The sequence below is a fragment of the Bombina bombina genome, chromosome 2 (assembly GCF_027579735.1).
Source record: "Bombina bombina isolate aBomBom1 chromosome 2, aBomBom1.pri, whole genome shotgun sequence".
Taxonomy (NCBI): domain Eukaryota; kingdom Metazoa; phylum Chordata; class Amphibia; order Anura; family Bombinatoridae; genus Bombina; species Bombina bombina.
Window position 1 is genome coordinate 1,339,445,979 of NC_069500.1, and position 144,179 is coordinate 1,339,590,157.

A 144,179-nucleotide genomic window follows, 5' to 3' on the forward strand; every position below is an offset into this window, starting at 1 on the left:
TTATATTATGTTTTTATTCTTATCTGATCTGTGGCTCTTTCAGTGGACATATATTTTGAAACAATACATTTATGCTACACCTGTTTTGTTCTAATTTAGATATAAGGTGTTTTGATTGGTGCATTGTCCCTTTAAGAGCCACAGCAGGTTTCACTTGTCTAACAGCTTCTATGATTAAGCGCTAGCCAGCGCGAAACATGTAAGTCTGCTGTTTCCCTCCCTGGTTTGTTGTGTCATATTAATCTTTTTTGCTTCTTGTCAACTTTTTACTTGGAAAAAAGTACCTTTTTTCAGTATCTCAGTAGCCGCCTGCTTTTCCCTGTACCTTTTTGCGGCTGTCCACCGCTTCTCTGGGCTGGCTCCATACTTTCCCCTACTCAGAGTGGGTCTGTTTCCCTCTTACCCGACGGACGTTTCCTGCAGCAGCACCGGCTTTACTATAGAGATTTTCAACATCACAAAGATTTTAAAGAATATGACAAAAAGTTTGAGACAACTATGAACACTTTCAGACAAGAAATATGGCAATTTAAGTCAAGAAAAATAACAAGAGACAAGAAAGATTACGATCAGAAGCAAGTTTACAGATGGACACAAGAGGAATATCCTAGGAGATTTCAGAGAAGGCAACAGAGAAAAATACATAAAGGAGGAAAAACTGTGCCATTCTCAGACATAGAATACGAATTTGACTCATCTGATAATGATATGCATACTGAGGAAGAAATACCAGCAGTATTTCAAGAACCAGAGGAACAAGCTACAACATCAGGATCTCATAAGGAGTCAAAAAATGAGGACCCCCAGACTTTCCCAAGAAAAACAAAAAAAAACATAGAGGAAGTAGGGGCAAGGGCAGCAAGCGGAAACAGATACAACAAACAACATCAGAGGAAAGGACAACAGAAGAAATACATCATGAGATCACAAGGACAGAACAAAAAGAAATAAATGCATCTTTCAGACATTAATAGATATTAATAAGTTTGTGAGGAACATCACATTAAAGAAACACTTTGCAGATGCCCCACATGAAAACGTTAACCTTGAACCAGATAGAGTTCACACTGCACCCAACATAGGTATAAACACCTTTTCAGAAATTTGTGATCTCATATCCCTCCAAAAACTTGCCACAGAGGACAACAGTGTCCCTGGAACACTCAATAGGGCGTTATCATTCAAAAATAAATCTACTTTCTACCCGATAAAAAATAGAGGGCCAATAATAGAGACATTTCATTCACGAGTAGAATCAGATTTGCAGAAATTAAAAGAAACCACAGATAGAACAACTAACAACTTAACCAATAGACAATCTGAAGCACTAAGGTCATTACAACAACAACCAGATTTGGTAATTCGTCCATCAGATAAGGGGGGCACTATTGTAGTCCTAGATAGGAAAGACTATATATCAGAGGCTCTTAGACAGCTAAGTAATCCTTCAGATTACTCGCTCCTACTAAGGAATCCAACTAATGAGTACAAGAAATTGTTGTTTGATATTTTGGATGATGGCGTTGAACACGGTTTTATAGATGAAAATACAGCTTACTATCTTTATGTCAAATATCCTAAGATCCCAGTGTTTCATATGTTCCCTAAAGTCCACAAATCTCTCACTAACGTAAAGGGTCGCCCAATAGTTAGTGGTATAGATTCTATATTTGAAAGATTGTCCCAGTGGCTTGATGCCATCCTACAGCCATTGGTCAACCAATTACCTACATATACTAGAGATTCAAAACACGTACTCAATCTTCTAACTGACATCAATTGGCAAAGCAATTACCACTGGCTTTCAGTAGATGTGGTCTCTCTATATTCAAGAATACCACACCACAGGGGCATAGAGGCAGTTAGATATTTTCTCACTACACATACTGAATATACATCTGATTTTCAAAAATATGTTCTAAGAATTTTAGAGTTTCTATTGACTCATAATTTCTTTACCTTTGAAGGGCAATACTATGTGCAAAAATGCGGTACGGCCATGGGGGCGAAATACGCCCCCTCCTATGCAAACCTATTTCTTGGCAAATGGGAGCTAGACAACATCTTTGACCATAGCAACCCATACAGATCATATATTTGTTTTTTTAAACGCTATATTGATGATCTCCTTTTTATTTGGTCAGGTTCACCTGCAGACATTATAAGTTTCATAGAGATGATTAATAATAACAATCTGAACCTAAGTTTCACCTACACTACAGATTCTATATGTATCAACTATTTAGACTTAAGCCTCACTGGGGAAAGCAGTGGTAAAATCACCTCTAAAGTATACCGTAAGCCCATTTCAGGCAACACACTTCTGCATGCCTCCAGTTGCCACCCTAAGAACACATCTTATGCTGTTGCTAAAGGCCAGTTTACCAGGCTTAAGAGGAATTGTAGCAACACTGCAGACTATGTACATGAGGCTGAGTGTCTAGAAAAGAGACTCAAAGATAGAAAATATGCCCGTAGACATATCAAACAAGCTAGACTAGCTGTTGATAAGCTGGATAGGGACCAACTTCTGGTAGACAAACCCAAAACCACACACAATGACTTTAAAGGTGTACACTTTGTGACAACTTTTAGCACACAGTATCCCCAGATCTGTAATATAGTTAGGAAACATTTTCCTCTACTGGCAGCTGACGATAAGCTGGTAGAAACCGTAAAACAAGGGGTTAGGTGCTCTTATAAAAAAAGTCCTACATTGGCATCCATTCTGTCCCCAACAGAATTAAAACAGACATCACGACATAATAGTTCCTGGTTACAACACTCTGGTATGTTCAAATGTGGGCACAGAAAGTGCAAACCCTGTGACTTTGTCTGGGTTACAAAGGAATTTACCTCTACAATAACAGGTCAGACATACCCCATCAAATCCTGCCTTAATTGCCAAAGCACTGATGTCATATATGTCATTGTATGCACTATGTGCAGGGTCCAATATGTAGGGTTAACCTCTAGGGATATAAATTCCCGTATTAGAGAACACTTCTCAACTATCACTAAAGGTACATCCAGTACACCTCTGGTTCAACATTTTGCTACCAAACATAGTTGTAGCTTGAACTCTCTCAGATGGGTGGCAATTGAACAAGCCAAGGTGCCCAAGAGAGGAGGCAACCTTGAAACTATACTTGCGAAAAGAGAAGTGTATTGGATCTACACTTTGAGAACAAGGTTACCGTTAGGATTAAATTCGAGATACGATTTAATCAACTTTTGGGAATAGCATTGGTGTCTCTCCTGATACTATACTTGCCACATATACCTTTATTCAGCTGTAAATGACATGTGACACGTTTCATTTATTAGGATAACATGTTGAATATAAGTATAATACATACAGTGAACTTATTTACATATCTCATATTTCACCATCCTTTTACATACTCAACTTATACATTTAGCTTAGTGCTTTTTGTATTTGGTATTTTGAACTTCCATTTGGGTATTTTGAACTTCCATTTCTGTGTCTGTTTTCTTTTTATGTCTATTTTTATTTTTATTTTTATTTCTATTTTTATTTTTCCCCTATCTTCCATTTCCCTTATACTATATTTAATATATGGGATCTATACATTTCTACATTTCTGTGGTTCTATACAGATTATACCAGAGATATGTTACACACATAAGCATAAATGCTAGAATATTTATTCAGCAATAACACAGGGCAGATTAAAGTTCCTCTCTCCCTGATAGTGCTCATCTGTTTGTAACATTTCTGTGGTACAATAATATTTCCCCAATAGGGAATATTAAAAAAGTTATAAATATATAAATTAAATTGAATTCATTTGATAGAATATCACCTACATTATTTTGTTATATATAGCTTATAGGTATTAAATTTAGTAGTGGTCTTTAGAAATTTTAGAACTAACGTTTTTATGTACAGAATATTCATTACATAATTTGTTTTATATGTTTACTTACCAGACCACTCTACTTTGAGTACTATAAATTTTTACTAACACAATAATTCTCTAATGTGTACCAAATAGCAAGTGTACTACTGTTGTTAGGTCCAGGGAACAAAGAGTTAATAATTCTTCAAATTTGTGGAGTGTGGGCGTGCTTTGTATATACCTTTTGTCCAATTGTATTATATCACTGATTTTTTAAGAATGCATTCACCTGCATGACACCTATGGCTATGATTACGGCTGCGTGCCGAAACATGTAAGCTTTGGTGTCACGCTCACACACACCTATTTTGTATGCTGTCTTCTAGCCTATTTGGCGTTTTAACTGAGCCCAATAAAAGTTGGATTTTATTTTGAACAAAAGCTGGATCCTGCCCTTCTTTGTGACTTTTTCGCTTTTGCACCAGCACTTGGATCTGCTTAGCCTCTGTGTATTAGTAACCTGTTGTTAAACCCGGGTGAAGAGTGAGCACCGCCCCCCGACTGGAGATTCCCGTCACGTCACGACTGACGTCAGAGGACGTGCTTGGCAAGACAGGAACGCTGCTAAAGCCGCATGTGAGTGCCGGATGTCTTTTGGAGCTATTAGCCCATCGATATACCTTAGATCGTGACTGTGTAGGTCCTCCGGCAGCTCAGAACTCTGACACAGAAGGTTCGTCAAGAAGGGGGCGACTGGAGCTCATATGGGGTAAGTCCCGGACACAACACGAAAAATTATACATATTTGTTTGCATCGTAGTTTGCATATTTGAAGAGTATCTCCCACTAAACTTTTATCGTTGTCATTTGGGGTATTACTGGTGATACCCAGGGAGACTCCTCACTGCAGTTACAAACACAGGGGCTATATTATTACTATTGAAAACATATTGCTATTCCACTTGGGCTGTGAATATTTAAATCAGCACTGATTTGAAATGGAAGAAACGGCACCACAATATTTCTCCCTGAGACCTGCTACTGCACGTAGTAATAGTTCCACAGAATGTGAAAAAATATTTTCTGAGGATAAGGGGACACTCTCACTTAGCACTTAATTTGAAACTATGGAGACTCTCTTGTTCAAAGAAACAAAAGCACAGTGGGACATTTGGACATTCCAATCATATCTTAAAGCACAAATGATTCCCAGAGGACTGAGAATCTTCAAATTTCCCACCTTTGATGTTGATACTACGGACACAGAATTTGTTGATAAATGGAATGCAGTGTTATCAGAATGTTCATGTCAATTAATGTTATTATTGATACAATATAGGACACAACATTTGAATGATGTTAAACATGAAATAGATGCACTTCAGATAGAGCTTAATAATAGAAGTGCTGACCCTGACTTTGCTAAATTTGATAAGATTTTACAAGAGTCTTTGGCCCGTGGTAAGCAAATTATAATGGAGAACAAACATACCAAGTTTGTACGTGACAAAACAGACTATCAGAAAAATTCAGTCTATATTTGGAACAAAAAGCAACGCTCCAACTATAGACGAAGCTTACCACAGAACCAAAACCGTAGGGGTAACCATAGGCATCGAAGGGGTCACCGCAAACAAGTTAGCTTTTCTGATAGCGATACAGACAGATCTTCAGATGAATATAATTCAGGTGGAGATAATGAAATAGACATAGTAACTCAGACAAATACCATCTCTAACACACAACAGGGCATTCTTAAGGCTCCTATAGGGCCCAATTGCTCTAATGTCTCTAATGCATCGAACACTCTCAATACTGTATCCACTAGTTTAACACCACAAACAGTGAGATCTAAAGATAAAAATTCTAACGCTAAATATACCCCTACTAATAGATCAAATGAACAAATGAGTGCACATGCTGTGAATGTAGGGACCCAAGACATGACATTACTAAATCAGGTTTTTCCCATGGACCCACCATTACAGGGCATAGGGGGGACAACACACAACAATCAAGAGAGGTACCCAGTACGGGGCAACCGCACACAGACCAAATACAAATAAATAGTGTGGTTAACTTATCTTCAGTTACACTGACTAATGATCAAATAGATGTACTATCCCTAGGCCTAGGTTTTGCACCTACTACAAACTTTAACATCTTTCAGACATTAATAGATATTAATAAGTTTGTGAGGAACATCACATTAAAGAAACACTTTGCAGATGCCCCACATGAAAACGTTAACCTTGAACCAGATAGAGTTCACACTGCACCCAACATAGGTATAAACACCTTTTCAGAAATTTGTGATCTCATATCCCTCCAAAAACTTGCCACAGAGGACAACAGTGTCCCTGGAACACTCAATAGGGCGTTATCATTCAAAAATAAATCTACTTTCTACCCGATACAAAATAGAGGGCCAATAATAGAGACATTTCATTCACGAGTAGAATCAGATTTGCAGAAATTAAAAGAAACCACAGATAGAACAACTAACAACTTAACCAATAGACAATCTGAAGCACTAAGGTCATTACAACAACAACCAGATTTGGTAATTCGTCCATCAGATAAGGGGGGCACTATTGTAGTCCTAGATAGGAAAGACTATATATCAGAGGCTCTTAGACAGCTAAGTAATCCTTCAGATTACTCGCTCCTACTAAGGAATCCAACTAATGAGTACAAGAAATTGTTGTTTGATATTTTGGATGATGGCGTTGAACACGGTTTTATAGATGAAAATACAGCTGACTATCTTTATGTCAAATATCCTAAGATCCCAGTGTTTCATATGTTCCCTAAAGTCCACAAATCTCTCACTAACGTAAAGGGTCGCCCAATAGTTAGTGGTATAGATTCTATATTTGAAAGATTGTCCCAGTGGCTTGATGCCATCCTACAGCCATTGGTCAACCAATTACCTACATATACTAGAGATTCAAAACACGTACTCAATCTTCTAACTGACATCAATTGGCAAAGCAATAACCACTGGCTTTCAATAGATGTGGTCTCTCTATATTCAAGAATACCACACCACAGGGGCATAGAGGCAGTTAGATATTTTCTCACTACACATACTGAATATACATCTGATTTTCAAAAATATGTTCTAAGAATTTTAGAGTTTCTATTGACTCATAATTTCTTTACCTTTGAAGGGCAATACTATGTGCAAAAATGCGGTACGGCCATGGGGGCGAAATACGCCCCCTCCTATGCAAACCTATTTCTTGGCAAATGGGAGCTAGACAACATCTTTGACCATAGCAACCCATACAGATCATATATTTGTTTTTTTAAACGCTATATTGATGATCTCCTTTTTATTTGGTCAGGTTCACCTGCAGACATTATAAGTTTCATAGAGATGATTAATAATAACAATCTGAACCTAAGTTTCACCTACACTACAGATTCTATATGTATCAACTATTTAGACTTAAGCCTCACTGGGGAAAGCAGTGGTAAAATCACCTCTAAAGTATACCGTAAGCCCATTTCAGGCAACACACTTCTGCATGCCTCCAGTTGCCACCCTAAGAACACATCTTATGCTGTTGCTAAAGGCCAGTTTACCAGGCTTAAGAGGAATTGTAGCAACACTGCAGACTATGTACATGAGGCTGAGTGTCTAGAAAAGAGACTCAAAGATAGAAAATATGCCCGTAGACATATCAAACAAGCTAGACTAGCTGTTGATAAGCTGGATAGGGACCAACTTCTGGTAGACAAACCCAAAACCACACACAATGACTTTAAAGGTGTACACTTTGTGACAACTTTTAGCACACAGTATCCCCAGATCTGTAATATAGTTAGGAAACATTTTCCTCTACTGGCAGCTGACGATAAGCTGGTAGAAACCGTAAAACAAGGGGTTAGGTGCTCTTATAAAAAAAGTCCTACATTGGCATCCATTCTGTCCCCAACAGAATTAAAACAGACATCACGACATAATAGTTCCTGGTTACAACACTCAGGTATGTTCAAATGTGGGCACAGAAAGTGCAAACCCTGTGACTTTGTCTGGGTTACAAAGGAATTTACCTCTACAATAACAGGTCAGACATACCCCATCAAATCCTGCCTTAATTGCCAAAGCACTGATGTCATATATGTCATCGTATGCACTATGTGCAGGGTCCAATATGTAGGGTTAACCTCTAGGGATATAAATTCCCGTATTAGAGAACACTTCTCAACTATCACTAAAGGTACATCCAGTACACCTCTGGTTCAACATTTTGCTACCAAACATAGTTGTAGCTTGAACTCTCTCAGATGGGTGGCAATTGAACAAGCCAAGGTGCCCAAGAGAGGAGGCAACCTTGAAACTATACTTGCGAAAAGAGAAGTGTATTGGATCTACACTTTGAGAACAAGGTTACCGTTAGGATTAAATTCGAGATACGATTTAATTAACTTTTGGGAATAGCATTGGTGTCTCTCCTGATACTATACTTGCCACATATACCTTTATTCAGCTGTAAATGACATGTGACACGTTTCATTTATTAGGATAACATGTTGAATATAAGTATAATACATACAGTGAACTTATTTACATATCTCATATTTCACCATCCTTTTACATACTCAACTTATACATTTAGCTTAGTGCTTTTTGTATTTGGTATTTTGAACTTCCATTTGGGTATTTTGAACTTCCATTTCTGTGTCTGTTTTCTTTTTATGTCTATTTTTATTTTTATTTTTATTTCTATTTTTATTTTTCCCCTATCTTCCATTTCCCTTATACTATATTTAATATATGGGATCTATACATTTCTACATTTCTGTGGTTCTATACAGATTATACCAGAGATATGTTACACACATAAGCATAAATGCTAGAATATTTATTCAGCAATAACACAGGGCAGATTAAAGTTCCTCTCTCCCTGATAGTGCTCATCTGTTTGTAACATTTCTGTGGTACAATAATATTTCCCCAATAGGGAATATTAAAAAAGTTATAAATATATAAATTAAATTGAATTCATTTGATAGAATATCACCTACATTATTTTGTTATATATAGCTTATAGGTATTAAATTTAGTAGTGGTCTTTAGAAATTTTAGAACTAACGTTTTTATGTACAGAATATTCATTACATAATTTGTTTTATATGTTTACTTACCAGACCACTCTACTTTGAGTACTATAAATTTTCACTAACACAATAATTCTCTAATGTGTACCAAATAGCAAGTGTACTACTGTTGTTAGGTCCAGGGAACAAAGAGTTAATAATTCTTCAAATTTGTGGAGTGTGGGCGTGCTTTGTATATACCTTTTGTCCAATTGTATTGTATCACTGATTTTTTAAGAATGCATTCACCTGCATGACACCTATGGCTATGATTACGGCTGCGTGCCGAAACATGTAAGCTTTGGTGTCACGCTCACACACACCTATTTTGTATGCTGTCTTCTAGCCTATTTGGCGTTTTAACTGAGCCCAATAAAAGTTGGATTTTATTTTGAACAAAAGCTGGATCCTGCCCTTCTTTGTGACTTTTTCGCTTTTGCACCAGCACTTGGATCTGCTTAGCCTCTGTGTATTAGTAACCTGTTGTTAAACCCGGGTGAAGAGTGAGCACCGCCCCCCGACTGGAGATTCCCGTCACGTCACGACTGACGTCAGAGGACGTGCTTGGCAAGACAGGAACGCTGCTAAAGCCGCATGTGAGTGCCGGATGTCTTTTGGAGCTATTAGCCCATCGATATACCTTAGATCGTGACTGTGTAGGTCCTCCGGCAGCTCAGAACTCTGACACAGAAGGTTCGTCAAGAAGGGGGCGACTGGAGCTCATATGGGGTAAGTCCCGGACACAACACGAAAAATTATACATATTTGTTTGCATCGTAGTTTGCATATTTGAAGAGTATCTCCCACTAAACTTTTATCGTTGTCATTTGGGGTATTACTGGTGATACCCAGGGAGACTCCTCACTGCAGTTACAAACACAGGGGCTATATTATTACTATTGAAAACATATTGCTATTCCACTTGGGCTGTGAATATTTAAATCAGCACTGATTTGAAATGGAAGAAACGGCACCACAATATTTCTCCCTGAGACCTGCTACTGCACGTAGTAATAGTTCCACAGAATGTGAAAAAATATTTTCTGAGGATAAGGGGACACTCTCACTTAGCACTTTATTTGAAACTATGGAGACTCTCTTGTTCAAAGAAACAAAAGCACAGTGGGACATTTGGACATTCCAATCATATCTTAAAGCACAAATGATTCCCAGAGGACTGAGAATCTTCAAATTTCCCACCTTTGATGTTGATACTACGGACACAGAATTTGTTGATAAATGGAATGCAGTGTTATCAGAATGTTCATGTCAATTAATGTTATTATTGATACAATATAGGACACAACATTTGAATGATGTTAAACATGAAATAGATGCACTTCAGATAGAGCTTAATAATAGAAGTGCTGACCCTGACTTTGCTAAATTTGATAAGATTTTACAAGAGTCTTTGGCCCGTGGTAAGCAAATTATAATGGAGAACAAACATACCAAGTTTGTACGTGACAAAACAGACTATCAGAAAAATTCAGTCTATATTTGGAACAAAAAGCAACGCTCCAACTATAGACGAAGCTTACCACAGAACCAAAACCGTAGGGGTAACCGTAGGCATCGAAGGGGTCACCGCAAACAAGTTAGCTTTTCTGATAGCGATACAGACAGATCTTCAGATGAATATAATTCAGGTGGAGATAATGAAATAGACATAGTAACTCAGACAAATACCATCTCTAACACACAACAGGGCATTCTTAAGGCTCCTATAGGGCCCAATTGCTCTAATGTCTCTAATGCATCGAACACTCTCAATACTGTATCCACTAGTTTAACACCACAAACAGTGAGATCTAAAGATAAAAATTCTAACGCTAAATATACCCCTACTAATAGATCAAATGAACAAATGAGTGCACATGCTGTGAATGTAGGGACCCAAGACATGACATTACTAAATCAGGTTTTTCCCATGGACCCACCATTACAGGGCATAGGGGGGACAACACACAACAATCAAGAGAGGTACCCAGTACGGGGCAACCGCACGCAGACCAAATACAAATAAATAGTGTGGTTAACTTATCTTCAGTTACACTGACTAATGATCAAATAGATGTACTATCCCTAGGCCTAGGTTTTGCACCTACTACAAACTTTAACATCTTTCAGACATTAATAGATATTAATAAGTTTGTGAGGAACATCACATTAAAGAAACACTTTGCAGATGCCCCACATGAAAACGTTAACCTTGAACCAGATAGAGTTCACACTGCACCCAACATAGGTATAAACACCTTTTCAGAAATTTGTGATCTCATATCCCTCCAAAAACTTGCCACAGAGGACAACAGTGTCCCTGGAACACTCAATAGGGCGTTATCATTCAAAAATAAATCTACTTTCTACCCGATACAAAATAGAGGGCCAATAATAGAGACATTTCATTCACGAGTAGAATCAGATTTGCAGAAATTAAAAGAAACCACAGATAGAACAACTAACAACTTAACCAATAGACAATCTGAAGCACTAAGGTCATTACAACAACAACCAGATTTGGTAATTCGTCCATCAGATAAGGGGGGCACTATTGTAGTCCTAGATAGGAAAGACTATATATCAGAGGCTCTTAGACAGCTAAGTAATCCTTCAGATTACTCGCTCCTACTAAGGAATCCAACTAATGAGTACAAGAAATTGTTGTTTGATATTTTGGATGATGGCGTTGAACACGGTTTTATAGATGAAAATACAGCTGACTATCTTTATGTCAAATATCCTAAGATCCCAGTGTTTCATATGTTCCCTAAAGTCCACAAATCTCTCACTAACGTAAAGGGTCGCCCAATAGTTAGTGGTATAGATTCTATATTTGAAAGATTGTCCCAGTGGCTTGATGCCATCCTACAGCCATTGGTCAACCAATTACCTACATATACTAGAGATTCAAAACACGTACTCAATCTTCTAACTGACATCAATTGGCAAAGCAATAACCACTGGCTTTCAATAGATGTGGTCTCTCTATATTCAAGAATACCACACCACAGGGGCATAGAGGCAGTTAGATATTTTCTCACTACACATACTGAATATACATCTGATTTTCAAAAATATGTTCTAAGAATTTTAGAGTTTCTATTGACTCATAATTTCTTTACCTTTGAAGGGCAATACTATGTGCAAAAATGCGGTACGGCCATGGGGGCGAAATACGCCCCCTCCTATGCAAACCTATTTCTTGGCAAATGGGAGCTAGACAACATCTTTGACCATAGCAACCCATACAGATCATATATTTGTTTTTTAAACGCTATATTGATGATCTCCTTTTTATTTGGTCAGGTTCACCTGCAGACATTATAAGTTTCATAGAGATGATTAATAATAACAATCTGAACCTAAGTTTCACCTACACTACAGATTCTATATGTATCAACTATTTAGACTTAAGCCTCACTGGGGAAAGCAGTGGTAAAATCACCTCTAAAGTATACCGTAAGCCCATTTCAGGCAACACACTTCTGCATGCCTCCAGTTGCCACCCTAAGAACACATCTTATGCTGTTGCTAAAGGCCAGTTTACCAGGCTTAAGAGGAATTGTAGCAACACTGCAGACTATGTACATGAGGCTGAGTGTCTAGAAAAGAGACTCAAAGATAGAAAATATGCCCGTAGACATATCAAACAAGCTAGACTAGCTGTTGATAAGCTGGATAGGGACCAACTTCTGGTAGACAAACCCAAAACCACACACAATGACTTTAAAGGTGTACACTTTGTGACAACTTTTAGCACACAGTATCCCCAGATCTGTAATATAGTTAGGAAACATTTTCCTCTACTGGCAGCTGACGATAAGCTGGTAGAAACCGTAAAACAAGGGGTTAGGTGCTCTTATAAAAAAAGTCCTACATTGGCATCCATTCTGTCCCCAACAGAATTAAAACAGACATCACGACATAATAGTTCCTGGTTACAACACTCAGGTATGTTCAAATGTGGGCACAGAAAGTGCAAACCCTGTGACTTTGTCTGGGTTACAAAGGAATTTACCTCTACAATAACAGGTCAGACATACCCCATCAAATCCTGCCTTAATTGCCAAAGCACTGATGTCATATATGTCATCGTATGCACTATGTGCAGGGTCCAATATGTAGGGTTAACCTCTAGGGATATAAATTCCCGTATTAGAGAACACTTCTCAACTATCACTAAAGGTACATCCAGTACACCTCTGGTTCAACATTTTGCTACCAAACATAGTTGTAGCTTGAACTCTCTCAGATGGGTGGCAATTGAACAAGCCAAGGTGCCCAAGAGAGGAGGCAACCTTGAAACTATACTTGCGAAAAGAGAAGTGTATTGGATCTACACTTTGAGAACAAGGTTACCGTTAGGATTAAATTCGAGATACGATTTAATCAACTTTTGGGAATAGCATTGGTGTCTCTCCTGATACTATACTTGCCACATATACCTTTATTCAGCTGTAAATGACATGTGACACGTTTCATTTATTAGGATAACATGTTGAATATAAGTATAATACATACAGTGAACTTATTTACATATCTCATATTTCACCATCCTTTTACATACTCAACTTATACATTTAGCTTAGTGCTTTTTGTATTTGGTATTTTGAACTTCCATTTGGGTATTTTGAACTTCCATTTCTGTGTCTGTTTTCTTTTTATGTCTATTTTTATTTTTATTTTTATTTCTATTTTTATTTTTCCCCTATCTTCCATTTCCCTTATACTATATTTAATATATGGGATCTATACATTTCTACATTTCTGTGGTTCTATACAGATTATACCAGAGATATGTTACATACATAAGCATAAATGCTAGAATATTTATTCAGCAATAACACAGGGCAGATTAAAGTTCCTCTCTCCCTGATAGTGCTCATCTGTTTGTAACATTTCTGTGGTACAATAATATTTCCCCAATAGGGAATATTAAAAAAGTTATAAATATATAAATTAAATTGAATTCATTTGATAGAATATCACCTACATTATTTTGTTATATATAGCTTATAGGTATTAAATTTAGTAGTGGTCTTTAGAAATTTTAGAACTAACGTTTTTATGTACAGAATATTCATTACATAATTTGTTTTATATGTTTACTTACAAGACCACTCTACTTTGAGTACTATAAATTTTCACTAACACAATAATTCTCTAATGTGTACCAAATAGCAAGTGTACTACTGTTGTTAGGTCCAGGGAACAAAGAGTTAATAATTCTTCAAATTTGTGGAGTGTGGGCGTGCTTTGTATATACCTTTTGTCCAATTGTATTGTATCACTGATTTTTTAAGAATACATTCACCTGCATGACACCTATGGCTATGATTACGGCTGCGTGCCGAAACATGTAAGCTTTGGTGTCACGCTCACACACACCTATTTTGTATGCTGTCTTCTAGCCTATTTGGCGTTTTAACTGAGCCCAATAAAAGTTGGATTTTATTTTGAACAAAAGCTGGATCCTGCCCTTCTTTGTGACTTTTTCGCTTTTGCACCAGCACTTGGATCTGCTTAGCCTCTGTGTATTAGTAACCTGTTGTTAAACCCGGGTGAAGAGTGAGCACCGCCCCCCGACTGGAGATTCCCGTCACGTCACGACTGACGTCAGAGGACGTGCTTGGCAAGACAGGAACGCTGCTAAAGCCGCATGTGAGTGCCGGATGTCTTTTGGAGCTATTAGCCCATCGATATACCTTAGATCGTGACTGTGTAGGTCCTCCGGCAGCTCAGAACTCTGACACAGAAGGTTCGTCAAGAAGGGGGCGACTGGAGCTCATATGGGGTAAGTCCCGGACACAACACGAAAAATTATACATATTTGTTTGCATCGTAGTTTGCATATTTGAAGAGTATCTCCCACTAAACTTTTATCGTTGTCATTTGGGGTATTACTGGTGATACCCAGGGAGACTCCTCACTGCAGTTACAAACACAGGGGCTATATTATTACTATTGAAAACATATTGCTATTCCACTTGGGCTGTGAATATTTAAATCAGCACTGATTTGAAATGGAAGAAACGGCACCACAATATTTCTCCCTGAGACCTGCTACTGCACGTAGTAATAGTTCCACAGAATGTGAAAAAATATTTTCTGAGGATAAGGGGACACTCTCACTTAGCACTTTATTTGAAACTATGGAGACTCTCTTGTTCAAAGAAACAAAAGCACAGTGGGACATTTGGACATTCCAATCATATCTTAAAGCACAAATGATTCCCAGAGGACTGAGAATCTTCAAATTTCCCACCTTTGATGTTGATACTACGGACACAGAATTTGTTGATAAATGGAATGCAGTGTTATCAGAATGTTCATGTCAATTAATGTTATTATTGATACAATATAGGACACAACATTTGAATGATGTTAAACATGAAATAGATGCACTTCAGATAGAGCTTAATAATAGAAGTGCTGACCCTGACTTTGCTAAATTTGATAAGATTTTACAAGAGTCTTTGGCCCGTGGTAAGCAAATTATAATGGAGAACAAACATACCAAGTTTGTACGTGACAAAACAGACTATCAGAAAAATTCAGTCTATATTTGGAACAAAAAGCAACGCTCCAACTATAGACAAAGCTTACCACAGAACCAAAACCGTAGGGGTAACCGTAGGCATCGAAGGGGTCACCGCAAACAAGTTAGCTTTTCTGATAGCGATACAGACAGATCTTCAGATGAATATAATTCAGGTGGAGATAATGAAATAGGCATAGTAACTCAGACAAATACCATCTCTAACACACAACAGGGCATTCTTAAGGCTCCTATAGGGCCCAATTGCTCTAATGTCTCTAATGCATCGAACACTCTCAATACTGTATCCACTAGTTTAACACCACAAACAGTGAGATCTAAAGATAAAAATTCTAACGCTAAATATACCCCTACTAATAGATCAAATGAACAAATGAGTGCACATGCTGTGAATGTAGGGACCCAAGACATGACATTACTAAATCAGGTTTTTCCCATGGACCCACCATTACAGGGCATAGGGGGGACAACACACAACAATCAAGAGAGGTACCCAGTACGGGGCAACCGCACGCAGACCAAATACAAATAAATAGTGTGGTTAACTTATCTTCAGTTACACTGACTAATGATCAAATAGATGTACTATCCCTAGGCCTAGGTTTTGCACCTACTACAAACTTTAACATCTTTCAGACATTAATAGATATTAATAAGTTTGTGAGGAACATCACATTAAAGAAACACTTTGCAGATGCCCCACATGAAAACGTTAACCTTGAACCAGATAGAGTTCACACTGCACCCAACATAGGTATAAACACCTTTTCAGAAATTTGTGATCTCATATCCCTCCAAAAACTTGCCACAGAGGACAACAGTGTCCCTGGAACACTCAATAGGGCGTTATCATTCAAAAATAAATCTACTTTCTACCCGATACAAAATAGAGGGCCAATAATAGAGACATTTCATTCACGAGTAGAATCAGATTTGCAGAAATTAAAAGAAACCACAGATAGAACAACTAACAACTTAACCAATAGACAATCTGAAGCACTAAGGTCATTACAACAACAACCAGATTTGGTAATTCGTCCATCAGATAAGGGGGGCACTATTGTAGTCCTAGATAGGAAAGACTATATATCAGAGGCTCTTAGACAGCTAAGTAATCCTTCAGATTACTCGCTCCTACTAAGGAATCCAACTAATGAGTACAAGAAATTGTTGTTTGATATTTTGGATGATGGCGTTGAACACGGTTTTATAGATGAAAATACAGCTGACTATCTTTATGTCAAATATCCTAAGATCCCAGTGTTTCATATGTTCCCTAAAGTCCACAAATCTCTCACTAACGTAAAGGGTCGCCCAATAGTTAGTGGTATAGATTCTATATTTGAAAGATTGTCCCAGTGGCTTGATGCCATACTACAGCCATTGGTCAACCAATTACCTACATATACTAGAGATTCAAAACACGTACTCAATCTTCTAACTGACATCAATTGGCAAAGCAATTACCACTGGCTTTCAGTAGATGTGGTCTCTCTATATTCAAGAATACCACACCACAGGGGCATAGAGGCAGTTAGATATTTTCTCACTACACATACTGAATATACATCTGATTTTCAAAAATATGTTCTAAGAATTTTAGAGTTTCTATTGACTCATAATTTCTTTACCTTTGAAGGGCAATACTATGTGCAAAAATGCGGTACGGCCATGGGGGCGAAATACGCCCCCTCCTATGCAAACCTATTTCTTGGCAAATGGGAGCTAGACAACATCTTTGACCATAGCAACCCATACAGATCATATATTTGTTTTTTTAAACGCTATATTGATGATCTCCTTTTTATTTGGTCAGGTTCACCTGCAGACATTATAAGTTTCATAGAGATGATTAATAATAACAATCTGAACCTAAGTTTCACCTACACTACAGATTCTATATGTATCAACTATTTAGACTTAAGCCTCACTGGGGAAAGCAGTGGTAAAATCACCTCTAAAGTATACCGTAAGCCCATTTCAGGCAACACACTTCTGCATGCCTCCAGTTGCCACCCTAAGAATACATCTTATGCTGTTGCTAAAGGCCAGTTTACCAGGCTTAAGAGGAATTGTAGCAACACTGCAGACTATGTACATGAGGCTGAGTGTCTAGAAAAGAGACTCAAAGATAGAAAATATGCCCGTAGACATATCAAACAAGCTAGACTAGCTGTTGATAAGCTGGATAGGGACCAACTTCTGGTAGACAAACCCAAAACCACACACAATGACTTTAAAGGTGTACACTTTGTGACAACTTTTAGCACACAGTATCCCCAGATCTGTAATATAGTTAGGAAACATTTTCCTCTACTGGCAGCTGACGATAAGCTGGTAGAAACCGTAAAACAAGGGGTTAGGTGCTCTTATAAAAAAAGTCCTACATTGGCATCCATTCTGTCCCCAACAGAATTAAAACAGACATCACGACATAATAGTTCCTGGTTACAACACTCATGTATGTTCAAATGTGGGCACAGAAAGTGCAAACCCTGTGACTTTGTCTGGGTTACAAAGGAATTTACCTCTACAATAACAGGTCAGACATACCCCATCAAATCCTGCCTTAATTGCCAAAGCACTGATGTCATATATGTCATCGTATGCACTATGTGCAGGGTCCAATATGTAGGGTTAACCTCTAGGGATATAAATTCCCGTATTAGAGAACACTTCTCAACTATCACTAAAGGTACATCCAGTACACCTCTGGTTCAACATTTTGCTACCAAACATAGTTGTAGCTTGAACTCTCTCAGATGGGTGGCAATTGAACAAGCCAAGGTGCCCAAGAGAGGAGGCAACCTTGAAACTATACTTGCGAAAAGAGAAGTGTATTGGATCTACACTTTGAGAACAAGGTTACCGTTAGGATTAAATTCGAGATACGATTTAATCAACTTTTGGGAATAGCATTGGTGTCTCTCCTGATACTATACTTGCCACATATACCTTTATTCAGCTGTAAATGACATGTGACACGTTTCATTTATTAGGATAACATGTTGAATATAAGTATAATACATACAGTGAACTTATTTACATATCTCATATTTCACCATCCTTTTACATACTCAACTTATACATTTAGCTTAGTGCTTTTTGTATTTGGTATTTTGAACTTCCATTTGGGTATTTTGAACTTCCATTTCTGTGTCTGTTTTCTTTTTATGTCTATTTTTATTTTTATTTTTATTTCTATTTTTATTTTTCCCCTATCTTCCATTTCCCTTATACTATATTTAATATATGGGATCTATACATTTCTGTGGTTCTATACAGATTATACCAGAGATATGTTACACACATAAGCATAAATGCTAGAATATTTATTCAGCAATAACACAGGGCAGATTAAAGTTCCTCTCTCCCTGATAGTGCTCATCTGTTTGTAACATTTCTGTGGTACAATAATATTTCCCCAATAGGGAATATTAAAAAAGTTATAAATATATAAATTAAATTGAATTCATTTGATAGAATATCACCTACATTATTTTGTTATATATAGCTTATAGGTTTTAAATTTAGTAGTGGTCTTTAGAAATTTTAGAACTAACGTTTTTATGTACAGAATATTCATTACATAATTTGTTTTATATGTTTACTTACCAGACCACTCTACTTTGAGTACTATAAATTTTCACTAACACAATAATTCTCTAATGTGTACCAAATAGCAAGTGTACTACTGTTGTTAGGTCCAGGGAACAAAGAGTTAATAATTCTTCAAATTTGTGGAGTGTGGGCGTGCTTTGTATATACCTTTTGTCCAATTGTATTGTATCACTGATTTTTTAAGAATGCATTCACCTGCATGACACCTATGGCTATGATTACGGCTGCGTGCCGAAACATGTAAGCTTTGGTGTCACGCTCACACACACCTATTTTGTATGCTGTCTTCTAGCCTATTTGGCGTTTTAACTGAGCCCAATAAAAGTTGGATTTTATTTTGAACAAAAGCTGGATCCTGCCCTTCTTTGTGACTTTTTCGCTTTTGCACCAGCACTTGGATCTGCTTAGCCTCTGTGTATTAGTAACCTGTTGTTAAACCCGGGTGAAGAGTGAGCACCGCCCCCCGACTGGAGATTCCCGTCACGTCACGACTGACGTCAGAGGACGTGCTTGGCAAGACAGGAACGCTGCTAAAGCCGCATGTGAGTGCCGGATGTCTTTTGGAGCTATTAGCCCATCGATATACCTTAGATCGTGACTGTGTAGGTCCTCCGGCAGCTCAGAACTCTGACACAGAAGGTTCGTCAAGAAGGGGGCGACTGGAGCTCATATGGGGTAAGTCCCGGACACAACACGAAAAATTATACATATTTGTTTGCATCGTAGTTTGCATATTTGAAGAGTATCTCCCACTAAACTTTTATCGTTACCCTGAACTCCACAGAAATTAATCTTTTGTCCAAAGGTCTCAATTTTGTGCCATCAGCTCAATTTAATTTGTTTGAAACAGTATTAGACGTTAATAAGTTTGTACGCAAGCTTACTTTGAAAAAACATTTTTTTTCAGAAAGTGAGCACATGACACAAGTTGAGACTAAAAATGATATTAATGAGAGTGTCACGTCAGCCATTTCTGATGTCTTGTTATTTCCTGACTTATGTGCCATTAAAGATTTGCAAGAACTAGCTGAGGAAAGCAATAGGGAATCTATTGACAAGATAATGGAAGAGGATATCAAATTTAGTCACCTAAAGAAAAAAAGCACCTTTTATCCAGTTCACACCAGACCCAAGGTGTTAGATATTTTTCAGAAAACAGTGGAAAGTAAGTTAAGAATATTACATGAAAAGAATCTAAAAAGTAAAAAAAGAAGGTACTCTAATTTAACAAATAAAGAAAAAGCAGCTTTATTATCTCTTCAAGAAAATAAAGACATAATGATCCGTCCTTCTGATAAAGGAGGAAATGTGGTCATTCTAAACACTGTAGATTACATTAAAGAAGCCAAGAAGCCAAAAGGCAGTTGTCTGATCAAGAAGTGTATATTAAACTAGATGGAAATCCCACAAGAGAGTTCAGGAAAGAGTTAATTAAAATCACTAAGATAGCCAAACTAAATAATATCATAACTCCTACATTAGAAGAAGTCTTAACTCCAACTAATTCAGTAATTCCAATATTTCATTATTTTCCTAAATTACATAAAGATCTAGTCTGTCCACCAGGACGACCTATAATTGCAGGTATTAACTCATTAAATGAGCCGTTATCAGATCTGGTGGATACTTTTTTACAACCACTAGTCAAAGATTTACTTAGTTACATACAGGATAGTACATCATTGCTTAATAAGTTACAGAATATCAAATGGAAAGAGAATTACAGATTTCTAGTAGTGGATGTATCATCCTTGTATACTTGTATAGATCACAACTTAGGCATAACAGCCATAGAATTTTTCTTGAATCAATATACTGACTATGAATCAGCAACAAAAATGTTTATACTTAATGCAATTGAATATCTCTTAACACACAATTTTTTTATGTTCGGATCAGATTTCTTTCTCCAAAGACGTGGAACAGCGATGGGGGCAAAGTTTGCCCCATCATACGCCAACCTATTCATGGGTTGGTGGGAGCTGTTCCATTCTTTGGTGAAAGAAATCCCCACAAAGAGAGAATTATACACTTTTTCAGATATATAGACGATTTACTTTTTATTTTTGAAGGAGATACAGATCAAGTAAAAGATTTTTGTGCTTACCTTAATAATAACAGATGTGGGTTGAAATTCACAGGAGAACAAAGTACAGAGTCAATAGATTTTCTAGATCTTACGTTAAAAGCAGATATAGAACATGAAAAAATAGTCTCTATACTTTACAGAAAGCCAACAGCAGGCAATACTACACTTCTATACAAATCATGTCACCCTAGACACGTGCTACAAGGAATACCAAAGGGTGAATTTATTAGGGCTAAAAGAAATTGCTCTAATGAGGAAGATTATACTAAACAGTGTACAATCATTGAAGAAAGACTAAAACAGAGAGGATATAGTGAAGATACTCTCATTAAAGCAAAAGAAAGTGTACAACAAAAAACAAGGGAGGATTTACTAAAATATAAAAGGAAAGATGTAAAAATAAGGGACACTGAGAAACCTAGGTTTATAACTACCTATAGTACTGATTTTAAAAACATCAGCAAAATCATTAAAGATACTGTCCCTGTATTATACTCAGATCCAGTACTAAAAACTATAATGAAAGAGGGTGTAGATATTATACCCAAAAGAGGAAAAACATTTTCAAACTACCTCTCTCCATCTAACCTTCCAACAAAACACAACAAATGCTGGCTAAAAGAAAGAAAGGGATTCTTTAGATGTAGGAGAAATATATGTAAAACCTGTAACCATGTCATTGAAGGTGATAGTTTTTCTTCATCTGCCACACAGCAAGACTATAAAATTAAATACTACATAAATTGTTCAACTACACATGTAGTATACTTACTAACGTGTGATCTCTGTAAAATTAACTATGTAGGTAAAACCAAGCGAAGCATTAAAGATAGGTTCCTACAGCACCTAAGATCAATAGAGGATGATGATACCGACACACCAGTGTCTAGGCATTTCAAAAGCCAACATAATTCAGATGTGTCTTTATTAAAAATACAAGGTATAGATCATGTTCCTCTATGGAAACGAGGAGGAGACAGAGAAGATAAACTCAACAAACGTGAAGTCTTTTGGATTTTCACATTAAAAACATGCAATCCACTAGGGCTTAATATGCGTAGAGATCTTGATCTATTTGTGAACTAATATCTATTCAACAGTTTTGATAAGAAGAATACTAAAAAATTGAAGGGAGAAATAATGTATGGCCATCATATAAGTCTTAATCAATTATTTTTACACATATCCTAATTTTTAAATTCTGTTCTAGAAACAAATATAACAATTTCTGTATGTTATACAGAATTATTTTGTTATATATGAATTACATTTAAACACTATAGTTGAAGGATTACAATTTCATTTAATTATATAAGATATACTTTAGATATTATGCAAAATAAGAATGAACATTAACATAAAAATTGACTGATCGATACATTAAATTCATTAAAATTTAAAATCTATAAAATGAGGCAATAGAGATAACTTCTAATAGTTTAAATAATGTATAATAGTTAATATTAAATTAACAAACATTATTACTACTCATGTAATAAAATCTCTGCTTACAATGTATGAAATAATTTTTTGAAAAATGTTCTTCAACAAAGGATAGGCAGTAATCAGAGAAAAATAACACAGTGTCTATCACTTACAAATGTCTCTTTAAGAAAAGTGCTATAAAGCAAGAGTGATCAGGATTGCTTTCAAGCAGTGATCAAGTGCGCAACTGCACGAAACATGTCTGCGTGTGGTCCAGATCACTGATACTGTGTTTTTATATTTAGTGCTTTATTACAGCTGTGTGTAGGCTGTCATGTTTTTACTTTTGAAATCACAATAAAGGAAGTTTTACTTTACATTGGAGAGACTTTTTGCGCTACTTGTGGGGACAATCCAGTGGAACATATTTCTATTTTCTAAGACGCTGACTACAGACCGGCTCAGTCTCCACAGCTGCAGATCTCTACACACTCTGATTCATTTGCTCCCCAGCGTGTTACCGGACAGTGAGCATTATACAGGTACCCTTTAAAAAATATTGTTGATATTCTATGTGTGCGCTTTTTACCTACAAAGTGTTCAATTATATATATATATATATATATATATATATATATATATATATAGTATATACTATGCAAAAAAGGCAGCACTCACTGGTCATTTGTAAGTAAAATTTAGCTTTTAATAATACAAAAAGTTAAAATCTTGGTAAAAACATGACGTTTCGATGCCTAACTGGCATCTTTTTCAAATGTCCCAAAAGGTCAATCCAAAGTGGTCACACCAGCTATGTGGTGTTCCCCATGAGAGCATAAAACTACTGGCTAAATGTGTTATATTTATACAAGTCATCACTGACATCGAGGCTATGTTCAGCTGTGGATAATCACTTGCAAATCTGATCAGCTGATTCCGTTCCCACCCAGCAACCACTACAAATGCAGCGATTGTGTTAACTGTAATTCCATGCAAGTTGGAGATTCTTTTCAACATCCACACAAGAATAAAAGATATACCATTCGTTACCATCTGAATTGTAACAGCTCATATGTCATATATATCCTAATTTGCCCCTGTTCTCTGGTCTATGTGGGGAAAACAAAATAGGAGCCACCATGATACACCATATTAGTCCCACATGATCAGTAGCAATAGTATTCTAGATAGCGCCTATGAAACTAGAAACATATAAATTGATATGAAAGCCGATATAGAGTATAACCTTATCTTAACTGAGGGTAAGTAGTTAAATTATAGGGTGAAGCTTTATAGTGTTCTTTACTTAACTATGGGTTTATATTCCCTACACAATATTAGAATATCCTGGTATGGAAAATATGAATCACAGTTGATAGCCTGTACTATTGGAAGATATATAGAGAATAGGTCTGCCGTGTGGGCATGGGCCCTATACCCCACGGCAGAGAAATTAAAGTTCCACTACCCATACATATATTAGCCAATAGCATAAATGGGGGTGCTATAAATTGTGGTAGACCACCGTATATAGTGTGACCCAGTTAGGTCTATTAGTACAATGATTATGTATAGTAAGGGTATGTCTAATAGTGAGTAATAGTGTCTAATAGTGAGGTTTCCTTAGTCACCAGACTTGCTTAGTGATAGGTTTGAATCAACAGGTTCATGGGCAATAGGAATCTAAAAGGCACAGTAAACTTTTGTCCTATATAATCCAGACTATCCTATTATCTAAAATTCAGCATTCTAACCTAGTTAACGGCACAGGGAACAGAAACAGTTTTAAAGTTTATAGTATAAACATTCAGTTCATAGGAACCTTGTCTACAATAGCAGGTGAAGTGCTTAGCTTTTAAATAAAAGTCAACAAGTAAGGGACAGATGTAAAGTGGTAGGGACAACCTTATGTTGTAAAGAGTAACTTTTGGGACTAATATATACAGTATATTGTTTATAATCAGCCTGGCTTGTAGTGTTGGTAGACTAGCGTCACATCTATACCATTATACCTTAGCCACTCCAAAGTATGAACAGTCAGCTGCATAGCTAAAATTTATCATTCTAATTTAGATAAAAGCACAGGGAACAGAAACAGTTTTAAAGCTTATAGTATAAATGTTCAGTCCATAGGAATCTTGTCTACAATAGCAGGTGAAGTGCTTAGCTTTTAAATAAAAGTCAACAGGTGAGGGACAGATGTAAAGTGGCAGGGATAACATTATGATGTAGAGAGTAACTTTAGGAGCTAACATATATGTTGTTTATAATCAGCCTTGTAGTGGTGGTAGACCAGCGTCACATCTATAACGGAATACCTTAGCCTACTCCTGCTTTCCTGGGCTTCTGAGAAGTGTGTGTGGGCAGTGTCACTGCAGAGTATGTACAGTAAGTTGCATGGAACAAGGCTGGTTTCTGGAGCACAGCTTAACACCGAAGGGGCCTGGCTGGCAGAAGCTGACAGATGTGTATTATCCCATTGCCATTTCAGGGCTGGGACAGTGTCCGGCGCTGTCAGGAAGCCTCAAAGGTATGTTCTGCATATCAGCGTTGTTCCGCTGTCGAGTAGGGTAGCAGGGACATCAGAAGGTAATATAGGCTCCAGGTCTTTGGTTAATTTAACCCCCGCTGCTGTCTCCTCCACCATTTCCTGGGTTCTATTAGTCTCAGCAGTCTCAAGCCGCACGGTAGACTTAAACCGGCTCCCATATCTGTGTCTCACGTCGCCCAGCTTCTCTCACAGGGTCTGCAGCATGCACAGCAACTGCTAAGAGCAATCCACGTTTCAATTCCATGAACTGGGCATGTATATCATCCAGCAGTCTGCTTTCACAGCTAGATAGTTTCATCATTATGTCCCCACGTGGAGAAGAAAATGGCCGTTCCTCGGCAGACTCAGTGCAAGACTCCATACAACAATGTGTTTATCTTCTGTCGGCAATGTCACTTACTTTCTTAGCTGTGTATTCCAACACTATGAATTAGTAGACCTGTAAATTGTCCGATTTAAACCGAGCTGAATGCTCAAATAGATAGGTAATTGTAAGATGTAGCCGGAGCTATAGTAATGTGCGACTGTTCAGCTCCGATGTTAGCTCCGCCCCCCACATCGTATTATTTTAAATGTTGAAAACCTTATAAGAATAGCATTACAACTACAATATGTAACAAAAAATAGTAGAGGGTGATGTATACAAAATATACACCACACTCATAGGGGGCGCTAACAGAATGCTAAAAAATAAAATAAAATAAAACGTGCAAACGTAAAACAACCTATAAATAGATAGAATGCTCACAAAATTACCCAAACCAGAATGATATATGCAAAATTCATAAAATGTCCATAAAAATACTCCAAAAGAAGAAGGCAGCTCTCTGTCATAGGACGGTCATCCTGATGTATCGTGATCTAAGAAGAAAGAAGAACAGAGGGGCCAAACATTGCTACTATTTTTTTATTCTGCTCTTGTGGGGGCAGAATATTTCGCTTTGCTGGATTTTTTTCTTCCAAGTTGTGACTATCCTCATCCTGGTGATTGGACTCCACAGTCCACTGGGCGGCTGAGAGGTCCCAGTGCTGCTAATATTGCACCTGGTGGTGCTTTGCCTCTTGTAAGTGCAACTTTAAATCTTCTTTATCCGTTGTCAAAACGTTCCTGGGCTATGCTTGTGCCTTTCTTGTCCTTCCAGGCATAAACCGATAGGCCCTTGTAAGGATCATCTTTATTTGGCTGGAGGTATCAGTGAGCTGGACCACTGTTTGAGTTCCAGACTGCTACAATAGCACCATTTGGGTGCGCCTCACTTGTGAGTATATTTCCTATCCTGTTGAAGTTGTGTGTCTGGGTGTCCTGACGTTACTAGGCCATGTTTGGCGCCTCTGTTCTTCTTTCTTCTTCAACTACAATATATTTCAAATTAGTTTTTTATGAAAAATATGATGCTGCTGTTGTATAGAACTATTTTTTACAATGTATGTAATAAACATTTTACTTAGGACTGTCTAAGGTGGATGCTCAGGATACAATGAATCCAATGCAACCTGCACCTCTGCCACTGAGCTTTTGTTGAAGGAAATCAGGGCGCTGGTCCTGGATGGTGCATGTAATTGTCCTTCTGCTGGTGGTTGTCAACTACCCTTGGCTCGACCCTGGTTTTAATAACGAATGGGTTAGTGTTACAGTTTGTTATGCTCATACTGTATATATTAATCAGCGTATAGGTCAATAAAAGGCAGTGATATTGATCTTCTTTATATTAACAATACATTAATGTGTAATGATGTATTATTCTCTGTCATAGCTGTATTAATGTTTGTTTGCCAAAAATCATTGCAAGAACATATTTCTGAATCCCATTACTATGAAAAAAGCAGAAATTACAGATATTGTTACAGCTATCAAAGGCCAACGTGCTAATGGTGGATTTGAAATACTGGTTAAAAGGAAAAACAAATTGTTGCCAAGTAGGAATTAATGATTGAGAAGAGTCAGTCTTCAGCTGAGATAGATCTAGAGTTAGAGAGGCTCTAGATAAAACTTATTTAACATTTGTTTTGGATACTTCAGCTAGGTGATAAAGTACAAAATGCTCCTTGTCAAATGTCATTGGTTCAACAAGATGTCACATCTTCCACATTACAAATTGAAATCTCAGCAAAAGTTCTAAAAATGTATTTAGATTTTTCTTCTGTTCACTTTGCATTTTGTTAATTGATAAAAATAAAATATAAGCATCTCTCTTTTGTAATCATTTTTACTCTACAGCATTTTTTCACATCTGCCTAGACGTTTTGCACAGTAGTGTATATAATTAAGTAAAAATAATAAGAAGAGCAATACCATTTTTAACGCACCTCTGGCCTTGCGCTCTAGTAAAAGCCAAGACTCAAGTTTTGTAGTGTGCACCATAGAAATCTATTAGGTGAGGGATATAATGTGGCCTCGGCCGCCTCGCTATCCAGCCTCCAGATGTAAACGTGTTTGTGGCTTACACTCAAGCTCTACCATTTTGTAATATAAACGCAAGAATAAGAGTGCTGTTGATTTAACTTGAATGGTGTTAAAGCTCAATAGCGATAAATATTTTTGCACTACACTTGTAATCTAGGCCAGTATTGTAAAAAAAAAAAAACTATACTAAACCAACAATATATTGGTAGTGCGTTATTAAAAAGATGCACCGAATACAACAAAAATACATTATATATTACAGTTCCACTTAAAAAATTTTTTTATATAAATTAATTATATACATATTAAAAAACTAATTATAAGGGCTCAAAGGTATATGGTACATGTCTAAATTGTGTATGTATATATATATATATATATATATATATATATATATGTATGTGTGTATATAGATGTGTGTGCATATGTATTTATGTGTTTTACTGTATATTTACTGTACATATTTACAATGTTCTTCACTTATAGGGAAATGTTAATTTTATTGTTAATATTATTGTTAATATTTCTATATATATATCTGTATATACCTATACCTTTATATCTATTCCTATAAATATAGGTATAAATAACTATTTTACATCAACATTATCTAACGTTGTGTCGGGTTATCGCACATAAAGAATTACTAATCTCAAAGTGTGTTTTTGAAACATTACATATAACATTAAAAAATAGCAATAATTATGAACAATTTCTATACATACTGTAAAAAATATAGATATGCTTTATAGATTATTTTGAATATTCTACAGTATGTATATGTTCTTCACATAGAAATGTTTTTAATTTTTTATGATAAAATATATGTGTGTGTATATATATATATATATATATATATATATATATATGTATATATTAACAATAAAAATAACATTGTATGTGAATAACATTGGAATGTGAAATATGAATAACTCCTGTCGGGTTATCGTGTGAGCGATAGTTGTTAGGCTTTTTTCTTCCTCTACATTGACTTCTATGGGGAGAATACGTTAGCGAGATCACGATATTGTGAAATCCAGAAGTCAGCGTGTTGGGTTTCCCTCGCACGCAAACTTTTTACTTTCAACTTGTAATACTAGCGCAAACCAATGCACACAAAAAAGATTACTTCTAGTGAAGTTTATGCTCGAGTGGGAGCACTAAATAGCGCTCCACTTGTAATGTAGCCCTAAATGCTAAAGGGATAGTAAACACCAAAAATGTTATTGTTTAAAAAGATAGATAATTCCTTTATTTACCATTCCCGAGTTTTGCATGAACAACTCTATTATAGAAATATAAGTTTTATCTCTGTAATTACCTTGTATCTAAGCTTCTGCTGACTGCCTCCTCTCATTTCTTATGACTGACTTGCATTTCAGGCAATTAGTGGTGACTCTTAAATAACTTCACGTGCATGAGCACAATGTTATCTATATAAAACACTTGAACTAACGCCCTCTAGCTGTGAAAAGCTGTCAAATGCAGAGGCGGCCTTCAAGGGCTTAGAAATTAGCATATGAGCCTACCTAGGTTTAGCTTTCAACTAAGAATAACAAGAGAACAAAGCAAATTTTATGATGAAAGTAAATTAGAAAGTTGTTTAAAATTACATGCCCTGGTGTTGATTTATGAAGCAGCGGATGCTGTTTCCGACCCAATCTGTTTCAGGTCCGCCTGAAGTGGAAGTTAAGAAGCAGTGGTCCTAAGACCGCTCCTCCTTAACTCGTCCGCGACCTCTGAGGTGGCGGACAGCAATCAGTCCAATCGGATACAATCGGGTTGATTGACACCCCCTGCTAGCGGCTGATTGGCCGCAAATCTGCAGGGGGCGGTATTGATAAATGCCGACAGCGTATGCTGTCGGCATTTATCGATGTGCGGTGGACATGATACTATACAGCGTATCATGTCCGTCCGCAGCTTAATAAATTGACCCCTATATCTGAATCATGAAAGTTTAATTTAAAGATAGTAAAAAAGATACATTTTTAACTTGTCCACTACAATTTCTTAACTGTCTTGGACTAGTGCAAAGACAAGCCACCAATGCTACCTAGGTATGCTCTTCAACAAAGGACACCAAAAAACAAGGCAAATTGGATAATAAAAATACGTCAAGAAGTTGTTTAACATTGCATGCTCTATCTAAATCATGAAAGTTTCATTTTTTATTTTACTGTCCCTTTAACTTTAAATGCTACTAAGTGTTGCAAATCAGTGACATATATTATTGTGTTGTATATTGCTGTAGAGGAAAAACTCTCACTGCTGACAGCTTCAGGGTGAATCAGTTACCTCATTTGTTAAGTGAGGCTACAAGGTTGTACGTTAGTCCCAAAGAGAGTAATGAAAGAAGGAAATTCCTCTACAACATGGTGTCAGACAAATTTGACTTCTCTTACAGTTAACATGCTGAGTATATTATGCTTATGATTTTTATCAGAAATCCCAATCATAAACATCTGTCCATGGTAACAAATTATAGTTACGTACAGAATGATGGCTCTTGACATCTGTAGTGCCTTTGACACTAGATATTGTATCTGAAGCAGAACTAACTGACTTAAATAAGCACTGCTGTGAGCATTTTGCTTTAAACGTGCCAAAAAGAGGAATTTTTATACAAGGTGAAACTACTCTGATCAATCATGTAATATGGCTGCAGAAAAGAAAACTATTCAGAAAAGAGAGGGACGTGACATTTGCCTTCGGATTTGCCAAGAAGTGCTGTCATTCATTAGGCATATTTGAATTAAAGATTTAAAAAACGTTACATATGTTCGATGGATATCAAGTTGGTGTCAAAAATCCAGTTCAAACATTTCACACATATATTGATGTCATTTGCTCTGTAATATTTTCTTTCTTTAGCTTAGCAGTTCCAATCTACTAGACCTGCCGTCAAAACCTCTCTGTGAAAGATATAACAAGAAAATCAAGGGATGATGTTAAAGGGACATTTTCATTTCATGCATATATGAAAAAACTGCATTTACACATCAACAAATATTACCCCCCCCCTGAAAAATTGTTAATTAACCCTTTTTCTTCTAAGCCTTTTTCACCCCAATGCTGAGCTAATTTGGAGATTTTTTTTCTACCTACATTTAAACCCTATTGTAAGTCAGATTTTAGCGTGTGACCCACACAAATGATATATTGTTGTTTTCAACAGGCCCAGCAAATTCACAATATGCTATTATTATATATATAATTAATGGCATGTGAGATAGCTGTGTCAAAAACTAAACAAATATGAAACAGGGGCCCATATGGGATTTTGGGGGTTATAATATAGATTATAGACGCCCCATTATGCAGTACAGAAATAAAAGCACTTTTTGTTTTCTTGCAAGATTTTTTTATTTTTATATGCTAAACACTTGTATTATTTTTATGTCTATTACAGCTCTATGACATGCAATATCTGTAGCTGTTAGCAGCTCTTTGGAATGGGAACTACAGTTCCCTGCATGCTGAGGTGGTGGGCGTGTGTGAAAGGAGGCGGGAAAAGAAGTGCACATTTTTGGTGGTGTCTGATTGGTAGTGGGTAGTGAGAAAGAGAGAAATCAGCAGCAGAAACAGAGTTGATCTGCAGAAAGAGATCTGGACAGCACAGAGAGACAGCCAGGAACATTAGAAAGAACAGCTGAACATCAGAGAGAGCTGTCCTCCATGAAAATACTGGACAATCTGTTGGTGACTGGGCGCAATGGTAGGTGGGGGTCACACAATGCCCCCCTAAAGGTTCTTTAGTCACACTTTTAATCCCATGATGTACATTTTTCACAATTGAGCAGTCATTTTACCCCTTGGCTGCCAGTAACATATGTAAAAATAAGTGATTTGACCCACTTGGCTGCCACTCACTTTCTTCTCCATATTTGTAATGTATTTAGTCATATGTTGTCTTTTATATTTAGCTAACACTCAAGGACTTTAAAACAATTAACATTTAAGTGTCCAGTATTTCTCTGAAGATCTTACTGGACAGCCTGCTTCAATACTGGACTGTCCATTTGAATATTGGACACCTGGCAACCCTAGTGGCAGCTATTTCTTCCATTCATGGTTTTATTTTTAATAAACTGTTTGAAATGCTACAACCAAAACCCAGTATAATAATTCTTTCTTTGGTTTGTAGCATGTTGTGTCATAGGTGAAGTGTGCTCCCCCCCCAATCTGGTCACTCTAGGCCATCAGTTTTCAAACCTGTACTCAGGCCTTTCTAACAAGCCAGATTTTGAGGAAATCTAAACTGAGTACAGGTAAAATAATCAGCTGATTAGTAAACATTCACCTAGATTTAGAGTTTTGCGTTAGAAGGGGTGCGTTAGCTACTTGTGTCTTTTTCCCCCGCACCTTTTAAATAACGCTGGTATTTAGAGTTCTCTGAAGGGCTGCGTTAGGCTCCAAAAAGGGAGCGTAGAGCATAATTTACCGCCACTGCAACTCTAAATACCAGCGTTGCTTACGGTCGCGGCCAGCTTCATAAACGTGCTCGTGCACGATATCCCCATAGGAAACAATGGGGCAGTTTGAGCTGAAAAAAACCTAACACCTGCAAAAAAGCAGCGTTCAGCTCCTAACGCAGCCCTATTGTTTCCTATGGGGAAACACTTCCTAAGTCTGCACCTAACACCCTAACATGAACCCCGAGTCTAAACACCCCTAACCTTACACTTATTAACCCCTAATCTGCCGTCCCCGCTATCGCTGACCCCTGCATATTATTATTAACCCCTAATCTGCTGCTCCGTACACTGCCGCAACCTACATTATAGCTATGTACCCCTAATCTGCTGCCCCTAACATCGCCGACCCTATATTATATTTATTAACCCCTAATCTGCCCCCCCAATGTCGCCGCTACCTAACTACACTTATTAACCCCTAATCTGCCGACCGGACCTCGCCGCCACTATAATAAATGTATTAACCCCTAAACCGCCTCACTCCTGACTAAAAAAACCCTATAATAAATAGTATTAACCTCTAACCTGCCCTCACTAACATCGCCGACACCTAACTTCAAGTATTAACCCCTAATCTGCCGACCGGACTTCGCCGCTACTCTAATAAATGTATTAACCCCTAAAGCTAAGTCTAACCCTAACACTAACACCCCCCTAAGTTAAATTTAATTTAAATCTAACGAAATAAAATAAATCTTATTAAATAAATGAATCCTATTTAAAGCTAAATACTTACCTGTAAAATAAACCCTAATATAGCTACAATATAACAAATAATTATATTGTAGCTATTTTAGCATTTATATTTATTTTACAAGCAACTTTGTATTTATTTTAACTCGGTACAATAGCTATTAAATAGTTAATAACTATTTAATAGCTACCTAGTTAAAATAAGTACAAAATTACCTGTAAAATAAATCCTAACCTAAGTTACAATTAAACCTAACACTACACTATCAATAAATTAATTAACTAAACTATCTACAATTATCTACAATTAAATCAACTAAACTAAATTACAAAAAAAACAAAACACTAAATTACAAAAAAATAAAAAAAGATTACAAGAATTTTAAACTAATTACACCTACTCTAAGCCCCCTAAAAATTAACAAAGCCCCCCAAAATAAAAAAATGCCCTACCCTATTCTAAAATAAAAAGTTAACAGCTCTTTTACCTTACCAGCCCTTAAAAGGGCCTTTTGCGGGGCATGCCCCAAAGAAAACAGCTCTTTTGCATTTAAAAAAAACATACAATACCCCCCCAACATTACAACCCACCACCCACATACCCCTAATCTAACCCAAACACCCCTTAAAAAACCTAACACTAAGCCCCTGAAGATCTCCCTACCTTATCTTCACCACGCCGGGTATCACCGATCCGTCCAGAAGAGGGTCCGAAGTCTTCATCCTATCCGGCAAGAAGAGGTCCAGAAGAGGGTCCGAAGTCTTCATCCTATCCGGCAAGAAGAGGACATCTGGATCGGTTGACATGTTCATCCAGGCGGCGTCTTCTATCTTCATCCATCCGGCACGGAGCGGGACCATCTTGAAGCAGCCGACGCAGATCCATCCTCTTCTTCCGGCGACTCCCGACGAATGAAGGTTACTTTAAGTGACGTCATCCAAGATGGCGTCCCTTGAATTCCGATTGGCTGATAGGATTCTATCAGCCAATTGGAATTAAGGTAGGAAAAATTTGATTGGCTGATTGAATCAGCCAATCAGATTCAAGTTCAATCCAGATTGAGCTTGCATTCTATTGGCTGTTCCGATCAGCCAATAGAATGTGAGCTCAATCTGATTGGCTGATCCAATCAGCCAATCGGATTGAACTTGAATCTGATTGGCTGATTCAATCAGCCAATCAGATTTTTCCTACCTTAATGATAGAATCCTATCAGCCAATCAGAATTCGAGGGACGCCATCTTGGATTATGTCACTTAAAGGAACCTTCATTCGTCGGGAGTCGCCGAAAGAAGAGGATGGATCCGCGTCGGCTGCTTCAAGATGGTCCCGCTCCGGGCCGGATGGATGAAGATAGAAGACACCGCCTGGATGAACATGTCTACCGGTCCGGATGTCCTCTTCTTGCCGGATAGGATGAAGACTTCGGACCCTCTTCTGGACCTCTTTTTGCCGGATAGGATGAAGACTTCGGACCCTCTTCTGGATGGATCGGTGATACCCAGCGTGGTGAAGATAAGGTAGGGAGATCTTCAGGGGCTTAGTGTTAGGTTTTTTAAGGGGGGTTTGGGTTAGATTAGGGGTATGTGTATGTGGGTGGTGGGTTGTAATGTTGGGGGGGTATTGTATGTTTTTTTAAATACAAAAGAGCTGTTTTCTTTGGGGCATGCCCCGCAAAAGGCCCTTTTAAGGGCTGGTAAGGTAAAAGAGCTGCTAACTTTTTATTTTAGAATAGGGTAGGGCATTTTTTTATTTTGGGGGGCTTTGTTATTTTTTTAGGGGGCTTAGAGTAGGTGTAATTAATTTAAAATTCTTGTAATCTTTTTTTATTTTTTTGTAATTTAGTTTAGTTGATTTAATTGTAGATAATTGTAGGTAGTTTAGTTAATTAATTTATTGATAGTGTAGTGCAGGGGTGTCCAAACTTTGCTCTCCAGAGGTTTTGGAACTACATTTCCGATGATGCTCAGCCAGCATCTTATCTAGCTGAGCATCATGGGAAATGTAGTTCCAAAACCTCTGGAGAGCAAAGTTTGGACACCCCTGGTGTAGTGTTAGGTTTAATTGTAACTTAGGTTAGGATTTATTTTGCAGGTAATTTTGTAATTATTTTAACTAGGTAGATATTAAATAGTAAATAACTATTTAATAGCTATTGTACCTAGTTAAAATAAATACAAAGTTGCCTGTAAAATAAATATAAATCCTAAAAGAGCTACAATATAATTATTTGTTATATTGTTGCTATATTAGGGTTTATTTTACAGGTAAGTATTTAGCTTTAAATAGGGTTAATTTATTTAATAAGATTTATTTTATTTTGTTAGATTTAAATTATATTTAACTTAGGGGGGTGTTAGTGTTAGACTTAGCTTTAGGGGTTAATACATTTATTAGAGTAGCGGCGAGGTCCGGTCGGCAGATTAGGGCTTAATAAGTGTAGGTAAGGTAGCGGTGACGTTGGGGGGGCCGATTAGGGGTTAATAAATATTATGTAGGTGTCGGCGATGTTAGGGGCAGCAGATTAGGGGTACATAGGGATAATGTAGGTTGCGGCGGTGTGCGGTCAGCAGATTAGGGGTTAAAAAATTTTATTAGAGTGGCGGCGATGTGGGGGGACCTCGGTTTAGGGGTACATAGGTAGTTTATGGGTGTTAGTGTACTTTAGAGCACAGTAGTTAAGAGCTTTATGAACCGGCGTTAGCCCATAAAGCTCTTAACGCCTGACTTTTTTCTGCGGCTGGAGTTTTGTCGTTAGAGTTCTAACGCTCACTTCAGCCAAGACTCTAAGTACCAGTGTTAGAAAGATCCCATTGAAAAGATAGGATACGCAATTGACGTAAGGGGATCTGCGGTATGGAAAAGTCGCGGCTGGAAAGTGAGCGTTAGACCCTTTCCTGACTGACTCTAAATACCAGCGGGCGGTCAAAACCAGCGTTAGGAGCCCTTAACGCTGGTTTGGACGGCTAACGCAGAACTCTATATTTAGGCGATTGTTATTTTAGCTGCTCACACCCAAGGTAATCCTGAAAATCTGATGGTGTCATTACCAATTTAAGTAGCCTAATCTTAATCTTTGTATATTTTAATACTACATCTTAATATATATATCCTTTGTTGTTTAATATCCCTATAAGACACATTTATGTGATCAACACATTTCTTGAAAAAACATTTTTCCTTTATTTTAACACAGCTTCAAATAGTTTTTGGGTATCTGTAAAAGAGATTTTCATGCATGATCTGCTCATTTTTTAACCAAAAAAATGTAATTCCAGTTTTGCAAATATTAAAAAATAGTCATAATAAGCATTTTTATAATATATGTGTCAAGTCAATATATTATAAAATAATATGGTACTTCATGTTTCATTTTTATACTTTGATGTTTTATAAAATAGTTTCCAAACTTTGGCAGTGATGAACAACGTTATTGCCATTAAATATTTTTATTACTGGGTTTCAAATGGATACAGGACAGAATAGAAATTTACATGTCAATTGATATGTTGAAAAAGTTTACTATTTAATGGACCATTAATTTAAAGGTGGAAACTTAATAGTAAAGGTAATGAGGCATTACAAGCACAAAGAATGGAACCAGAGACATCTACTGACCACCTTAATCATTTTGATATTTAACTTCCTGTTATGATTGCACAGATTTTCTTGCTGGCCTCAAAGCACTAAAGAATAATATTATGGTTCATAAAGAAAGACAAATTCCTCTGAGTGTGATCAAGCAACAGAAGACACAGAACACTAATTGCAGTGCAGCCAATCTGAGGTAAAACATGTTCTACAATTTACTTAATATTACATATTCAGGCAAGTACACAATTAAGCTTGTAAAATGGCCAACCATGGGCTAGTTTACAAGTGGCCCGCTAAAGTAAGCATGGGTCGCAATAACAAGTTGAAAGTAAACAGGTGTGCTCGAGGCCCAAACAAAATTTGTGGTCATCAGGATAGCATGACAGAAGACCTAGCTTAAAGTGTAAGGGTAAAAAAAAAAATGTGCACCAAACACAACAATGATACATTAAAATAAAGTGTTACACAGTTTCTGATAAAAATCATAAACATTTATAAAAATATTTTTATAAGGGTTAAAAGGTATATTATACTGTATATGACAAAGTATTTGACTAGAAAGCGCTAACATGTGTGTATATATATATATATATATATATATATATATATATATATATATACACATATACATATACAAACAATACGGTATCAGCGCACATCCATTTTCAAAACCACAACATATTTTTTGAACTGCTGCAAAAAATTGCCTGCAAATACATCAAGAGACAACTATTCTTTTTAAATAATATTGGGAACTTAGTCACACAATATGGCCATATTTTGCTTAGCCAGTCACCACTTACAAGGTGCCCCAATTCGACTGGTCCTAACACTGCCTTTTGCCACAGAGGGCTGAATCATTCCTGCTTTTACTCTTCATAATAGAATGAGACTCCCTGGCTTTTTATTCACAACTCTATTACACTGTCATGAGCACACCTGAACTTGGCTGGGGTGCTTAAACCAATGGGAAATGGTCAGTCTCCCTGGTTATGTTAAATACAAATACAAAATTTGGTTCCCAATATTATTTAAAAAGAATAGTTGTCTCTTGATGTATTTGCATGTCATTTTTTGCAGCAGTTCAAAAAATATGTTGTGCTTTTGAAATCGGATGTGCGCTGATACCTTATTGTTTGTGTAATTACTGGGTCATATTGGCAGCACTCCCAGATGTGGATTTAAACTTTTTGTAAGGTGTGCTAAAAAAACTAATTTTGTATTTGTATCTGCTGCCCCCTACACCGCCACCACCTACATTATAATTATTAACCCCTAATCTACCGCCCCGACACCGCCACCACCTACATAATGTTATTAATCCCTAATCTGCTGCCCCAACACCACAGCCACCTATATTATATTTATTGACTCCTAATCTGCCACTCTCGACACCGCAACCACCTACATAAAGTTATTAACCCCTATCTCCCGGAGCCCACCGCAACTAAATAAATGTATTAACCCCTAAACCCCTGGCCTCCCACATCACTAGCACTTACTAAACCTATTAACCCCTAAACCGCCAGCCCCCCACATCGCAATAAACTAAATTAAACTATTAACCCCTAAACCTAACAACCCGCTAACTTTATATTAAATATTAACTCATCCCTATCTTATAATAAATTTAAACTTACCTTTAGATTTAAATTAAACTATATTAAACTAATAATTAATCTACCCTAACTGTTATACTAAAATTACATTAAACTAAAAATTAAATTAACTAAATAACATATTTAAACACCTAACTCTACTCAAATAATTTAAATGTACAATAAAAAATTACAAATTTACAAAAAACTAACAACTAAGTTACAAAAAATAACAAACACTAAGTTACAAAAAAAAAAAAATGAACACTAAGTTACACAAAATAAAAAATAAATTATCAAAGATTTAAACTAATTACACCTAATATAAGAGCCCTATGAAAATAAAAAAGCCCCCCCAAATAAAAAAAAACCCCTAGCCTACAATAAACTACAAATAGCCCTTAAAAGGGCCTTTTGCGGGGCATTGCCCCAAAGAATTTAACTCTTTTACCTGTAAATAAAAAATACAAATACCCCCCAACAGTAAAACTCACCACCCACACAACCAACCCCCCCAAATAAAATCCTAACTAAAAATACCTAAGCTTCCCATTGCCCTGAAAAGGACATTTGGATGGGCATTGCCCTTAAAAGAGCATTTAGCTCTATTGCAGCCCAAATCCCTAATCTTAAAATAAAACCCACCCAATAAACCCTTAAAAAATCCTAACACTAACCCCTGAAGATCCACTTAGAGTTTTGAAGATCCGACATCCATCTTCCAAGAAGCCGGCAGAAGTCTTCATCCAAGTGGCCGAAGTCTTCATCCAAGCCCGCAGAAGTCTTCACCCAGACAGCCTCTTCTATCTTCATCCATCAGGCGCGGAGCGGCTCCATCTTCAAGACATCCGACGCGGAGCATCCTCTTCGTTCAACGTCTTCTTCCCGAATGAATGTTCCTTTAAATTACGTCATCCAAGATGGCATCCCTTAGATTCCGATTGGCTGATAGAATTCTATCAGCCAATCGGAATTAAGGTTGAAAAAATCCTATTGGCTGTTGCAATCAGCCAATAGGATTGAGCTTTCATCCTATTGGCTGATCCAATCAGCCAATAGGATTGAACTCACATTCTATCATCTGATTGGAATAGCCAATAGAATTTGAGCTCAATCCTATTGGCTGATTGAATCAGCCAATAGGATGAAAGCTCAATCCTATTGGCTGATTGCAACAGCCAATATAATTTTTTCAACCTTAATTCCGATTGGCTGATAGAATTCTATCAGCCAATCCGAATCTAAGGGACACCATCTTGGATGACGTCATTTAAAGGAACATTCATTCGGGAAGAAGACGTTGAACGAAGAGCATGCTCCGTGTCGGATGTCTTGAATATTGAGCCGCTCCGCGGTTATTTGTAGAGCGTCAACAGATTCTGCAGCACTAAATTTTAATCAATTTTATTATTTTTTAATGTGTTTTACTATGTATTTAATGTAAATATTTTACATTCCAATTTTCAAACCAAGTTTGAAAGGTCTCTAAGGTTGTAAGAAATAGATCTGAGTTCCGCCACCCTCCCAATGACAAAAAGAGTTTATTGCATGTTCTTCTTGACAATGTACAGCACTGCAATTTTATTCAAAGTATTAATAATAAGTATATATAGGTTATTCATAGCAATATCAACTAGTACATACACTATGGTTTAGAAAGGTCTATATGACACAATAGAAATGTTTATGTATAGAAATGTTTCCTTCTTTTTCTATATAGCATATGCACTTATTCTTTAAAATACCATAGTGCCAGATTCACAAAGTTTTTGAAACATTATTATGTTATTAAATATTTAAATATTATTTTGTATTTATTTATATTACTATTTTTATAATTTTAAAGATATCTAGTATGATAGTAAGCTTTTCTTTTTTTTTCTCTCTTCTTTCTAATAGAGGTTAATATATATATATATATATATATATATATATATATATATATATATATATATATATATATATATATATATATTAATTTTATGTTGTATTACCAAGGTATTATGTTTTATTATTTGTACTGTATATAAGATAGGTTTGCATATATTTATTTTCCTTATTTTTCCTCTAAATGATACTATTATATACTATTTCCCTACAAAAGGTTTGATAGTTATGTTTCATAATCTTCTAGGAATTTTAGTTCCTATCCCCCCAAAGCATAATGAGCTCTACTACTAAGCCCTTATATTATAACATTTGTATTAAGCCAAATTATTTTTGATAAAGCTATGTATTACAATATTTAATGCTGAAGAACAGAAGTAATTAAAATACTTAAATAAGGTTTTTATGTAGATATAGGGTTAATTATTTACTGAAGAGGGTGTGCTCTAGTACTATGTTCTTATTGGTTAAGCTCAGCTTTTTAAATCCCCTTACCTGTTCTGCATTATCACCTCTAATGAAGCGTGGGAGTGCCCATGCGAAACATGTCAGGTGTTTGTCTGCTCATGTCTAAGTGGATGAAATAAACCCTTCAACCTTGATGCAAGATTACTGTGTTTGCAGTGATTTTTTCTCATATTCAGTACAGTATATATGTATAAATATGTGTATATACTCGTATATGTGTATTTATGTGTTTATTTATGTAAATATTATATCACATATATACACATGTACATACACATTGGAGCCCCTTTCAGTGTAAGAGGCCTATTTATCAAGCCGTCAACCGCAAATACGTTGGAATTCTGCAGCGTAATTGTGGCGAGCTTGATTCCCCTTATTTATCAAAGCCTACAGACCAGCAAAAGTTTAAATTTGTGACGTAACATATAGATTGATGCTTACGTCATTACAGATGTTCCGAATGCAAATTCGGCACTATCTGACTACTTTTGCCATTTAACAAATATCTACCAGGTACGCTCGCCACTATTCCGGCCAAGTGTACCTGGTTTTCAATGGTGGATGCCATAGGAATCAATGGGAGTCTGAAAGCAGCGAAAGCTCATGTTCGCTGCTGCCCGATATCCCATTGATTCCTATGGGAGAATAATAGCTATGTTTACACCTAACACCCTAACATAACCCCTGAGTCTAAACACCCCTAATCTGCTGCCCCCTACACCGCCGCCACCTACATTATAATTATTAATTATTATAATTATTAACCCCTAATCTACCGACCCGACACCGCCGCCACCTACATAATGTTATTAATCCCTAATCTGCTGCCCCAACACCGCAGCCACCTACATTATATTTATTAACCCCTAATCTGCCACTCTCGACACCACAACCACCTACATAAAGTTATTAACCCCTATCTCCCGGAGCCCACCGCAACTAAATAAATGTACTAACCCCTAAACCCCTGGCCTCCCACATCACTAGCACTTACTAAACCTATTAACCCCTAAACCGCCAGCCCCCCACATCGCAATAAACTAAATTAAACTATTAACCCCTAAACCTAACAACCCGCTAACTTTATATTAAATATTAACTCATCCCTATCTTATAATAAATTTAAACTTACCTTTAGATTTAAATTAAACTATATTAAACTAATAATTAATCTATCCTAACTGTTATACTAAAATTACATTAAACTATATTAAATTAATAATTAATCTACCTTAACTGTTATACTAAAATTACATTAAACTATATTAAATTAATAATTAATCTACCCTAACTGTTATACTAAAATTACATTAAACTACAAATTAAATTAACTAAATAACATATTTAAACACCTAACCCTACTCAAATAATTTAAATCTACAATAAAAAATTACAAATTTACAAAAAACTAACAATTAAGTTACAGAAAATAACAAACACTAAGTTACAAAAAAATGAACACTAAGTTACACAAAATAAAAAAATTTATCAAAGATTTAAACTAATTACACCTAATATAAGAGCCCTATGAAACTAAAAAAGCCCCCCCAAAATAAAAAAAACCTAGCCTACAATAAACTACAAATAGCCCTTAAAAGGGCCTTTTGCGGGGCATTGCCCCAAAGAATTTAACTCTTTTACCTGTAAATAAAAAATACAAATACCCCCCCAACAGTAAAACTCACCACCCACACAACCAACCCCCCCCCCCAAATAAAAACCTAACTAAAAAAAACCTAAGCTTCCCATTGCCCTGAAAAGGACATTTGGATGGGCATTGCCCTTAAAAGGGCATTTAGCTCTATTGTAGCCCAAACCCCTAATCTTAAAATAAAACCCACCCAATAAACCCTTAAAAAATCCTAACACTAACCCCTGAAGATCCACTTGCAGTTTTGAAGATACGACATCCAATTTCCAAGAAGCCGGCAGAAGTCTTCATCCAAGCGGCCGAAGTCTTAATCCAAGCCCGCAGAAGTCTTCACCCAGATGGCATCTTCTATCTTCATCCATCTGGCGCGGAGCGGCTCCATCTTCAAGACATCTGACGCGGAGCATTCTCTTCGTTCAACGTCTTCTTCCCGAATAAATGTTCCTTTAAATGACGTCATCCAAGATGGCATCCCTTAGATTCCGATTGGCTGATAGAATTAAGGTTGAAAAAATCCTATTGGCTGTTGCAATTAGCCAATAGGATTGAGCTTTCATCCTATTGGCTGATCCAATCAGCCAATAGGATTGAGCTCACATTCTATCGTCTGATTGGAATAGCCAATAGAATGCGAGCTCAATCCTATTGGCTGATTGGATCAGCCAATAGGATGAAAGCTTAATCCTATTGGCTGATTGCAACAGCCAATATAATTTTTTCAACCTTAATTCCGATTGGCTGATAGAATTATATCAGCCAATCAGAATCTAAGGGACGCCATCTTGGATGATGTCATTTAAAGGAACATTCATTCGGGAAGAAGAGGTTGAACGAAGAGGATGCTCCGCGTCGTATGTCTTGAATATTGAGCCGCTCCGCGGTTATTTGTAGAGCGCCAACAGATTCTGCAGCACTAAATTTTAATCCATTTTATTATTTTTTAATGTGTTTTACTATGTATTTAATGTAAATATTTTACATTCCAATTTTCAAACCAAGTTTGAAAGGTCTCTAAGGTTGTAAGGAATAGATCTGAGTTCCGCCACCCTCCCAATGACAAAAAGAGTTTATTTCATGTTCTTCTTGACAATGTACAGCACTGCAATGGCACACTTGCTTTGAAGAATAATCAGTTAGTTTGGCAGTAATTTTTTTTTATCAAAAAATACCTGTTAATGTATAAAACATTTTCTTTAAATGGAAGTTATATTTATTTTATATTTATATATATTACAAATTAGCAAATAAGAACTGCATTGCAAAATATCTGTATATATAATAAATGTTTTAAAAACATTTAGAACAAACATTTTGATGGCAAAATCTGCAATGTTTGCATTTTAGGGGTATACCCTTGAAAAGCCCATGACAGATTGTTATGTCAGGTCCTGTGAACGATTAGGGACAAATATGAAATGAGCTTGTGCACTTATCAACTTTCATTATCTAGCATGTTGTAGGTTCAGGGTTCTAAAGTTTTTGAATTCTAGCTGCTCTGGGGCAATAGAAAAAAACAATTTTCATAGTTAACTCTCATCAAAAGTTAATTATGAAAGTAAATGAAAAAATATTTTTCCTTTGTATAAATTTGGGTTAGATTTATTATTATTATTATTATTATAATTATTATTATTATTATTGTTATTATTATTATTATCATATGTGTGTAGCACCACAAAATTCTGTAGCGCAGGATAAGAATAGACGTAAAGCAAAAAACGCAGGTGGTAAGGTGCGTATGGCTTTGATTGTTATGCTAATTATACAAGTCCAAAGATATTTTTTATAACGAGAGTGCATGCCCGATAGTGCAGTTGTGTTATTTGACTTACATAATAGACTTCTACAGGAGCCCTCTATAATTCATGTTGGATAACTCTTGAGAATTAAGCTGATAAAGTGCAAAAACCCCACTCAAGTAGCAAAGTTTTCCATTGAGTTCTGTGTTACACAATTTGAATAAAAATTAAGCATAATAGATTTTACACACACACATTTACACATACAGATACATACACACATACACACACACACACATAAACACACACAAACACACATATACACACACACACATACAGATACACATACATACATACACACACATACACACACACACACACACATTTACACATACAGATACACACACACACACACATAAATACACACACACATACACACACACATACATACATAAATACACACACACATACAGATACACACATACACACACACACACACTTACACACACACACACACACACATTTACACATACAGATACACACACCCATACACACACACATAAATACACACACACATACGCACACACACACACACACACATAAATACACAGATACACACACACATACACACACACATTTACACATACAGATACACACACATAAATACACACACACATACACATACACACACACACATAAATACACAGATACACACACACATACACACACACATTTACACATACAGATATACACACACATAAACACATACACTTTGACTAGTAACCAATAAACGTTTACTTTTGTTTAAAAAACAAACAAAAACGCTAGATTTTAAATCAGTATTTTTGATTGTGCACAAGTGCATAACTTAACCGTTATTTATTAAAAGTACAGGTCACTAAAAATAGTATTAGGTGCTTTAAGATGCTTTAGTTAAAATGTATAACCAACCACTTGTAATATAAAATTGTGCGTTATTGTTTGTGCAGGGCAGAGCGCAATATAACACCTTGCACTATTAATTTATTATGCGTTTGCACAGGGCTGAGGGCAATATAACACCTTGTACTATTAATTTATTGTGCGATATTGTTTATACAGGGCTGAGCGCAATATAACATACCTTGTACTATTAATTTATTGTGCGTTATTGTTAGACATGTGCAACGCTAACATTTTTGTCTTGTTTCGTTTTCATTAGTTAAATAAATAATTTTGTTTCGGAAAATTAGCTTAGTTAAGTTAAATCATTTTTTTGGATCTGTTCGTTTTTTCGGATCCATTCTTTATTCATATGCATTATTCTATTCTAAAGTTTAGAATAAAATAATGCATATGAATAAAGAATGGATCGGAAAAAACAAAAGGATCTGAAAAAACGATTTAACTTAACATAACTAATATGCCGGCGATTGCTGAAACAAATGATCTAAAATTACCGCCACCACTCACATCTCCGACACTAAATAAAGCTATTAACCCCTAAACCGCTGTCCCCCCACATCGACAACACTAACTAAACCTATTAACCCCTGAACAACCGGTTCCCAAACATTGCCAATACTAACTAAAACACTAAATAAACATATTAACCCCTAAACCGTCGTTCCCAAACATCGGCAAAACTAACTAAACCTATTAACCCCTAAACTGCAGTTCCCCGACATTGCCGATACTAACTAAACCTATTAACCCCTAAACCACAGTTCCCTGACATCGCCAACACTAACTAAACCTATTAACCCCTAAATCACTGTTCCCAAACATCGCCAACACTAACTAAATATATTAACCCCTAAAACTACCGGCCCCCACATCGCAACAACCTAAATTAAACTATTAAAGCCCTAAACCTAACACCCCCTAACTTTAACATAATTAAAATAGACCTAAATTAAACTTACAATTATTAACTAACAACCTATTTAAAAATAAATACAAACTTACCTGTGAAATAAAACCTAAGCTAGCTACAATATAACTATTTACTAACTACCTGTGAAATAAAAATAAAACCTAAGCTTACACTAATAAAACCTAACATTACTAAAAATAAAAAACCTAACATTACTAAAAAATTAAAACTACAATTGCAATAAATAATAAACACTAAAATTTACAAAAAATAAAAAACTGCCATTACAAAAAATAACAAACGAAATTATCCCAAAAAATTATAATTGTTCCTATTCTAATCCTCCATTTAAAAAAAAACACCCCAAAATAAAAAATCCAAATCTATAATAAACTACCAAGGGCCCTTAAAAGTGCATTTTGTAGTGCATTGCCCTAAAGTTAACAGCTCTTTTGCAAAAAAATAAAAACAAAAACCCTTTTAACATTACAAACCACCACCCCACAAAATAAAAATAAACCTAATCTACCAATTGCCCTGAAAAGGGAAATTGTATGGGCATTAACCTTTAAAGGCTATTCAGCTCTTTTCAGCCCATTAAAAATAAAAAATGCCTAATCTAAAAAAACAAAAAACAAAAAAAACACCCCCCCCAAAAAATTTTTTTACAAAAAATAACAAACGAAATTATCCAAAATATTAAAAATGATTCCTATTCTAATACCCCATTTAAAAAACAAAACACCCCAAGCTAAAAAACCCTAATCTATAATAAACTACCAATAGCCCTTAAAAGGGCCTTTTGTAGGGCATTGCCCTAAAGTTAACAGCTCTTTTGCTAAAAAATTACAACAAACACCCTCTAACATTACAAACCCCCACCCCCCCAGACCCACAAAAACAAAAAACCTAACTAAAAAAAACCTTATCTACCCATTGCCCTGAAAAGGGAATTTGTATGGGCATTGCCCTTAGAAGGGAATTCAGCTCTTTTACTGCCCTTAAAAGGGCATTCAGCTCTTTTTCAGCCCATTAAAATAAAAAAGCCCTAATCTAAAAAAAGAACTACCCAAAAAAAACAAAAATAAACCATAACACTAACCCCAAAATCGGTACTCACAGTTGCTGAAGTCTGGCAAAAGATCTTCATCCCAGCGGTGAAGCATCTTCATCCAGGCGGCTCCATCATCATCCATTGTGGCAGCGGCATCTTCTTCATCCCTGTGGAGGCAGAGCGGTCGATGCACGAAGGCGGAGGTCCAGGCGGAAGTTCAGGCAGAGGTCCGACGTGGAGGTCCTCTTCAAGCGACTCAATGCAAGGTACCCCTTTTATATTGAGGTACCGTTGCATTCCTATTGGCTGAAAAATGTAAATCAGCCAATAGGAATTACAGCTGCTTAAATCCTATTGGCTGATTTTAACAGCTAATAGGATTTAAGCAGCTCTAATTCCTATTGGCTGACTCAAATTTTTTCAGCCAATAGGAATGCAACAGTACCCCAATGTAAAAGGGGTACCTTGCATTGAATCCTCAGTTTGCGGCAGACGATCGCATGAAGAGGACCTCTACATCGGACCGATGGACCTCCGCCTGTACTTCCAGACTCCACGCATCCAACGACCGCTCCGCCTCCGCTGGGATGTAGATAGAAGATGCCGGTCCTGCAATGGATACAGATGGCGCCTCCTAGATGAAGATGCTTAGCCACTGGGATGAAGATCTTTTGCCGGACTCCAGCAACTGTGAGTACTGATTTTGGGGTTAGTGTTAAGGTATTTTTTTTTTAATTGGCCGAAAAAGAGCTGACTGCCCTTTTAAAGGCAAAGCCCATACAAATGCCCTTTTCAAGACAATGGGTAGATTAGTTTTATTTTTTATTTTGTGGGTTTGGGGGGTGGGGGTTTGTAATGTTAGAGGGTGTTTGTTTTTATTTGTTTGCAAAAGAGCTGTTAACTTTAGGGCAATGCCCTACAAAAGGCCCTTTTAAGGGCCCTTGGTAGTTTATAGATTAGGTTTTTTTTTTATTTTGGGGTGGGTTTTATTTTTTTAAAACGGGGTCTTAAAATAGGAATCATTTTTATTATTATGGCTAATTTCGTTTGTTATTTTTTGCAATGGTAGTTTTTTTTATTTTTTATAATTTCAGTGTTTATCATTTTTTGTAACTGTAGTTTTAATTTTTTAGTAATTTTATTTTTTTTATTTTTAGTAATGTTAGTTTTTTTTTATTTTTAGCAATGTTAGGTTTTATTAGTTTAAGCTTAGGTTTTACTTTTAATTTCACAAGTAAGTTTGTATTTATTTTAACTAGGTAGTTAGTAAATAGTTAATTGTAGCTAGCTTAGGTTTTATTTTTATTTCACTGGTAAGTTTGTATTTATTTTTAAATAGGTAGTTAGTTAATAATTGTAAGTTTAATTTAGGTCTATTTTAATTAAGTTAAAGTTAGGGGGTGTTAGGTTTAGGGGTTAATAGTTTAATTTAGGATGTTGCGATGTGGAGGCCGGCAGTTAATAGGTTTAGTTAGTGTTGGCGATGTTTGGGAATGGCGGTTTATAGGTTAATAGGTTTAGTTAGTGTTGGCGATGTTTGGGAATGGTGGATTAGGGGGTTAAAAGGTTTAGTTAGTGTCAGCGAGGTCGGGGAACTGCGGTTTAGGGGTTAATACGTTTAGTTAGTGTTGGCAATATCAGGGAATGGCGATTTAGGGGTTAATAGGTTTATTTAGTGTTTTAGTTAGTGTTGGCGATGTTAGGGAATGGCGGTTTAGTGGTTAATAACTTTATTTAGTGATTTAGTTAGTGTCGGTGATGTCGGGAACTGCGGTTTAGATTAGAAAAATGAATAATTCCAAATATGAATAAAGAATGGATTTGAAATTCAGAAACTGATTTATACAGGAATTTAGTTATGGTGCCGATTCGGATGCATTAGAATCTCCGAATCGGCCAAAATTCGTCCGAAAAACTAAATTCTGCCGAAACGAATCACACATGTCTAGTTATTGTTTGTACAGGGCTGAGCACAATATAACATACCTCAAACTATTAATTTATTGTGCGTTATTGTTTGTGCAGGGCTGAGCGCAATATAACATACCTCGTACTATTAATTTATTGTGCGTTATTGTTTGAACAGGGCTGAGCACAATATAAAATGCCTCACACTATTAATGTATTGTGCATTATTGTTTGTGCAGGGCTGAGCACAATGTAACATATCTCGTACTATTAATTTATTGTGCATTATTGTTTGTACAGGGCTGAGCACAATATAACATACCTCACTCTAATAATTTATTGTGCATTATTGTTTGTGCAGGGCTGACCACAATATAACATACCTCATATTTTTAATTTATTGTGCATTATTGTTGGTGCAGGGCTGAGCGCAATATAACATACCTCGTAATATCAATTTATTGTGCGTTATTGTTTGTGCGGGGCTGAGCACAATATAACTTACCTCGTATTATTAATTTATTGGGCATTATTGTTTGTGCAGGGCTGAGCGCAATATAACATATCTTTTAAAATCTATTTATTGTGCGTTATTGTTTCTGCAGGGCTGAGCGCAATATAACATACCTCATACTATTAATTTATTGTGCGTTATTCTTTGTGCGGGGCTGAGCACAGTATAACATACCTTGTATTATTAATTTATTGGGCGTTATTGTTTGTACGGGGCTGAGCGCAATATAACATATCTTTTACAATCTATTTATTGTGTGTTATTGTTTGTGCAGGGCTAAGCGCAATATAACATACCTTATACTATTAATTTATTGTGCGTTATTGTTTGTGCAGGGCTAAGCGCAATATAACATAACTTGCGCTATAAATGTATTGTGTGTTATTGTTTGTGCAGGGTTGAGCGCAATATAACATACTTTGGGCATTAAATTTATTGTGCGCTATTGTTTGGCAGGGCTGAGGGCAATATAACATACCTCGCGCTATAAATTTATTGTGCGTTATTGTTTGTACAGGGCTAAGTGTACTATAACATACCTGATGCTATTAATTCATTGTGTGCATATTGTTTGCATAGGGCTGAGCACAATATAACATACCTCGTACTATTAATTTATTGTGTGTTACTGTTTGTGCAGGGCTGAGCGCAATATAACATACCTAGTACTATTAATTTATTGTGCATTATTGTTTGTGCAGGGCTAGGCACAATATAACATACTTCGTACCATTAACTTATTGTGCATTATTGTTTGTGCAGGGCTGAGCATAAAATAACATTCCTCATACTATTCAATTATTGTGCACTATTGTTTGTGCAGGGCTGAGCGTAATATAACATACCCAGTACTATCAATTTATTGTGCGTTATTGTTTGTGCAGGGCTGAGCACAATATAACATATCTCACACTGTTAATTTATGGTGCATTATAGTTTGTGCATGGCTGAGCACAATATAACATACCTCCTACTAATAGTTTATTGTGTGCTATTGTTTGTGCTGGGCTGAGCACAATATAACATACCTTGTGTTATAAATTTATTGTGCGTTATTGTTTGTGCAGGGCTGAGCGCAATATAACATACCTTCTGCTATAAATGTATTGTGTGTTATTGTTTGTGCAGGGCTGAGCGCAATATAAAATACCTCATACTAATCATTTATTGTGCGTTATTGTTTGCGCAGGGCTGAGAGCAATATAACATACCTTGCATTATTAATTTATTGCGCATTATTGTTTGGGCAGGGCTGAGCACAATATAACATACCTCATACTATTAATTTATTGTGCGTTATCGTTTGTGTAGGGCTGAGCGCAATATAACATACCCCGTACTATCAATTTATTGTTTGCTATTGTTTGTGCATGGCTGAGCACAATATAACATACCTCGTACTAATAATTTATTGTGTGCTATTGTTTGTGCAGGGCTGAGCACAATAAAATTAACATAACTCACTCTATAAATTTATTGTGTGTTATTGTTTGTGCAGTGCTGAGCGCAATATAACATACCTCGTACTATTAATTTATTGTGTGTTATTGTTTCTGCAGGGCCGAGCACAATATAACATACCTTGTACTATTAATAACTTTGTGCGTTAAATTTATTGTGCACTATTGTTTGGCAGGGCTGAGGGCAATATAACATACCTTGCTCTATAAATTTATTGTGCGTTATTGTTTGCACAGGGCTAAGTGTAATATAACATACCTCATGCTATTAATTCATTGTGTGCATATTGTTTGCACAGGGCTGAGCACAATATAACATACCTTGTACTATTAATTTATTGTGCATTATTGCTTGTGCAGGGCTGAGCACAATATAACATACCTTGTACTATTAATTTATTGTTCATTATTGCTTGTGCAGGGCTTAGCCCAATATAACATACATCGTACTATTAATTTATTGTGCATTATTGCTTGTGCAGGGCTGAACACAATATAACATACCTCGTACTATTAATTTATTGTGCATTATTATTTGTGCAGGACTAAGCACAATATAACATACCTTGTTCTATAAATTTATTGTGCATTACTGTTTGTTCAACATACTTCGTACTATTAATGTATTGTGCAATATTGTTTGTGCAGGGCTGAGCACACTATATCAGTGCTTTCCAAACTGTGTGTCGGGACACACTAGTGTGTCGGCAGCAGTGTGTAGGTGTGTCCCTGCTTTAGCACAATTTTTTTAAAATTTTAATTATTTTTTTTAAAATTGTTTTTTGGTTTCTGACTTTCCGCCATCTTGCTACGCATATCACATGGTTGACACGTGATTGATACCTAATGGGTCACAGATCATCTTAACCAATTGGCACAGCTCAGTGGGAACTGAAACTATTACCATTGGCGGATTTGGTGGCACATTGGCTCCTGACTGCACGTGTAGTCTACTTAATTGGCTCCTGACTCCACGTGTAGTCAGTAAGTGGGACAGCAGTGTGTTTGCAGCGTGGGCAGTAGTCAGTCGGACTCACAGAGCTCTGAGAGTGGCAGCTTAAACGCTGAGCTGAAGTCAGTGGGATTTTTTTTGCAACAAGCTCCCAGTAGTGCATTGCTTCTCCTGCTCTTGATATATGGATAGGAAGTGGAAGCTTAAAAATGCCTGATGATGAAATGTGAGTGCCTTTATCTAATATTCCACCAAATATTCCGAAACTGTTCATCCCATCAACCTCATACATCCCATTAAAATAGTAAGTAGCTATTGGTGTTATTAAACTTTTTTTAATTCTTGCACATACATACTGTTACTTGTAAATGCATTTTGTTATTATATAATTTATGTATGTGTCCGTATCTTTTAAAACAAGTTAGTTTAACCTCATTTTTGCTAGCACAACTGAATTACTGTGTCGCGAAAATATGTAGGTCTAAAAAGTGTGTCACCAATATGAAAAGTTTGGAAAGCTCTGCACTATATCATACCTTGTACTATTAATTTATTGTGTGTTACTGTCTGTGCAGGGCTGAGCGCAATATAGCATACCACATACTATTAATTTATTGTGCATTTTTTTTGTACAGGGTTGAGCACAATATAATACACCTCATACTATTAATTTATTGTGCATTATTATTTGTGCAGGAGTGAGCGCAATAAAACATATCTTGCGTTATAAATTTATTGTGTGTTATTGTTTGTGCAGGGCTGAGCGTAATATAACAAACCTCGTACTATTAATTTATTGTGTGTTATTGTTAGTGCAGGGCTGAGCATAATATAACATACCTCATACTATTAAATTATGGTGTGTTATTGTTTGTGCAGTGCTGAGCGCAATATAACATACCTCGTACTATTAATTTATTGCGTGTTATTGTTTCTGCAGGGCCGAGCACAATATAACATACCTTGTACTATTAATAACTTTGTGCGTTAAATTTATTGTGCACTATTGTTTGGCAGGGCTGAGGGCAATATAACATACCTTGCTCTATAAATTTATTGTGCGTTATTGTTTGCACAGGGCTAAGTGTAATATAACATACCTCATGCTATTAATTCATTGTGTGCATATTGTTTGCACAGGGCTGAGCACAATATAACATACCTTGTACTATTAATTTATTGTGCATTATTGCTTGTGCAGGGCTGAGCACAATATAACATACCTTGTACTATTAATATATTGTTCATTATTGCTTGTGCAGGGCTTAGCCCAATATAACATACATCGTACTATTAATTTATTGTGCATTATTGCTTGTGCAGGGCTGAACACAATATAACATACCTCATACTATTAATTTATTGTGCATTATTATTTGTGCAGGACTAAGCACAATATAACATACCTTGTTCTATAAATTTATTGTGCATTACTGTTTGTGCAGGGCTGAGCGCAATTTAACATGCCTCGTACTATTAATTTATTGTGCATTATTGTTTGTGCAAGGCTGATTACCATATAACATACTTCGTACTATTAATGTATTGTGCAATATTGTTTGTGCAGGGCTGAGCACACTATATCATACCTTGTACTATTAATTTATTGTGTGTTACTGTTTGTGCAGGGCTGAGCGCAATATAGCATACCACATACTATTAATTTATTGTGCATTTTTTTTGTACAGGGTTGAGCACAATATAATACACCTCATACTATTAATTTATTGTGCATTATTATTTGTGCAGGAGTGAGCGCAATAAAACATATCTTGCGTTATAAATTTATTGTGTGTTATTGTTTGTGCAGGGCTGAGCGTAATATAACAAACCTTGTACTATTAATTTATTGTGTGTTATTGTTAGTGCAGGGCTGAGCATAATATAACATACCTCATACTATTAAATTATGGTGTGTTATTGTTTGTGCAGGGCTGAGCACAATATAACATACCTCATAGTAATAATTTATTGTGTGCTATTGTTTGTGCAGGGCTGAGCACAATATAACATACCTCGTACTATTAATTTATTGTGTATTATTGTTTGTGCAGGGCTGAGCACAATATAACATACCTTGCACTATAAATGTATTGTGTGTTATTGTTTGTGCTGAGTGTTATTGTGTGTTATTGTTTGTGCAGGGCTGAGCGCAATATAACATCATTTGTGCTTTAAATTTATTGTGCGCTATTGTTTGGCAGGGCTGAGCGCAATATAAACCTTGCGCTATAAATGTATTACGCGTTATTGTTTGCACAGGGCTGAGTGTAATATAACATACATCATGCTATTAATTCATTGTGTGCATATTGTTTGCACATAATTTGCACTATAAATTTATTGTGCATTATTGTTTGCACAGGGCTGAGCACAATATAACATACCTCGTACTATTAATTTATTTTGCATTATTGCTTGTGCAGGGCTGAGCACAATATAACATACCTCGTACTATTAATTTATTGTGCATTATTATTTGTGCAGGAGTGAGCGCAATATAACATATCTTGCGCTATAAATTTATTGTGTGTTATTGTTTGTGCAGGGCTGAGCGTAATATAACATACCTCGTACTATTAATTTATTTTGTGTAATGTAAGTGCAGGGCTTAGCGTAATATAACATAAATTGCGCTATTAATTTATTGTGTGTTATTGTTAGTGCAGGGCTGAGCGTAACATAACATACCTCGTACTATTAATTCATTGTGTGTTATTGTTAGTGCAGGACTGAGCGTAAAATAACATACCTTGCGCTATTAATTTATGTGTTATTGTTTGCACAGGGCTGAGCGTAATATAACATACCTCGTACTACTAACTTATTGTGTATTATTATTTGTGCAGGGCTGAGCGTAATATAACATACCTCATACTGTCAATTTATTGTGCGTTACTGTTTGACAGGGCTGAGCCTAATACAACATACCTCATACTACTAACTTATTGTGCATTATTATTTGTGCAGGGTTGAGCTTACTATAACATATCTCATACTGTTTTTTTTATTGTGTGTTACTGTTTGTGCAGGACTGAGCGCAATATAACATACCTCGTACTATTAATTTATTGTGTATTATTATTTGTGCCAGGTTTGAGTGTAATATAACATACCTTACACTATTCATTTATTATGTGTTATTGTTTGCACAGGGCTGAGCGTAATATAACATACCTCGTACTATTAATTTATTGTGCGTTATTGTTTGGCAGGGCTGAGCACAATATAACAATACCTTGTACTATTAATTTATTGTGCATTATTGTTTGGCAGGGCTGAGCACAATATAACAATACCTCGTATTATTAATTTATTGTGCATTATTGTTTGGCAGGGCTGAGCACAATATAACATACCTCATACTATTGATTTATTGTGCGTTATTGTTTGGCAGGGCTGAGAGTAATATAACATACCTCATACTATTAATTTATTGTGCATTATTCTTTGGCAGGGCTGAGCACAATATAACATACATTGTTCTATTAATTTATTGTGTGTTATTGTTTGGCAGGGCTGAGCGTAATATAACATACCTTACACTATTAATTTATTGTGTATTATTGTTTGGCAGGGCTGAGCACAATATAACATACCTCGTGCTATTAATTTATTGTGCATTATTGTTTGGCAGGGCTGAGTGTAATATAACATACCTTGTACTATTAATTTATTGTGCATTATTGTTTGGCAGGGCTGAGTGTAATATAACATACCTCGTACTATTAATTTATTGTGCATTATTGTTTGGCCGGGCTGAGAACAATATAACATACCTTGTACTATTAATTTGTTGTGCATTATTGTTTGGCAGGGCTGAGCACAACATAACATACCTTGTACTATTAATTTATTGTGCATTATTGTTTGGCAGGGCTGAGCGTAATATAACATACCTCATGCTATTAATTTATTGTGTGTTATTGTTAGTTCAGCGCTGAGCGTAATATAACATACCTCATGCTATTAATTTATTGTGTGTTATTGTTAGTGCAGGACTGAGAGTAAAATAACATACCTTGCGCTATTAATTTATTATGTGTTATTGTTTGCACAGGGCTGAGCGTAATATAACATACCTCGTACTATTAATTTATTGTGCATTATTGTTTGGCAGGGCTGAGCCCAATATAACAATACCTCGTACTATTAATTTATTGTGCGTTATTGTTTGGCAGGGCTGAGCACAATATAACATACCTCGTACTATTAATTTATTGTGCATTATTGTTTGGCAGGGCTGAGCACAATATAACATACCTCATACTATTAATTTATTGTGCATTATTGTTTGGCAGGGCTGAGCGTAATATAACATACCTCATGCTATTAATTTATTATGTGTTATTGTTTGCACAGGGCTGAGCGTAATATAACATACCTCGTACTACTAACTTATTGTGTATTATTATTTGTGCAGGGCTGAGCACAATATAACAAACCTGTAGCTACCAGCTGCTCTCTACTTGTAATCTTTATAGAAAATCACATGTTGAGGACAATGTCCTGTTTTAATATATGGACAAAGCATTACTGTGTATTTATGTGAATGAAAAGTTGCCACTGAAAGCAAAATGCCATTATTTTAAAGATTGAATTCCCGAGTTTGTTTCTCTGAGATATTTTGAGACATTTTTATTCCTGTGAGGTAGCCTCATTAATCACACTCATATCTCAGTAAAAAGGTTACTGCTCAGCATCTCCATCACATCCTTTCTGTCCCGTTTCTCCCAGGTTCTTCACTTCCCATATCTCCCCTTTTTATTATTTGTACGTGTCAGCTGACAACTGCTCCACAATTAAATGACCCAGCTCAATCCAGCAAGTGACTCCAGCTATTATTTCCTGAATGAATGAAAGACCTGTGGAACAGGAGGAAGCATTGTCTTTCCTATCTCCGCCAGCTTCCTCATGCAAAGCTGAAGTCTTCGGGAATCTCTGGTGCACCCCAGCTGGGAACAATTACTGCATCTGGCCTCTGTCAAACACCCTTCCCCATCCCCCCACTAGCCCAGCTTTACATACTTCCGACACCTGCTGAGAGGGATAAATCAGATACTTGATCATTTGACCTTCTTTAAGAATGAACTTCAACTCACTATGAAAATGTTTCTCTGTAAAGCTGTGCAATTGCATTAATATTACCTCTCTTTTTCATAACAAATTTCCAGTTTCCTCCACTATGTATGCAAATCATTATACAAAATTCAATGTTCTATATGTGTCATTGCAACTTTCATTTATTGGTCTTTCTAGATCAGGGTTCTTCAAACTTTTTTCCGAATACCCAATGCAATGATACCCCATACACTCATGACAATATTTTTATGCTTGGTCTGAAAATGTCTGAATAAATATACAAGATAGCGTAAATGTGTGAATACTTTGTTGCTGATTGAGAAAAAGGTAATAACACACACACCACACACTCTCATACAAAACACACACTCATACAACACACCCACTCTCATGCAAAACACTCACACCACACACTCTCATACAAAACACACACTCATACAACACACCCACTCTCATACAAAACACTCACACCACACACTCTCATACAAAACACACACTCATACAACATACACCACACACACTCATACAACATACACCACACCCACTCTCATACAAAACACTCACACACTCTCATACAACACACACCACACACTCTCATACAACACACACACACCATGCACACTCTCATACAACACACACCACACCACACACTCATACAACACACACACCACACACACTCTCATATAACACACACACTCCTACAACATACCAAAATTCAAAAGAGGGACACCCCCCCCCCCCCCCGGCAAAAAATTTAAAATCATAAGACCAAAGTAATATAAATAAAATTCTAAATAAAGTCATAGATTGTAATACACTTAGGCAGCAAATCAAACTCAAGCTCAAACCACTGGTATGGCTATGTGAGCTATGTATTTGATTATCCTTTGGAAAGACATTGCTAAATATTTTTATCTTAATTGGACATTTAATAATAAATTCTTTAAAACTGCTCTCTGCATTCCCCATTAATATTCTAAATTCTGGCCTTTAAAGTCAGCAAAAATGCACAGTAGCACACTACATAGCATACACTTACACACAGTGGCGACTCTAGGAACAATATACAGGGGGGGCACATAAGATACCAGAGGCAAAACTGGGGGGGGGCACTAATATATATATATATATATATATATATATATAGAATAAAGTAGAAAAAAAGTTGCTAGCAGCGGTCTTAAAAGCAATAAGTCTTTATTGAAACATCAAAGGTAAAAAACACTCCAGGAGAGCCACAAATGTGCACACAACATTAGTCCGCTAACATGTTTCGGCCAAGGGCCGTAATCATAGCTACTGGACCTTGCACCTGCGTACCTTAAAAAGGACCAGGATCACCCTGATAGGATAAAAACAAAGTTACACGTTGTGTTGCTGTTTAAACTCATTGAGTACTTTAACATAGAAATACTATATATCAATTAGGAATTATCCATTACACAGAACCTGTCACAGTTTCATATCAAATAGAAGTGGACACAAGCATATAAGACAGAAAATGATTTGATGGAAACTAATTATAAGGTCTTAAAACTTATTACAATATTACATAGAACATGCAAAGAGTCACATATATGCATACTACGTGGATTAACTGACATCCGGCCAACTTTTCTAAACCATTTAAATGCGATACAATACAAAATAATTTACTTATTTGAAGTCACTAAAACAGTTTACATGACACATTATTTCACTGTAAATAACAGTTGTACCGCATTGATACAAATAGTGGCAAAAAACGATACAGTTTAATATGTGAAAAATCTATGGAAAATATTACCTATTCTGCCTCATAAACAAAATCTATCAAATGCAAGATGGGGAATACGCTAATACATTGAAATGAAATACTAACCTAGAAAGAGAGGAAGCCTAATATTTATTTACATTACTTACTATAATAATTAAATGATCCAGTATGTATTATATGGGCAACACACAAATATTTATGGCATTTATATAAAGCATTAATGAGAATGGATTCAAAGGACATTTAACTTCCAATACTTTAGAATCTCTTATGGAGAACACATTATATTGCCAATTGATACCTTGCCCACCAAAGAAATATGGACTAGGAAAAGGCTCTATATATTATAGTATATGGAAGGGAATGGCTTGAGAAACAAATACACAATATTGTAGTGTTACAAAGATTGCAAAATTGTAGATTAACAAAAACATTCTGATTTCTCTTTGGATTTTCGGTGCTTTGTACTCAGAGTACTCAAGTTTTTGCTTACTCATAACTATTTTTCATTTGAGGATAGGTTCTATCTCCAAAGGCGTGGGACAGCTATGGGGGCCAAGTTTGCCCCCTCCTATGCCAACCTTTTCATGGGTTGGTGGGAGCTGTCCCACGTCTTTGGAGATGGAAACCCCTACAGACATTTGATTTGTTTTTATGTTCGTTTCATAGACGATCTATTACTAGTATGGGAAGGAAGTACACTGCAGTTTACATCCTTTGTGGCGTATTTGAACTCCAATAATATTGGTATCAAGTTCACCCACGAACTAAGTGAAAGTAAAATAAACTTTTTAGACATCACTATTAAAGGTACAGATGATGGCAAAGTGCTTACTGAGATTTTTAGGAAACCCATTGCTGGGAACACTCTTCTCCATGCGAGTAGTTGTCACCCGAGGCATGTACCGTATGCGGTAGCCAAGGGACAGTTTACCAGGGTTAAACGCAATTGCACATTGCCCTTTAAATATGCAGAACAATCTAAGGAATTGACACACAGACTTAAGAGTAGGGGATACACCTCCCACGTCATAAAAAAAGCAAGAAATCAGGTTGATGCGCTGGATAGGATGCAAACTTTGGATACACCTAGTAATGTTCATAGAACATCTGAGGGACAACACAAAGGAGTAACCTTTGTCACAGAATATAGTCAGGAATATCAGGACATTTGCAAAATAGTGAAAAAACATTTTTCCTTTCTTGCTGCAGATGACAAATTAGAGAATTGTGTCTCCCAAGGTCTGCGGTGCTCCTATAGAAAAACCAGCACTTTGGGGAATGTGTTGTCACCATCAGTCTTGCCCAAAACTGATATACGACAGAGCTCCTGGCTTACACATAGGGGTATCTTCAAATGCCACAATAAATGTAGGGTATGTGAATTTGTTCTCCCTGCCGATCACATCAAGTCTGAAGTGACAGGTGAAAGGTTTCCCATACAAACATGTTTAAAGTGTACTTCCACATATGTGGTCTATGTCCTCAGCTGCACCACTTGTCATTTACAGTATGTGGGGCTCACTACAACAGAGGTGAAGGTCCGCATACGTAATCATTTGTCTACCATACAGGCAGGAACTGCATCTACACCTTTGGTGCAGCATTTTTCAAAACATCATCGTAGTAGCGTTAATACACTGAAGTGGCAGGCTATTGAAAGAGTTACCTGTCCTCCTAGGGGAGGAGATAGGGATAGGTTGCTGCAGAAAAGGGAAATGTTTTGGATCTTTAGACTCCAGACACGTGTGCCTACGGGCCTAAACTCTGAGTATGACCTAATTAACTACTGGCAGTGATTTTTTGACCAGGGCCCTCATTCCCTTTCCTGCAGCGACCGACTCAATTACCTCCCTCCCAGTCATTTTGTAATTCTGAAATTTTGTGGTTTTTGTTAATCTACAATTTTGCAATCTTTGTAACACTACAATATTGTGTATTTGTTTCTCAAGCCATTCCCTTCCATATACTATAATATATAGAGCCTTTTCCTAGTCCATATTGCTTTGGTGGGCAAGGTATCAATTGGCAATATAATGTGTTCTCCATAAGAGATTCTAAAGTATTGGAAGTTAAATGTCCTTTGAATCCATTCTCATTAATGCTTTATATAAATGCCATAAATATTTGTGTGTTGCCCATATAATACATACTGGATCATTTAATTATTATAGTAAGTAATGTAAATAAATATTAGGCTTCCTCTCTTTCTAGGTTAGTATTTCATTTCAATGTATTAGCGTATTCCCCATCTTGCATTTGATAGATTTTGTTTATGAGGCAGAATAGGTAATATTTTCCATAGATTTTTCACATATTAAACTGTATCGTTTTTTGCCACTATTTGTATCAATGCGGTACAACTGTTATTTACAGTGAAATAATGTGTCATGTAAACTGTTTTAGTGACTTCAAATAAGTAAATTATTTTGTATTGTATCGCATTTAAATGGTTTAGAAAAGTTGGCCGGATGTCAGTTAATCCACGTAGTATGCATATATGTGACTCTTTGCATGTTCTATGTAATATTGTAATAAGTTTTAAGACCTTATAATTAGTTTCCATCAAATCATTTTCTGTCTTATATGCTTGTGTCCACTTCTATTTGATATGAAACTGTGACAGGTTCTGTGTAATGGATAATTCCTAATTGATATATAGTATTTCTATGTTAAAGTACTCAATGAGTTAAAACAGCAACACAACGTGTAACTTTGTTTTTATCCTATCAGGGTGATCCTGGTCCTTTTTAAGGTACGCAGGTGCAAGGTCCAGTAGCTATGATTACGGCCCTTGGCCGAAACATGTTAGCGGACTAATGTTGTGTGCACATTTGTGGCTCTCCTGGAGTGTTTTTTACCTTTGATGTTTCAATAAAGACTTATTGCTTTTAAGACCGCTGCTAGCAACTTTTTTTCTACTTTATTCTAATTATTCCGGGCAGCAGCAGCTGGTCTGGGACTTACAGCTCCAAAGCCGGTCTATGGGAACTCTGTTTTCTACATTAAAAGGATCAGCGCATGGATTCACCGCGCTGTAGCACGTACGTCACGCCCCCTCCTGCATAGTAGGACGCCTTTTCGAAGAAACGCGGAGGAGACTATTGAGTGCAGATACAGTGAATTCCGGAGGTCTTTAATCAAAAACAGAGACTGAGTCATTTGGGGTCAGCGGTCTAGAGGAGTGGTGAGTAAAGGCGTTCTCGCCACCTGGATTATAAGTCCTGGTCTTCTCTCTTTATGTTAGAGATTTGAAGGTACCACTCACTCTGCATGTAACCGCTTGTTGTGCTCCTAAGCCTCCGGTTTTCTGAAGTACACTCTGTCTCTGATACATTCATTTACATCACAGGCGTATATAGGGGGTTTGTCAAGCTGTTTTCCAGTAGCTCTGAGCATGTTAAACATAATACATATTTCTTACGGCTCATTGCTCTGAACGGAGTATACACATTCACCGGACTTTGTTTATGTCGACAAGACAACTAATTACTTAAAGGGACGGCAACAGTGACTTTTACTTTTGATTTATATATATATATATATATATATATATATATATTTACACATACACAGTTAAACACATGCTGACACATACATATACACATGCATACATACAAATTATACACACACACACATTATACATACACACACACACATTATACATACAGATAAACACATTATGCATACACATACACATTATACATACACACACACATTATACATACACATACACACACATATTATACACACACATTATACATACACACACACACACACACATTATACATACACACACACACACATTATACATACACACACACACACACACACACATTATACATACACACACATTATACATACACACACACATTATACATACACATTATACATACACACATACATACATACACACATACATACACACACACACAGTATACATATACACACACACACAGTATACATACACACACACACACAGTATACATACACACACACACATTATACATACACACACACATTATACATACACATATACATACATACACACATACATACACATTATACATACACACACACACATTATACATACACACACACACACATTATACACACACACACAAACACACACATTATACATACACATTATACATACACACACCATTATACATGCACACACATTATACATACACTGTGTGCAGAATTATTAAGCAAATGAGTATTTTGACCACATCATCCTCTTTATGCATGTTGTCTTACTCCAAGCTGTATAGGCTCGAAAGCCTACTACCAATTAAGCATATTAGGTGATGTGCATCTCTGTAATGAGAAGGGGTGTGGTCTAATGACATCAAGACCCTATATCAGGTGTGCATAATTATTAGGCAACTTCCTTTCCTTCGTCAAAATGGGTCAAAAGAAGGACTTGACAGGCTCAGAAAAGTCAAAAATAGTGAGATATCTTGCAGAGGGATGCAGCACTCTTAAAATTGCAAAGCTTCTGAAGCGTGATCATCAAACAATCAAGCGTTTCATTCAAAATAGTCAACAAAATAACTGCCCATGAACTGAGAAAAGTCAAGCGTGCAGCTGCCAAGATGCCACTTGCCACCAGTTTGGCCATATTTCAGAGCTGCAACATCACTGGAGTGCCCAAAAGCACAAGGTGTGCAATACTCAGAGACATGGCCAAGGTAAGAAAGGCTGAAAGACGACCACCACTGAACAAGACACACAAGCTGAAACGTCAAGACTGGGCCAAGAAATATCTCAAGACTGATTTTTCAAAGGTTTTATGGACTGATGAAATGAGAGTGAGTCTTGATGGGCCAGATGGATGGGCCCGTGGCTGGATTGGTAAAGGGCAGAGAGCTCCAGTCCGACTCAGACACCAGCAAGGTGGAGGTGGAGTACTGGTTTGGGCTGGTATCATCAAAGATGAGCTTGTGGGGCCTTTTCGGGTTGAGGATGGAGTCAAGCTCAACTCCCAGTCCTACTGCCAGTTTCTGGAAGACACCTTCTTCAAGCAGTGGTACAGGAAGAAGTCTGCATCCTTCAAGAAAAAGATGATTTTCATGCAGGACAATGCTCCATCACACGCGTCCAAGTACTCCACAGCGTGGCTGGCAAGAACGGGTATAAAAGAAGAAAATCTAATGACATGGCCTCATTGTTCACCTGATCTGAACCCCATTGAGAACCTGTGGTCCATCATCAAATGTGAGATTTACAAGGAGGGAAAACAGTACACCTCTCTGAACAGTGTCTGGGAGGCTGTGGTTGCTGCTGCACGCAATGTTGATGGTGAACAGATCAAAACACTGACAGAATCCATGGATGGCAGGCTTTTGAGTGTCCTTGCAAAGAAAGGTGGCTATATTGGTCACTGATTTGTTTTTGTTTTGTTTTTGAATGTCAGAAATGTATTTTTGTGAATGTTGAGATGTTATATTGGTTTCACTGGTAAAAATAAATAATTGAAATGGGTATATATTTGTTTTTTGTTAAGTTGCCTAATAATTATGCACAGTAATAGTCACCTGCACACACAGATATCCCCCTAAAATAGCTATAACTAAAAACAAACTAAAAACTACTTCCAAAACTATTCAGCTTTGATATTAATGAGTTTTTTGGGTTCATTGAGAACATGGTTGTTGTTCAATAATAAAATTAATCCTCAAAAATACAACTTGCCTAATAATTCTGCACTCCCTGTACACACACACACATTATACATACACACACACATTATACATACACATACACATTATACATACACATTATACATACACATATACATACATACACACACACACACATTATACACACACACACATTATACATACACACACATTATACATTATACATACACACATATACTGACAACAAAACAATTACAACAGTCCATATTTTTTCATAAGAAGATAAAACACAGATACAAATGGAAAAGGAAAGCAAGTATATTATATATTCTATTTTGCAAATAAACACCATTATATAAACAAGTTAAAAAAAGTGACATAAAAAAGTTTAATATAACAAACTGTGGACAGACATGGTTATGCAAGGCTTATACACAATAGTAATCTCTTTTGCTAAAACAGTGATGTATTTACTAGACACATTTTTGTGTAATAAAGTACAATGAATTTCCCTTTCTACTAGAATGTGCCTTTTATTTAAAGGGTAATTATGATACTGGGGTCCTGCAAGGCAGTCCTGAGCCCTGCTTTGGATCACTGCATCCTGTACACTACAGGGACACAAAAAAGGAACCAGGGTCACTTTGGATCTAGCATTTACTTATTTATGTGCATCTTGTTATGGGTTGATCATTCACTACAGAATCTATTGCACTTTGCTAGAGGATTGTACAAACACGTGGATACTGGATATGTATTAGTTACATGTGATCTCTATGATATAGAGTTGGACCCTGCTAACTTCATAGGGTGGAGAAGTTTTTTCTTATCTCAGGGACGCACGGTGTGAAATATTAAGACAATGGCTTAAATGAATAAATTAATCAGCAGCACTGTCAAGCTCCTGCTGCTTTTGGTCAGGTTATAGCAGATACATTTTTAGCAGCTGAAAAAAAAGTTGCATATTCCTATCATTAGACTGACTGAGCTGTGGCACTAAAGGAAAAAACTGACAAGTTAAATGCACTTGCAATATTTGCACCTGTCTAATGGGTACTGGTAATAGGAGTATATTACAAAGGTGCTGAAATATTTCCATCTCTGCACCAAATCTGCACATGGAATGTAGATACAGTAAGATATACAGTGACTTCTGTATCTCACGGTAATATAAAGACAGACAGATATACATCACCCGGCCACGCTTATATACACTGATGAACTAAAGAGTGTGTAAGCCCAGGCCATTAGCCGTCTCCTGCTAAATAACCCCGTTGTGTGACTTACCCCCAGATCATTTTCTTGCTGCCTGCTGGTCCTGCTCAGCTCCTTCCCGAGCTCTCTAGCTGAGCTCTTGTCCTGACCTGCACCACAGCGCTTGGTGGCTCCTCCCTCTTCCTCTCCAGGCTCCGGTCATGTTCCTTGTGTTGTGTAGGAACGTGACCGGCTATGCTTGTAAATAGCAGTAAGCATGGAGTATATTGGAGGCTGGAGCCAAGTGGTGCTGCGGAGCATGTAGATGTGTGGGGGTTCTTCAAACTGAGCACAGGGAGGCGCCCTGCGCATGTTATGTATTACTACTCACTCATTTATTATCAAAATAAAAAAACACTGGCCGTTCACAAACTTTACACAAGCACCGGGGCTGGGGGGGCAGACAAGGGGGCAAATGATAATGATGGGGGGGCAACTGCCCCCCATGCCCCCCATGTAGCGACGCCACTGCTTACACATGCAGATACACACACACTACATAGCATACACTTATACATGCAGATACACACACACACTACATAGTATACACTTATACATGCAGATACACACACACACACACACACACTATATAGCATACACTTACACATGCAGATACACACACACTACATAGCATACACTTATACATGCAGATACACACACACTACATAGCATACACTTATACATGCAGATACACACACACACTACATAGCATACACTTATACATGCAGATACACACACACACACTACATAGCATACACTTACACATGCAGATACACACACACACACTACATAGCATACACTTACACATGAAGATACACACACACTACATAGCATACAATTATACAGGCAGATACACAAACACATATTACATAGCATACACTTATACATGCAGATACACAGACACTACATAGTATACACATATACATGCAGACATACACACACTACATAGCATACACTTAAACATGCAGATACACACTTATACATGCAGATGCACATACACACACTACATAGCTTACATTTATACATGCAGACACACACACACTACATAGCATAAACTTATACATACAGATACACACACAGTTATGGATACAGATAGACACACACACTACATCATATATGGGTATCTGTAATTCATTGTATGGGGTCCTGGGGTTGGCAAGCACATTAGCTGGCAGTCTGCGGCTGCCATTGTTCGTTGCCCTGGTATTAGCACTGCTCATTGTATAAAACTGAAGGCATGCTAGTATTGTCATCAGGGGTTAGACATCATCACTACCAGAGGTAGGTTAGAGAGGTCACCATTACCCTTGGTTAGAGTGTATACAGCCTTCTTACTCCTGCTTAACCCACACACCATTCTTTTTCCACAGGGAATTTAACAGGTATCTAACCCTGTGAGAGCAAAGCCAGCTGCTTCTGAGTATGGGCCCAACAGAATTTAAAAAAAAAAAAAAATATTTTTTTAGTGCCTTAGGCAAATCGGGACAGCTGACTAGCAACCCGGGACAGGGGGACAGACCACTAAATTCGAGACTGTCCCGCAAAAATCGGGACAGTTGGGGGGTATGGTACAACACACTACAGACACTCTCCCACAACACCCACCACACACACCACAAACTCACATACAAAACACACACACTCTCATACAACACACACATGCCACACACATTCTTATACAAAACACACACCACACACACTCTCATACAAAACACACACACACACTCTCATGCAACACACACATCACACACTCTCATATAACACACACACACTCCTACAACACCCACTACAAACTCTCATACAACACACACACCACACACTCTCATACAACACACACATGCCACACACACTCTCATACAAAACACACACACACTCTTATACAACACACACACATCACACACTCTCATACAGCACACACCACACACACTCTCATACAACACACCCACGCCACACACACTCATGCAACACACACACCACACACACTTTCACAAAACACACACACTCATATAACACACTGTCATAAAACAGACACACTCTCATATAACACACACAACACAAACATTCTTGATATGACACACACACTCTCGCACAACACACCACAAACACTCTTCTGCAACACACACACAAGCTGTGACCTAGTAAACAGGGTGTTGCAACCCAGTAATGTGTCCCGAACCGTGGATAGAAGCACCCTGTTCTAGATAACACAGATGGAGAGATCTACACAGACAGTGCCTTTATGTGATAGGCGACAGTTATATAATAAATTGATATATAGGTGAGCAATAGGTTATGGATAATGTATATATAGTATGGGTATAGATAGATGATAAATAAATAAGTGCAGATCATAGACAGAAGTGCAGATTAATAGAAAGACAGACAGATATATAAATGCGTACAAGAATCAGTTTTGCCAATTTGTACACACTGTCTAATTTTTGACTGTGTGATGTTAATGTGCAAGGATGTGTCAATATGTAATTTAATTAACATAGGGTTATATATAGAGACCCATTGTTTAAACCTTTCTTCACAAGGCCATAATATATGTTGCTTAAGTGCTGTAGACCACCAGCCATGTCCAGGCTTTCTAGCATAAACCTCCCATGCCGATGTGCCTGATCGGCATCTTGTTCCCTCCTGGGATGGACCAAGTGACTCTGAGTGATGACATCAGGGTTGGGTATAGGAGCCACTAATTTGCTCCAAACTCAGCTTATAAACATAATCCCAACAAGTTCAGGAGAAAAAGTAATATATTAGGTATGCAATATAATTTCAAAGCTAAGAAGCCAGCTAACCAACCCCTTTGCATAGCCTACGCATTTCATGTCCGATACGGCATTTCATAGGGTTTAGTCAGCTGGCTTCTTAGCTTTGACGTTATATTGCATACTTGTATCTTTTAAATGGATTCATTAAAAGTTATATTTTAACACATTACTTTGTCTCCTGAACTTGTTGGGATTATGTTCATAAGTATATAAATGTGTGGACAAATGAATAGATGATAGATAGAGAAAGGAAGAGGATTGATGGCATTTAGGCAATTTTCTTGTTTAAAAGTAATGACCTCTTAAAAAACAGTTTTGTTTGTTTTGGAATGGCATATTGTGGATTGTTTTTTAATGTTTAAAGGGGCATGAAACCAAAAATGTTTCTTTCATGATTCAGATAGAGCATACACCTTTAAACAACTTTCCAATTTTTATCTGTTATCAAATTTGCTTTATTCTTAGTATAATTTGTTGAAAGAGCAGCAAAGTACTACTGGGAGCTAGCTGGTCACATCTGGTGAGCCAATAAGAAGAGGAATATGTGTGCAGCCACCAATCAGCAGCTAGCTCCCAGTAGTGTATTGCTGCTTCTGAGCCTATCTAGGTATTCTTTTCAACAAAAGATACCAAGAGAGCTAAACAAATTAGAAAACAGGAGTAAATTGGAAAGTTGTTTGGATTTGAATGCTGTATCTGAATCATCAACATTTTATTTTTATTTTACTATATGTGTTTATGCACACTTACTACATGTGTAATAGCTGCTGCAATTTATTTTTTTATTGTAGTAGTAGTGTGTTTTCTTTTTCACCTTTTGCTACTATTTACTGCATGGTATTGTTTGTGTGTTTGTCTTATTTTCCCACTTTGTGATTCTCATGACGAGACTGTTTGGTCCTTTCTTTACATAAATTAGAGTCACAGCTCTCTGTCTCTTGTCCGTGTAGTGTTTGTCTTTTACCTTTGATGCATTGCTGTTTTGGACTGATTCTCTGTTACTGAATCTTGGCTTGAATGTCTATTTTTAAAGCCCCCAGGATTGCTCCTGACCACACTGTTATTGGCCCTTTTCTTTTTCCTCACCACTAGTGTTCTCTCTAAGGCCAGTTTTGTGAACGGCCCAGCAGTGAAAAAGTTAAAAAGGGAACCACACATTGCAGTCTGCATTGTGTAGTGTTTTCTAATTGCTTTAATTAACTGCTGGGCCGCTCACAAAACAGGCCTTAGAGGGAATACAGTGCCCACACATTAATTTTTGTGTATCCTGTTGCAGATTTGTTGTTCCTTATCCTGTAATGCTAATAAAAAAAAGAGAAAGTAAATGCCAGGACATTATCCAGAAGCCTAGCTTGGTCTCTTATACATCCTACCTTATCTTACCACACAAGTGTATGCCTACTGCTGATTGGCTCAACCGCTGCATTCTCATCTGGAGTGACAAAGAGCACAAATTTGAATATGTATTTATTTTTATATGGGCCACACATGGTTAAGGAATGTTTGTGTAAAAATAAAATGCTCTAATGAAATTGAGCACATTTTTAAAGCATGTAGAATATTGGCTTAAAGGGGCAGTAAACGATTTGTAATTTACAATATTTTTCTACTGTAATGTAATAAGTTAATATACTAGGTAATTGCAAAAAAATGTAATGCATTTAGGGTTCTGAAAACCGCCATGTACAATTCTAATCTTTAGAATGGGAACAGAGTTAAATGGCAGGATAAGGAGTCAAAATAAATAATAAAAGTATATGCAAATTTGTTTTGTTTAGCATAATTAAACATTTTATATTATAATCTTGAAGTGTTTACTATGACTTTCAGGATAGGTGGAGTGTTTTAATCAACATTCAAAGGAAGGCAAAGTTACTACTTAGATTCACTGCTTGGGCCTGAGGTATATCAAATGCATAGAGTTGTGTTGTAGTAGGTTATAAGCACTGAGATGAGGAACCAGACACAAAAACAAAGCAATAATGATAATATTTTTATTTAATTTATATACTTAGATGATGCTATATAACCCCTTCAAGCCGGAGGCAAGTGTTTAACATCCGAGCAAAGTTCGAAATCATGAAATCGTTGATGTGATCATGTGATTTCAAGGCTGGGATCAGATCATAGGGAACTCCCTAAGATGCTTGGCACACCCCAGTCTGATTTTCCATTCACACAAAGGAGGATGCTGCAGAACGTCATATAAGGTAGGATGTTCTATGCCGTCCTAATGACATTAAAGCCAAGTGCTGTTATAACGGCATGGAACGCTCTAACGCTGTGAAGCGGTTAATAAATGAATACGGTGTACTAATAATAATATTAATTATTGTAATAAAAACAAAGCAGTGAGAACAAGATCATATTTACCAATAATGCAGTGCAATACTTTGTATATGGGTAAAATCATAGAGCAAACAAACATCCACAGAGGGATTCTCACATCTCCTCATCTCAGGTGATAAATGTAGTCCAGTGTCTCTATATGTGCAGGACACAGGGCACTATTCAGTGCAGGAGCTGATAATCATAAACAAGCTTTTGCAGAATTTTATTTCACATGAACAAATATCTCTATCCAATTAGAAAAGCAGATTTAGTAACTAACTTCTGTGAAGCAATCTCAAAGATGAAAAGGGAGAGAAAAAGTCACATATAGAAAGGTTTACATCTACCTACAGGAAATAAGAGACAAACTGTACTTGGAATGTATTATTTCTGGCATTGTGAATGTTGGTTAAAAGTACACCAGGGCAACAGGTGAGACCAGTAGGATGCTTGGTTGCATAATTGCTGCAAAAATGTGAGGCACTTAAAGTACTTTATAGATCACAAATCAGGTCAAAACAGTTGAAAGAGAGCTATTACAATTGTAAATGTTAAAAAATAAAAACTAGCAAGGTCAGGTTGCATGTATAGTGTTTACGGAAGAGGGAAATAATAGGTATTTAAGGGATATACAAAAGCTGAGGATCAATTTTTTACAAAAGGCACAACACCAAACATACACCTAGATTATGAGTTTTGTTCTAAACAGGGTGCGAAACTAACGTTGCATAGTTTTACTCTCCATAGCGCTGCCATTACGAGTTACTGAAAAGCCTCCTTGTGCGTGCGATATGGTGACGTTAAGCTCCATACTGCACAAAAGCCAAAGGCTGATTTGACGTGCTCGTGCACGCTTTCCCCCATAGACATCAATAGGAAGAGAGTGTTAGAAAAAAAACACCTGCAATCGCGAAATGAAAAAATCTTCGTAACACAACCCCATTGATGTCTAGTGGAAAAAACACCCTAACATAAACCCCTAGTCTAAACACCCCTAATCTGCCACCTCGACATCGCCGACACCTAAATAAAGTTATTAACCCCTAATCTGCCGCTCCCGACATCGCCAACACTAATAAAAGTTATTAACCCCTATTCCATCGCTCCCCGACATAGCCGACACTATAATAAAGTTAGAGTGAAATTTGAGACGGCACTTGCAGACTTTAAACAAGGTGTGTATGACCTATGAATCTTTAAACCTTTATAGCGATAATGCAAGATCGTAAGCAGTGTGAAGATGTAACATATCAAATCTTCAGTTCTCCATAGCACACCCACCTCATTCACTATATTCCATCGTTCGGGCAGATATTATTCACCAAAAAAGCCTCTAATGAACATATGTGTTGTGACCTGTCCACAGGAAATACTATGACCTTATTAAACACTATCAGTCCGGTAATTACACCAGCTTTACCTGAAGTGTAGTCGAATAATCTCCCCTCCTGGCTCACTCACTGTTCGGCATGTGACGTCATCTGCTGTGTCCGATATTCTTAGCGTCTGATTGGAAGATCTTCTAAGGTGGGTGGCGTAACCGAAAGCAGGGAACAGCCGAACACTGCAGTGCAATCCTTTGTTTCTTGACAACAACTAACAACCTCAAATCAAGGTGCACATGTAGGCGCGGCTTGTAAAGGAACGTCTTTATTAGATAATACTTAAAATTAGCATGTGTATATAAAAGGGCAATATACACTCCAAAGGCTCAACGGGAGGAAAGTGTCCACTCCAGGGACTGTACACTTACGCGTTTCGGCTCTGTTAGCCGTAATCGTAGCTACGATGAGCTTGTGCATGAATCCACACACTCATGACTATTCCCAGAAATTAATCAGGTCATATTCAGAATTCAGATCTTCCGGTATTTTAGTCCTGAGTCCGTGGATCCAAAACACCTCTCTCTTGGCCAACAGCCTCTCCCTATCTCCTCCTCTCTTATTGCATTTTACTGTTTCTATAATTGTCCACTTTAAAGAAAGCACACTTCTGTTATGAACTTGTTTAAAGTGTTGTACTAGGGGAGTTGTTAATCTACCATATTTGATATTGGTGATATGTTCTCTAATTCTTTCTCTTGTTTCTCTGGTCGTAAGTCCAGTATACTGTACACCACATTCTACACATGTAAGTAAATACACAACATAGGAGGTCCTACAGTTCAAACAAGAGAAATGTCTAAATCTCTCCCCAGTAACCATACTGGAGAAACCTTCCCCTGGTTGCATGTATTCACATGCTATACATAGAGAATAGTTACATTTGTAAAGACCCCTTATTCCACCTCAGGGGATGAAACAGAATTTGACAATAGGATAGAGGGACACAATATTTGTCCTGCATCACATCAACCAAATGAGAATACAGTGTCTAAATACCAAATTGAAGAGACAGGTAGAGAGATGGGGGCTGAAGGCCCTAGCAGGGTTGATAGTTCAGATGTGATTCAGGTTTTTTCAAAAGCCCCAAGAGGATTTGAAGGGGGAGGAGAAAACGTAATAAAAGACAAAGGCATTTTGAAAACAGCATCACTACCCAGGAGAGGGAGATCCAAAACAAAATACAATTAAATACAGTAATAAATCTTTCTTCACATCCACTTAGTGATATGGAAAGAAAAGTTTTAAGTTATGGGTTGAATTTTGTACCTTCAAATGATTTCAACCTTTTCCAAACACTAGTGGATGTGAATAGACTGATTCGTAATTTGACTTTGAAAAAATACTTTAATAAAGATAGTGAGAGAGAACAAACGAACAATCCAACTGCAGTAGATTTAAATGCCATTGATGACCCCTTTCTTTTCAAGAGGTTTGGGATTTGGAGACACTGGAAGGTCTGTACACAGAATGGACAACTGAAAAAGATGATGATTATCAGACAAGCAAGGGTCCCAGCCTTTCCAGTGTATCCAATTTCTACCCTATCCAAAAAAGGATAGAACAAGATCTTAATACTATAGCATACACCACATTAAAAGGGAAACATCAAAATTTAAATAGAGCAGAACAGAGCATCCTCTCTAGTCTAAAAGAGAATAATGAGTTGGAAATTAGGACAGCCGATAAAGGAGGGTCTACGGTGGTCATGGATAGGAGTTTTTTCATTCAGGAATCATTAAGACAGCTAACGGACCCTGTCCAGTATTTAACATTAAGTTTTGATCCAACAACTCGTTTCAAACGTGAGTTAACTCACCTAATAGATGAAGGATGTGAGGCAGGGTATATTGATCAATCCACCAGTCGTTTCCTAACAGTTGAGAACTCAGTTACACCCATCTTTAATTTTTTACCTAAGGTCCATAAGTCCATTACAAATGTTAAGGGTCGCCCCATAATCGGTGGTATTGGTTCATTATTTGAACCACTATCACAATGGCTAGATGAAATTTTACAACCCTTAGTGAAGGGACTATCTAGCTATTTGAGTGATACCAAACAACTACTTGTAGAATTATAAAATTTTGTCTGGCAGGACAATTTTGGGTGGTTACCAATTAACGTTACATCGTTATACTCATCCATTCCCCATGACAAGGGACTAGAGGCATTACATTTTTGTCTACGGAGATTTACCAATTTTGAACAAAATGTTTGCATTTACATTATACGAGTAACAGAGTTTCTATTAACTCATAACTTTTTTCTGTTTGAAGGTACTCATTACCTGCAGAGATGTGGGACAGCTATGGGGGCCAAGTTTGCCCCCTCCTATGCCAACCTTTTTATGGGTTGGTGGGAGCTGTCCCACATCTTTGCATGTGATGAGTACTGGAAATCTAAGATAGTCTATTACAGGAGGTATATAGTCACCCTGTTGTTAGTGTGGAATGGTACAGAGGAAGAGGCCAACACTTTTGTACAAATTCTTAATGAAAATAAGACAGGTATTAGATTTACTAGTAAATTCAACAATGAGAAAAATTAACTTTCTCGATGTGACTTTGTTGGGTTCTAAGGAAGAAGGTGTTTCCACTACAGTGTATAGGAAGCCCATTGCAGGAAATACTCTCCTCCATGCTAGAAGCAATCATCCTAAAAGAGTCTTTAAATCTGTCCTAAAAGGACAGTTTATTAGGCTAAAGAGGAATTGCACTACGGATGTTGAATTCAACAAACAGGCATTGGCATTGGAGGAGAGATTCTGCTTGAGGGGCTACAATCAAAAAGAAGTGGAGGCTTCGAGACTTAGTATAACAGCCATGGTTAGAAGTCAATTTTTGCAGGCTAAAGAGAAACATCTTAACAGATTTGAGGGGGTATCATTTATCACTCAATACAGTAATCAGTTTAATCAAGTCTGTAACATTATCAGAAAACACTTTCAAATGCTTGAGGCTGATGATGATTTAGTTGAAGTGGTACAAAAAGGCTGTCATTATGCTTTTAAAAGAGGGGCAAGTTTAGGCAATATTCTTGCACCAACACAACTCAGAACATCTAGCTCTACAGGATCATCCTGGGTGAGATTCAGGGGTCTTTACAAATTTAACTATTCTCTATGTATAGCATGTGAATATGTGCAACCAGGGGAAGGTTTCTCCAGTATGGTTACTGGGGAGAGATTTAGACATTTCGCTTGTTTGAACTGTAGGACCTCCTATGTTGTGTATTTACTTACTTGTGTAGAATGTGGTGTACAGTATACTGGACTTATGACCAGAGAAACAAGAGAAAGAATTAGAGAACATATCTCCAATATCAAAGATGGTAGATTAACAACTCCCCTAGTACAACACTTTAAACAGGTTCATAACAGAAGTGTGCTTTCTTTAAAGTGGACAATTATAGAAACAGTAAAATGCAATAAGAGAGGAGGAGATAGGGAGAGGCTGTTGGCCAAGAGATAGGTGTTTTGGATCCACAGACTCAGGACTAGAATACCGGAAGGTCTGAATTCCGAATATGACCTGATTAATTTCTGGGAATAGTCGTGAGTGTGTGGATTCATGCACAAGCTCATCAGCAATTTAGATCAAATATGATTTCTCCTAATCTTAGCCCTTAGCTTATTTGAATTGACACTTTATAATTTGGAATAAAACATTTAGGGGCACTACTACATATGCAAATATGCATTTTTGTCAGTATTGTTAACATGTATTATACTTATTGTTTTTTATTGGGAAAACTAATGGTATGTATTTACATACCCATATTTATATTTATATACATTTTATAACAATAATACTTGACGCTATTTATTCATTGCTGTTAATGATAAGACGCTATCTATTTATCGCTATTAATAACATGAATTTGTACTTCAATGCATGGTTGTACTCTTTTGGATTTTTGTATCTTACAAGCATAGTATGAATGTATTTTTATATATATTTATATTTTCATTTGTTCTCCCATTCCATAGCTGATTTATGTATGTGTTTAATTTTTGCCATCTTGACACTTGCTATTTGCAAATCAATGCCGATATGTAATTATATGTGTTAGTGGGTGTGAACAGTGGTCAACTCCAGGTGAAGTTTTTACCCTATCAGGTTGCTTTATGACACATATAAGGCTCATGGGAACTTCTGACTGTAGCTACGATTACGGCCAGCAGAGCCGAAATGCGTCAGCGTACAGTTCCTAGAGTGGACACTTTCCTCCCGTTGAGCCTTTGGAGTGTATATTGCCCTTTTATATACACATGCTGATTTTAAGTATTATCTAATAAAGACGTTCCTTTACAAGCCACGCCTACATGTGCACCTTGATTTGAGGTTGTTAACTATAATAAAGTTATTAACCCCTATTCTGCCACTCCCTGACATCACCAACACTATAATAAAGTTATTAACCCCTATTCCGTCGCTCCCCGACATAGCCGACACTATAATAAAGTTATTAACCCCTATTCTGCCACTCCCCGACATAATCAACAGTATAATAAAGTTATTAACCCCTATTCTGCCACTCCCCGACATCACCAACACTATAATAAGTTATTAGCCCCTAAACCTCCGGCCTCCCACATCGCCGCCACTAAAAAAGCCAATTAACGCCGAAACCTCCGGCCCCCCACATTGCTGCTACTAAATAAACCTATTAACCCCTAAACCGCCAACCCGCCCACATCTCAAAACACTAAATTAAACTATTAACCCCTAAACCTAACACCCCCTACCTTTGAATTAAAATAACAATATAACTATATTTAAATAAATAAAAACTTACCTGTGAAAAAAAAATAAAACCTAACATTAAACTATAAATTTACCTAACCTCACTATTCTAATAAAATTAAAAAATACTACAAATAAAAAAAAAACTAAATTACAAATTTAAAAAAACACTACGAATTTTTTTTCTAAAAATCTAAAATAAAAAAAATAACACCAAATTACGAAAAATAAAAAACACTAAGCTTACAAAAAATAATAAATGAAATTATCAAAATTAAAAACAATTACGCCTAATCTAATAGACCTATAAAAATAAAAATCCCCCCCCAAATAAAAACACCCGCTTTGTCTACAATAATCTACCAATAGAGGCCTTTTGTAGGACATTTCCAACAGTAAAATCCACCACCAAACCAACCCCCTAAAATAAAAACCTAACTGTAAAAAAAAACTAAAGCTACCCATGGCCCCTAAAGGGGCATTTGTATTGGCATTGCCCTTAAAAGGGCATTCAGCTCTTTTTTACTGCCCTTAAAAGGGCATTCAGCTCTAATCTAAAAAAAAAGAAAAAAAAAAACTAACACTAACCCCATAAAATCTACCCACGGGTACTGAAGTCCAGACATCTATTTTCATCCATGCGGCGAGAAGTCTTCATCCAGGCGGCAACACCGTCATCCATCTCGGGGACGTCTTCTATTTTTGTCCCGGCAGCGTGAAGCGGAGCTATCCTGGAAAACCATCCTGCGCGGAGCGTCCTCTTCATACGGTCACCGCCGTACACTGAAGTTGAATGCAAGGTAGCCATTTCAAAACGGCGTACCTTGCATTCCTATTGGCTGATTTGATTCTTCAAATTCAAATCAGCCAATAGGATGAGAGCTTCTGAAATCCTATTGGATATTCAAAACAGCCAATAGTATGAGAGCTACTGAAATCCTATTGGCTGTTCAAATCTCAGCCTATTGACTGATTTGAATTTGAAGAATCAAATCATCCAACAGGAATGCAAGGTACGACATTTTGAAACAGCTACCTTGCATTCAACTTCAGTGTACGGCGGTGACCGTATGAAGAGGACGCTCCGCACAGGATGGGATCGGCTTCCACAATAGCTCCGCTCCGCGCCGCCGGTATGAACATAGAAGACGTCCCCTATATGGATGAAGGTGTCGCCGCCTGGATGAAGACTTCTCACCGCCTGGATGAAGATGGATGTCCGGACTTCAGGAACCATGAGTAGATTTTATGGGGTCAGTGTAAGGTTTTTTTTTAAAAAAAATTTTTTTTAATTTAGGGCTTTGGGCTTTTGTAAAATAGCTGAATGGCCTTTTAAGGGCAGGGAAAAAGAGCTGCATGCCCTTTTAAGGGCAATGCCCATACAAATGCCCTTTTAGGGGCACAAGGGTGGCTTAGTTTTTTTTAGAATTAGGTTTTTTTATTTTGGGGGGTTGGTTGGGTGGTGAGAATTACTGTTGGGAGGACTTTGTATTTTTTTTACAGGTAAAAGAACTGTTTAACTTAGGGCAATGCCCTACAAAATGACATTTTAAGGGCTATTGGTAGTTTATTGTAGGCTAGGGGATGTTTTTATTTTGGGGGGGCTTTTTATTTTTATAGGGCTATTAGATTAGGTGTAATTCTTTTTATTTTTGATAATTTTGTTTAATATTATTTGTAAGCTTAGGCCTAGATTTGGAGTTTGGCGGTAGCCGTGAAAACCAGCGTTAGAGGCTCCTAACGCTGGTTTTAGGCTACCTCCTGTATTTGGAGGCACTCAAAAAAGGGTCTAACGCTCACTTTTCAGCCGCGACTTTTCCATACCGCAGATCCCCTTACGTCAATTGCGTATCCTATCTTTTCAATGGGATTTTTCTAACTCCGGTATTTAGAGTCGTGTCTGAAGTGAGCGTTAGAAATCTAACGACAAAACTCCAGCCGCAGAAAAAAGTCAGTAGTTAAGAGCTTTCTGGGCTAACGCCGGTTCATAAAGCTCTTAACTACTGTGCTCTAAAGTACACTAACACCCATAAACTACCTATGTACCCCTAAACCGAGGTCCCCCCACATCGCCGCCACTCGATTAATTTTTTTTAACCCCTAATCTGCCGACCGCCACCTACGTTATCCTTATGTACCCCTAATCTGCTGCCCCTAACACCGCCGACCCCTATATTATCTTTATTAACCCCTAATCTGCCCCCCTCAATGTCGCAGCCAGCTACCTACAATAATTAACCCCTAATCTGCCGACCGCAAAGAGCCGCCACCTACATTATAGCTATGTACCCCTAATCTGCTGCCCCTAACACCGCTGACCCCTAGATTATATTTATTAACCCCTAATCTGCCCCCCACAACGTCGCCTCCACCTGCCTACACTTATTAACCCCTAATCTGCCGAGCGGACCGCACAGCTATCATAATAAAGTTATTAACCCCTAATCCGCCTCACTAACCCTATAATAAATAGTATTAACCCCTAATCTGCCCTCCCTAACATCGCCGACACCTAACTTCAAACATTAACCCCTAATCTGCCGACTGGAGCTCACCGCTATTCTAATAAATGTATTAACCCCTAAAGCTAAGTCTAACCCTAACACTAACACCCCCCTAACTTAAATATAATTTAAATCTAACGAAATAAATTAACTCTTATTAAATAAATTATTCCTATTTAAGGCTAAATATTTACCTGTAAAATAAATCCTAATATAGCTACAATATAAATTATAATGATATTATAGCTATTTTAGGATTAATATTTATTTTACAGGTAACTTTGTATTTATTTTAACCAGGTACAATAGCTATTAAATAGTTAAGAACTATTTAATTGCTAAAATAGTTAAAATAATTACAAATTTACCTGTAAAATAAATCCTAACCTAAGTTACAATTAAACCTAACACTACACTATCAATAAATTAATTAAATACAATACCTACAAATAAATACAATTAAATAAACTAACTAAAGTACAAAAAATAAAAAAGAACTAAGTTACAAAAAATAAAAAAATATTTACAAACATTTGAAATATATTACAACAATTTTAAACTAATTACACCTACTCTAAGCCCCCTAATAAAATAACAAAGCCCCCCAAAATAAAAAATGCCCTACCATATTCTAAATTACTAAAGTTCAAAGCTCTTTTACCTTACCAGCCCTGAACAGGGCCCTTTGCGGGGCATGCCCCAAGAAGTTCAGCTCTTTTGCCTGTAAAAAAAAACATACAATACCCCCCCCAACATTACAACCCACCACCCACATACCCCTAATCTAACCCAAACCCCCCTTAAATAAACCTAAAACTAAGCCCCTGAAGATCTCCCTACATTGAGTCGTCTTCACCCAGCCGAGCCAAATTCTTCATCCAAGCGGAGCAAGAAGAGGTCCTCCATCCGGTAGAAGTCTTCATCCAAGCGGGGAAGAAGAGGTCTTCCATCCGATTGAAGTCTTCATCCAAGCGGGATCTTCTATCGTCATCCATCCGGAACGGAGCGGCAGCATCCTGAAGACCTCCGACGCGGAACATCCATCCTGGCCGACGACTGAACGACGAATGGCGGTTCCTTTAAATGACGTCATCCAAGATGGCGTCCCTCGAATTCCGATTGGATCAGCCAATCGGATTGAACTTGATTCTGATTGGCTGATTCCATCAGCCAATCAGAATATTCCTACCTTAATTCCGATTGGCTGATAGAATCCTATCAGCCAATCGGAATTCGAGGGACGCCATCTTGTATGACGTCCGTTAAAGGAACCGTCATTCTTCAGTTGGGTGTCGCCGGATGAAGATGGGTCCGCGGTGGAGGTCTTCAGGATGGAGCCGGTCCTCATCGGATGAAGATAGAAGATGCCGCTTGGAAGATGATGGTTGCCGTTCCGGATCTACTCTTCTTCCCGGATAGGATGAAGACTTTGGAGCCTCTTCTGGACCTCTTCAGCCGCCGGATGATGGATCGCCAGCCCCCGCTTGGGTTGGATGAAGATTTTGGAGCCAGGACCGATCGGTGAACCTGGTATGGTGAAGACAAGGTAGGATGATCTTCAGGGGCTTAGTGTTAGGTTTATTTAAGGGGGGTTTGGGTTAGATTAGGGGTATGTGGGTGGTGGGTTGTAATGTTGGGGGGGGGTATTGTATGTTTTTTTTTACAGGCAAAAGAGCTGAATTCTTTGGGGCATGCCCCGCAAAGGGCCCTGTTCAGGGCTGGTAAGGTAAAAGAGCTTTGAACTTTAGTAATTTAGAATAGGGTAGGGCATTTTTTATTTTGGGGGGCTTTGTTATTTTATTAGGGGGCTTAGAGTAGGTGTAATTAGTTTAAAATTGTTGTAAGATTTTCCTTATGTTTGTAAATATTTTTTTATTTTTTGTAACTTAGTTCTTTTTTATTTTTTGTACTTTAGTTAGTTTATTTCATTGTAGTTATTTGTAGATATTGTATTTAATTAATGTATTGATAGTGTAGTGTTAGGTTTAATTGTAGGTAATTGTAGATATTTTATTTAATTAATTTAATGATAGTGTAGTGTTAGGTTTAATTGTAACTTAGGTTAGGATTTATTTTACAGGTAATTTTGTTATTATTTTAACTAGGTAACTATTAAATAGTTCTTAACTATTTAATAGCTATTGTACCTGGTTAAAATAAATACAAAGTTGCCTGTAAAATAAATATTAATCCTAAAATAGCTATAATATAATTATAATTTATAGTGTAGCTATATTAGGATTTATTTTACAGGTAAGTATTTAGCTTTAAATAGGAATAATTTATTTAATAAGAGAAAATTAATTTAGTTAGATTAAAATTATATTTAATTTAGGGGGGTGTTAGTGTTAGGTTTAGACTTAGCTTTAGGGGTTAATACATTTATTAGAATAGCGGTGAGCTCCAGTCGGCAGATTAGGGGTTAATAATTGAAGTTAGGTGTCGGCGATGTTAGGGAGGGCAGATTAGGGGTTAATACTATTTGTTATAGGGTTAGTGAGGCGGATTAGGGGTTAATAACTTTATTATAGTAGCGCTCAGGTCCGGTCGGCAGATTAGGGGTTAATAAGTGTAGGTAGGTAGCGGCGATGTTGGGGGGGCAGATTAGGGGTTAATAAATATAATATAGGGGTCGGCGGTGTTAGGGGAAGCAGATTAGGGGTACATATGGATAATGTAAGTAGCGGCGGTTTACGGAGCGGCAGATTAGGGGTTAATAATAATATGCAGGGGTCAGCGATAGCGGGGGTGGCAGAATAGGGGTTAATAAGTGTAAGGTTAGGGGTGTTTAGACTCAGGGTACATGTTAGGGTGTTAGGTGCAGACTTAGGAAGTGTTTCCCCATAGCAAACAATGGGGCTGCGTTAGGAGCTGAACGCGGCTTTTTTGCAGGTGTTAGGTTTTTTTCAGCTCAAACAGCCCCATTGTTTCCTATGGGGGAATCGTGCACGAGCACGTTTTTGAGGCTGGCCGCGTCCGTAAGCAACTCTGGTATCGAGAGTTGAAGCTGCGTTAAATATGCTCTACGCTCCTTTTTTGGAGCCTAACGCAGCCATTCTGTGGACTCTCAATACCAGAGTTATTTTAAAGGAGCGGCCAGAAAAAAGCCAGCGTTAGCTACGCGGGTCGTTACCGACAAAACTCTAAGTCTAGCCGTTAGTGTTTTTTATTTTTTGTAATTTAGTGTTTATTATTTTTTGCAATTTTAGATAGATTTTTTTAGATGCGTGAGGCCAGAGGTTTAGGGGTTAATATGTTTATTTAGTGGCGGAAATGTCGGGGAGCGGCGGTTTAGGGATTAATATATTTAAATAGTGTTGGCAATGTGGATGGGCGGCAGATTAGTGGTTAATAGGTTTAATATAGTGATTGCGATGCAGGAGGGTGATGGTTTAGGGGTTAATAGGTAGTTTATGGGTGTTAGTGAACTTTGGAACACTTTAGTTACAAAGTTTAGTTTTGTGAAACATTTTTGATGGTAGTATGGATCATGTCGGTATAGACTGTAACGCTAGCATTTTAGCCTGAATGCACAACCTGTAATACAGGTGCTATGGAAAATCCCACACAAAAACGTCATTTTTTTGAGTGCAGAATGGGCGTTGCGTTACAGGCTAAAATGATTGCGGTATAGCTATACCGACACGACTCGTAATATGCGTTCCCGGACATTTTTTTCAGCGTTAAAAGCCGTACCGCAACACTTCTAATCTAGCAGATAGGTACCAACAGTCCTGAATCTCCCGGAACAATCCCAGGATTTCCTTTTTTGTCCCGGGTCTTTATTACCCTGGGAATTGTCCCAGAGACATCATGGTGACGGTGCATGAGAAGATGCACTTCAGGGGTTGCCCAAATAAGGGGTTGTGATCTCCCTGATTAATGCAATATATTTATATTGCCTGGGATATGCATAAAGCTACAGTGAGATTTCATTAAAACTATGCTTCAGATAGAAATGTGGGCAGACTATGTGGTTCTGATGGTTCATATCTCCTGCTTTTATATCACCTCCTGTGAGAGCAAAACTCCACCGGATTTATTTTCTGATGTGATTATATCATGCTATATTTGCTTTGAATGGTGTATATGTTTTCATGTATCCATACTAATGCTTGATGAATACTATTCTAAATATATCTAAACATATCAACGTAGAAAATGCAGAGTTTCAGTTTAATATTGCAAAACACTGTTTCACATTTTTATTATTAGTAATAGTTTAGTCATTCCATCCTTACTTCCACTGATAGCACATATTCTATTCTTCTAAGCTGCAAAGGCTATTAAATAAGGGAAGAACAAAGTATTATAAAATATTCTGGTGCATGAGCCCTGGAAACAGCAGAATTGTTTTAGCATCTTATGATGACTGTCATGCATGCTTACCAAAATATATCATTACCCTTAGAATAAGTCGCTTTCTTGTACTAATAAAAGTATTGCTGTATTCTCAATTTTATAACATATTACTTTATAATTGCGATTTTATGATACAGATACATTATTTTTATAGATAGATAGATAGATAGATAGATAGATTGATTGATAGATAGATAGATAGATAGATTATAGATAGATATAGATAGATGGATACATTATAGATAGATAGATGCTATATATATAGATAGATAGATAGATAGATAGATAGATAGATAGATGCATACATATATACAGGAAGAATTTACATTTTTTTCATCTAAAAATGCCTATATTTTTATTATTGCAAATGTTTCAATTCAATTCAATTGCAATAAATAGTTTTAGCCAGACACTTTTTATGTCATGTTACGTTCTTTAGTAATCTTTTTTTTTTATATATATATTTTTTATTGATTTTATGTAATACAAACAATAAACAACAAGACATTTTTTTATAAAAGAAAAGTAAATACAGTATGAAGCCATGTGTATAATCCTCATCACAATTGTAATTCCTACTCATAACAACAGTCTACTTTATTCGCTATGTGAAGAATATCTATCAAAAAGAGCCATGTTACCTATAGATATACCAAATTAATAAGACTCTTAACCTGAATTCTGTATGTATGTTTATTAACTGGCAAAAAAAAGGGGGGGGGGGGGTTCCCCTTCTCTGTACCGCCCAGCGCCTCTTCGTCCAAATATCATTAGGCTCATCTCAGCATCATTCCTCATTGAACGTGACACCAATGTCTTTTTATAGCCAATCATCATATCCTGAATACTATTATTTGTTTACACAGCTATTCTATTTTGCCTTCTTGTTCTTTCCTCCCATTCAATCCATCTCTCCCCAATAGCTAGTTATTGTTCTCTGTTATCTAGAAACATACAAGATAATTCTGACACTGACCGATAGAACCTAATCTTGTACAATATGACTTCAAAATTGGGAATATATGTTTTCCAGAATCTCGCAATAACAGTAAGTGCAGCTGTGCATATTAAAGCGATAAGTTTGTTAGTCGGTCTATTAATTGGGAAGTGTAATGGTGCTTGAGATGGTGTTAGAGAGAAATCCTGGTCCAAGACTTCCCCAATCAGTTTAGATATATCTTCTATATATGACTCACCATAGGACAAGTCCACCACATATGGAAATTTGTACCTGTCTCATTGCACCCTTTGAAACAAATAGGCTGCATATCAGCAAATATATGACTTAGTCTCATTGGGCTCATATACCAATGAAAAAGTACCTTGATGTAATTCTCTTTGAGATTTGCGCTAAAAGAGAAGGCTTTACCTTTGAGTATGTTTTCTATCCAGTGCAAAAGTGTGTCTGTTATGTGTAGAGCGTCTTCCGATTTAGTCATGTAAGTTAACTTGTTGTTATCGTTATTCATGTTAAAGATGGGATATAGACCCGGAATAGCTCTTTTAGTTCTAGAATTAGCTAAGCATACAAGCTCTAAGTAAGTCTTAGTAAAGTTATCTTCTGTTTGTGTCACTTTTCTTAGTATTGTAAGTAGTTGCAGATAATGAAACCATGCATGAGATGTACTGGGTGTGTGTTCCTGATACTGTAGAAATGTGAGTGGTTACCCAAGTTTTAAACAGTCCGCAATACGATATAAACCTTTATTAGCCCATATGTTAAGTACGTTCTTTCCTATTTCAGGGACCAGAACTTGCAGAGGGGGCAGTCTAGTTTTTTTTCCCTAGGAGAGGATATCTCCTTGTAACATCCTTCCATAATGTGATACTGTGTGAAATGGATAGATACAACTTCCAGTTGGTCGCATTATGTCCTTCCATAGACCACAACAACTTGTCTATAGGGAAAACTCCTACCATATCACTTTTTAATCAGATCCAATCTATTTTGTTATCTGTCGTAAACCACAAAGCTGTTTGGGCAATGCGTGCAGAGTTATAATATGATTTAAGATCTGGGACACCCAAACCCCCATTGGATTTATGATAAAGCATAGTCTTTCTATTAATTCTTGGTTTTTGTTTCTTCCATATAAATGAAAGGATATCCGTCTGCATCTTTTTTAAGTCTTTAAGTGGTACTGAGATAGGCAATGAACAAAACAAATAAAGGAGTTTTGGGAGAATTGTCATTTTGCAAACTATGACTCTACCATAAAAGTAAATATTATATTTGCTCCATCTTTCTATGTATTTTCTTATTTTAGCCAATAATGGGATGTAATTTAATTGATAGAGATCATTTAATTTATCTGGGATAGCTATACCTAAGTATTTAATAGCTTTGGAGGCCCATCTGAAATCAAAATTTATAGCTAGTAACTTTTTTTGTGTGATCTGGTTAATTTGTTCCAATGGCTTCACATTTGTCTGAATTTATTTTATATCCTGAAATCCAACCAAATTTTGTAATAATTTGATAAACTAGTGGTAGTGAAATCATTGGTTTTGTAATCATTAAAATGACATCATCCGCAACTAGTGTGAGTTTATATTGTTTAGTGCCAACTACAATTCCTGAGATGTCTGGGTTTAGTCATATTTTTGAAGCCAAAGACTCTATACTAAGGGCAAACAAAAGGGGCGACAAAGGACATCCTTGCCTTGTGCCATTTCTGATGGGGATCGTTTGTGACTGGTATCCTGCAATTTTTATAAATGCTGTTTGGAGAGAGTATATTGATTTTATGGCGTTCTGAAAAGATCCCTTGATACCAAAGGCATCCAGAACCTGGAACATATATGTCCAGGAGACCCTATCAAATGCCTTCTCTGCATCTAAGGATAGAAACAGAGAAGGCACCTTTTTTCTAGTTGTGTAGTCCACCAAATCTATAACCTTTCTTATGTTGTCAGGGGCCTCCCTTTTTTTAATGAAGCCAACCTGATCTGCTGAGATCAAATCTGGTAGAAGGCCATTTAATCTGTTTGCTAATATTTTTGGAAACAATTTGAGGTCCTGATTATTTAATGATATGGGCCTATAATTCTAACAATGGATTTTATCTTTACCTCATTTGGGGATCACAGTAATTCTAGCTGTCAATAATTCCCCGGGAATTTCTCCCCTATCCATATTATAATTGAAGAAATAAACTAAATGTGGGGACAAATCCAGGAAAATGTCATATATAATAAGCTTGAGAAACCGTCAGGTCCTTGGGCTTTGGATGGTTTTAGATTTTTAATAGCCTTTACTACTTCAGATGTTGTCACGTGAGCATTTAGTGATTCTAACACTTCTGCTTCTATAGTGGGAAGATTACATTCTTTTAAAAACTCTTGGGTTTTCGCCTGGTCATTCTCAGCACTATCTCTGTTTTCTAAGCAATATAATGTTTGATAATATTTGGCGAATGTGTCAGCTATTTCCTTTGGATAATTTGTTGTGCTACCATTCTATTTTTGTATTTGGGGAATTGCTATTGCCCTCGTTATATCCTTGAGCTTTCTAGCTAATAAACAATCTGGCTTGTTTGAGTAGACAAAATAGTTAGCGTCTATCACTCTGATAGATCTTTGAGCCTCTTCTGTTAATATATTTTCTAATTCTAGTTTTTTCTTTATCAGGGACTCATTAATTGCTGAGGTGACATGGATTTGTTTCTGAATTTCTAAAGGACTAATTTCTTGCCTAAGAGTTGTGATCTTATTATTCCTTATCTTGTTTATTTTGGCAGACTCTTCAAGAATGAGACCTCTAATAAAGCCTTTAAAGGCACCCCAAATTGAGAGCGGGTTAAGTGTTGAATTTAAATTATCCGCATGCGTGAGAGATAAACGTGAAAACACAAAAAAATCTCTTTGTGCTCCAGAATTGGTCTGACCCAGGAAATACTAATATTGAAAGAAACAATCACCTTTTATTCTGTTAAGGACGCAAGTGCCTTTCTGATTCCTACATCTGAAACTCATAGAGTGACATTTTCCAGCTCACCAAGAAGGAGTCCTAAGAGAGGGATTAGCCAAAAGAGGTTTGCTGAACAACTTGAGACAGCTACCCCAGAAAGGAGTCACTAAGGGAGGACATCTTTCGAAGTTTACGGTGTAAGTACCTAATAACACCTATATTGAAAATTACTTTTACTTGTGACAAGGATTCCCTATCTCACCACAGGAATCGAGGATTTTGCTCATGCAATTTGCTTTTCTACCTGGATCCCGGATTCAATTGGCCACATTCCGTTCAATTTATGAACTTATTATGAACTCATTATGAACTCATTGTGATAATATTCATCTACGTAGTGGATTTACACATTTTCTGGCTCACAGCTGAAGTCCGGTGTGCAGTAGCACACACTATTGCGTCTTTGTTTTTAGGAATCTTAGTGATTTATTTATTTGTTTTCAATACATGAATTCATGCTTCATTTCTGACCTTTTTTAAACCCTGTTTTTAACTTAATAATTTTTGTTTTTAGACGCATATATTTGCAATCTCCGTTTTTATTCTTTCTATTCTAATCACACCACATAGTTACTACATTGATTTAGCTTCTTTTTTAGCGCCCGGGCACAAAGGGATTTTTTGTGTTTTCTCACTTATTATCTCTCACGCGTGCTATTAATTTCTTTGGAAGTAATATAAGGGGGGAATCTTCTATACCAGTGGCCCATTTATCTGTAGTCACAACTAGCGCAATATATCAGACACACATCTGTTGGTACATTTAAATTATCCTCCATAAAGTGATTTATTTGTGTTTGTATTTTTTGTACAAATAAATTATCCTTAAGGATATGGGGGGTTTAGAGTCCATGACTGAATCCTGCTTGGGTTAAAAACACCTTTCAGAATCACCTCCATCATAGAGTGATCTGACCATGTGGAAGGAATTATTGTCGCCGATTGTAATAGAGGTAATAAAATTTGACTTAATAGGATGTGATTTATCCTAGAATAAGTGTCATGTTCTGTGGAGTAATAAGTATATGATTTCTCCCCACAATGTAAAGTGCGCCATCCATCAATTAAATTATGGTCTAACAAAAAATCTTGGAAAAAGAAAAAAGACTCCGGCCAGCCTCTAGACATAAAAAATGAACATATTTTATTAAAGCAGACAAGAGCATAAAAATGTTAAAAACAAAGGTACTCAGCTGATGTTGTCTTATGCGTTTCGGCTGTATATGGCCTTACTCATAGATATAATAGTTAGAGGTTCAAGCTGACTTATATAGCCCTATACTGATTAACTTATTACCAAGTGCTGAGTAATTTCTTAGAGGTACCATTACCACTTTGAAACTGAGAGAAAAGTGTAATACATGCCTCATATTAAACTAAATGCATATTTGTGTATTAATTCAATTGTTATCATAGGCAATATTTACAAAAAGTATGAGCAATGATTATTACAATATAATTATTAACCTTAAGCCAAAATTGCAACTTTTTATTCCTTCAGTAAAATAATTTGTGCTCATTTTTTATATTTTAGCACTTAATAGGAATCCTAGGTGAATGGCTACGTGGTTAGACAATATAATATGCTCCCTATGTATTTGTTATGGGACAGTAAAAAACCCTGTGTTATTTGACTTCATCAGTTTAGAACTGACTTATAGATTAGCTAGACATAAGACTCATACATATGAATGTGAGAAGTAAATATTAAAAAACACATATAGAGGTAAAACGAGCGGTCTGAGTATTAATAGATAGACACCGTAAATAGAAAAAGTCTATTTTAGATTGCTGCAGAATAGATTACATTTACTCTTTTACCATTTAATTTTGAAAAAATCCCCCAAAAAGGGTATAAAATTTGGGGGAAACAAAGTTAAGGAAGGGGATTCCCATATGTGTAGTATTAGACTTTTATTGCCTTTGCCAAAAATTAATAATATCCCCATCAATATTAAACCCTAAGGGTCTCCTAGTTCTCAATTGAAAAATCCAAAAAGCTTCTCTGTACTGGAGTCTACTTGCTCTATCACCCCCTCTCACTAGGGGTCTGATCCACTCTATGACCTGCCATTTAAAACTATTTACATTCTGATTATGTACCTGAATGAAATGTCGTGCCAGATCAGAGCACTCATTATTGTTCTCAATATTGTTTAAGTGTTCTCTTATACGTGATCTGGCCTCCTTTGTTGAACATCCTACGTACTGTTTCTGACATATGGTGCATTCAATCAGGTAAACAATGTGCGTAGTTCTACAGTTTGTAAGATCCAAGAGGTTGTAAACCTTTTGTTTGATCCTGGATTGAAAGGTACTAGTGGTTCTACTATGGCTATAAGCAATGCAGTTTGAAAAATGACATTTATAATGTCCTTTGCTGTTTAGCCAACTGCTACTTTTAGGGTCAGGTTTCAACATGCTTGGAGACAAAGCATTACCTAGTGTAAAGCCTCTTTTTGCCACAAAATGGCAACCAGTGGATACATAGTTTTTAAGTGCATCTTCTGCAGTTAGAATTGGTAAATGTTTAGTTACTATATTACAGATTTCCCTGTATTGTGAACTATATGTCGTTATGAACACAGGTTTAGATGAATCAAAACTATTGCATTGTTTATTAAATTTTTTATCCTGTAATATTTCACTTTGTGTCATCCTACTCACTTCAAGATAAGCCCTCTCTATAACTTTGTTCTTATATCCTCTCTCTTTAAATAGTATTTTCGGTTCATCACTCTTTCTTTCAAAGTCAGAGTTATTAGAACAGTTTCGCTTGATGCGAATAAACTGTGCTTTTGCAATCCCAAAACCTGTATGAGGTGGATGATTGCTGCGAGCATGAAGAACCGCATTAGATGATATTGGTTTTCTATATAGTTTTGTACTGATCTTTCTATTGTCTATGTCACCTATTAAGGTAACTGTGGCAAACCTCGCCACTTATGAACTATGCAGGAATTGTTATTTAGGCTAATGGTTAAAATGAATGTTAAACTGTATGTTACTGTTTAACCCCTTAGTGACCAGAGCACTTTTCCATTTTCTGTCCGTTTGGGACCAAGGCTATTTTTACATTTCTGCGGTGTTTGTGTTTATCTGAAATTTTCCTCTTACTCATTTACTGTACCCACACATATTATATACCGTTTTTCTCGCCATTAAATGGACTTTCTAAAAATACCATTATTTTCATCATATCTTATCATTTACTATAAAAAAAATTATAAAATATGAGGAAAAATGGAAAAAAACACACTTTTTCTAACTTTGAACCCCAAAATCTGTTACATATCTACAACCACCAAAAAACACCCATGCTAAATTGTTTCTAAATTTTGTCCTGAGTTTAGAAATACCCAATGTTTACATCTTCTTTGCTTTTTTTGTAACTTATAGGGCCATAAATACAAGTAGCACTTTGCTATTTTCAAACCATTTTTTTTCAAAATTAACGCTAGTTACATTAGAACACTAATATCTTTCAGGAATCCCTGAATATCCATTGACATGTATATATTTTTTTTTAGAAGACATCCCAAATTATTGATCTAGGCCCATTTTGGTATATTTCATGCCACCATTTCATCGCCAAATGCGATCAAATACAAAAATTGTTCACTTTTTCACAAATTTTTTCACAAACTTTCAGTTTCTCACTGAAATTATTTACAAACTGCTTGTGCAATTATGGCATAAATGGTTGTAAATTCTTCTCTGGGATCCCCTTTGTTCAGAAATAGCAGACATATATGGCTTTGGCATTGCTTTTTGGTAATTAGAAGGCCGCTAAATGCCACTGCGCATCACACGTGTATTATGCCCAGCAGTGAAGGGGTTAATTAGGGAGCATGTAAGGAGCTTTTTGGGGTAATTTTAGCTTTAGTGTAGTGTAGTAGACAACCCCAAGTATTGATCTAGGCCCATTTTGGTATATTTCATGCCACCATTTCACCGCCAAATGCGATCAAATTAAAAAAAACGTAAAATTTTTAACAATTTTAGGTTTCTCACTGAGATAATTTACAAACAGCTTGTGCAATTATGGCACAAATGGTTGTAAATGCTTCTCTGGGATCCCCTTTGTTCAGAAATAGCAGACATATATGACTTTGGAGTTGCTTTTTGGTAATTAGAATGCTGCTAAATGGCGCTGCGCATCACACGTGTATTATGGCTAGCAGTGAAGGGGTTAATTAGGTAGCTTGTAGGGAGCTTGCAGGGTTAATTTTAGCTTTAGTGTAAAGATCAGCCTCCCACCTGAAACATCAGACCCCCTGATCCCTCCCAAACATCTCTCTTCCCTCCCCTACCCCACAAATGTCCCCGCCATCTTAAGTACTGGCAGAAACTCTGCCAGTACTAAAATAAAAGGTATATTTGGGCTTTTTTGTGCATTTTTTGTTAGCATATTTACATATGCTTCTGTGTAGGGATCCCCCTTAGCCCCCAACCTCACTGATCCCCCACTAAACAGCTCTCTAACCCTCCCCCTCTGACTTAATGTGCGCCATCTTGGGTACTGGCAGCTGTCTGCCAGTACCCAGTTTAGTGAAAAAAAATGCTTTTTTTAAATAAAAAATGTCCCTTTTCTGTAGTGTAGCTTCCCCCCCCCCCAAGACCAACCCCCCGCCCCTTCCAGATCCCTTAGATGGTTAGAAAAAAAACGTTTATTTAATTTTTTTTTTACTTTTACTTTTTTACTTTTCTGTAGTGTAGCGGTTCCCACCCGCTCCCGCCCCGTGCACGCGCCCGCCCGCCCGCCACCCCCCGTGCACGCGCGCGCCCGTGTGCGCCCCCGTCGGCTCCGCTTCCGATCCCGCCCCCCTCCACCGTACGCAACTCACCGATGGCCGCCCACCCGCCTCCCAAGTCGGCTCCCACCCACCAACGATACCGGCCATCGATGTCCGGTGCAGAGAGGGCCACAGAGTGGCTCTCTCTGCATCGGATGGCCAGACAGTGTTATTGCAGGATGCCTCGATATCGAGGCATCGCTGCAATAACCGGAAAGCAGCTGGAAGCGAGCAGGATCGCTTCCAGCTGCTTTCCACACCGAGGACGTGCAGGGTACGTCCTTGGTCGTTAACTGACATCCTTTAGAGGACGTACCCTGCACGTCCTCGGGCGTTAAGGGGTTAAACTCCCTGCTGTTTCAGTTGGGAAACCCCTTGTAGTGTAGACTGTTTTTAAAAAGTGTTTGTTTTTCCAGTTGTTGAATAAGTTGTTGTTGACTCCCAAGCTATGTGTCGTCTAGTTCTTGGTGGAAAGGGGTTATTATTACAATTACCAAGAGTAGTTATTTTCTTGTCTCTGCTTACCAAAAAGATATTACAGATCCTACTGCCTCTCTGCTACAATTACCAAGAGTAGTTACTTGCTTGTCTCTGCCTACCCAAAAGATATTACAGATCCTACTGCCTCTTCTGCTACAATTGGTGGCAAGCGACGGGATTCAAACCGCACAGCAAGTCGTAGGACATGTGATGTATATGAACGGACGGTGAATGGGGACAGATTATACCAGACTAAAGAGAACTGCATTGAAGGAATTACTGGAGGCGAGAGTAATTATTGCCAGCAATAAAACCAAAGCAAGGCTGATTGCAGAGCTCATGGAGGGAGACCGGGTAGCAGGTACGGCCGTACCCATGGCGAACAACGAACACAGCAATGCTCCAGTATTGGGGTCACCCCAAAGCCCACTGCAGCTCCCACACCTCTGCTACCCCGTCCTGGAGGGGGAATCCACCCTCCCCGATACCAGATTCGATCAGCTATCCGTTGCCATCTTTGTAACCAACAAGGGCACATTCAGAGAGACTGTCCGGGAACAAGAACCGATCCACCTGGAACAACCAGAACAACCGGGCAACTGTACACTGCTACCAGAACGAGCCCCGACTACAGACCCAACCCGCTGTCTTCCACGAGGAACCCTTGGGCATCTTACATGAGGTAAACCCAGTACAGGCCGCTTCGGACAACCTACAAAGCCACTGCCAGGTGGTCTATATAGAGGGCCGACGTGTCCAAGGGCTGCGTGACTCTGGGGCCACCATAACCTTGCTCCGGCAACATTTAGTTTCCACCAATCAACTCACCGGAGACTGTGTAGCTGTCCAGGTGGCCGGGGGAGCCATTTACAAGATTCCCACGGCCAAAGTACACTTGGATTGGGGAGCAGGGTCGGGGAACATAGAAGTGGGCCTTATGCAAAATTTGCCTGCAGACGTTATTTTGGGCAACGACTTAGGGGAGCTGACTTCAGCGTTTGCACCCCGAACCTCCCCACAAGCAGCACTGCCCGTGGTTACCCGACAACAGGCCCACACCAACACACTGACTAATCACTCTGAGGCTCAGGTAAGCAATCACCCCCCTAATGTCTCTTGGGCCCCTCCACTAGAGTTTGGTAGTGAAGTGGCCACTGACCCCTCATTGCAAGTATATAGGGATAAGGTAAACCAGAATCAGGCGGGGTTGGAAGGAGAGAGGTATGGTTGGAACAAGGGGTTACTGTACAGGTATACTGAGAAGATATTGGCCGGATCTATTCCCCTGTCCGTTCAGCAGTTAATAGTACCTCAGAGGTATAGACGAGAACTGCTACGGGTTGCCCACAATATTCCGCTGTCAGGCCACCTGAGAGTTAGTCGGACGAAGCACCGCCTAACTCAGAATTTCTTTTGGCCAGGGATCACCAAAGATATTAGGCAGTATTGCCTGATGTGTGACACCTGCCAACGAGTAGGGAAAAGAGGAGACCGATATAAGGCAAAGCTACACTCCCTCCCCATAATAGAGGAGCCTTTTAGTCGAGTGGTGGTGGACCTCATTGGCCCCCTAGCCAAGCCTAGCCCCTCGGGAAAGAGGTATATACTCACGATCATGCATTATGCCACCCGATATCCCGAGGCGGTGGCTTTGGCTAATATTCATGCCGAGACCGCGGCGGATGCCCTCATCAAAATCTTGTCCCGCATGGGATTTCCCCGGGAGATTATTTCGGACCGGGGCACCCAGTTTACGGCTGAGATTACCCACCAGTTGTGGAGAGCATGTGGGGTGAAACCCATTGTAAATTCCACTTATCACCCCCAGTCTAATGGGCTCTGTGAACGGTTTAATGGAACACTGAAACAGATGCTCCGCACGTTCATAGATACCCAAAAGAACTGGGAGCGGTTTTTACCCCATTTGCTTTTCGCCTACCGGGAGGTACCTCAGGAGTCCACGGGGTTCTCTCCCTTTGAATTATTATTTGGAAGGAGGGTACGGGGTCCCCTAGACTTAATCCGAGAGCATTGGGAGGGGGAAGTCACTAGTGACGGTACTCCTATCGTACCATACGTGCTGGAGTTTAGGGTGCACCTGGAGGCCCTGACTCGGACCGTCCGCTCCAACCTTCAGGCGGCTCAAATCTGTCAGCGCCATTGGTATGATAGGGGCGCCAGGGACCGCAGTTTTCAGACTGGGCAGAAGGTGCTAATCTTAAAACCGGTCAAAAATGATAAACTGCAGGCCTCTTGGCAGGGCCCATACAAGGTGGTGGAACAAATCTGTGACACCACCTATGTGATCGGCCCATGTACTGGAGCAGGCGGTAGACGCATGCTCCATGTAAATATGTTGAAGCCGTACCATGAACGCGCAGAGGAGGTGAATGCTATTTGTGCCCCTGCCGTGGACGACGCAGACAGTTTACCTCTTCCCGACCTCCTAGGAATGAAGAACCGGAACGAAGGTCTGGGAGAGGTACAATTGGGTGAGCGGTTAAGTCCTCGGGAACAAGCTCAAATAGCAGAGCTACTGCAGGAAAAGAGAGACACGTTCTCCAACGTGCCTGGATATACCAGACTGGCCACCCATAGGGTAGAAACCCCAGGTCACCTCCCCATGCGTCAACCTCCTTACCGCATACCAGAATCGGTGAGAGAACATATGCGGAAGGAGATTGACGAGATGCTACAGTTAGGAGTGATTGAGCACTCGGACAGCCCCTGGGCCTCGCCGGTAGTTCTAGTGCCAAAGCGGGACGGCACGACCCGCTTCTGCGTAAACTACCGGAAACTTAATGATAAAACCGTCTCTGACGCCTACCCTATGCCCCGGATAGATGAGCTCCTGGATAAAATGGCTTGAGGCCAGTACCTCACCACCATAGATCTGTGTAAGGGGTACTGGCAGATCCCACTAGCTGAGGATGCCATTCCCAAATCAGCGTTCGTCACCCCGTTTGGCCTGTACCAATTCAAGGTCATGCCATTCGGGATGAAGAACGCTCCGGCTACTTTCCAGCGAATGGTAGATTGGCTACTGGATGGGTCCCAAGAGTATGCATGCGCCTATTTAGACGACATAGCTATATTTAGCAGCTCCTGGGACGAGCATTTGAACCATATAGGGGCGATCCTAGATCGCATTAGGGAGGCAGGATTAACCCTTAAGCCTAGCAAATGTCATATAGGGATGGCGGAGGTCCAGTACCTAGGGCACCGAGTAGGTAGCGGGCAGCAGAAGCCCGAACCGGCCAAGGTAGAGGCCGTAGCCAAGTGGCCCACTCCCCATACCAAGACCCAAGTGCTAGCCTTTCTAGGTACCGCCGGCTATTATAGGAAGTTCGTACCTAATTATAGTACCCTAGCCAAACCCCTCACCAACCTCACCCGTAAAAACCTTCCTAAGATTGTTACCTGGAGCCCAGAGTGTGAACAAGCATTCCAAGAACTGAAAAACGCTCTCATAAATGCACCTATCCTTGCTGCCCCGGATCCAGCTAAACGCTTTCTCGTCCATACAGACGCTTCTATGTTTGGATTGGGAGCCGTGTTGAGCCAAGTCGGGGCTGATGGCTGCGAGCATCCTGTGGCCTACCTAAGCTGGAAACTGTTACCCCGAGAAGTTAGCTACGCCGCCATCGAAAAGGAATGCCTGGCAATGGTGTGGGCCCTCAAGAAACTTCAGCCATATCTATATGGACAACAATTTTCCCTGCTCACAGATCACAAGCCGTTGGTGTGGCTGAACAGGGTATCCGGAGATAATGCCCGGCTGTTGCGCTGGAGTTTGGCGCTGCAGCCGTTTGACTTAACAATCCATTACCGACCTGGGAAGCAAAACAGCAACGCCGACGGGTTGTCCAGACAAACTGAACTTGAACCTTGATCTGTGAACACTCCTCCAGACCTCCCCAAGCCAATCCTATGGGATCAGACTGGGTATGCCGGTTTGGTTCTGGGGGAGCATTTTGGCGTTTTGTACTGATCTTTCTATTGTCTATGTCACCTATTAAGGTAACTGTGGCAAACCTCGCCACTTATGAACTATGCAGGAATTGTTATTTAGGCTAATGGTTAAAATGTATGTTAAACTGTATGTTACTGTTTAAACTCCCTGCTGTTTCAGTTGGGAAACCCCTTTCAGCGGAAACTGTTTTTAAAAAGTGTTTGTTTTTCCAGTTGTTTAATAAGTTGTTGTTGACTCCCAAGCTATGTGTCGTCTAGTTCTTGGTGGAAAGAGGTTATTATTACAATTACCAAGAGTAGTTATTTACTTGTCTCTGCTTACCAAAAAGATATTACAGATCCTACTTCCTCTCTGCTACAATTACCAAGAGTAGTTACTTGCTTGTCTCTGCCTACCCAAAAGATATTACAGATCCTACTGCCTCTTCTGCTACAGTAACATATAGATAGGGTATTTGAGCAGGATGGTACGAAAATGTAAATTGGAGGTTCACAGTGTTATCATTCAAATGGCCAACAAAATCATATGCTTCTGATTCTGTTCCAGTCCAGATCAAAAGGAGGTCATCAATGTACCTTTTATACAGTTTGATACATGGACGAAATGGATTAGTATCTGCATAGACGTGGGACCGCTCCCACCAACCCATAAAGAGGTTGGCGTATGCAGGGGCAAATTTTGCCCCCATAGCGGTCCCACATCTCTGCAGAAAAAATTCACCTCCAAACTCAAAAGAGTTATGAGTTAATAGTACTTCAAGTACTCTCAAATGATAGTCAATTAATCCCCCAGTACCTTCTTATTAATTCCCCTATTAGTTCGCCCCTGAGATGTGGATCTGTTGATATTATTATCTAGTGTTAAATTAAGATCTCCCACCAGGATTAGTTTATATTGTTTTCAATTAGTAATGAGTTTGCCAATCCTAGCTAAAAACGTAGATTGACCTTCATTAGGGGCATAAATATTTCCCAGTATTACCTGTGACCCATATCAGGCCTCTCAAAATTATATACCTTCCCTCCTTATCCAAAAAAACATATTTTTCCTGAAAATTAAGGGAAGAATGTAATAAAATAGAAACCCCCCCCTTTCTTTTTCTTCCCCACCGCATGATACTGTATAGGACATATGGAATCCCAATACTTAGGTGTTCGGGTGTGGGTAAAATGAGTTTCCTGAAGCATGATGACATGTGCTTTTCGTGATTTGTAGTCTATGATCGCTTTTTTCCATTTTATATTTGAATGTAACCCTCTTACATTATGTAAAATAAAGTTAATAGACATTTTTAATACATATTAAAATGCAGTGCTAACATATGGAAAGGAAGCATAGTTACATATAACTTACCGCCCTTAGTGTAAGTTGTATTGACCAAATATGGATCAGGGCTGTTCCGAGATAAGGGAGAGGCATGGATGGCAGAGGAGGAGAAAAAAAACAAAAAAAACCTAGACAAGCTAAAAAGAAACATCAATTCTGAACACAGATCAGTCATGAAAAAACAACAATCAATTAACAAATATAAACTAGTTAAACTAGGTAAAATGAGTTGTGAGCAATATGAGTTTGAGGTCACTTCCTGCCGTCTTCCCTACATCCTCAATTTTCTCCTGTCTTCCCACTCTTCCATCTTATCACATCTTGTCCTTCATCAAACTCCTACATCTTCTGACCCTGCTACTCGTCTGATTTTACCACTGTTTCCTTTACGCTAATCTTAACCTACCAGAATATTTCTTAGATTCCATAACATATTAACACAATCGGGTCGACTCTTGCTCTTGTCTACCATACTTATTCTATCTCACCTTATCTTACATTAAAGCTATTCTACTCCTGCAACTAGGATGTCCAAACATATTAAAGTACAACATAATAAAAGGTTATCTTAATTGCATCTTTTGCTGACTAACTGTAACCTGTAAGGAAGATAAACACATTAAAAGGTCATGTAGTTGCAACCTTTACTGATCAACAATAACCTGTAGGAAAAATAAACCCAAACAATAACAAATATATATTAGTTCATAGGAATGTGTCTTGTAGAATTCTCAACCAGGAGGCGGTCAATTTCCTGTCCAAAGACAAGTCCTTCCAATAATCTATGGGCCTCTAGTTATCAAGCCGCCAACCGCAAATACGCTGGAATTCCGCAGCGTATTTGTGGCGAGGCTGATTTGCTGTAGTTTATCAAGCCCTACAGACCAACAAAAGTAGAATCTAGTGACTAAGCTACGATCCACCGGTCTCAGTCCGACACAGATCGATTCTTACGTCACTCCAGATGTGCCGAACGCAAGTTCGGCACTATCTGACTACTTTTTCTAGTTATCAAAGAACTAGCAGGTACGCTCTGCACTTTTCCGGCCCAGCGTACCTGGTTTTCAATCCGCCGCCCTGGAGGCAGCGGATCCCATAGGAATCAATGGGAGTCTGACAGAAGCGAGAGCTCATGTTCGCTGCTGCCCGATATCCCATTGATTCCTATGGGAACGTCTGCACCTAACACCCTAACATGTACCCTGAGTCTAAACACCCCTAATCTGTCCCCCCTACACCGCCGCCACCTACATTATTATTATTAACCCCTAAACCACCGCTCCCGGACCCCGCCGCAACTAAATAAATATATTAACCCCTAAACCGCCGCTCCCGGACCCCACCGCAACTATAATATATATTAACCCCTAAACCGCCACTCCCGGACCCCGCCGCCACCTACATAATACCTATTAACCCCTAATCTGCCGCCCCCTATACCGCCGCCACCTATATTAAATTTATTAACCCCTATCCTGCCCCCCTATACCGCCGCCACCTATCTTAAAGTTATTAACCCCTATCCTGCCCCCCCCTACACCGCCGCCACTATATTAAACTTATTAACCCCTAAACCTAAGTCTAACCCTAACCCTAACACCCCCCTAACTTAAATATTATTTAAATAAATCTAAATAAAAATTACTATTATTAACTAAATTATTCCTATTTAAAACAAAATACTTACCTATAAAATAAACCCTAAGATAGCTACAATATAACTCATAGTTATATTGTAGCTATTTTACGATTTATATTTATTTTACAGGCAACTTTGTATTTATTTTAACTAGGTACAATAGCTTTTAAATAGTTATTAACTATTTAATAACTTCCTAGTTAAAATAAATACAATATTACCTGTAAAATAAATCCTAACCTAAGTTACAATTAAATCTAACACTACACTATCATTAAATAAATTAAATTAATTAACTACAATTACCTAAAATTAAATTCAATTAAATAAACTAAACTATAGTACAAAAAAAAAAAAAAAAATTACAGAAAATAAAAAAAGAATTACAAGAAGTTTAAACTAATTACACCTAATCTAAGCCCCCTAATAAAATAATAAAGCCCCCCAAAATAAAAAAATGCCTTACCCTATTCTAAATTACAAAGTAATCAGCTCTTTTACCAGCCCTTAAAAGGGCTTTTTACAGGGCATTGCCCCAAAGTAATCAGCTCTTTTACCTGCAAAAAAAATACAACCCCCCTAACATTAAAACCCACCACCCACACACCCCTACTCTAACCAACCCAAACCCACCACCCCAACACTAACCCCCTGAAGATCTCCTTACCTTGAGCCGTCTTCATCCAGCCGGGCCGAATTCTTCATCCAAGCGGGGCAAGAAGAGGTCCTCCATCCAGCCGAAGTCTTCATCCAAGCAGGGCAGAAAAGGTCCTCCATCCGGTAGAAGTCTTCATCCAAGCGGCGTCTTCTATCTTCATCCAACCGCGGCTCCATCTTGCAGACCTCCGATGCGGAACATCCTGCTGGCCCGACGACTACCCGACGAATGAAGGTTCCTTTAAGGGACGTCATCCAAGATGGCGTCCCTCGAATTTCGATTGGCTGATTCTATCAGCCAATCGAAATTAGGGTAGGAAAAATCCGATTGGCTGATTCAATCAGCCAATCGGATTGAAGCTCAATACGATTGGCTGATCCAATCGTATTGGAACAGCCAATAGAATGCAAGGTCAATCCGATTGGCTGATTGAATCAGCCAATCGGATTTTTCCTACCTTAATTCCGATTGGCGGATAGAATCCTATCAGCCAATCGGAATTCGAGGGACACCATCTTGGATGACGTCCCTTAAAGGAACCTTCATTCGTCGGGTAGTCGTTGGGCCAGCAGGATGTTCCACGTCGGAGGTCTGCAATTGAATTTAATTTTAGGTAATTGTAGATAATTTATTTAATTTATTTAATGATAATGTAGTGTTAGGTTTAATTGTAACTTAGGTTAGGGTTTATTTTACAGGTAATTTTGTATTTATTTTAGCTAGGTAGTTATTAAATAGTTAATAACTATTTAATAACTATTCTACCTAGTTAAAATAAATACAAACTTGCCTGTAAAATAAAAATAAACCCTAAAATAGCTACAATATAATTATTAGTTATATTGTAGCTATCTTAGGGTTTATTTTATAGGTAAGAATTTATTTTTAAATAGGAATAATTTAGTTAATAATAGTAATAATTATTTAGATTTATTAAAATAATATTAAAGTTAGGGGGTGTTAGTGTTAGACTTAGGTTTAGAGGTTAATAAGTTTAATATAGGTGGCGGCGGGGTCCGGGAGCGGCGGTTTAGAGGTTAAACATTTAATTTAGTTGCGGCGGGGTCCGGGATCCGCAGGATAGGGGTTAATAACTTTATGTAGGTGGCGGCGGTATAGGGGGCGGCAGATTAGGGGTTAATAAGTATAATGTAGGTGGCAGCGGGATCCGGGAGCGGCGGTTTAGGGGTTAATATATTTATTATAGTTGCAGCGGGGTCCGGGAGCGGCGGTTTAGGGGTTCATATATTTATTATAGTTGCGGCGGGGTCCGGGAGCGGCGGTTTAGAGGTTAATATATTTTTTAGAGTTGCGGCGGGGTCCAGGAGTGGCGGTTTAGGGGTTAATAAGTTTATTTAGTTGCGGGGGGGCTCCTGGAGCGGCGATTTAGGGGGTAAAACAGTATATTTTAGTGTGGGTGCTTAGTGACAGGCTATCAAGAAAGCTGCGAAGAAGCCGATGAGCAGCGAGATCGATGACTGTCAGTTAACAACAGTCCGCTGCTCATAGCTCCGTACTTGGTGTGCGGCTTCTTGACAGCTTTCTTGATAACTTTGGCGAACGTATTTAGGTCCGCCGCGGCGATGTTAGGCGAGCTTAGGCGAGCGTATTGGGCCGGTGAATGCAGGAAAGTAGACGGCTTCATACATAGAGGCCATGGTCTCTTCCTGGAAGTTATGATTATATAAATGGGTCATTTGCCAATCAACAGTAACCTTTAGTGAAAATAAACCTAAACAACAATAAAATTCTGTTAGATCGTAGAAATGTGTCATGTACTATTTTTGTCTAAAGGATGTCCATTGGTCTTTCCAGAGGTAAGTCCCTCCAATAAGAAACAACTAGAACACATGAGCCAAGAATTTGTATAATCAGGTTTCTGCATCTGTAATCTCGTCCTGAGAGCTTAGACTCTTCTTGGCTGGAGATATTTTAGCCGTTTTATCTTTGGCAACTTGTTTCCAGTTTCTAAAAAAGTTTTTTTGGTGTTCTGTCAGAGTAGAAACAATTGACTTTAAGTCTATTCTTTTCTTTAAAGTGATGGGAGATAAATCCGCAAAAAGAGATATTTTGTGGCCCTCAAATGTAACCGTCTGGTATTGCCTAGCGGCTTCTAAGATCTTGTCTTTTACATGGTAATAATGAAACTTAACAATCACATCTCTCGCCATATTAGGTATTGGTGGTCTGTTGAGTGCCCTGTGTGCTCTGTCCATAAGGAAGAATTGATCTTCAGTAGCCGACAATAACTGTTTCCAGATAGTACCTAGGGCAGAAGACAAATTAGTGTATGTTTCTGGCAGGTTTCTAATTCTGATATTAGATCTCCTGGATCTGTTTTCCAGGTCTTCTATTTGTGATTGGAGTTGATGTGTTTGTGACGGTTGATCATCTATAGACTTTTGTATTGATGGGATTTCTTCAGTAAGGTCATCAACCTTCTCTTCGAGTTCAGCTGTTCTTGTCCCAATTTCTATGATATCCTGTCTAAGTTCTTACAATGCTAATTTTTATTCCTTTAGGAAGACCATTTTTATTTGTTTGAGCAACACTTCATGAGGCGTGTTATCTGTCTGGTCTGTATCTTGTGTGAGAATATTTTCACTTTCAGGGAAGATTTGTGAAGGAGATTGTGCTAAGCATTGGTTATGTCTCTTTTGGACCTGTGACTTGGAAATGTAGTCTTTCATTGTCTAGGTTTTCCACTTTGCAGTAGCCATAGTGTGAAGATAGCCTATCAAGTGCTTCAGATCAGGGGCACCAATATATAGGAGGACACTATCTCAAATACAGGTATTCAGAGCAGGGCAGTGTTAAAGTGTTAGCATCTGGAGAAACAACAATGCAGAGCCACATGCAGCATTACACTATTCTCTCTCTGCCTTATTTAGTGGGTTCATAGATTCATTATATTGTGCAGCATCTATGTAGGTCACCTCTCATATTTTTACTCTTTAAATATTGCAGCTCATTGTAACATAAAAATTTTACAGGTCCCAATCAAACTCCTGCTTGTATGGCTTTATCCATAAAGGTGTCTGTATCCACAAAGGTGTCTGGACCAAAAATGCATAGTCCTGTACAAAATCAAGGCAGAAAGACAAACATCTCAGTCCCAGTTATTTTTTTTTCTCCTTGTCTCTATTACATTTTTTTTCTCCTTGTCTCTATTACATTTCTTACTTTTATTGATCAGCCTGTTTTCCCTATCTTGCTGTCTAGGCAATAAAGAATTAATGCCATTTTTGAGGGAAACAGAATCTGGCAGAAATCATATAGTTAGTGCTACAAAGGGAGTGGCGCACTTTTAAGTGACAGTGAGCAGCTAAAAATGTCCCAGCCAGATACAAAGATACAGGACCCTGTTTAGGTGTCTCCTATCCCACCGGTCATCAAAGTAAAGTACATTATATCACTCCGGATCTGTGTTGGATCCTAATTCATAGGTGTAGCTGCGATTGAGGCCCACTACTGCTTCGTGTAGAGTTCCAAGATTGAAATGCTCTTAAACCAGCTGAAACTCAATCAGCGCTACAATCGGACCGTGTAGCTCAGAAACATCCACCACAGAATCCACGGAATCTCGGTCTGCTATATATCCCAAACAGATCTCTATGGGGCTCAATCTGCCCGGATTACCGCTGTAAAATCCTCACTGCAAGAGAACACATCTTCTTAGTAGCCCGGCTAGCTCCGCCCCCTGTAGTAATCATTTTAATGTATTTAATGTAAAAGTGTAAATGTTACATTTGATTTATTTTAAAAACCTTTAGTTCATAATGAAAAAATTAACAATTTAAACATTTTCTTATACACATTAATTTCTCAGATTTTGCATTGTACATTTAGGGGTTAAAAATAAATAATAAGTACAGAATTATTAGTAAGTACAACACATTTATGTGATAAAATTAACACTATTACTGGTACGTAAAAAAACTCATTTTACTGGTTTTTTGTTTTCCTTACAAATTTGTGCAGGGCACGATGATATCAGAAGACTATCAAGGAATTCTGGAGCGAAACATACTGCCCAGTGTCAGAAAGCTGTGTCTTTGTCGCAGGGCATGGGTTGTCCAGCAGGGTAATGACCAGAAACATACCTGAAAAAGCACCCAAGAATGGATGAGAAACAGGGTAGCGTTCCAAAGTGACCTTCTATGAGTCCAGATCTGAATCCCATTGAACATCTGTGGAAAGAGCTGAAACCTGCTATTGGAAAAAGGCAGCCATCAAGCCTGATCAGTTTGCTCATGAAGAGTGAGCCAAAATACCAGTCGAAAAGTGTAGAAATCTTTATTAAGAGCTAAAGAAAGCTCTTGACTGCAGTTGTTGGGTTCCATTTATTAAGCAGCGGATGCTGTTTCGGAAGCTTATCGTTTCTGGCTTGACACTTGTTAAATCAGCCCCAATGTCTCCAAAGTCTGTGCTGCTAAATATTTGATTAAGAGTACCACTATTTTTGTTCGTGCTATTCTCATTTATCTTACTTTTAAAGTAATATGTAAAGCCATTTAAAATAAAGAATGGGGGATACCAAGCACATTTGTTTACTTAGTTTAGAGAAAATTGTGTGTTTGTACATCATCACCAATCATATCCAAAAAACAAAAGTAATACGCCAATGGCAACTCATTATTCTCTTGGATACGTACATCTCTCTCAAAAACACATTCTTCCTTATTTAAAGGGACAGTCAACAGCAGAATTTTTGTTGTTTAAAAAGAAAGATAATCCCTTTATTACCCATTCCCCAGTTTTGCATAACCAACACAGTTATATTAATATACTTTTTACCTCTGTGATTACCTTGTATCTAAGCTTCTGCTGACTGCCTCCTTATTTCAGTTCTTTTGACAGACATGCAGTTTAGCCAATCAGTGCTCAGTCCTAGGTCACTTTACGTGCATGAGCTCAATGTTATCTACATGAAACATGTGAACTAATGCCCTCTAGTGGTTAAAATGTATTCAGATTAGAGGCAGTCTTCAAGGTCTAAGAAATTAGCATATGAACCTCCTAGTTTTAGCTTTCAACTAAGAATACCAAGAGAACAAAGCAAAATTGGTGATAAAAGTAAATTGGGAAGTTGTTTAAAATTGCATGCCCTATTTAAAACATGAAAGTTTTTTTTGGACTTGACTGTCCCTTTAAATTCAGTTCAGTCTCATCCAGTAATTCATTTTCTAAGCTCTCATCCTTATCTTTTTCTCCATACAACTTGTTATAAGCTTTATGAAATCAAAACTCTCCTTTTTACTTAAAGGGACATAAAACCCAAACATTTTCATTCATGATTTAGGTAGAACATACAATTTTATACAAATTGCCAGTTTACTTCTATTATCAAATTTGCTTCATTCTCTTGGTATCATTTGTTGAAGAAGCAACAATACAATACTGGTTTCTAACTGAACACATGGGTGAGCCAATGACAAGCGGTATATATTTGCAGTCACCAATCAGCAGCTAGAAGAATAGGTAAGAAAGAATGCTTCTTTAGCACAGTAGTAGCGTGAAATTCAAGTGTATAATATATGTAATTACATAAAATGTAACTTTTATTTAATGCATTTTAAAAACATTTGTTGATAGACAGCAATGAGAACTGGAATATGCTGCCCTACGATGGGTTAAAAACACCCATTGTAGTTAGAACTATCGGTTAAACGTGCAGCTAAAGTGAACACTCCTCATATTATATTTGATTAAGGGTATATCTTTATTTTTGGTTTAAGTGTACTTAACAAATTGGGGTATTACAGTTGGTAGCATACAAGCAGTGGATGCTACAAGATATTCTCTGATTTTTACTCCATATTTTCTAGTGTTGAATGGTTAATGCCAAACACTTAACAATTGATACTTTATAAATGAATAAATGATACTTTATAAGTGAATAATATCTTTTTTGGTTCCACTCATATATTTGCTACAGTTTACACTTTGCATACTAACCAAGAGTTAGGACTATCAGTCAGCCTTGCAAGGTCAATCTTATATTATAGCACCTTATTTAAAGCGGAATCAACAAAGTTAACTGCAGCATGCAGAGTTAATATTCTTTATAATATAATAAACCCACAGTGTAATTCTCAGTTGGGCCTTGTTTTCCTAATACATTGTGATATCACTGTTGGTAGCACACAAAGGGTGTGTGCTACAATCTACTCATTCTTTACCTTTGGTCCCACAAAAAACATCAGCACACTTGGGTTTTGATATTCTGCAAGCGCTTTAACTAATATCACTCAATTAATACATTGAATTAAAACAATTTATTTGCCACGGTTTATACTGGTTATAACAACAGAGCACTTATATACTGATCTCATTCAGGCAACAAGTATTGCACTGTTTTTAGCCTATTGTAGGGCAGCAAATTCCAGTTCTCATTGCTGTCTATCAACAAATGTTTTTAAAGTACGTTAAATAAAAATTACACATATTATACACTTGAATTTCAAGCTTCTATTGTGCCAATGAAGCATTCTTTCTTATCTATTCTTTTGGGTCCTTTTGTTGAATACTATATTGTTATGCCTAAGCACAACTACCTGTATTGACCTTGATACTAACCTGATTTGTGCATGGTCTACAGTTAGTAAAATAAATCAATATATTTATAAATTATTATCTCTCATTACTCCTTCAAACCAATCAGCAGCTAGAACCTACGTTCTTTGCTGCTCCTGAGCTTACCTGGATAAACCTTTCAGTAAAGGATAACAAGATAAGAAAGCAAATTAAATAATAGAAGTAAATTGGAAAGTTGTTTAAAATATGCTCTGTCTAAATCATGAATGTCTAATTTTGACTTTACTGTCCCTTTAATGGTTATGTTTATCTAAACCTCTAACCATAATTATTTTACTTATGTAAATATATAAAGGCTTTACAAGAGTCTTGTAGATACTCGTGTGCTAACCACCCAGCTCTTTAAGGGATCTCTGTAAAGGACATTCATCAGGAAAATTCACTTTCTAAAGGTAACCCCTAAAATCTCTTATGTTTTTAATAAATTCTGAAACAGCTGATGACTCAAAGACAACAGTGGTATCACAATTTTATATTTCTTATCAGATCATAACTTCTAATTAATCCAAAAGACATTCTCCGAGGGGGCACTGATGCTTCTCAGTGCTCAGAGTTAAAATTAAACACAGAAATAAAACTAGCATAAATAAATAATATAGGTATTAAGGTATCAGGCTATTGCCTACTGGGCCACAGAATAAATTGGGGTATATTTATCAAGCTCCGTATGACGCTTGATGCCCCTGAAGGCTCGGCGGAAACAGAAGTTATGAAGCAGCGGTCTAAGGGCCGCTGATCCATAACTTGTCCGCCTGCTCTGAGGCCGCGGACAGAAATCAACCCGATCAAATATGATCAGATTGGTTGACACCCCCTGCTGAATCTGCAGAGGGTGGCATTGCACCAGCAGTTCACAAGAACGGCAGGTGCAATGATAAATTGCTGTCTGCATTTATCGATGTGCGGCGGACATGATATGTTACTTTGTATCATGTCTGCTCATACATTGATAAAGATGCCCCATTATCTTAACAGGTTCCTTTTGAGAATCCAGACATCTAAGAAAAAATAATGTTCCTTAGAATTCATATATTATTTGATTAGAGTGGTGCAAGGAACTGAACAGGACTGACAATGTGTGAAGGATCTGCTGTTCACTTTTGTCAGCATGGAAGCAGCAGACTCTCTTCACGGTCAACACTATTTTTGAAGGCAGAACGCACAGTCTGGTATTACCTATTTTAGTGTAAAGATGGTTATTGCAGGGTAGATAAATGTAAATGAATATTAGGATTCACAGTGACTTTTCAATGTTTTATAAAAATATATTCAAAATGATATTCAATTTCACATTAACCTAGACATATTTACAATATTAATAATTAATATATATATATATATTTATTTCTGTATGTGTGTATATATATATATATATATATATATATATATATATATATATAGTCCATATGTGTAATGTGTGCCAGCACCACAGTACAATCTTGCTTCTTAAAGGTGAAAAATTATTTTTATTAGGGTATAACAACCATAAAAAAGGCAATGTTTCGGACCTACATGGTCCTTATTCATGCATAGTTAAAAGACAATTAAACAGACATTTAAAAAGGTTATCTGGGCCAGTCAGGGTTCAGTACTACATGCTAATTAGTTTAACTCATACCTGTCCAGGTATTCCAACTTTCATTACTTTAGAGCCCCCTAGTGGCACCAGAACACATAGCATGCTAGAAAATCTTATAAAAACAAGTATAATCATAGTCCCTATTCAGACCATAAGGGTGTAAAGTATTCAAGCCTTTAATCCACCATACTTCTTTTTGCTTCAGTTTTAATTCCCTATTACCCCCTCTTCTATGAATGGGGATATGATCTATTATTTGAAAGCGGAGTTGGCTAACTGTGTGTCCCATATGTGTGAAATGTGCAGATACTGGTAGTGATAGGTCTTTTGATTTAATAGAGGCCTTATGTTGACTAAACCTATCCCTGGCGGCCTGAGTGGTCTCGCCTAATATAACAAAGCCCACATGGGCATTTAAGTAAATAAATTACGTAGTTAGTCTGACATGTGTACAGTCCATTTATGGTATATTGTTTCCTTTTATCATTCTGCGCCAGGAATTTTTCTTTTATTATAGAATTACATTGGGTGCAATGAAGGCAGGGGTAACATCCCTTGTTTGGTGTAGTTAAATAGTTAACACTGGAGGATTTAGTAGTACCTACATCAGCTTTAACAATATTGTCCCTAAGATTTTTAACCCTTCTATATGAAGGCATAGGGGGTAATTTAAAAGATTCAACTTCTGGATTATACTTTGACAATAAGTGCCAATATTTCCTTACTATTCTGAAGACATCACTACTCAGGTTGCTGTATTCCATAGAGAAGACCAGTCTATTAGGACCATTCCTTATTGTGCTATGTTTATGTTGTTTTTTATCTTGGTTTTTATCTAACTCCTCGATACTCCTGTTCTGGTGCCACTAGGGGGCTCTAAGGTAATGAAAGTTGGAATACCTGAGTTAAACTAATTAGCATGTAGTAATGAACCCTGATTGGCCCAGATAACCTTTTTAAATGTCTGTTTAATTGTCTTTTATCTATGCATGAATAAGGACCATGTAGGTCTGAAACGTTGCCTTTTTTATGGTTGTTATACCCTAATAAAAATAATTTTTCACCTTTAAGAAGCAAGATTGTACTGTGGTGCTGGCACACATATGGACTGTATTCTTTGGAGTGTAGCTGATACTCCACAGTGACGGGCACACAGGCTGAAAATTATATATATATATATATATATATATATATATATATATATATATTTATATTTACATGTATATATACAGTATATCACAAAAGTGAGTACACCCCTCACATTTTTGTAAATATTTTATTACATCTTTTCATGTGACAACACTGAAGAAATTTTTTGCTACATTTTGCTACAATGTAAAGTAGCGAGTGTACAGCCTGTATAAGAGTGTAAATTTGCTGTCCCCTCAAAATAACACACAGCCATTAATGTCTAAACCGTTGGCAACAAAACTGAGTACACCCCTAAGTGGAAATGTCCAAATTAGGCACAAATAGCCATTTTCCCTCCCTGGTGTCATGTGACTCATTAGTGTTACAAGGTCTCAGATGTGAAAGGGGAGCAGGTGTGTTAAATTTGGTGTTTTCGCTCTCACACTCTCATACTTGTCACTGGAAGTTCAACATGGCACCTCATGGTAAAGAACTCTCTGAGGATCTGAAAAAAAGAATTGTTGCTCTACATAAAGATGGCCTAGGCTATAAGAAGATTGCCAAGACCGTGAAACTGAGCTGCAGCACGGTGGGCAAGACCATACAGCGGTTTCACAGGACAGGTTCCACTCAGAACAGGCCTCGCCATGGTTGACCAAAGAAGTTGAGTGCACGTGCTCAGCATCATATCCAGAGGTTGTCTTTGGGAAATAGAGGTTGGAGGGGTGGGGGTCAGCCTGTCAGCGCTCAGACCATAAACTGCACACTGCATCAAATTGGTCTGCATGGCCGTCATCCCAGAAGGAAGCCTCTTCTAAAGGTGATGCACAAGAAAGCCCGCAAACAGTTTGCTGAAGACAAGCAGACTAAGGACATGGATTACTGGAACCATGTCCTGTGGTCCGATGAGCCCAAGATAAACTTATTTAGTTCAGATAATGTCAGGCTATGTGGCGGCAACCAGGTGAGGAGTACAAAGACAAGTGTGTCTTGCCAACAGTCAAGCATGGTGCTGGGAGTGTCATGGTCAGGGCCTGCATGAGTGCTGCCGGCACTGGGGAGCTACAGTTCATTGAGGGAACCATGAATGACAACATGTACTGTGACATACTGAAGTAGAGCATGATCCCCTCTCTTTGGCGACTGGGCCGCAGGGCAATATTCCAACATGATAACGACCCCAAACACACTTCCAAGATGACCACTGCCTTGCTAAAGAAGCTAAGGGTAAAGGTGATGGACTGGCCAAGCATGCCTCCAGACCTAAATCCTATTGAGCATCTGTGGGGCAACCTCAAACGGAATGTGGGGGAGTGCTCCGTGATATCATCATGGAGGAGTGGAAGAGGACTCCAGTGGCAACCTGTGAAGCTTTGGTGAACTCCATGCCCAAGAGGGTTAAGGCAGTGCTGGAAAATAATGGTGGCCATACAAAATATTGACACTTTGGGCCCAATTTGGACATTTCCACCTAGGGGTGTACTCACTTTTGTTGCCAACGATTTAGACATTAATGGCTGTGTGTTGAGTTATTTTGAGGGGACAGCAAATTTACACTGTTATACGGGCTGTACACTCACACTTTACATTGTAGCAAAGTGTCATTTCTTCAGTGTTGTCACATGAAAAGATATCATAAAATATTTACAAAAATGTTAGGGGTGTACTCACTATTGTGAGATACTGTATATATATATATATATATATATATATATATATATATATATATATATATATATATAAAATCTAATTTATTTGACACATTTAATGAAAATATTAGAAAAGGTAATAAATCAATTAAATAAAAATACAGGAAACAAATCCCCAGGACCATTTAAAATAAACATGATTTACCACCCGCTGTCCTGGAAATAATATGATTCTATGATCATATCTATTTACCTCCTCTTGAGGTTTTGGTGCTAACAACTATATTTTCAATTCACACAAATTCACAAGCAATTCTTAGGTTGGCATGATAAGAATGTATCTCCATAGAGAACGTCATGTTCCTTCACTCTTCCAAGGAATCTTAGATATTCAAGATTTCCGACAAGACACAGCTGTTCAAGAAAGCAGAGATTTAGAATGACTCAGTTCTATAACCCATTATGAATAAACAGGTTTGTAATCAGGATAATCCTGGAAATTTGCATTGATTTATTCACACAAACTTTGTTTGCTTGTTGAACAGCTGTAAAGCACAATTATCTGGAACTGCCAAAAATATACTGCACAAAGAGTATTATTAAAATGGGAGCAGAGTTAACCTAATATGCGGATGACATGACTTGTTACATGACTTGTTACATGACTTGTTAGCAGGAGGGTTGCTGGGTTTTATAAAAATGTGGTAAAAGAGCCAAGGATAAACTCACTGCCCTCTGTCACCCTATTTGGTTATTCTCCATATTTGCATCCCATATACAAAGATCAGTTACATAATGTGATCCTACATACAGTTTGTGCAGCAGTAGCATACAGTCATAGACATGTTGTCAGTGTAGTAATTGCTGACTAGGGGCTAGATTACAAGTGGAGAAGTATTTTTTTTCGTGATCACAAAAACTCCACTAGAGTTATGCTTTTTGCGCTAGTCGGGTTGAGTTTGTATTACAAGTTAAAAAAAATTATTTTGCGCTAGCGTTATCCCAAAAAGCGTGAAAATCATAACTTACGTTTTTGTGTGCATGAATTCCTCTGTAGAAATCAGTGGAGAAAAAAAGGAGAAAAAAACCTTAATACCCGAGATTGCGCAAACGCCATGGCCTGTTCGCATTCCCCATAGAAGTCAATGGAGAAAAAAAATTGTTGGAGAAAACCATAGCATATTCGCATTAGCAAATATAAAATATTCACAGTAAATACATAGTTAAAATCTTTATTAACTATGAATAGTGCATATGTTTTATCATATTTTCATCTACTTAACAGCAAAGAGCTCTAATGCAAAGGCTTGCAACAACATATCTCTTTCACAAAACCGTTTGCGCTTCACCTAGGTAAGACAAGCAACCCTTCTCTTCTGTTACAACTAAACCAAGATAAATCTGGTTATTATCATTGTCTGTGGGACATACTTCTAATGTTTGTACGCTGGTTTACTACTGTCTGTTTACCTGTCCACTCTATCAGGCTTAGGGTTTCCACCTTTCTTGGAAGAAAATACCGGCCATGCTCATTAACATAAATTTGAATATATAATTAAACAGCATAACTCAAAAACTAAAGCTGATGGGACTGATTTAAAATGCTAATTGTTATGTATAACTAGTATTTATCACACTCAGACGAAGTTTCTCTTTGACAGGGGCTTTCTTTCAATATTTATTCTTTATTTTCTACATTGACATAAACCTTAAAAATACCGGCCGTATTGATAAAATAACAGCTGGTGACAACCCTAATCAGGCTGTTGGGCCTGTAACTGTAGGAGGGGCTTGCTGGCCTTTATATACTACCACTTACCTACCTTAGGTTCCAGCGCTGGGGTAATTTGTCATTGCTCCACTCCTCCTGGTCGTGTTCCTCTGTTGCACATCTCATGACGTCATTCCATTAGGCCCTGGGCCTCTCGTGCTGGTTTGTGCCCTGTGTAGGATCATCATTATGTTTGTTCCTTCTTCTCTGCATGTGCACGTAAGGTAGTGTTTGTTTATATTTCCTGTGAGTCTGACGCTTGTGAACTTGGGGAGATAAGGGGGTCTTACTGTGCAAGGGTTACCTGCTTGGCTTGCACTAATGGAGATCAGAGAGAGAGAGGGCCTGATATTCAAAACTTTGCTGTCATGGAGAGAAATCACACAAAATCTTTGGAATTTTTTTTATTTATTTTTATAAATAATTTTTATTTCAACTTACACATAAAGACAAACATAATATGCATTTGTAACATGTTGGTAAATAAAGGATAAGAGTTCAGAGGGTGTTTTTTTTTTCATTGTCCTTCAAGGGGTTGACTGTTTTAGCTTATATGATAGACCGAAATATTCAGTACGTTGGAAGTCCAAGAAGTACTTAAGTTCCTTTTTAGTTGCTTCTTAAAAGTGCGCTTGAATAGGAGGAGTTTTGCATTAAGTCCAAAATGGACGCTTGAAACAACAATTAATAAGAAAACAAAGAATATGAAAAAAAAAACAGATAAATGATCAAATATCTTGAGGGTAAATATAATTAGTGCATGTTTTTGACACTTTATTATTTTGTGTGGAAACATGAGATTATAAGTGTGTTGTGGTAGGTAAGGACATTGGTAAGGATGTAGTCCACTAGTTACTTAATCTTCTATTTTGGATATGTCTTTGGGATAAATCTAATGTAGCTTTAGTCATCTCTCTATGACTGGGTGTGGGTTTCACAGAGGAACATAATATCATGATATACATCTGGAGTATTTGATACTAAGTAATGGTATCTCTCTAATTTGAGATTGATGTGTATTGTTTCCATATTTGAATCGTAGGAATTGTGTCTTTTTTCCACAGACGTGGAATTAGTTGATTAGCACTATTTATCATGAGTTGACAAACGGCTAGATTACAAGTTTTGCGTTATGGTGCGGTACGGCTATACCCCTGAAAAATTGGCCATTGCGTGTGGAATGGCAGCTAACGCATATAACGAGTCGCTGCGGTATAGCTATTCCCGAAGCATTTTAGCCTTAACGCAACCCTCCATTTCGCACTCAAAAAATGACGTATGAGTGCGGGATTTTCCATAGTGCTGTATTACAGGTTGTGCAGTTAAAATGCTTGCGTTACAGCCTATACCGACACGATCCATTCCGCGATCTGAGACCAGTAGTTATAGATTTTGCAAAACAAAAATGTTTCACAAAACTCATAACTAAAATGTTACAAAGTACACTAACACCCATAAACTAGCTATTAACCCCTAAACCGCCACCCTCCCACATCGCAAATATAATATTAAACCTATTAACCCCTAATCTGCCGCCCACCTACATCGCCAACACTAAAATAAACCTATTAACCCCTAAACTGCCCACCACCCACATCGCAAACACAAAATAAATCTAGTAAACCCTAAACTGCCGGCAACTGCCAACACTATAATAAAGTATTAACCCCTAAACCTTCAGCCCCCCACATCGAAACTAATCAACTAAACCTATTAAACCCTAAACCGCTAGCCCCCTCATCGCAAAACACTAAATTAAACTATTAACCGCTAAACCTAACACCCCCCTAACTTTAAATTAAAAGTTACAATATAACTATTGTATAACTATTTTAATAATATAAAAAACTACCAATTAAAAAACCTAAATTACAAATTTAAATAAACCTAATACTACGGAAAAATTTAAAAAATCTAACGTTACAAAAAAAACACGCTAAAATTGCGAAAAATAAAAAAACAGTAAGATTACAAAAAATAAAAAACAAAATTATCCAAAATAATAAAAATTACACCTAATATAATAGCCCTATAAAAACAAAAAAGCCCCCCCAAAATAAAAACACCCCCTAGCCTAACAATAAACTACCAATAGCCCTTAAAAGGGCCTTTTGTGGGGCATTGCCCTAAGTTGAACAGCTATTTTACATTAAAGGGACACTGAACCCAAATTTTTTTTTTCATTATTCAAATAGAGCATGACATTTTAAGCAACTTTTTAATTTACTTTTAATTTACTCCTATTATCAATTTTTCTTTGTTCTCTTGCTATATTTATTTTAAAAGCAGGAATGCAAATCTTAGCAGCCAGCCCATTTTAGGTTCCGCACCATGGATAGCACTTGCTTATTTGAGGCTTACATTTACCCACCAATAAGCAAGCATAACCCAGGTTCTGAATAGGAATGAGAGCTGCTTAAATTCTATTGGCTGTTCAAATCAGTCAATAGGTTTTAAGCAGCTCTCATTCCTATTGGCTGATTTAATTTTTCAGCCAATAGGAATGCAACGGTACCCCAATATAAAAGGGGTACCTTGCTTTGAATCCTCAGTGTGCAGCGGACGATCGCATGAAGAGGACCTCCACGTCGGATCGATGTACCTCCGCCTGGAACTTCTCCGCGTATCAACTGCTCCGCCTCCGCAGGGATGAAGAAGATGCCAGTCCTGCGTTTGATATAGATGGAGCCGCCTGGACGAATATGCTTCACTGCTGGGATGAAGATCTTTCGCCGGACTTCAGCAACTGTGAGTACTGATTTTGGGGTTAGTGTTAGGTATTTTTTGTTTTTTTGGGGTATTTTTTTTTTTAGATTAGGGCTTTCTTTATTTTAATGTGCTGAAAAAGAGCTGAATGCCCTTTTAAGGGCGGTAAAAGAGCTGAATATCCTCTTAAGGGCAATGCCCATACAAATGCCCTTTTCAGGGCAATGGGTAGATTATGTTTTTTTTAGTTAAGTTTTTTATTTTGTGGGTTTGGGGGGGTGGGAGTTTGTAATGTTTTTTATTTTGGGGTGTTTTTTTTTTAGAATAGGAATAAATTTTATTATTTTGGATAATTTCATTTGATATTTTTTGTAAGGGTAGTTTTTTTATTTTTTTGTAATTTTAGTGTTTATTATTTTTTGTAATTGAAGTTTTAATTTTTTTAGTAATGTTAGGTTTTTTATTTTTAGTAATATTATGTTTTTATTTCTTGTAATGTTATGTTTTATTAGTTTAAGCTTAGGTTTTATTTTTATTTCACTGGTAAGTTTGTATTTTTAAATAAGTGGTTAGTTAATAATTTTAACTTTAATTTAGGTCTTAATTGTTTAATTTAGGTTGTTGCGATGTGGGGGCCAACGGTTTAGGAGTTAATAGGTTTAGTTAGTGTTGGCGATGTTTGGGAACTATGATTTAGGGGTTAATACGTTTATTTAGTGTTTCAGATAGTGTCAGCGATGTCGGGGAACTGCGGTTTAGGGGTTAATAGGTTTAGTTAGTGTTGACAATGTTTGGGAATGGCGGTTTAGGGGTTAATAGGTTTAGTTAGTGTCGGGGAACTGCTATTTAGGGGTTAATAGGTTTAGTTTCGTGTTGGTGATGTCGGGGGACTGCTGTTTAGGAGTTAATAGGTTTAGTTAGTGTTGGCGATGTCGGGGAACTGCGGTTTAGGGGTTAATAGGTTTAGTTAGTGTGGGCGATGTTGAGAAACAACGGTTTAGGGGTTAATAGCTTTATTTAGTGATTTAGTTGGTGTCGGCGATGTCGGGGAATGGCAGTTTAGGAGTTAATAGCTTTATTTAATGATTTTGTTAGTGTCGGCGATGTTGAGGAACCTATTAACCCCTAAACCGCAGTTCCCCGACATCGCCAACACTAACTAAACCTATTAACTCCTAAACAGCAGTCCCCCGACATCACCAACACAAACTAAACCTATTAACCCCTAAATAGCAATTCCCCGACACTAACTAAACCTATTAACCCCTAAACCGCCATTCCCAAACATTGTCAACACTAACTAAACCTATTAACCCCTAAACCACAGTTCCCCGACATCGCCGACACTAACTGAAACACTAAATAAACGTATTAACCCCTAAATTAAAAAAGTCTAAATAAAACCTATTATTAATAACTAAATAATTCCTATTTAAAACTAAATACTTACCTGTAAAATAAACCCTAAGCTAGCTACAATATAACTAATAGTTACATTGTATCTATCTTAGGTTTTATTTTTATTTCACAGCTAAGTTTGTATTTATTTTAACTAGGTAGACTAGTTAGTAAATAGTTATTTACTAACTACCCAGCTAAAATAAATACAAATTTACCTGTAAAATAAAACCTCCAGACGGGCAGAAGTCTTTATCCAGACGGCATCTTCTATCTTCATCCATCCGGCACGGAGTGGCTCCATCTTCAAGACATCTGGCGCGGAGCATCCTCTTCTTTCGATGGTCACTGCAGAATGAAGGTTCCTTTAAATAATGTCATCCAAGATGGCGTCCCTTGAATTCCGATTGGCTGATAGAATTCTATCAGCCAATCGGAATTAAAGGTGAAAAAATCGTATTGGCTGATGCAATCACCCAATAGGATTGAACTTCAATCCTATTGGCTGATCCAATCAGCCAATAGGATCAGTGATAGTGGGTGGGATAGTTAGATGAAATATATTTGGGTTCTTTCCCTCTTTTAAAGTGAGTTTCTTGGAGAAACAATATGCTACCATTCTTGTGAGTTAGATCGTGTAGTGCCTTCGATCTCTTAAATGGTGAATTGAGCCCTTTAAAATTTATAGTAATTGTATTAATGTATTGATCTGCTAGATGTGCAGCCATAGTCTAGGTTACCAATTGGTGAGTGTGCGCTTGTAGTGATAGAAGTGAAGTATGGTATATCATAGAAATGTATGTGTCCCTCAAGATAATCATAAGCATCCTAAACATCTGTAGTTGTTTTTTTTTTCCTTAGGATGTTCGTGAGGGGAGCAAATTCCTGTCTTCTCTCTATGAGTCAGCAAATATAGATAGTGTGGATCCATTTTAGCACAATGAGGTTGAATTTCTGGCTTGTTTCATTATATCTTCTTTTTGTTGATATTCTTGAAAACGGATTTTTATATCCCTTGGCGGAAGGCCTTCCTTTGCTTTAGGTCTTAAGGCTCTATGGAATCTATCCATGGTGATTGGGGTTGTCAATATTGAACCTTTAAGATGCTGAAATAAGCCTTGCAGGTAGGCCTCAAGTACATCTGGGGATATGGTTTCTGGAATGCCTCTGATTCTCAGATTCTGTCTCCTACTTCTGTTCTCAATGTCTTCTAGCTTGTCTTGGAGCTATATTATATTTTGAGCTTGGACATTTTGCTGAAGACTTGCTATCTCAGATTGGTGTATTTCAATATCTTATTCTAATGCTTCAACCCTATCCCCTATTCCATGTATCTTTTGTTCTGAAATTTCTTCTTTGATGCAAGATTTGACTTGAGTTATCAGGTTTTTGAAATCTTGTTCAGAGGGGATGGATTCTATAAATAGATTCTGTCATTTCAGGCTCTGGGGCCTCAGGGGTCTGAGGTGATGGATCTGATTGATTTGCTGACCCAGTGCATAGGACTAATGATTCCAGAGGAATGAAAAAGTTATTCAATGAAGCTGTGGTGCTGTGAGGGCTTTTATGTGCATTATCTGACTTTGATACAGCTAGATTTAGAGTTTGGCGTTAGCCGTCAAAAGCAGCGTTAAGGGGTCCTAATGCTGCTTTTGGCTGGCTGCTGGTATTTAGAGTCAGGCAGGAAAGGGTCTAACGCTCACTTCCCTACAGCGATTCCAGGCTACCGCAGATCCCCTTACGCCAATTGCGTATCCTATCTTTTCAATGGGATCTGCCTAACGCTGGTATTTGGAGTCAGGGGAGAAGTGAGTGGTAGAGCCTCTACCGACAAGACCCCTAACACCAAAAAAAGTCAGTAGTTAAGAGCTTTATGGGCTAACGCCGGAATATAAAGCTCTTAACTACTGTGCTCTAAAGTATACTAACACCCATAAACTACCTATGTACCCCTAAACCGAGGCCCCCCCACATCGCCGCCACTCTAATAAAAAAATGTAACCCCTAATCTGCCGACCGGACATCGCTGCCACCTACGTTATACTTATGAACCCCTAATCTTCTGCCCCTAACATCGCCCCTATATTATATTTATTAACCTCTAATCTGCCCCCCCAACGTCGCCGCTACCTTACCTACACTTATTAACCCCTAATCTTCCGACCGGACCTCGCCACCACTATAATAAATGTATTAACCCCTAAACCGCCGCACTCTCGCCTCGCAAACACTAGAAAAACTAGTATTAACCCCTAATCTGCCCTCTCTAACATCGCCACCACCTACTTACAATTATTTACCCCTAATCTCCCGCTCGCACCGTCGCCGCTACTATAATAAAGTTATTAACCCTTAAACATAACTCTAACCCTAACCCTAACCCGAACATAAATATAATTTAAATTAAATGAAATAATATTCCTAAAATTAACTAAATTATTGCAATTTAAAACTAAATACTTACCTATAAAATAAACTCTAATATAGCTACAATATAATAATTAATTACATTGTAGCTATTTTAGGATTTATATTTATTTTACAGGCAACTTTGTATTTATTTTAACTAGGTACAATAGCTATTGAATAGTTAATAACTATTTAATAGCTACTTTGTTGAAATAATTACAAAATTACATGTAAAATAAATCCTAACCTAAGTTACAATTAAACCTAACAGTACACTATCATTAAATTAATTCAATAAATTACCTACAATTAAATACAATTAAATAAACTATTCTATAATACAAAAAAACAAACACTAAATTACAAAAAAATAAAAAATAATTACACACTAATTACACCTAATCTAAGCCCCCTAATAAAATAAAAAAGCCCCCAAAATAAAAAATTCCCTACCCTATTCTAAAATACAAAAGTAATTGCCTTGCCCCAAAGTAATCAGCTCTGTTGCCTGAAAATAAAAATACAATAACTCCCCAACATTACAACCCACCACCCACATACCCCTACTCTAACCCACCCAAACCCCCCTTAAAAAAACTATCACTAACCCCCTGAAGATCTCCCTACCTTGAGTCGTCTTCACCCAGCCGAGCCGAATTCTTCATCCATCCTTCATCAAGCAAGAAGATGTCCTCCATCCGGTAGAAGTCTTGATCCAAGCGGCAAAAGAAGAAGTCCTCCATCCGGGCGAAGTCTTGAACCAAGCGGCAAAGAAGAGGTCTTCCATCCGGGCGATGTCTTCTTCCAAGCGGCATCTTCTATCTTCTTTCTTCCGGATCCATCTTCATCCCGCCAACGCGGAACATCCTTCTTCCCCGACGGACTAACGACGAATGAAGGTTCCTTTAAGGGACGTCATCCAAAATGGCGTCCCTTCAATTCCGATTGGCTGATAGAATTCTATCAGCCAATTGGAATTAAGGTAGAAAAAATCTGATTGACTGATTGCATCCAATCAGCCAATCGTATTGAACTTGTATTCTATTGGCTGATCGGAACAGCCAATAGAATGCGAGTTCAATACAATTGGCTGATTGGATCAGCCAATCGGATTGAACTTCAATCTGATTGGCTGATTGCAAAAGCCAATCAGATTTTTTCTACCTTAATTCCGATTGGCTGATAGAATTCTATCAGCCAATCGGAATTGAAGGGACGCCATCTTGGATGACATCCCTTAAAGGAACCTTCATTGATCGGAACAGCCAATAGAATGCGAGCTCTATCTGACTGGATGATTGGATCAGCCAATCGGATTGAACTTGAATCTGATTGGCTGATTGGATCAGCCAATCAGATTTTTCCTACCTTAATTCCGATTGGCTGATAGAATCCTATCAGCCAATCGGAATTCGAGGGACGCCATCTTGGATGACGTCACTTAAAGGAATATTCATTCGGCGAGTAGGCGTCGGTGGATGAAGATGGCTCTGTGTCGGCTGCTTTGAAGATGGCTCCGCTCCGCTCCGGATGGATGAAGATTGAAGACACCGCCTGGATGAAGACTTCTATCGGATGGAAGACCTCTTCAACGCCCCTTGGATGAAGACTTCAGCCGCTGTGGATGTCCTCTTCTGTTCCATCGGTGGTCAGCTGGCTGAAGACGGCTAAAGGTAGGATGATCTTCAGGGGGTTAGTGTTAGGTTTTTTTAAGGGGGGGTTGGGTGGGTTAGAGTAGGGGTATGTGGGTGGTGGGTTTTAATGTTGGGGGGATTGTATTTTATTTTTACATGCAAAAGAGCTGTTTACTTTGGGGCATGCCCCGCAAAAGGCCCTTTTAAGGGCTGGTAAGGTAATAGAGCTGTTAACTTTTTTAATTTAGAATAGGGTAGGGCATTTTTTTATTTTGGGGGGCTTTGTTATTTTATTAGGGGGCTTAGATTAGGTGTAATTAGCTTAAAAAAAATTTGTAACTTATTTTTTTTATTTTTTGTACTTTAGTTAGTTTATTTAATTGTATTTAATTGTAGCTACTTGTAGTTAATTTATTTAATTAATTTAATGATAGTGTAGTGTTAGGTTTAATTGTAACTTAGGTTAGGATTTATTTTACAGGTAATTTTGTATTTCTTTTAGCTAGGTAGTTATTAAATAGATATTAACTATTTAGTAACTATTGTACCTAGTTAAAATAAATACAAAGTTACCTGTAAAATAAATATAAATCCTAAGATAGCTACAATGTAATTATTAATTACATTGTAGCTATTTTAGGGTTTATTTTACAGGTAAGTATAGTTTTAAATAGGAATAATGTATTTAATGATAGTGTAGTGTTAGGTGTAATTGAAACTTAGGTTAGTTTTTATTTTACAGGTAAATTTGTCTTTATTTTATCTAGGTAGCTATTAAATTGTTAATAACTATTTAATAGCTATTGTACCTAGTTAAAATAAATTTAAATTTGCCTGTAAAATAAAAATAAATCCTAAAATAGCTACAATATAATTATTAGTAATATTGTAGCTATATTAGGGTTTATTTTATAGGTAAGTATTTAGTTTTAAATAGGAATAATTAATTTAATAAGAGTTATATTTATTTAGATGTATTTAATTAATATTTAAGATAGGGGGTGTTAGGGTTAGGGTTAGACTTAGGTTTAGGGGTTAATAATTTTATTATAGGTTGCGCTGGTGTAGGGGGGCAGGATAGGGGTTAATAAGTTTAATATAGGTGGAGGCGGGGTCCGGGAGCGGCGGTTTAGGGGTTAAACAATTTATTTTGTGGTGGTGGGGTCCGGGATCCGCAGGATAGGGGTTAATAAATTTATTATAGGTGGCGGTGGTATAGGGGGGGCAGGATAGGGGTTAATAGGTATTATGTAGGTGGCGGCGGGGTCCTGGAGCGGCGGTTTAGGGGTTAACATATTTATTATAGTTGCGGCGGGGTCCGGGAGCGGCGGTTTAGGGGTTAACATATTTATTATAGTTGCGGTGGGGTCCGGGAGCAGCGGTTTCGGGGGTTAGCATGTTTAATGTAGGTGGCGGCGGTGTAGGGGGGCAGATTAGGGGTGTTTAGACTCGGGGTACATGTTAGGGTGTTAGGTGTACACACTTCCCATAGGAATCAATGGGATGTCGGGCAGCAGCGAACATGAACTTTCGCTATGGTCAGACTCCCATTGATTGCTATGGGATCCGCCACCTCCAGGGCGGCGGATTGAAAACCAGGTACGCTGGGCCGGAAAAGTGCCGGGCGTACCTGCTAGTTTTTTGATAACTAGCAAAAGTAGTCAGGTTGTGCCGAACTTGTGTTCGGAACATCTGGATTGACGTAAGAATCGATCTGTGTTGGACTGAGTCCGGCGGATCGAAGCTTACGTCACTAAATTCTACTTTTGCCGGTGTGTAGGGCTTGATAACTAAGGCGATTCAGCCTCGCCACAAATACGCTGCAGAATTCCAGCGTATTTGCGGTTGACGGCTTGATAACTAGGGGCCCCTGCCTCATATGTAATGCATAAGTGTCCAGGAAAACATGGATAAGGTGGCAGCCCTACCTGAGAGCTGTGCAGTTTCCATAGGTAGGGCAGTTTCTGACAGTGGCTATTTCACCACAGAAGTATACATGGATATTCATGCTCAGTTGCTATAGAGCAAATATGTACTAGAGTGAGTCAGCACCCACCATATCTGGGAAAAAAGTATTCAAGTGCACCCATCATGTCTTTGAAAAGACTGCATATGCACTCAACACTGCCAAGATGCGAAGGTAAATACAAAGCCAACCAAGAAACTTTCTGCAACTTTTAGCCCTTTCACTGAGCAAGGCAAGCTACCTTCAGAATTTCTCTTTAACATTGGTAAAATAGGCCATGCTTGGAAAGGACTTTTAAAATCAAGTCTGGGAACCAAAACAAAATTATTTTGTTTCACAGTTTTGGCCATATGAGGACAATGCAGCAAAAGAATGTCAAGGCCTACTAGCTTCACCACACAGCCTGATGGTAAAGATAAATATTTAAAAAGACTAAACATTATGATTGTTATTGATCACATCAAAGCAGCCTGAAGAGAAGTGACTCCAACATGAATGAAGGGTGGTTGATTCTTTTGCCAGGTATATATTGAAACTTAGAGGAAGCTATAAAGGAATCTCTCATCCAGATCATTGTTAAAGAAAGTGATGTCCAGGAATTGTTGCAGTTTTATGGGTCCGATGATCAAAACATCGTCAGGCCATACATGAAAAAACTTGTTAACATTCGCAGGGCTTCTCTCAAGGAATTATCTAAATAAAGGTGGGCATTTCCTGCTAGTTACCATGAAAGTAATCAAGCTCGATGTAAAGGGAAATTTTGCTGGAGAGAGTGAAGTTAGCAGGGAGCAGGGGGCATACTTTAAAAATGTAATTACTCTGTTTTCATCGTATGGTACCTTACACTCACCTCTATTATCTTATATATGTGTTTTTCTATCAGGGTAATAAATATGTTGTGTATATTGAGACAATCTCAACATCTTTCAGTTTGCAAGAAAAAATACAGTGATATCTGTAGGGGGAAAATATTTAGAGAACACACAAGACATGGATGATTCTACTAGCAGAGGAGGGGGAAACTCATTTTACGATAAGGAAAACAATATGGTTTGAATTTTGTATTATAAATATGATTGTCACAGTGTTTTTGTTTTTGCATGTGCAGGGCAGTTTTTTTTTATATGTATTTTCATTTTCAAAAATATTAGAAGTTCACATAAGAATAAAGGATTCCAAATACAAATTGATTACAGATTCTTGGGATGGATAGGGGTCAGATACCACTTTATTAGTGTTTTGAAGTTAAGCTCTAAAATGTTGGGCGAGAAGGAAGACTTATTTGCATTTTTAAAAAGCTCTATTCCAATCTTCATCACTGGTTCAGTTTCTTGGACTTCATAGCAGAAATTTGAGAGCTATAGCCAAGGTTACTTTAAGATGGAAAGTGCCCAAGTGCACATATGTTGAAATTGAGTTGGAGGTCCTAGAAAACAGGTTGATCATGGGACATGTGCAGAAAAATTTGGAGTTGAGCATATTTAAGCCATGGAGCGAAACAGCAACTTCCCTTAGCGCATCCTGAAGGTTTAATCCTTCCCTGACTCAGCAAACAATAAATAGGTATTGTGAGCCCAAAATCTACCGGTCTGGGATCACTTCTCCCTGAAGTTTAGTATTTATCTGAATGGGTGACAAGGGGGGATATAGGAGAGGAGATACAGGGAGTGTTTCCCCAGGTTTAAAAAAGATGCAAGTCAAAATCATTTATCTGAGGGGGTCTATAGTCTTTTGGGAAGCAACAAAGAGCACCCAGATTATGAGTTTGGAGGAGGTGGGAATCAATGGTAAACCAGGACTTTGAATTGGCAATCCTATGCCAGTCAAGCACCCTCTGCAAGGTTAAAAAAAAAGGCCTACTGAGAGACTTCCGGTGGGCGGCGCCCCGAGATGGCTGCAGAACTCCTGTGCTCTGAAGAAACTCTCTTTTAAAAGCCAATTTGCAGCCTCTATTTAATGCCATCTACCTCTCCCTTGACAAATAAGTGTCCGGGAAACTTAGTAGATAGAAGAAAACAGATCACTTCTACCCCGGAAGGCAATTTAAGTATTTCAATCATATATCAGGTTGTGTCTACCTTACCGCCCACGAGGCAATGGATCCAGAAAAGGATATCGCTACCAAGCTTCTAGCAATATTCACACCCAAACTGAATCATCTACTCAGTAGCTGTGAGAATCTGATAAAAATGGTGCAGGACAGTGGTCTATCTGGCTTTCCTGAAGCGGCTCCAACTAATCTGAGACATAACTACCCTGCGCTGAAACCGCAACTTCCGGTCATTGAACACTCGCAGATACTTATCTCAACATACGAAACCTCAGTTAGCAGATCCATAGTCTTCCCTTGGAAAGATCACCTCCAGTCTGCAGACGGGGTCGGCGGACCGGCACCTCCTTGCAATGTACAGGGGAACCTGGAGCGGCTGATCACAACACAGTCATATCGCTCCAATTGGGAGACGTTGCCGAGGGCCTCTTTTTTGCTTCGCTTGATCGCTGCGCAGAAGTGCACAGTTTTAGCAGCTTGGAATCGGATCATGACGTGCGGCTGCTGATTGCGGAGGTGTCTGGGCTTGACTCGGCCTCCTCCGTGTGGGTATGTGGAGAGGGAGGCTTGTCTGGCTACTGGAGTTGGTTGAACTACAACAGGCATACTGCTATCCACCTTTGCTTAAAATAATATATATGCTGAATTAGACTCTGTGTATTTTACTAGCTCATATCTCTCCTATCTTGGCTAGTGCCTCTTGCCTGGACTGAACTGTACATACTGCTACTCAAGTATGCACCTAAATGCCTTATAGTATATATTGAAATTATAGGGGACTATCCTAAGTCATTCTATCTACAATCTTACTTCTAAACCTACGCTTGAGGCCATTGGCCTAGCTGATTTAGGATGTCAAAGGAACCTCAAGAGACAAGGGTTGACATCTCATGCTAAGGTTCTGTTCTCTTAGTTGTTCTGGGACTCCAATACATCCACAACCAATTAGACCTTTACTGATTAGACCCAGGTTTATATCTACTCTTATACCTAAGTGTTTCTTTGTGCCTAGAATATGCTGTTATTATGCTTTCGTTTTGTTTAGGCCCTTTTACATGTTAAAATATGAAGCAGTCTCTGCCCACTATAAGCAGTGACATAAGTGTAACGGCTAGCAATACCCTTCTTCTAACCAATATATATATAACACCAAAGCAGTTAGCTTGTACCAGACTGCACGCCATCCATAGAAACAGAATGAGCTAATTTATTTTACATTCTCAGTCACTGAGGGCGAGCAATGCCTCATATGCAGAATAGCACGCTCTTGAGGGTTTTGTTTGTTCTTGTTTTGTTGTTTATTTGTTTGCTTGCTTGTTTGTTTGTTTTTTATGTTTGTTGGAAAAAACAAGGAGTTCAGGTGCTTTGTATTAAGAGATATCCCAGTAAATTCCCTTGCTTTTCACTTTGGGAAGATTTTTCTAACTAAAAGCATTTTTGTTTCCAAACAAAGAGATAGACATACTTCATATTCCTAACTCTTTTCTGCTTTATTTTAAGAACTGCTGTCTATGCATAATGTACTCTTTCATATTGTATATCTTGTCAGATTGATTTTATACCAAAGCAGTTAGCTTGAACCGGGCTGCACGCCATCCATAGAAACAGAATGAGCTAATTTATTCAGGATATTTTGACTTTCACTCATATTAATTTGGCGTGTATGCTAGCACCATATCACAGATGCACTCTGACCTAGATTAGGGCTACCACACTTATTCATAATAGGTATTCTATCATACAGCGCAGCCCCTGGTTACTTTTTTCATATATTCTGGATTAGTAAGAGACTATTTCAAGTCACTATAGACCTATAACCTTCTTCTACATGTATACTGGAAAGATCTTGATCTTATGTCTAGAATAGTTATAACCTCTTTACAAATGTAGATTTGGAGAATATGCACTCAACCTGTTTTACACGCTATGTCTCTCTCACAGTATAACCTTTTATAGGATGGGCTACTCCGGATTTTGTTTGTTCTTGTTTTGTTGTTTGTTTGCTTGCTTGCTTGTTTGTCTGTTTTAATGTTTGTGGGAAAAAACAAGGAGTTCAGGTGCTTTGTATTAAGAGATATCCCAGTAAACTCCCTTGCTTTTCACCCTGGAAAGACTTCTCTAACTAAAAGCACTTTTGTTTCCAAACAAAGAGATGGATATACTCCACATTCCTAACTCTTCTGTGCATTATTTTAAAAACTGCTGTTTATGCATAATGTGCTCTTTCATACTGTATATCTTGTCAGATTGATTTTATTGTGCATTACCATATCTTATATGCTCTGTATCTTTATTTGTGATTGTCCTGTACCAGAGCTCCTTGAATAACCTCTTTTGTCCCCTGCGGTGCGGGCTGTGACGCATTTCGGGTTGGCTTAAATTGGCGTAATGTTAGCACTTATCATGTCACTGTACCTCTACTTAGGAGAGTATGCTATCGGGTCGCTCCGCGGGGTACAATAAATATCCATGTTCTAGGGGGAGAGGGGGGATGGTTTTGTTTTGTTTTACTTAGTGTTTAGTTTTGTTTTTGTTTAGTTTAGCTTAGTTTTACTAATATTATAAAATTTAGAGACATGGGTTCAACATAAGAAGGCGATTGAACAAGCTTTATGTACCTCTCAATGCATAAGTCTCTTGTATATCTCTGGAAAATATGTGATTACTGTACACTGATACTTAGAATGTAGCACTTAACCTGGAACTCTGACCGCAATTTATTCTTTGTAATTCTACCTTAAGTGCATATGTATTTGTTGTCTTGCTCCTATGTCTCTTCAATAAAAAGAATTAAAAAAAAAAAAAAAAAGGCCTACTTAGGTATCTCTTCAACACGGAATATCATGGGAATTAAGAAAATTTGATAATAGAAGTAAACTGGAAACTTTTTAAAAGTGTACGTTCTGTCTGAATCACAAAAGAAATTTGTGTGTAATTTCAATATACATTTTTTTTTCTGTGCAATTTCAATATAAATTTAAATTTTTCATAAAATACAGTTTTTGCAGAACAATTTTTAAGATTTTTAATTGAATTAAATAATAACATTTCAATACCTCATTTATTGTTTTATACGATTTTTAATTTATGATTTTTTGTGTGACTCCTAGTATAATGTCTGCATAGCCTTTACTTGCTTGAATACAGAGAACATCTCTTTGCGGGACACACTGTTCTCAAGGTAAAAACTGAATTTAGAGAATTATTAGAGGGGCTTCATAGTCCTGGCAAGATTTCTTAGAAAATCTTACAAGCCCAGAGAGATTTGGAGCTTTAGAGAATCTGGCCCATGTTGAGGGTCTTTGATATGCAGATCATAGACAATTTTCAATGCAATACATCTGGGCCCGAAAGTGCCACGAGACGGTGAGATATTGAAAAAGGATCCGTCACAATGTTGAGAAAGCCAGCAAAATATTCCAAAGGGCCAACAGTACTATTTAAATGCAGCAGCACCAAAGGCATCAATTACCATACATTTCAGGGGGTGGCAATGATGCTCTGATACCAGCGATATATTCAAAGCAGCATCGCCAACTACATTAAAGGTGTAATGTAAATTATCCTTTAATACAAATACTATATGACAATACAATTTACATGTGTCAGCAGAAACTCATTTCCTGCTCATACAAAACAGGGAATTGTGGTTATATGATATATATGTATATTCAGTGTATTGTATAATGTTATAGTAAGTATGTAAACTGTAAACATTATTCTTAAAGTGATGGTAAATTCATATGTATTGCAAAACATATTCTAGATGCTCTTACTTTAACTAGCAGATCGATGTGCTTATATTTAAAAAATAAACTTTTTTAACTTTGTTATTCCGTTTTTATTAGGGTAACCGTACAGTCTAATAATCTGCCTCTCTCTATATTTTTCACAGGGGCAGCTGTGATTGACATCGGTTTTAGCCAATCATCAGCTCACCATGCGCCCCATGTGAAATCGGCCCTGCACGCTCCCGTGCTCTCAACTCACTCATTGCTATGGACTGCGCATGCGCAATTCTTACGCTAATTGCGCATCTCTAAATGATAATACTACTAATAATAATAATGAGTATTATCATTTAGAGATGCTCAATTAGCGTAAGAATTGCACATGCGCAGTCCATAGCAATGAGTGAGTTGAGAGCACGGGAGCGTGCAGGTCCGATTTCACATGGGGCGCATGGTGAGCTGATGATTGGCTAAAACCGATGTCAATCACAGCTGCCCCTGTGAAAAATATAGAGAGAGGCAGATTATTAGACTGTACGGTTACCCTAATAAAAACGGAATAACAAAGTAAAAAAAGTTTATTTTTTTAAATATAAGCACATCGATCTGCTAGTTAAAGTAAGAGCATCTAGAATATGTTTTGCAATACATACGAATTTACCATCACTTTAAATGTGTATTTTTACTTATTTTAAGATTGCGATTGCGTGTTTCTAATATTCATATTTACATTATATTGAGCTTTGTGATCACAATATTCATATTATAGAATATTGTGATTGTGTTTTACAAATAATATAGTGATTGCACTGTAGCAAACGTGTTCTACATTAATATATAGCTATATATTATCATAGAACCCGTTTGCTACAGTACGATCGCAGTATTATAAGTAAAATGCGCAATATTATCAAATATTACAAACGTGATTGCAATATAGTGAGATATGGAAAAACTAAAACGAGAATATGAATATTGCAATTGCAAATGCGTGTTCTCAATGTAATGTAAATATGAATAGTGAGAATGCCCAAACACAAAATTAAAATAAATAAAAATATCCACCTAAGGACACAATAAAAGATTAGTATAATCACGTTTACAGTTGTGGGTTTCTAATATTCAAAGCACTGGCTTCCATGTTAGCTATCCCTTTTTAGCCATATCAGTCTGGTCTCCTTTTCAGTGGTGATATTTCCCATTGTAATAAATCTAGTGAATGTACAGTAAAACTGAATATATGTATGTTTAATATCAAGTTTTACTACACAGGAAACTTTTTTATTTTGGTGAACGCACAGTCATTTTGTGTAAAGATGTTTTAAAAACAGCCCTCCCCCGCTGCCTACATCGCAGCTCAATGGCGATGTTGGTGGACTTTTGATGAAGTTGCGATCCCTATTATATCCTATGGGAGACACATCGCCACTCATCAGCAAAAGGTTCAGACCACTTTTTCAAACATATCGACAGACGGACAGTGAGCCTGGCGAACCCAAACAGGCAATTTTTGTCAGTCTGTAGATGTTTTGAATATCTGTGGATATAAAAATATTTAGGCTTTCGAGCGCTAATATTTTACTCTCAACTTGAAATATAAGAGCAAAAATGTAAGCACTATAGATTGTACTTAAGTGGTGGGCACCATCCATAGCGCTAATATTTTTATGATCCACTTTTAATCTATGATTTTACCCTCTTAGTTAAAGAACAATGATCTAACCGTATAGAGTTTAGATTCTACAACAAATTATTACAAGCAGAGAGTTTCACTTTTGATTGATAGAAATTGTGCTCCCCACAAAAAAAAATATAATACAAAATTTGGACTTTTTTTTTTTTTAAACTCAAATTTAAGGAAAAATAAAGTGTGCTCTATCAGAGGGGTGAGTGCAGGCTTTAAAGGGACATTAAACTGCTGTCCCCAATTTCAAAAGAATGGTAACTATTCCCTATGTTCTTTTTTATGTCATAACAGTAATAACATTTCAAATGAAGAAAAAGGTTTTAATATATCTTGTATGTGGAAAACAGTAAATTCATTTATATGTCAGAGATCTTTTTGTTATATAAATATATTAGGTTATGTTCACTGACTAGAATGATGTAACTGAATAACCCTGAAGATGGCACTGCAATATCTTTCTTTAAAATACAAATATCATTCAAAGATAGGAGGCTTCATAATTTGCATCAATTCTTTACTGATTCCAAACAGCAGCAAAGGGAAAACAGAGAGAGAAAAAGAAATAACTGATTTTTTTTTAAACCAATCAGAAAGCAGCAGCACAGATAACTGTCACAGACATAACTAAAACTTCATCTTTTCTTTGCTGCCTTTCCGACAGCAGGTCACATATATCGTATTCTCTTATTTTTTATGTACATGTGTTACATTGTATGATTTGAACTGTATAATTGCTCAGTAACTGTAGCAGGGGCTTTCCTGTAGAATCTCTTCATTTTACTGTGTACGTCCTGCTTGGTTTATTAGCCAGATTAAAGGGACATGAATCCAATCATTTTCTTTCATGATTCTGATAAAGCGTACAATTAATAAAAAAAAAAAATCAATTTACTTCTTTTATCAAATTTACTTTATTCTCTCAAAATTGTTTGTGGAAGAGCATACCTAGGTAGGCTCATGATGGTGCACTCTATGGCGGGACAAGTAAGAAATTGCAGTAAACAAGTAACAATGAGGGGCGAGATTACATATGTGGTGCAAGCTTCAGCGTAACTGCTGAAACCCGCGCTGCCTGTAATTTCCCCTCGCACATGTGCCGTAAGTCGGATAAACTAGCGATGTCCAGAAATGTGCGTAAATATAAATCTCCTGTTAAAGTCTAACACACCTTCCAAAAATAAACCTGACATGTCAAAACCCCTATATCCACCATCACCCCCATATTGGAACTAATAATAAATGTATTAACCCCTAAATCAGTCAACCCCAACATCGCAAACTACCTAATTAATGTATTAACCCCTAATCCGCCATTAACCCACAACCCAATTATCCTAATAAATCTATTAACCCCTTTTTTATTTTTAGGGGGTTTGTTTTTTTTAGATTAGGGATTTATTGGGCACTCTTAAAAGAGCTGAATGTGTTAGGTTTTTTTATTTTGGGGGGTTTGGTGGGTGAGGGGGGTTAATAGTTTTATTAGGTTTATTGCGTTGTGGGTTAATGGCAGATTAGGGGTTAATAGTTTTATTAGGTTTATTGTGTTGTGGGTTAATGGCAGATTAGGGGTTAATAGTTTTATTAGGTTTATTGCGTTGTGAGTTAATGGCGTATTAGGGGTTAATACATTTATTAGATTTATTGCGATGTGGGTTAATGGTGGATTAAGGGTTAATACATTTATTAGGTTTATTGCGATGTAGGTTAATGGTGGATTAGGGGTTAATACATTTATTAGGTTTATTGTGATGTGGGTTAATGGCAGATTAGGGGTTAATACATGTATTAAGTTTATTGCGATGTGGGTTAATGGCAGATTAGGGGTTAATAGTTTTATTAGGTTTGTTGTGTTGTGGGTTAATGGCAGATTAGGGGTTAATAGTTTTATTAGGTTTATTGCGTTGTGAGTTAATGGCAGATTAGGGGTTAATACATTTATTAGGTTTATTGCGATGTGGGTTAATGGTGGATTAGGGGTTAATACATTTATTAGGCTTATTGCGATGTGGGTTAATGGCAGATTAGGGGTTAATACATTTATTAGGTTTATTGCGATGTGGGTTAATGACGGATTAGGGGTTAATATATTTTATTAGATATTGCGGTGGGGGTTGGCGGTTGACAGGTAGATAGATATTGCGCATGCGTTAGGTGTTAGTTAATATTTTCACACAGTTATGGGAGTTACGGTGCTCACATTTTCAATGTAAGGCTTGCTGCGCCTGCCTATGTGTGGCGAGGTGAAAATTGATTAAAATGTCTCTATTTTCGCTGTGTAAGTCCTTGCGCTGAATATGTGATACCGATTTGCGACGCAGTTCTATGTTAGCTTATGGGAGTAAAAATTGCGGGTGATGGGTGAAATATACGCACCGCATTTATATATGTGATACCAAAACCGTGTAAAAACCGGCGTCACTGGCTTTTGCAGGCGACGCTGCATATGTAATCTTGCCCAAGGCTTTTATCCTATCAATAATATTGAGTGGACTAGTAACTTCACCTCTGACTACTAAACTGCAGTGATATATTTATACACCTGTGTGTATGTGTAGATAGATAGATGATAGATAGATAGATATATAAAGAGATAGATAGATAGATAGATAGATAGATAGATAGATAGATAGATACATTGATAGATATACAGTATATGCACTTTGATGTTTATGGTAAAATACATTGCCCGGAGTTGGCAGGAGTTAGGGAAATCTTTATGTTTGAGGATGTCAGTAATATCAGCTATATTTTATTATGCATCGGCACCAATTGTGCTCACATGTTAACAGGATATGAAACCTAAAAATGTTCTTTTTTGATTTATACAGAGAATTTTAATTTTGCTTTGTTCCCATGGTATTCTTTGTTGAAGAGATACCTAGGTAGGGGTCTGGAGCACTACATGGCAGGAAATAATGGATAACATTATTGCAGAGCTGCTGCCATATAGTGCTCTAGATATGTGCACGCTCCTGAGCTTACTTCCTGCTTTTCATAAAGAAAACAAAGACAATTTTATAATAAAAGTAAATTAGAAAGTTGTTTAGAATTGCATGCTCTGTCTGAATTATGTTAGAATTGTTTTTGTGTTTCATGCCTTTTAATAAGTATATGTGAAACAGCTACCTAGTGTTGTTTTTCCAGCAAACTTCAACTTTGGATTGGTACATGCATTCTTTTGCTTTACTAGTATTATTAATGGAGTTAAAGGGCCAATAGATACAGTAGATTTGCATTATCAACAAATGCAAGATAACAAGACAATGCAATAGCCCTTAGTCTGAACTTCAAATGAGTAGCAGATTTTTCTTCTGACAAGTTATGTCTATTTCCACTCTCCCTGTACTATGTGAAAGCCATCAGCCAATCCCAAATGCATGCACGTACCATGTGACAGCCATCAACCAATCACAGATGCATACACATTTTATTCTGTGAATTCTTGCACATGCTCAGTAGGAGCTGGTGACTCAAGAAGTTTAAATATAAAAAGACTGTGCACATTTTGTTAATGGAAGTGAATTGGAAAGTTGTTTAAAATTGAATGCTCTATCTGAATAATAAAAGTTTAATTTTGACTTGAGTGTCCCTTTAATGATACTACTAAACTGCTGACAGGCATGAGATTATTGGGACACACTGTCCCAGAGACCACTTGAATAGGGTTGCCTCCAAATGGCTATTTCTATGATGTCTCACTTGAGGTGCATATCATTTATAGTTCTAACATGATTGTGCCTAACATCCCTAGGCAGCTGCCTATTTGGTTTCACTGTAGAGCTGCTCCTGCACACAGATTGAGTATTTGTGCCTATTTAATAAGATCCTTTTAAAGTGTGTACAACTGTTGTGTTATTGCTTTATAAAACCCTCACTGTCCTCAGTAACACTTATGGGAAAAATGGTGCCACTATGGCCAATGTAATGTTTTCATAACTTGACACATAAGAAGCATAAACAGATTCTCTACACTAAAGTTTGTTGATTCATAAAACTGTTTATTTCTAAAACATCTCGGTTTCGAATTTACAAGAAATGCATCACATGGGAACAGCTCAAATGTTTTTTAATTTCTATCTGTCATTTAAAACTTCATCTAAGATATTCACATCAAACGTGGTTGGAATCAAGAGTAGCGCAGACAAAATTAAAAGCCAATAGTTTGTTTGAGCCAATAATCAAAGGTGTTATTTTTTAGACATGCAATCCCCGAGCAAAAACAGCACAAGTTCAGGTTAAAGCAACAGCATATATAATCATACTACTTAATTTAACCATCTGAAACGGATATGCAAAGCTGGAATGTTTTTGTTCCCTTTAAAGCTACTTGTAATTTCCTAAACGGAAAGTATATAGAAGTGAAAATAATGAACACAAAAGAAAAAAAAAATGTTTGGTTAAGTTTAATTATATATTCCATCTTTAATCCTCAATTTAATAACTATTATTCATTTTTTCTGTTATGAAAATTAGTAGCTTTTATTTATTTATATTAAAGGTACATGGTAGACAAACCAATTGCATTTAGATTTTGTATACATTAGTGTCTTTATGATTTCAGTTGTACAAATGTTTTAACATACATATATAACATAGTAGTTCAACCTATACACAAACTACCTAATTTACACTATAGAAGCTGACAATTGCACTTACTTTAAACAATTAGAGAGCTGTCCCATATAACACAAGCCTTAAATTGTGACCTCTTGTGACAAACAACTGCCTTGGAATAAACAGTGCTTCTGCCAACTCTGTATATAAAGTAAACAGACCCACTTTGCCTAACCTCTTTTCATAGTTTAAATACTTTCTTCACCTTATTAGTTTTGTTGTCCTTCTCTAAAATGTTTCTAATTCTGCAATGACCCTTTTTAAAATTAGTCCTCAGAACTGCACTACATATGCAAGGCAAGCTCTTACTATGGATTTATACAGCAACAGAAATATGTTTTTTCTTTCATCGAATATATGCCTCTTTTAATACATGCTAGTATCATTTTTAGTTTGTTATCTATAAGTACGCCTAAGTCCTTTTCCTACTCTGTTTTGCAAAGTCTAGTCACATCTAAACAATAGGTAGCATGCATATTTTTACTTCCAAAATGTAGAATTTTAAATTTACCAATATCAAATCTCATTTGCCATTTACCAGCCCATTCATCAAACTTTTGTAGATCTTCCAGTAAAGCAAATACATCCTGCACTGACCTAATCACCTTTTCAATGTACATTGAAGCCTAGATTACGAGTTGAGTGCAAAATTATGCTTTCATGAGCACAATATTTGCGCTCCACTCAGTAATACAGGTGCACGCAAATGTGCGCTGGTATTAACAGTTTATCTCAAAACGAATGCGACCTTGCGTTCACATTGCTGGAAGCTTTGCACTCACGAGAGCATGCTTCCATAGGCTCCAATGGGAGCCTCATTCTGATGCCAATAGACATGGCAAAGAACCTAACACAGAGCAGGAGGTAAGTCGTGCAGCAAATTTAAAATATATGTATATGAATATATAAAATATATATTTATTTGGTTATATGTGTATAAACACATAAATATATATGTATAAAAGCATACATGTATATTTGCAGTTTAAAACACAGTCCCATAAACTGCTATGTAAAGGCACTATTCACTGCTGTTTTTTTTTCACCCCAAATCCCTCACTTTAACCCCTTATATAACTGCTTCATGCAGTTATTTTTTTTTAAAAAAAGATGCTCATATTTTTATTTTGAACTGTACACTTTATTTTGGGGTAAATTGGGGGACATTTTTAAAATTAACCAGAGGTTCTGACTTCTGGTTAATTGCGTTTAGCGCGAAGTGCTACCATGAGCTTGCGGTAGCATTAACCAGCCACTTGTAATGGCTTGTTATTTAATGTGTGCCTGCTCCTGTAAACGGGCAAATGTACCCCTTTACAGGAGCACATTAAAATAGTCTATGTGTAACTGTAACAAATTAGAATAATGCTCATTATATATTTCTGTGTATGTTTTAAAAATTGCATTTCACTTTTTATTTTTTCTATTTGAAATAAAGTCTTACGCCTAGATTACGAGTCTTGCCTTAGCCTTAAAAAGCAGCGTTGAGAGGTCCCAACGCTGCTTTTTAATGCCCGCTGGTATTACGAGTAATGACAGGTGTACCGCTCACTTTTTTCCCGCAACTCGAGCATACCGCAAATCCCCTTACGTAAATTGCATATCCTATCTTTTCAATGGGATTTTCCTAACGCCGGTATTACGAGTCTTGGAAAAAGTGAGCGGTACAGCCTTTCCTGTCAAGACTCCTACCGCATTTAAAAGTCAGTAGTTAAGAGTTTTATGGGCTAACATAAAACTCTTAACTAAAGTGATAAAAAGTACACTAACACCCATAAACTACCTATTAACCTCTAAACCTAGGCCGCCCCACATCACAAACACTAAAATACTTTTTTAACCCCTAATCTGCCGACCGGACATCGCCGCCACTGTAATAAATATATTAACCCCTAAACCGCCGCACTCCCGCCTCGCAAACACTAGTTAAATATTATTAACCCCTAATCTGCCAGCCCTAACATCGCCATCACCTACCTACATTTATTAACCCCTAATCTGCCGCCCCCAATATCGCCGTCACTATATTAAATGTATTAACCCCTAAACCCTAGTCTAACCCTAACCCCCCCTAACTTAAATATAATTTAAATAAATCTAAATAAATAAATTTAAATAAATCTAAATAAAACTTACCTATAAAATAAACCCTAAGCTAGCTACAATATAACTAACTAATAGTTACATTGTAGCTAGCTTAGGGTTTATTTTTATTTTACAGGCAACTTTGTATTTATTTTATCTAGGTAGAATAGTAATTAAAAATAGTTATTAACTATTTAATAACTACCTAGCTAAAATAAGTACAAATTTACCTGTAAAATAAACCCTAACCTAAGTTACAATTACACCTAACACTACACTATAATTAAATTAATTACCTAAACTAACTACAATTAATTACAATTAAATTAAATAAACTAAAGTACAAAAAAAAACACTAAATTACAAAAAATAATAAAATAATTACAAGAATTTTAAACTAATTACACCTACTCTAATCCCCCTAATAAAATATAAAAGCTCCCCAAAATAAAAAAAAATCCCTACCCTATACTTAATTACAAATAGCCCTTAAAACAGCCTTTTGCAGGGCATTGCCCCAAAGTAATCAGCTCTTTTATCTGTAAAAAAAAAAAAAATCCCCCCCAACATTAAAACCCACCACCCACACACCCAACCCTACTCTAAAACCTACCCAATCCCCCCTTAATAAAACCTAACACTAACCCCTTGAAGATCACCCTACCTTGAGACATCTTCACCCAAACGGGCAGAAGTGGTCCTCCAGAGGGGCAGAAGTCTTCATCCGATCCGGACAGAAGAGGACCTCCAGACGGGCAGAAGTCTTCATCCAGGCGGCATCTTCTATCTTCATCCATCAGGAGCGGGTCCATCTTCAAGCCAGCCGACGCGGAGCATCCTCTTCCAACGACATCCAACTGAAGAATGAAGGTTCCTTTAAATAACGTCATCCAAGATGGCATCCCTTGAATTCCAATTGGCTGATAGGATTCTATCAGCCAATCGGAATTAAGGTAGGAAAAATCCTATTGGCTGATGCAATCAGCCAATAGGATTGAAGTTCAATCCTATTGGCTGATCCAATCAGCCAATAGGATTGAGCTGGATTTCTATTGGCTGTTTCCTACCAATAGGATTTTTCCTACCTACCCGTAATACCAGCACTGTCTGTAGGTGAGCGGTGAGCTGAAACTGCTCGCTAGCCCCACAAGACTTATCAACAAAAACTCGTAATCTATCCGTTAGAGTTTCAGAAAGTGCAAGAGACAGAGAAGTTTCCTGAGTGTATATGAAGTGTATTATGGGGTTGATACCAATAATTTAGAAAAATGTATCTAATGATTTCCCAGTGAAAAACACCATTAATGTCTATGGGATTTAGTTGATAAGTTTTTCTAAAGGATTGTGATCAGCCCCTATATTCTCTTACACCTGCAGTCTCATTGATTTATCTTGCATGCTATATGAAGGTGTAGTTTGCTCAAAATGTACAATACACTTATTTAACTGATAGAAAAGTAATGTTTACTAAACTAGAAGCAAATGCAAGTTATAGCCTTTTCCTGCTCCTGTTCTTTGTCCTGTCCCCTTTGACAGCCTCACACCGTTATCAGTATAAATACACAATGACCATCATCACTGGAGCTGTCTCGTGTGCCTAAGTTTTAATGTCACAACTTTATCCTTCAAACAGGCTTTAGATTGTAGCTTCCGTGTTTGCTATAGTAAACCGTCCTTCTCTACGCGATTGGTTGATTCATTCCACATGATGCTCAAATGGGTCATTCTTGTAGTTTGTTTTAATTTACATTGTTGTTCCACCTAAAAACATCCCACAGGTGCCATCACTTCCGCTACTGTGTAAACAAGATTGCTACAACCTTATTATAGTGGGACAAAAAAAAAAAAGTTTAATTTGTATTTGCTGCAAACAGTGACTATATATCATTGCTTGGAGCTCCCCTGTTAACATCACTCACTCCTGAGAGATTTTGTATTCCAGAAAACCTAATTAATTTTAATGGTAGGCAGCTCTATCCGCTATGTTAATTACAGGTTCTGACTGTTATTCTTAGAGAATTCAGTGGGTTCTGCCCTTGTAAAATCTTCAAAATTAATTCACTCCAAACCAGAGAATTTTGTCTACAATCAAGCCCCTCGTACCTCAGTTATTCTTTACTGATTCACTAAAGAATTGAGAGATGAGTAAACTTTAATGAATCAGCTGCACATAATAACATGGAAAATGGTGAAGCTGGAGAGATGAATTTGAACCAGATACCTCTCTGACAATTTGTATTTCTTCTTTCCTTTAATCCACTTTTCATGAGTTTGCTGAAGTGCCTAAACTTGAATGCATTTAACTAAAAAAAAATCACTATCTAATATTTTATATTCTTTTTCTTTGCTGCAGATAAGTCTGTTTTTGAGATAATAACTGCATGACCTCTTAAAACTAAATAAAATGGTGCTTACACAAGCTTTATTTTGTCACAGACGTGCAGTTTAGAGACTAATAATGTTCTAGGGATCTTTTTTTTTCTAACTTTACCTAGGGCTGTTAAAAATCACCATCCAACAAACTGCTGTGTAATACAAAATGTCTTGTTATTTCACATTTAGCAAACACACTCAATGTAGACCACAGTGATAAATGTGTTTAGTGGAAATATGCTCAGAGTCATGTTCCTTCATTGGGCTATATTACAAGTGGAGCGCTAATTAATGTATAGTGAAAGCTCCGCTAGAATTCAGACTAGCGCAAATATCAGAACAATATCACGTGCGCGTTCACGTATTCCCCCATAGAAGTCACTGGAGAAAAAAAAAATGTAAAAAAACAAACACCCGGCTCTCACGAAAACACCATCACATATTCTCATTAGTGCTAACCCAACATGAAAATGTGAATATTTCATATTCCAATGTCCTTTAACATGTTTGTTTTAATATGTGCATATCTTATCGCATACTGTAATATGTGCAAATATGATCGCATACTGTAATATGCGCATACCCGGCATGAAAATTTAAATATTGCATAAATATGTGTATCTATGTCTGCAAACACATATATACACATATGAATACATTAATACATATGAACACACATATAGACATATATATATATAAAGTAAAACTAAAATTGCACTCACTGGAATTGAAACAAAAAGCAATTTACTCATGTGATGATTCAGGGTATTCACCCCTTCCTCAGACAAAAATAAAGTGAACAATGAAGAGATATACAGTATACATATCATACAACCCCTAACCTCATAGTGCAGCCAATGAAAGATAGTTCCACCTCATTGGTGAATCAAAATCAAAATGTTAACATGTGAATATACAAAATCACAATAAGAGCATAATAGATTTACGCACAGTTATATAGCACTAAGCATAGTTATTAAAACATAACCACAATCATATGTACAGAAAAGCTGTTTATACAAACAAGTGTCTGTGTGATAAATATAGTGTTTCCAGCGTGAATGCTGTTGTGACTATCTATGAAGTGTAATCCTTATTTTAATTTAGGCATTATTGACATCAAAGCTGTCTCCTATACAGACAAGTTAAAAGTAACCTGCATTCGATTTGTTCCTTATCTACTCATATCATAATAATGGATTTAATCATCAAACTAAGTTGGATTACTCACCGCACTATTTTCACGGTCAAACCAGCTCCGGAAGGGGGCGGGGCCTAATGCAGAGTCATATTGTATTCACAGAGGTGTGTGTTGGATACCAGGTCTGTGATTGGATCCCTCAGGGTGGTCGTCTAGGTAACCAGAGCAGATGTTTATTCCTTAGTCTATGCGAGTGTGTAATCACATCGTAATGGGTATTCAATGTTTATAATCAAACATGACTCATTATCAAGTATCTGTAAGTAAAATACCTAGAGAGAGATTCACAAAAATTAAAAACATAGGGGCTTATTTAGTAAAGTGCGGACAGACATGATACGATGTAGTGTATCATGTCCGCTGCCCATCGATAAATGCCGACAGCATTTGCTGTCGGCATTTATCATTGCACAAGCAGTTCTGGTGAACTGCTTGTGCAATGCCACCCCCTGCAGATTCGCGGCCAATAGGCCGCTAGCAGGGGGTGTCAATCAGCCCGATTGTATAGGATCAGGCGGATTGATGTCCGCAGCCTCAGAGGCAGCAGACAAATTATGGAGCAGCGGTCTTTAGACTGCTGCTTCATAACTACTGTTTCGGGCGAGCCTGAAGGCTCACGTGGAAACAGGGGCTTGATAATTCGGCCCCATAGTGTACAATTGGAGCCAAGGAATATCGACAATATATCATTCTATATTAAGGCAACATATGTAGTAAAAAATGTTAAAGTACAAAACTGAAAATAGTAAATGTGAGTAAAAAGTGTCTTTAAACACATGGATCATAAATAAAAATCTTAATCACAGATAAGAAATAAGTGCCTAGTGAAATTGTGTTATAGCAATAGCTTGATATACCTCTATATATACAAATATGTACTATAACAAATTATAAGGTAGATTACGAGTTGTGCGTTTGTGTTTTAACGCTGAAAACAGCAATGCAGCCATTTCAAGTCTTGTCGGTATAGCTGTACCGCAAGCCTTTTAGCATGTAATGCAAAGTCAGTCCTGCACTCGTAAAAATTACGTTTTTTCATGGGATTTTAAATAGCACAGCCATTACGAGTTTTGCGGTGAGGCTAAAAAGCTTGCGTTAAAGCCTATAACGACAAGATCCATTCTGCCATCTGAGAGCAGTAGTTATGAGTTTTACGCAACAAAACTGTTACATAAAACTCATAACTAAAGTGTTACAAAGTACACTAAACACCCATAAACTACCTATTAACCCCTAAACTGAGGCCCTCCCGCATCGCAAGTTCGCAACCACTATATTAAATTTTCTTAACCCTTAATCTGCCGCTCCCGACATCACCGCCACTAATAAAATTTATTAACCCCTATTCCTCCGCTCCCGACATTATCACCACTATAATAAACTTATTAACCCCTAAACCGCCCCCCTCCCGCATCACAAGCACTATTTAAATATTATTAACCCCTAATCTGCCCACATTGCCCCCACTATACCAAAGTTATTAACCCCTATTCCGCTACCACTATAATAAACCTATTAACCCCTAAACCGCAAGCCCCGCACAACGAAATATACTAAATTAAACTATTAACTTCTAAACCGAAAGCCCCCCACATCGCAATAAACTAATTTAAACTAGTAACCCCTAAACCTAACGCCCTCTTAAATTAAATTAAAACTTACCTGTTAAATTAAAAAAACTAAGTTTAAACTAACAATTAAACTAATATAACTATTAAACTAAAATTAAACTAACTACCAATTAAAGAAAACTAAAATACACATTAAAAAAATCCTAACACTACTATAAAAATTTACAAAGTATCTAATTACAAAACATAAAAATTGCTAAATTACAAAAAATAACAAACACTAATTTACAAAAAATAACATAACAAAAGAAAAAAGAATTACACCTAATCTAATAGCCCTATAAAAATAAAAAAGCCCACCCAAAAAAAAACCTAGCCTACAATAAACTACCAATAGCCATTAAAAGGGCTTTTTGTAGGGCATTGCCCTAAGTTAAACAGCTCTTTTACCTGTAAAAAATACAAAGTGTAAAACCCAACACCCAACCAACCCCCCCAAAATAAAAAAAACCTAACTTAACAAAACCTAATCTACCCATGGCCCTGAAAAGTGCATTTGTATGGGCATTACCCTTAAAAGGGCATTTAGCTCTTTTGCATTACCCTGAAAAGGGCATTTAGCTTTTTTAAGAAAAGCCCAAACCCTAAACTCCATCTTCATCCAGGCGGCATCTTCTATCTTCATCCCGGCAGCATCTTATATCTTCATCCCGAGGGCGTCTTCCATCTTCATCCCGGCGGGCGCAGATCGGGTCCATCCAGAAGACATCCGGCACAGAGCATCCTCTTCATATGGTCCCCGCCGTAAACTGAATCTTCAATCCAAGGGAGCCTTTTCAAAATGGCGTCCCTTGCATTCCTATTGACTGATTTGATTTTGGAAATTCAAATCAGCCAATAGGATGAGAGCTACTGAAATCCTATTGGTTGTTCAAATCAGCCAATAGAATTTCAGTAGCTCTCATCCTATTGGCTGATTTGAACAGCCAATAGGATTTCAGTAGCCCTTATCCTATTGGCTGATTTGAATTTCCAAAATCACAGTGTGCATGAGCACGTCAAAACAGCGCTTGTATTTTGTGCGATGGAGCTCAATGCAACCGTATTGCACGCACAAGGCGGCTGTTTCAAAACTTGTAATGGCAGTGCTATGGAGGGTGAAATAACGTTTGTTAAAGCCCTCTAATGCGCATAACTCGTAATCTACCTGAATGTAAAGTAGTGTAAGCAAGTATCCCTATTTATGTAGGACAAAACTATTAATAGCAGGGAGGGCACATATCCTAGAGGAAAATTTTAGCACAATAAACAGCCAAACTATACCAGTGTGCTTCTATAGGTTGGCATTATCTATAGAATAAACTATAATAGCCTATTTATCAAGGCTAAGTAGGGTTGTTTCTAATGAGAATATAGTGTTGGACCCTGCCCTACCGTTGTTATAGCAAAAATATGTAGAGAAAAACCTAAGAAAGACTATATCCAAAAAATTATTTCTAATGTAAAAAATTATTTCTAATGTAAAGAATGATTTGTAAAAAATGTGTGTACAAAGAGAAGGCACTATATACAAATTATGCCACTTAATAGACCAAGAGCTTTAGACTAACTAGATGATATAATACCATATCATACCACATGAAACAACCTCATATACAAGAACATAGTCCATGGATGTAGGCTCAAAGAGAACAGTGCCAATCAATATTAACATTCAGTCCCCTGGGTTGAAGGGTATCTAATCTAAATATCCATTGGGCTTCAATTTGCAGTAACTTCTTCTTTCTGTCACCATCCTTTTTAAGAGGTGGGACATGGTCACAAAATGAAATGTAGGTCCTTCATGGTATGTTTAGCCTCCAGAAAAT

General features: G+C 37.4%; 1 long non-coding RNA gene across 1 annotated transcript; it reads left to right on the top strand.

Annotated features, from left to right (window-relative positions):
* Nucleotides 1-51,673: 51,673 nt before the first annotated feature.
* LOC128648291 (uncharacterized) lies at nt 51,674-104,287 on the top strand. The gene is made up of 3 exons (XR_008400561.1): nt 51,674-51,780; nt 70,006-70,200; nt 104,141-104,287. It is a non-coding gene; the product is annotated as an uncharacterized LOC128648291 (long non-coding RNA).
* The last annotated feature ends 39,892 nt before the right edge of the window (nt 104,288-144,179 follow it).